Genomic DNA, 108612 nt, shown 5'->3' with positions numbered 1-108612 from the left:
AGGTCAAGAGGTTTTGTTTCCGTATTGTATGATTATTTATTAGAATCTAGTTATGGGACCTTGCTTGTCGATACTGTATGGAGGAATGACATACCAAATCTAGATCCAGATTGGAGCTGGGATACAGTGTGGTCTAATGTTGTCCTGTCTTCTAGGAATCCTGATCATCAACAAATTAATCTAAATTTTGTTCATAGGATATACTTAACCCCCCGTAGATTGTGTGCTATGCAGATTTTAAATAATCACAACTGCACTTTCTGCACGTCAAACACCATAGGTACATTCTTTCATATGGTGTGGGAGTGTCCGAGTGTCCTCACATTTTGGAATTTGGTTGCTACTAACCTTTCGACTATTCTACAAGTTAACATCACACCCTCCCCATCTCTATTCTTATTAAATGATGTATCCCAGTTGCCATTAAATAACACCCGTATTCGTGTCTTCTTTGCTGGCGTAACGGCCGCAAAGAAGATGGTTGCTTCGCACTGGAAACCGCCTCATACATTGTCATTTTGCCAGACCTTTCTAGACATCATTTATCTAGAAATGTCTACAGCAAGATTGCATGGTGCAAAAGAGGAAAACATTGAGATTTGGTCTGGTATTGCAGATTTGGTTAAGGGCATGGTTTAATCATTATTATTATTATCATTATTTATTTATTTTTTGTCTCCATTGCACAGTAGTAGGAGTAATGACATTTTGTGGCATCTTTGGTCTCGGGGGGGAGGGGTGGGTGGGATTGTTTGTTTTTGTGTTCCTTGCTTTTGCTGTTATGTGTTGTTTTATATGCGTTTTGTTTTCTTTAAGTCATTCATGTTGTTAACGTGTATTATTGTGATTTTTGTCTTAAAATAAAAAACATTTGATAACAAAAAAATGAGTCATGACTCATGTTGTAGCCACTGGTTTGTAGTCATCAGGCCGGAACCACCAAACTGGAATCAGAGAATTTCCCAAAATAATTCCCTGCGATCAAGGGAATCATTATTATAGGGCCTAACCAATAAAACCCTTGATGCGGCATAATTTAGCTTATAGAATAGCTAGAGGCGCGCCTCCTCCGCGTCATCAGTGCCCATACCCGAGGCGGGGGTTGGCGAAAGGGCCTCTCTGTGTGGAGTTTGCATGTTCTCCCCGTTTCCCCTAAGGTAGGTACCCTCACAAAAACATGCCGTAATCCTGGTCTCTAAACTACCTCCCCCTGGCCAGCCGGGGCGCCTGATGGAGGGGAAAGGAACTGGTTGGAATAACGTGTTCCTTCCACGCGCTACGTCCGGCCGGGGAAACTCTCACCTGTCAGGTGAAAAGAAGCAGCTTGGACTCCTCATGCATAGAAGGTCAGTCCACTGCCCCCCCATGTTGGCAGAGGAAGTGTAGCGCCCAGGATTACATTAGATAATTGACACTGGGTGAAGAAATGGGTTACAAAATTGTGGGATAAAACATTCAAAAAAAGGTATATCCATCCTCTATTCCAACTCTAGTTATACTCGATTCAACTTAAATGGGGATTGGGGGAACTAAAAGAAAGCGGCACGGAAATAGACGGAACCAGAAAACTGGAACCACTTTTCTTTTTCTTCTCAGTATCCATTGTCTAGACCGGATCACACAGGCCAGGAACGAATACCAGGCTTTCCTCCAAAGTGGAAAGTGTGGCGAGTGGTGACGCAAGGTTTCTAGTAGGCTACGGTCAAAGGTGCATCGTGCATGCCATACAGATACTTCCCTGGACTCTTCATCAACTACAACAACTTCTGGTACCCTATATTAGCTGTCAACTTAAGATGTAAAGATGTCTGGGTTATCACAGAGATGGAACATGGATGAAATGAAACAGGATTGTGTTTGTACATTCTCACTGTAGATGCATAATATTTTGATTTTGATATGTCCTTCGACTCAGTTCCACTATTCTATTGTGACGTGCTATGTACATCCTTTTCTTTGCATAGCAGCCATTCTCTCTCTCTTTCTCTCTCTTGCACGCACGCAGGCACGCAGGCACACACACACACACACACGCACACGCACACGCACACACACACACACACACACACACACACACACACACACACACACACACACACACACACACACACACACACACACACACACACACACACACACACACACACACACACACACACACACACACGCTACAGCACTTTTAAGACAAATTACCAGGAAGCCCCAAATTCTCTAGAATCCTCCTCTTAGGTTTACACTGTGATCTGAACTGAACTATACTGTACACTTAAGCCCACAGGTACATCTCAATAGGCTTATTATATGGTGGATTCTGCATAGGCTCGGCAGCTCAGAAGTCACATTGTACCAGTTAACAGGGCCCAATGGGATGACTTGTGTGTGTTTTTCGCTCGCCTTTTAATAGCCTTGGTCTGCAAATTACATTTTAAACTAACGTAACTGCTTCTCATTCACTAAAGCTGGTGGATGCGCATTTCAATGGATTTGTGATGGTTTATTATGAGACTTACTTAAGCCCTGACCATGAATCCCTACTTCCTCCAGTAATAACTTAAGCAGTGGATACTGCAAATCCACACAGCAAGTTGTACCCTACCAATGCTTCTACGATCAATGATGTCTACACTTTTACTTCTCTCGCAGGTGGAGAGAAAACAAGTGGACAGACTATTAGCAAGTCAATTGAGAAAGGAATGGAAATAATGGAACCAAATGTCATGGAATTTTCTGTGCACCTTCATGCCCACGGTATGAACACTACTCATTTACAGTAGGTGATTCATGGTCTTTCTTCTGGTGCCATAATAAGTCATGTACACTTGAACTCAGGTGGATTGCGTTGACGCTATATTGTTTCGCATTTTTGTTCACTGCATGGTCACTGGTCCACATATTTTGTGACAATATGGACTTTCCTCTAGTCTCGCATAGCTGGGCAACTATTCTACAATCTCTGAATGCTACGTAGAGTCTGCATGGAACCAAGCCCCCTGAAATCTATTAGGAAGTTGTAATGGCTGTCACTTCCGTTCTCAAAAATATATTATAAACTATATTTAAAACATACTGTATTTTAGAATTGTTATTTCTGCTTAGCAGCAAGCTATACCTGTATATGCTTGGATTATTTTGATTTACATTAGGACAAACTGTAAAGACATAACTGTAAAGACAAAATGGAAGTGGTGAGAGGTGGGACATCCACTTCACCCCGGACATTTTACACGCTTCCCTGCAGACGGCCTATGATGAAAGCATTTTAATTGTGTGAGTCAACAGTCTGGCTTGAGAGACTATTTTTCTTCAAACACCACCCTTCGGCTAAAATTTCAAATTGAACACAAGATATCACAAAATATTCTACTTGTACATTCATGATCCCTGCAAGATGATCACTCCTGATTATGGTGACCAACCATGGCCATGGTACTGTAGCACCATTAATGTCAACACAATAGCCTTGGCAATGACGAGGGGGCTCATATCAGGCTGCCGAGTTATCAGACAACATATGGGCATTCTTGCACAAATCAGAACATACAGTATAGTAATATAGCCATATGTTGAGATACCAGTGGGTGTGTGTGCCCATGCAGATTGTGCCCATATACTGTATATGGAAATTACCGCCATCAGCACAAATTGCCGTTTTTAGCCAATGGTTTTATGCCAACATTCAGTACAGCAATCTCTGACACCAGGGAGCCAATCTAAGGCGCAGCTTTGAGGAGAAAGAGGCACAGAACCTATGTAGAAACACTGCAGTGCAACAGCGAAGCTAACATGATCACAACACCAGAGGTAGTTCCACAAACCACGTTCAACCCAGATTCAGCTCCAACAAGGGGTTAAATTAATTTTGCTCCTATGACACTAAAATGTTGATCCCTAGACTTCAAAACTGCTCTCAAAGAGCACTTACATGGGCATCTGCAATTCAAAACAGGCCCCTGTAAAAAAAAATCCCCCCTCCCATTTATTTATTTTATTTATTTTTTTGTAGTGTGTAAGCCTATATGAATCATAACAAAATAAACTAGATAAAGTGCCAATCGGCACAGGTCTCCACCAGGGCAGGTCAGGTTGTGGCCTCCTGGTGGCGCTATAACAGGCCGTTCTGGAAAGTTTGGGGCAGAGGTTCATCGTTGGCATCCAGGGAGTGTGTGTGCAAAATGTGGCATCGACCGGTTGTGTGTGTGTGTGTGCGAGTGAATGACGCGACTTGGCTTGTTGTAGCGCCACCATCAGGCTGTTGAAAACTGTCAAGTGGCATTTCTTCCTCAGCCTAGTGGGAATATGCGTGCACAGTTTCATCGCAATCGGACGCTGCGTTGAGGAGTTGTGGCGATTTGTACAAAGCGGGCTACTCCTGAGAAGTGTAGGAGCCAATCGTGGCCAATCAGGATGGAATATGAGAAATCAAAAAAACCTGTCTTGATCACATGACTATGGAGATCATGTGTACCGATTTGCGTGAAATTTGGATAAAATCTGAAGGAGTAATAATAGAACATGTGTTTTACATATGTCGGCCTCCTGGTGGCGCTATAAAGAGCAGATGTGAAAAATTCCAGGCAAAGGTTGTTCCTTGGCCTCTAGGGAGTTGGCATACAAAGTTATCCACAGATCCGTGCAGTTAGAGGTAAAAACACTTTTCGGCCAGTTATAGCGCCACCTTGAGGCTGAGTTGAAATTGTTCATGTGGCATTTCGTCCTCGGCCTAGTGGGAATGTGGGTGCACGCGATGTGTTCATGATTTGCAGCATTTTGTTTGAAACTGAGCACTCCTGTGAACTTTGGAAGCCAATGTTAACCAATCAGGATGGAGTGTGAGAAATCTGAAAGACCGGTTTCGTTGAATGGCTCTAGAGAGACTGTGTACCAATTTGCGTGATGTTTGGACAAAATCTGTAGGTGTACTGTGCAAAAACTTGTTTAGCACAAAGCGGCCTCCTGGTGGCGCTATAACAGGCCGTTCTGGAAAGTTTGGGGCAGAGGTTCATCGTTGGCATCTAGGGAGTGTGTGTGCAAAATTTGGCATCGACCGGGTTAACGGTGGCCGAGATTAGCTGCTCACGGACACACGGACGGACGGACACACACACGGACGGACGGACGGACGGACGGACACACGGACGGACGGAGTGCAAAACATACTCTCCCCACATGCCTTCGGCCTGGTGGAGACAATTATCATATAATATGATGATTTATTTTGTCTTGGAGGCACTTGACTACATCTCGTGAGTCGTACCTCAATACAAGGTACAGTAACCCAAACTCACACCTCTTGTGGTTTATTGCTTTAAGTTCTCATGTAGTAAAAGATAATGTAATTCTAACACATTTCTCTCGTCTTTAGTGTGATTATGATACCATTACCAAATCCAATACCAAATATTCAAAGGTGCACGTCACCCCTTTTGCAATGAGATCTTATTTTAATTATGTTAATTTGGGAGACAAGTGGAAGTGGGTAATATATGTGTTTTTAGATATTTTAGTATTTCCAAATGTCCATGATGTCAATCAAGGACACTGGGCTCACTTACTTCCTGGACTACATGTTGTCTCAGTAAGACTATAGACATATAAGGTAGAAGCCTCTTCCGACTCTGGGGCGTCTGTATCTCAATGGAAGGCAACATGGAGGCAATGGCGATGAGTGATTGGATTGCATTGGCAAGCTTTCCTGAGATTCCTTGCGAAGCATAGCGGAAGCAAAGCGGCAGAACGAAAGGGGGCGTTCGGTAGGCCAATCCGAGATTCCGCTTGACTTCCTCCTCCTGTTTGAGACAGGTCTCTCCAATGAAAGTGCAGTGACCAATGAGGCAGCTATATATTTTTAATACAGGTATCTATGCATAGACATATATATATCTTTGAGTTTGACAGCCCTCCCCCTATCCACAAGGAGGAGCAGTGCACCAAAGCATTATGGGAATTGTAGTCCAGGAAGGAAGTGAGGCCAGTGTCCATGACATCATGGACACTTGGAAATATTCAATATCTAAAAACTCATATTACCCACATAAAAAAACCCAGTAAAGTGTTTCTTGTCTGAGTTGTCTCCCAAACATCATTAAAATAAGATCTGGACTGGTTGCAAAAGGGGTGAAGTGTCCCTTTAAGCAAAGTGGCGACCTCAACACATGCTTGGTCCACAAGAGGGAGGTAGAGCTGCTATAAGGTTGCTTACCATCTGTCTGATTTGGCCATCGTGTTGGACTCATCGATGGTTTGCCTTCCCAGCATGCCTCGAGTCGAGCCGAACACACCAGCTCTGCAGTTCTGTAATACAGTTTTGTAGAAACATTTATTTATTTGGAATGTGTTATGGGGATTTATGTGATATGTAATGTTGTTTTATTATATTATGTAGCGGCGCCTATTGTGTGCCTTTGTTTAGTAGGCTAACAGTGCTAATACTAAGGAGGAGTGATGATAACAATCCACTGTGCGCCGAACAGGGTTCTGGTTAGCCTCGGTCCCAGAACACCTGGCTGTGTGCGGTTGGAGGTTTGATGTTCTTCTCATTGTTCTGCGACACGTTCTCTAACTCTAAAGTAAGTTTTCATGCCCCAATCCTTTACAGAATAAATACCGGTCTTTATGAACCACGTGCAGGCATTTTATGTTTGAGCTGCATTCTCTCCTAAAAATCTAAATGGATAGTCATATAGGCTAACCCCCATAGAGTATGGCTACCCCCTAGCTCTGGTCCATAGTACTTCTCCTTTCTCCTGTACGGCTGTACCCATATTGCCCCTGTGCCGAGCCGTTCTCCTAGTTTTGGTCCATAGCTCTAATGCCGTTGCATTATATGCATCAAATGCAACGACATTATGGACCAGAGTAGGCTACTATAGGCTTCCCCCAGCGACCTAACTTGCCCGTGGCTACCTTTAGATGTCACTCTTCTCTTATTCTCTGCTCTCTGGCACAGTGGCAAGTGACAATATTGTCTGTGTAAAATGTTCTACCAACGATAGGTTCCAATGGTTTGAAAAAAAAAGTATCCCATTCCATTCCCATACACACCTGAATGATTGTCTCCACCAGGCCGAAGGCATGGGGAGAGAGTATGTTTTGCACAAATTGCACTCTGTTACCAGCTAATCTCTGGCACCGTTAACCCGGTCGATGCCAAATTTTGCACACACACTCCCTGGATGCCAACGATGAACCTCTGCCCCAAATTATCCAGAACAGCCTGTTATAGCGCCACCAGTAGGCCGACTTTTGAAAAACACATTTCTTGATATTACTCCTCCAGATTCTGTCCAAACATTCCGCAAATCGTTACACACTATCTCTATAGTCATGTGTTCAAGACAGATCTGTCCGATATTTCAGATTCCATCCTAATTGGCTAACATTGGCTTTCAAACTTTGCAGGATTGGCCCGTTTTGAACAAAAAGCCTCAAATCATGAATGCAGCGTGCAATTTACGTGAAATCTTTCACAGACTTTCCTACTAGGCTGAGGAATATATCCCACTCTTTTCACATTGGCCTGTTATAGCGCCACCAACAGGTGGATTTTTGCAAAACACATTTTTGGAACAAAATGCCTCAAATCATCCAATTGCCATCCAAGGCATATAAGAAATGTCAGCCTTTTCACATTGGCCTATTATAGCAGCGCCACCAGGAGGCCACAACCTGACCTGCCCTGGTGGAGACCTGTGCCAGGGCACTTTTTCTAGTTTGAATTTGAAATTTGTATTTATTATTTGTATTTTGTATTTATTAGGTGTGTGTGTGTGTGTGTGTGTGTGTGTGTGTGTGTGTGTGTGTGTGTGTGTGTGTGTGTGTGTGTGTGTGTGTGTGTGTGTGTGTGTGTGTGTGTGTGTGTGTGTGTGTGTGTGTGTGTGTGTGTGTGTGTGTGTGTGTGTGTGTGTGTTATTAAATAGCCTATGTTAGGTTAGGCCTATGTGACGAATATGATTCATATTACTTATTAGATAAAGTTAAAACAAATTAAAAATACATAAACTCAAGCTGATTTTGTAGGGTTTCTCATGACTTGTAAGCGCAGCAGTCTGGTCTCTTTTGTTCCCAGAGCAGATTCAGCGAATGGGCCATGGGGGTGGGAGGGGAGGGGGGTGGGGGGACACGGAGAGAGAGAGCGCGAGGGAGAGGCCGGGTTTGGGATACAGCAGAGAGGGATAGAGGAGGAGGAGAGAGAGCGAGATGCTGACAGATTCCTGATAGATGTGCAAAATGGCGCAAGCATGTTCGACCTCAGCTCGCCTCCAACTGTAGCATTGTAGGTCGGAACATGTAGAGCTGACGCTGGATGTGTATTGCTTTCTTCTTCCACTCACCTTGCGTTGTTTTCTTCAAGTAAACTGGGATATTTTTTCTAAGTGTTTAAATGGCTACCAGAAGGCACTGCCTTGTTCCCTGCTTTTTGGGGATACTCCTAAATGCTTTAATCGGTAAGTGGCGTTATTCTTATTATACCCCCTAGCGATGAAGCACTAACACCTTTTGTAGACAGGAATTGTCATGAATCTGTTGTTTCCAAAAGTGGTGCATGCTGCAAAGTAGGCTATAGATGCACCACCACTGACCATGCCGATTGCCGACTATAACCCTGAACTTGACCATTCTCTTGTCGTTGTAGCCTATTTCTACATCTAAATTTAAGTATTCTGAATCTGGTTCTGTATTGCATCAGTTGGTGGATATTGAATCAAACCACTAGACGTGCAAAAACCAAACAGCATGTCATGTTTTTAAACTGTGCAGTTATCCAGTGTAAAGAGACGCTGTTGTCAATGTATGACTCGCTTTTGGATGCACCGCAGTTTAATATTGAACAGACACGTTTAACAGTTAACAGAGTTTCTTCGTGGATTTGAATCTTTATTTGAATAATCATAATAGCCTAATACATTTTTGGCATTAATTTCTAAATGATAATATTGCATATTTTCCCTGTGCAAAGTGGTCTCTCTTTAACATTAGGCTAGTCTAGTATACAGAATAGAACTGGCATTTTCTTTCTAGTAGTAGGGTTGGTGATGGTCAAAAGGGTCTCAGGGATCCATTAGAAGTCGGTCCGTAGGCTACTGTACCCATTTAATAATGTCCTCCTTACGCCTGCATTACTAAGCTGCTGCAATCTGTTGAATAACTTTTGTTTTTTAATTTATAACTACAATGAGTAGTAGTAATAGTAATGAGTAATAAACTCATGAGGTAGTTTTTAGCCCCCCGGCTAGTTCACTTCATGTTTGTTGAAAGGGATACTTTGTCAGGGTGATGATATATTTCATTGATATCAGCTGACTTTTAACATAGTAGGTTGAGATCTTGATTTGTCAGTCTTTATACACTCAACACAGCACCCTGTGGATGGCTGAAATGACAGTGGTTATTGCTGAGGGAAGAGATAAAAAGACTGTGGTTATTGCCTGCTGGGAAGAATATTTGTACAGATTAAATGTCAAGCTTGTCCCTCTCCTCCTTTTCAAAAATGCTTTCAGCCTTTGTTTGGTGTGATAGACAGTTTTCCTCTCTCTATGTGAGGCCTCTTAATTCAAAGGCTGGAAAGCACATAGGCTAGAGGAGTTATTGAGTGTTTACAAAGTACTGCATGCACAGCATCTGAGAACGCGCTGCCTGGAATAGAATAAAAGTGCACTGGGGTTCATATTAATGTCTGGCGAGTGGACTGTGGTTGAACACAAATCCACATGTTATCACAATGATGGCTAGTGATACATTAACAAAACAAAAAAGAACAACATACTACCTGACATAATATTGTATGAAAAGTCAAGCACTGCACTTTCACAAGTTATTTCAGTATCTGAAAAAATATTTTGTGGATAAAGTCAAAGCTCTATATTCTGACATTGCTATAGTCTAGTCTATTGTTTATGTTTTTCCTTCTCTTTAATACACAGAAGAGTACCCATTTATCAGCTTGAATTGGATTGTTCTAGTTTCAATTTTGTGTGCTCATCTCTTTGTGTCATCATCACTTTCACTTGTTAATACTGCATCATGTACGAGTTCCCTCTCCCGATTGGATATAATTTGTATCCTGAACCTGGAAATGCATTTTCTGTTTACTAGAGAGATATGGAGACCCCTGTTACTGAACAAACACACTATACTAGCACTACTAGCAATGATGAAAGGAGAAAAAGGTTGCGCATCAGCAATGGTTTTCAGTGGAGTTTGGTACTAGCAATGATTACTATCAGAATATAGACCTGTTTAATACTTATTTTAACCAAATAATATCACTTACTCTAACATGAAAATATATTAAACAAGTCTTGGAATCATCCAACTGAGCAAGTGGTTAACGCTTGTATAACATTTAGTCAATACATATATTGACAATGCAATGACGTTATCTCTAAACAAAGTTATTGTTCATCTGTAGCACACGGAAGCTGATTCAGGGAAATCCAATGCTTTACATCTGTGCCCTGGTTGTTTCAACACATACTCCTTGTTTTTCCATTTTCATCTTGCATGTTTTTCTACCTTACAGCACAGTTATTTCTTTGTGATTGTCATAACAAGGTTCAGTAGTTTTGATGAATCTGTTCCTCTTATCAGGTAAACACTCTCCCAGTTAAAACTATACTCGCTTGAGTATTGAAGTGGTTCAAATGGAAGGGCATTGATTAATAATTTACCTGGCAGATTGCCTGTCGGAGAGACTGCAAATATAAAGAGTGTTCACACAGTGTTTCCCATGGATATAGGGTGAATATTGATTGTTAGCTGTCAGACATACAGTATGCAACAGCACAGGCTGCTCTTCCATTGCATTTCTTTGGGATATCAGGAGGGTAGCTCTTTTTAATGTAATGTGAACAATGGATACTTTTGTTCAGCTGGTTGAATTAAAAAACGATAACAATTCTACCAGATAAACTTTAGATGTGATCAGTCACGATCTCAACCGTCCGTCACTATCTCAACGTGTCTGCATGAGATTTAAGTTTAGGACGCTTTCAGAAAATTAAAGCCTTAGAGCAAATTGAGTGTAGTAAAGTAAAAAAAAACAATACAAAAAAAGCTGTAGCTTCACAAGCTTTCATATTACACCTAGTTGTGTCAGTAGCCCGTTATGGCCTCGCACAGGTGTCAACAGGAAGCATGTGGCACGTCCCCAAGCTCACTTAGCTCTGTCACTGCTACCTCTTTCTGCTAACTACGTGTAACTGTCAGTAGCCAGAGTGTGATCCTCGCGTTATAGTGGGAGCAGTAAACCTCTGCGCTAGCTAGCCACACTTATCTGTCAATAGTAAGCCAGGGCATGAGCCACACTTAGCCCAGCACTTGTCTCTGTCAGGCAACAGGCTTTCTGGTCTCGCCCAGATGTAATCCTACACGCTAGGCCAGGGTGTCCTTCCTCCAATAAAACGAGCGTGAAGATGGGTCTGAGGTTGTGCATTTCTGCGAGCTCTTGCGCGTGTGTGTCAGTGTATGCTTATACTGTACATGTGCATCTCTGCATGTGTCCATGGCATGCATGAGTAGGACTATATGAGTATTGTTGTGGCCACTGCTGTCTCTAAAGCCATGCCTTCCTCTCACCGACATGTTCCTTACATGCAGTGGTGGATTAAGTACTAAATTTTTTTTACTTCAGTAAAAGATCAATACTGCAATATAAAAAATACTCTGTTACAAGTAAATGTCTGGAGTTCATAATGCACTTAAGTACAAAAGTATTGGCTTCAAAATGTACAAAAAGTTAACTACTCCGTATGCAGATTGTCCCATTTCAAGTTTTCAAATGTGGTTCATGTATGTTTTGTAATTATAATCAAAATCTAGTAACCTACAAAGTAAAGTTTTCAAATAATTTTAGTGGAGTAAAAGTACAATATTTGCCTCTCCGAGGTATAGTGGAGTAGACGTAAAAGTATTGGGAATTGGACATACTCAAGTACAGTACTTAAGTAAATGTAATTAGTTACAATTAGTTACCACTGCATACAGTTACATGGATGCAGGATGCATAGCGCACATGTACGCACAGATGTGCACGCATGCGTGCTCGCACACACGCACGCACGCACACACACGCACGCATGCACGCACGTAGACTTACACCATATCGCTGAGGTGTGTTAATGAAGTGGTCCCTCTGTCTCTTTATCTTTTGAGTCTCTAAATGCTCTTACCTAGCCTAGCCTTCTTTTACTCATTGGATCTGCCTGGTTCAGAGATAGCATTCAATTCCATTCAGGGTGATTCTGTAAGGTCTATTCTGTTTTTCATTGTACTGTTCAAAGCCTCATTTGTTTGCCAACCAGTCGAATGCCAATCTTTTCAAATATGCTTTATTAGTTTTACAAAGCCAAAGCAGAAGCAGTTATTTCTAATGCAGGAATGGCAGCTTATTTAATGCATGTATAAATGGCTCAGCTGAGATTTATGCAGTGCATTAATGAAGCCATTTAATAGCTATGCTAACACATTGGGCGCATGTTGATTCAAACCACACACAATGAAATGCTCAGTGTTCAATTTGTTACTCTGGGAGTGGACATGTAACCAAATGGACCCTTCCGAGTCCATTTGGTTACATGTGTCCAGTCATTAACTCTCAAATAACACTGGGGATTTTACAGTGCAAGCATTGAACCCTGCTTGCACTTTGGCTGTTATCTGGCCCTCTGCAAAGCTGGATAACATCGATTAATATAGCAGGGGACTGAACATTCTAAACTCTTTCATTAAAAGAAGATATCATTTGACACCTTTGTCTACTCCATAGCCTCATTTGTTCATATATAATGGAGTTTTTTCCTTTTCTTCATATTGAGCCTCATCCATGTTTTGCTCCTAACATGAAGCGTGACTGATTGGCTGTGTGTCCTCAGGCACTGTGCGCTCTGTATCTCTCTCTCTCTCTCTCTCTCTCTCTCTCTCTACTTCCTGTGGGTAACACTTTTGCTTTGTTGGAGCAGAAGAGCCAGCAAAGCAGTGGCCTGAATGGTTCTGTGTGGCTCTGCCTGCCTGGCTCTGGGCAGCACTGTAGTGTATCCGTAGCGTACCAACTTGGGTCGCTCTGGGAAGCAGCAGTGCAGCCAGCCAGTTAAGGGTTAAATATTTCTCCACTACCCCTCCTTGTTTTTCATAGATGTCTCTTTGGTCCTATGGACACTTACCCTGCTTTTCAGAGAGAGAGAGAGAGAGAGAGAGAGAGAGAGAGGAAGAAGAGAGAGCGGAGGGGAGAGGTATGGGAATATGTCTTTCCCTCAGTGTTCATTATGTGATCCTCATGGACGAACATGTCAATGCATTCCTTGTATGCACCTAAAGGGGAGTATTTCTGGGACTCGGAATTTGAGGGATGACGCCGGAGGTTCTCTGTTTTGACCCCTGTGCTGCTGCGGCCCCCCAGCCCCCTCTCCCCCTCCAGATTCCAGGGCCTGGGGCAGAGGCTGGTAGTGCTTTAGTCCATCAGCAGCTGAAACGTGATACCTGGAGAGCCTGCTAAGCTCCTCTTTTATGGTACCAAGTCAGGTCAGCCTGTTTACATCCTTTATTTATTGTTCTCCCTCTGCCCCCCTTCTTTGCCCCAAGACACTGCAGCCACTAAAATCCTCACACAGTTGTGAACTAGTGGGCATATATAACTAACAACAGACATTATTTTTGTTAGGGCCTTTCTTGGTTTAGTATTAATCACAGAAGTGTGTGTGTGTGTGTGTGCGTGCGTGCGTGCGTGCGTGTGTGTGTGCGTGTGTGTGTGTGTGTGTGTGTGTGTGTGTGTGTGTGTGTGTGTGTGTGTGTGTGTGTGTGTGTGTGTGTGTGTGTGTGTGTGTGTGTGTGTGTGTGTGTGTGTGTGTGTGTGTGTGTGTGTGTGTGTGAGAGAGAGAGAGAGATGGAAAGAGAGCAAGTGCAAAGGAGTTAAATATGTTCTTCTGTTTTACTGCTTTTCCCCTTTTAGTCTTGCTTGTGGACTTGGACCAGGTAGACAATTAACCTCATTGCCAGGTTCAGCCTGAGTGGAAATACAGATATAGCTGAGTGACTAATAGCCACAGTGAGATTACACATTGACCCACTGCTGTGCCCCCACTCCCACACACACTCTTTTCTCCCCCTCTTTCACTGAATCAGGATCTGCTCTGTCCAGAAAGTGACAGATAGGGGAGAGGATTTGGTATGGAGGGTATCTTGTCTTCAAGTCAGCTTTGATGCGTGATATTCTGTGCCTCAGCTCAGCTCAAATGTCAGCAGGTCAGCGGGAGAGGAACAGAGTCCTAGTCCTATGTCGCCACTGGTGAAAGACGAAAAACACCAGTGGCTCGAGGCACAAAGAAACTGGTGACGGAGTTCAAATCTCCCTCCCACTGTCTAGAAAACTCCTGCTCACACCTGAAAAACTGACACAGATTGGTTGTTTTATTTCAATTTTTTTTATGTTTTACTTTTAATCGCTTCAGGTTATAATATTATTGAAAAGCACCGGCACAAATTCCAGCTGTATCAGTGGCATACAGTAGAAGGATGCTTCAAGGAGAATCACATAATAATCACAATGTTCCTACTCCCTTTTTGATGGCTGACCTTGCTGGTGATTACAGTGTGAGGACACGTATCAAAGTGCCCAGCAGGGAGTGCAATGTGCCATAATGGGAGACTGAGTGGGCTTTCAGTTGTTATCTCCAAACAGATTGACACTGACAGCATATGGTTGGGTGCATGCTAGCAGAAGAAAACTGACAGGTAGTTATTTGGGAGTATCTCTTGAGAGGTTGGTTGGCTTGTAACCGAACCTAGCTATTGATTGATGTCATCCATTGTGTTCTATTTGAATTATAAAGTGTGTGTGTGTGTGTGTGTGTGTGTGTGTGTGTGTGTGTGTGTGTGTGTGTGTGTGTGTGTGTGTGTGTGTGTGTGTGTGTGTGTGTGAGTGTGAGAGTGTGAGAGAGACACGTGCGCGCGCGCAATGCTCTGACTACACAGGTGGTAGTAGCTCCAGAGGTCTTTTTGAGTCATTCTGTGACACAAACACAGTTTATCCCATTTTGAACATTTTGCAGTTCATAAAATATTAATTAAAAAGAAAGTGCGAGTGAAGGGCTAATGTTATGTACCTAATGATGTAGGAATGTACTGGGATGGATTGGTACAGGTACATTAAGTACTTGTTAATTGGTTCAAATGTTAATTGGCGTCTATAAATGGCAATATGCTGTAAAAATGTTATGACGTACCTAGCATTTATTTGCCCTCTGTGAGCGTAAAAAAATAACAAGAATTGATCAATTATCAATTAATTACCAGCTGCTGCCTTATATCTCCAGAATTGTGCTATGCAATGTAAATATCTGTCTATCTCTACGTCTTTAAATGTTTTGATTGAAAATGGTGGGCCCTATTGTAAAGTTTAATGCTTTATGGTGTCGTCCTCTCACTGTTAACAGTACTGTAATTCTGCAAACTGTTAATACATCAATCAATTGGTATTTGTGTGTGTGGAAACAACAGGATCTGTCCAGGTGACTCTGTAACTGTGAGTGTAGCCTTAGCCTACTACAAATGTAACCAAAGGGTGAAAGGACCCTTTTATATCAATAAACTGTGAGACTGTACAATTGGACTGTTATGGGTCCATTTGGTTGTATTTGTCAGGCCATTCTCCAAACCATTATATATTGCACCTCACGCACAGCTGTCGGTTGTAGTGTTGACGTTGGCTTGGCAGGTATTAAAGAACATCTCTCATATGTGTCAAAATAGCAGGGGTCTGCGGTAGTCTGCATGGAGGTCTGCGGGCACAGCAGGGGTCCCCGCGGAGGTCACCGTGGGGCTCCGCGGTAGTCTGCGTGGGGGTCTGTGGGTACAGCGGGGGTCCCTGTGGAGATTGGTGTGGGGGTCTGCGGTAGTCTGCGTGGGAGTCCACGGGTACAGTGACTCGACTGAGACTAGAATGTGTTACTGTTACCCATTAAATCAGCGGGTGTGCTCTCATGCAGGTCTACGCAATGTGTAGCTGCGCTGCATTGTGCTCAAATTAGTTAGCCTAAAGAAAGTAGTGTCGGATGGTACTTTGACTTCATGGCCGTTCAGCTAGCATCCCGTTTGCTGCGCCGTTACCTGTTCGTATCACCAGTAGCGCTCGCTGTCTTTGACTTTAGTTTAATAAAAGTAGTGTCGGATGGTTTGACTGACGGCCCTTTGTGTGCAAGGTTGCAAGTTGGCACCTCGACAGAGTGCATTTCTCATTTCTCATTTCTCATCATACATCTTCATACAGTACATCTTTACATTCCGGCCAATCACTTTTGGCGTCCTCACTTTTCTGTCCTCACTTTTTGAGTGGTGCAACCACTGCTATAGACAGCAATTTGTGTCCCTGGCTGGCTGGCTGGCTGGGTCCCTAGGTCTGAGCACGGAAATAGCATATTTTCACCACCAAGCGTTTTGGACACGTGAAGCGTTTGGTGGCTCGCCGGAACCGGGCTGGCACCCTGGGCGCGTTCATGTGAGTCTGGAAGTTCTGGGGACCCCCCAGGAACCCCCACACAGCGTTGCAGCATTCAGTTCACACGGGTGGGATTTCTATCTTCACATTCCGTGCTCAGCCAATCAAATTTGCTATGGGGTACACACAAACACACAAAGCTATGGGCATAAGAAAATTGTCATTGCCCTCCCTAACCAACCGCCCTGATCTGAAAGTGTGCGTGTGTGACTGTGTGTGTATGATAATGAAAAAAATACTTATATCAAATACTGAAATGTAAGTGATAGAACTGAGTGACGTACTATTTATTGGTATCAGGTGCATGTACTGAACTGTACATTTGACGTGTGTGTCTACAGGTGTAACATGTGAAACAGAGCTCTCCTTCACCTTGGAGCCCAGTGACATCATTGCAGTACAGGAGCAACCTCTCATGCTCCACTGTCAGGTGGATGGCTTCCCTCCAATCACCATGCAGTGGAGGCGGAACGGCCAGCTTCTGACTCAGGACCTACATCACACCACCTTCATCAACGGCTCGCACCTCATTGGTCACTTCCAAAAGACCAAATCCGATGGCTCGTCTGATGAGGGCGACTATGAGTGTATGGCCCAGAATTCCTTTGGCCTTCTGTTGAGCCGCAAGGCCCGCGTTCAGGCAGCCAGTAAGTGTCTTATTTCTCTGTGTGGTCCAACATTGTGTTTTCTCCACAGGGGCCATGAAAATGCTGTGAAAGGCTTTCAGCTGTGTTGCTATAAGTCTGAATTATAACTCATCATATGACGGCGTCGCAACTGAAACATAGCCAATCGGCAAGCTTACAACGCATCGTGAATGTAACACGCTGTGAGCTTGTAGATCTGCTATTTTTTATTGTGCAACCATCATTTGATGGAGCATAAATTAAGCGTCACAATGTTGCAGAGAAAAATCACAGCATTTCACTCTTTGTATGTGATGCAGTTGTTGCACATCTACAGCGCTGCTTAGCAATGTACTGTAAGTCTTTGGCACTCTCTGGAGTTTAACATTAGCAAGCCTCCATGCTGAGGGTCTTCAGACTGCTTTGTGGGAAAAGCAATAAGCTTGAAGCACCCCCCGGCAGCCCACTCACTGGTGGAGGCACCAAAGATCAATTTTCTGTGGTTCTATCCACAAAGCTCTTATTTGAATTCACTTTAATTCCCTATTGAGTTATCAGCACTGCCATGGTTCATGCAGAACATGCTTAAAACTGTTGGATTGAGTGAAGAAAGCCAAGATTAGCAACAACTCTGTGTCTGTCTGTCTGTCTGTCTGTCTGTCTGTCTGTCTGTCTGTCTGTCTGTCTGTCTGTCTGTCTGTCTGTCTGTCTGTCTGTCTGTCTGTCTGTCTGTCTGTCTGTCTGTCTGTCTGTCTGTCTGTCTGTCTGTCTCCCTTTTCTCTGCTTCTGTCTTACACATGCAGGACTCCACTTAAATGTGCATAGAGAGACAACACTGAACCAGACATTGTCCAGTGGACAATGCCTGGTTTGGTGTGATGCTGAGATGTTACAGCAGAGCTCTGTACAGAGTTAAGGGTTTCTGAAGCCCCTCCTGTCATATGTTTGGTAACAAAGAGATAGACAAAGCCTGGTAGAAGCCTGTTGATTCCTGGCCTGTGCGTAGACAGCATACCGCTGTGCTGTTGTGGCCATGTGGCTTTTCTGCTCAGTGGGGTATGGAGGTTACTAGGAGCGTCTTGTTGGCCAAAGGGAAAAGTCACTCCTGCTCCCTCGCTGGCACTGTCCAACACACAAAACCTTTAAGACCTCCCTAAACAGTCTTTCTCTCAAGGATCACACCGTAGACTCGATTTTAAATCCTCTCCCGTTCTGTAACAAGGGAACGTCCTGAATGAGGATCCTTCATGGATTCTTATTGAATACTTGCATGTGGCTGTGTGGGAGACGTAGTCACTGGCTACGTTTACATGAGCAGTTAAATCCCCTTTTCATTCCGAATAGAAGTTCAATCCTATTAAACGTTGTTATGTAAACACCTACAAAAACGTACATCCGAATGAAAACGCTCGATGCGATCTAAAAACCATTCCGATGTCAATGGCCGGATTACTCCGATGTTCAATGCGATTGAAAGAAAATTGGACTCATGTATACACTGCTTTGGATGTAAATTCATTCTGGTCTTTCTGAGCATGCTCATTTCCATTGCGCTCCAACTCCAAGGCGCTCATAAGCCTCATATCCAAGGCGCGCCGAGGAGTTTGCACATAGAGCGCGTTATTTCGTGCATTTTGTGTGTGTGTGTGTGTGTGTGTGTGTTCAACGGTCTCTCTCTCACACTCTCTCTCTCTCAAAAATAACGAGCGACCCGATACAATAATAATCAGTGTGTTGCGTGCCCTGGCCGGAATGACCATTTCCCATGTAAACAAGTGGGAAAAAACATTACGGATGTATTTTATTCGGAAGTATTTATTCGGAATGATCACCCTTCATGTAAACGTAGCCACTGACAGATTGCTCTCTGTCACCTGTAGACAGTTTCTTGTTGCTTTCTATCCGTCTGGTAGCAATTTAAAGGTAGTGTAAGTCATATCTTTTTTTGAAAACAAAAAAGAAGTTTTCTCCCATTGATGAATGTAACCTGGAAGCCGTGGGGATGTAGGTCTGTTTGCAACTACAGCTCAAGTTCAAGGAAACCTCCCCACACACACACACACACACACACACACACACACACACACACACACACACACACACACACACACACACCATTTATCTTTAACTCATTGATTAGAGACGGACTGAAGGAGTACCAAAGGTTACATTCTGCCCTCTGACCTTTGTGGGTGGTTATGGGTCTGGCGGAGGGGAGTCTTTCCCCTGATGAAATCATCTCCCCTAGAGTAGAGGCGGACAGTAACTACTTTTCCCCAACTTATTAATGTTAATTTTTTCTCATGACTCAAATAGAAATATTGTACTTTTGACTCCACTACAGTTTCAGGAATGGGCTCTTTGGACTTAAACTTATAGAAATATGTTATGAATGAACCACAGATATATGCAATGCAGTTTTCTTTTCTTTTTGACATTTTTGGGGAAATGTTCTGAATTTCAATACAGCAATGCATTAAAGGGATATTTCACTTTAGAAAAACTTTTGGCATATGTGAACACCCAGATAGTTTTTAAGTTGCTCGATTCAGTATTGATATATTATTTGATACATTTTAGCCCTGCCCCCTTCCTATACAAATGTATCCATTTTAACCATGATAGATCATCGAAAACACCTGTGCTTTTTTCTGGTGACTGATATTGTCCTTCTAATAAGTGAGGGGCCGTGTTTTTTCATGCACTATTTTCATTTCTTTTCATTTTAGATTTTTTTGTCTCTGCCGGCCTCCTCCTGGAGGAGGTTATTTTCCAAAGAATTATAAAAAATCACACCTGTGTGAAGTGAGGGGCGCTAATATATTAAAGTCTAATTCATGTTGATTAGGTGATGTAATGGTGATGTAAAACAAACGGTGACAAAACAAACATAAATTCTCTTTATTGTTAATGGCATTTAATGTTTGTGTTAGGGACAAGATGACGTAAATTTTCCCTTCATTGTCTATGCCGTTTTTAAAACAAACATTAAACCTGTATATAGGAGCGCCCCTCGTAAAATACATGAAAACAGTCATTGAAAAAGCACAGCCCCCTCACATATTTGAAGGACAATATCAGTCCAGAAAAAAGGACAGGTGTTTTCGATGAATCTATCATGGTTAAAATGGAGTTTGAAGTTACAATGGGTTTCTATAGGAAGGGGCGGGGCAGCTAAGATTAATATCAAATATCTAAATACAGAATCGAGCAACTTAAAAACTGTCTGGGGAGTTCACATGAGCCTGAGTAGATGATAAAATGACCAAGTGAAATATCCCTTTAACAATAACATATACTTTGTAAATTGTACTTTTGAATACTTAATTTTTACTGGTACTTATGGTGGACAAACTGGTACACCAAGCTCTCTAAGCTTCACAACAATCGAGACAGCGAAAAGCTGTTTCCTTGCAAACTCAAACCTCCAGAGACCCTTCAAAGGGATTATAATTCTAAGAAATGAACTTCCCACAGTGTAAAATGCTCCTTGTATTGGCCCTCGTTGCATACTTATATCTGTAGTGGTTTGAGATAATTGCCGTAAGGGAGTCATTTTGTAATTGCTTTATGCTGCATCTTTGACCATTTCTTTGAGGTCCATTTTATTTTCTGTCACGCAGGGGAAAAAAGCCCCAAGGCTGTTAAAGTCAAATCAATGGGGCTTTGATAGCACCTACAGACGTGCTGCTTGACATAGCCTGATCTTGGAATCATTACAAATCACTAGGGTCTTATGCTTTCCACATTAGGGCAATGTATTACACGAAGCAAAATCCATATTTCCCCTTTTTTCCAAGGCCAAATGGATATATATATTTTAACGGGGTGTGTGTGGAGGGTGAGGTCTGGGATGGGTGTCCCTTCTCAGTGAAGGACTGTAAGAAGATAGATTGAGATGAGAGATGGCTGTCACCAGCTGTGTATTGTATACCAGGCGTACAGAACCTCAAACTCCAGCTTTTCTCCAGCAGATTGTCCAGTGCAGTGTAGTCTCTACCCATAGTCCAAGCCTTAATCCACCAGGCTCTTATGTCTTAGGTCTTCGACACAAGGTCTCAGAGTTGGATTCCAACCAAGAGGGATTGGAAACATCTAAGCTCCCTTTCATCCCTTTCGGGCCCACTGATAGGGTGTAGAGTTTTCCATTTTGGACCAACATCTTTTCTTCTCTTTTCAGAGTGCTGGTATAGAACCGTTGCCCAGTGTTATATCCTGATGAGGATCACAGACTATTATTTGTTTCTTTGTTTGTTCTGCAGGGTTTCGAGGGTTTTTTGTGTGCAATATTTGCACCTCCCCTCCAGCAGAACACTGACTAGTGCAACTGTCATACAATGGGTGGTGTGATTAACGTTACCGCAGCCTCTTTATTGTCCCCACAACACACACACGCACACGCTGGACAAAGCTCATCCTGCAACACCACCCTCTATAAATTTCACTTCTTATTTGCTTGACGACCATTTGTGTGAGTTCACAGTTGGGGGGCCGCTGTAGGAGGGGGCCCCATCGCCCCTCCAATTCGTCTATCGGTCCAGGAAGCCCTGTTTTGTTCATAACGTTATCTCTTTGATGATCACTCTCTCTTTCTCTCAGTCTCACTCTTACTCTCTCTCTCTCTCTTTCTCCATCTCTTTTTGACCATCTCTCTCTCTGACCATTTCTCTCTCTCTCTCTCTCTCTCTCTCTCTCTCTCTCTCTCTCTCTCTCTCTCTCTCTCTCTCTCTCTCTCTCTCTCTCTCTCAGTTCCTCATTAGCTTAGACTCGGGAAGCTTTTCATCATTTGGATGAATGACAGGCTGGTACAGTGGACCCCTCCCCCAGTGCACACCCCTGTCACCAGGCAACACATCACAAAAAGCCCCCTGTTACAAAATAGGTTTTTAGGATCAATCGAAATGACCTGCTTTCCCCCCGGCATTAATTGGAAAGAGTTTAGGCTTTGTTAAGGCGTAATTTATTTTTCCTCAGTCCCATTCATCTCGGCACGACCGTAATTGACCTCAGGAAGCACTGGAAAAGATTTGGAGACACTGTATGAAGTGTCTCGCTCAGAAAAGGAACGGCAGGAGCAAACAAAATGAAGTGGACAATAGAATACGCGATAAGCGAAATACAAATGGCGTACGTTATACACATTATGTGTTTGTACATCCTGTCTTCTTTTAACTGGAAGGGTGACTATCCAGCACCTTTATTATGCACAGGAGATTGTCACGGCGAATTGCAGTCCTTTTGTAACAGCGGGCCGCCGAACGAGACTTTAAAGCAAAGGAAGATTCCAGGGGGCTGTCAGAGATGAAAGACAAGCAGACATGGATGACTGTAAAGTTCCTACCACGGGCTGTCATCTGTACGTGAACTTAACTGCAGCTCCTCTCGGGTGAAAATGTAAATAGGGCTGACAATGTCACCCAGACAGCAGTAAACAACAACACACACGCACGCACACAGTCTGATGGAAAAGCTGCATTTACGAGAGGTAACATACAGCAAAAAAGAAGTGGCCACTGGCAGGTATTCAGACTGCAGAGAGTGTGAGTGATTTATGAGGAGCTGTGTGTGTGTGTGTGTGTGTGTGTGTGTGTGTGTGTGTGTGTGTGTGTGTGTGTGTGTGTGTGTGTGTGTGTGTGTGTGTGTGTGTGTGTGTGTGCGTGTGCGTGTGCGCGTGCGTGCGTGCGTGCGTGCGTGCTTGAAGGGATGCTGGTGACTCTCCATCACCCTCCCACCTTCCTAGCCCCCACCCCGCTCCAGACCTCCTGACTGGCTGATTGCCGAAGCGCCATCCCCACGAATCCCTCCAGCTCCCTTTGTCTGTGTGCCAAGCCCCGCCCCTCACCCGACACACGCACATACCCCCCCCCCCACACTCACTCTCTCTCTCAACCAGCTTATTGGTGATTTATAGTTATTTGCACGCCGGTGTTGAGCACTTAAATATCAGATATACAAGCTCACAATGTGTCGCTGCACAATGCATTGTGAGCTTGTATATCTGCTATTTTAAGTGCACCGCACGCCGTGAAATCAAGTACAACTCAAGCTTTACCCCAGGCCTTTGAAGCCACTCTGTGCATCCCACTACTGTCAGAGATGCTCATTAGTTGTTTTTTCAACTTATACTTTGTTTAGTTACACATCAAGCATGCAAACCTTGCTACCGTACTGTTCATTATCTTACGGTTCTGTGATTTTTAGACCACAAAGAAGATAGGATAATCATATCGCCGTTCGTCGCTCTAAGCCGCCAGGCTAATCAAACGGTTAGTGATTTACTGATTTCCTCATCGTTTGTGGGCCGGTATGTGGGCTGATATTAAACTGGATTACATTTGAAGTAGCTAATATGCGTCCTCTCCTGCTGTGTGGTCAGTGCCCCCGAGACGGAGGGTCATCGAGAGGAAGTGAGGAAGAAAGAGATATTTTCCCTGCACTGAATAGGTGGGCGGAAAAGATGAGAGCTTTGACCTCTGCTGTGTAATTACAAAACGGAGAGACCCGGCTGACTCTAGCTATACACCTGCAGACTGAGCATGCTAATGCCCCACTTATGTTTATTATTTATAATGGTGAAAATAAACAGTGAAACATGGATTTGTTGGCTTGTTTTGGGATGATGGCTAGCTTGTTATTGGTTCGACACGGACTGTATCCCTTTGTAAGCTTCACTGCTGTCATCTAAGCCAGTATTACAGTACAGAAACAGAATCTCTCTATCATAATCTCTCTCTCTCTCTCTCTTATGTGTCTCTCTCCAATGCCTATCCAGTAGCTGTTTGTCTTCCTCTGTGGATTGAGTTGCTTTGTGTCAGCGAGCCAAGCAAACAGGCTTGCTAAATGTGCTTCATGAAAACACTCGGGGCATTTGCATTAACAAATGCTCGAGCTCAGCCCGAGTCCCCCATGGGAAATGAGGAGTGTGAATTCTTCCATTATTTCTAGTAGATGACACATCATTGGCCTCGAAGCCTGCGGAAATTCACCCAGGTGTCCCTCAGTACTGTCCTGTCACTACTCGGCATGGCATTTGTTTATTTCACGCCTGTATACCGTTGCTGTTGGGGTGGAAACCTTGTATGTCCAAAATCATTCCTTGTTAGATGGTTATTTAAAATAAATACAAATAAATGTTTTAAAATGGTGAAAATAGCCGATCTGCATGCTCAACAACAATACGTGAGCTTGTAGATTGGCTACTTTCACTGCTTTTGTGTGATACTCTTGTATGATGGGGCAGTGGTTTTCAACCCTTTTCAATTATTTATTGGCCATTTGAGCCACGGACCACCATTTGATGAGATTTAGCGTCTCTGACCCAACATATTTTATTGATAATATTTTGTCCACAATTCCGTGCTGTATTGATGTCGAGAGTTAAATATATATAAGGGTCCATTTGGTTACCAACTCGCCATCATTTAGCTGGGGACTATACCTGGAACCCCCTCAAGGACCCAATGGTGGTCCCCGGACCACTTGAAAACCACTAAAGTAGGGCATTTTCATTTACAAAAAGATAAACAAACCAAGTTCAGTTGAGTGAAGATACAAGGTTTCTGCCCCGATAGCAACAATATGGCATGGAACTGCAGCTTGGTGAGATATGGTAGTCATTGGGTTATTGACAGTCTGCAGCAGGGTAATTACATTACACCTTTACTATTAGCTAGATTTACCTTTGACCTATGCGAATTGGATTTACATTAGAATTACAGTTTCCAGTATAATTGACATGGCATTCACTTTCAGATGGTTTGGGGTGGTCCTTTGGTTGTGTATGGTTCGAAACAGAACACAACCAGATACATTTTGAGAGATGGAGGCATTCGCAAGAATGTGAAACTAGTGTAAAACTGCTTTATTCTTCCATTCAGCTCCTGTATCTGTGTCATTTTAGATTTTAGCTATACATAATATATTTATAAATTTATAAAACGTATGTTGCTATAATATTATTATTATGTATAAAACCTATGTTTTATGCAACTTATGCAACATACCATATGTTTTTCAGAAAACTCGACTTTGGATTTAGAACAGTGGTTAAAAATAGCAGATTATATACAAGCTCGCAGCGTGGCACAAAGTGGCACTTTTAAGAGAAATCACACCCGTGTGAAGTGAGGGGCACTCTTATCATCGTACATCATCATGTCGTAACATGTTTATTTGACACATATGACGTAAATTCTTCATTTATTGTCAATGAATGGCATTCAATGTTTGTGTTAGCACAAAATATCCAATTTGCTCGTCTATATGACGTAAATTCTCCATTCATTGTCAATGAATGGCATTCAATGTTTGTGTTAGCACAAAATATCCAATTTGCTCGTCTACATATGTAGACACACAATTATTTATTATCTTATTTTGATCATAAGACCCAATTACAGACTGTCAAGTCTCAGGTTTTCTTCAGAATGTCTATGACACTGATTTACTATGACACTATGGCACATTTGGAGTTCCTCATCGTTTGTGGGCCGGTATGTGGGCTGATATTAAACTGGATTCAATTTGAAGTATAGCTAATATGCGTCCGCTCCTGCTGTGTGGTCAGTACTAGTGGTTTTCAAACGTTTTATTTGCATGGACCCCCATAACTCTGAGAGTGTACAAATGGAACCAACAGGAACCTTACAGTTCCATTTGTACACTCACATATCTTTGGATATCAGTTTCTGGAGCACATGTCTGAACTTCCTCGGCAACGAGTCCAGTATCACCCAAGTATAGGGACTTGGGCATTACAGTTATAGACCTGTAATGGTTTCTGTATGTGTTTCTGGTAGGCTAATATTATTATCAACTCATTTTGTATATTGTCAGGGAAGAGGACGCCCTTGCCATGCATAGTCCACAATGGGCACCGTTGGAGGTGCGACAAAGAAAGTAGGAAGGCCATCCTTCTGTATGAAATAATAATGTCCGTGGCAAAATGTTAATTTTGAAAAAAATGTCCATCACAAGCCAGCATGGCGATGATGACCCCTGCATGTGTGCACTGCTGAGGCAGGCTGCTACATAACATCTGCTCTGCTAGCACTAGCACTGAATAAGCTCCCTTCTGCGTTTCTGTGTAAACATGACTCTGTAATTCCAGCTCCCATACACAGAGAGAAATAAATATGGAAAATGCAAATGGATTATGTACTTTTGCTGCATTGTGTGATGTTTTTGATCGCCACCGATCAAACACATCACCCCGGAAAATCGGAAATAATATGAAGGTTTCATTGAAACCAGAGCCATCTAATAGAAGAGTTGCGATATTGAGGGGACAGAAAACAGCCTGGTCACGTGGTTCATGTACTCGCGTGAGCCCATAGACTCCAATGCATTCCGTAAACTTCCGGTTATCCCCATGCTCAATAGAAGTCTATGTAGAAGAGCTGCCATTGGACTGGCCCCATGAAGTGAACGGAGTTTGCGTAACTCTGTCTTACTCTATAGCTCTGATTGAAACGCAGCACTATCATTGAACATGCTCTCTTCTCCCCCCTCCTTTCTAAAGTGCGCCTCAAAGCGTCTTCTAACCTATAGCCTGATTCTTGTCGTATGACAGTCACAACGTGTTTCCAGCTCAGTCGGCTATTTTTGAGGCGCAACAGAGCATAAATTAGGATGTCCAAGATGCTCCCAGATCTGTTAAACACATGACTCCTCCCTCGCTCTTTAACCATATTTCACCCAATGCCCCTATTTTGGGCTAAACATTAAAAAAATTATGAAAAATCGTCGTTCTGTTTATGGCAGAGGCAAGGAAGCAACCAAGGTGCTCAGGAGGTGTGCAGGTATAAAAATTGTAAAAATAGTAAAAAGGTGCTCCTGGGATCAATCGGGATAACACATCGATATAGAACAAAGCGGAGATCCAGGCACACTTGATGTTAAAAGGAGGAACCGACATGTTTCGACCTATACGGTCTTCATCAGGGCTGACTGTTTATGGTTTGTGGATGCACATTTCACCGCGGGTGCTCAAAATATTTATAACTCCAACAAACATTTCCTATATGTTCCTACAGGGACTCTGCCATGTTTTGCCAAGATTTAAATCCTATTCACAAACAATAACTTACAATAACAAATGGACTCATAGTATTTCTGCGTTGTGCAGATCATTTTCATAACTTGTGTGAGATATTGGCGTTCTACTGCCGATTGATTTTCCGTTTCCATCCTCACTGGGTGCTCGAGGAGGGAAGAAGTTGGAAAGGTGCCAGTGACATCAATAACTGAGGAGACCAACATCCAGGCTCTTATTTCACATCACAGCAATTACTGATGTCTGAACAGCTGCTTATGTGTCTGTGTCGCTGCCACTGTGTTCCCTGTCTTCACTCCCACTGCTGAATCCTTTTCACGCCTGACTCACACCTTCACAACAGATTGATGTATAGCTGATGCATGAGACTTATTTACTGATGCAAGCTCGCAATGCATTTCCAATGGGAGTCACATGGTTTGACACAACATGTTTGTTGTACAGTATGAGGGGGAGGGGGGCAGTCGAAACACAGCCGGAAGCCGTACAACAAAAATGTTGTGTCAAACCATGTGACTTCCATTGGAAATGCATTGGGAGCTTGCATCAGTAAACAAGTCTCATACATCTAGCATGCATCAATGTTGTATGCTAGATCGAAAGGTGTGAGTGAAGCCTTAGTCAACTGGACCTGAGTTGGCTCAGTACTTGGACTGCTGTTTTCTGTCTACACCAAATCTCTGTGAGCTTATACAGTAGATTGACTATGTTCGGCTTATGTTCCACCCCCCAGAATACGGATGCTGCTGTGGTTGAAGTGGCTAAACGGGTCATGACAGGGTGATACTGTCTTTACATGTCACATTCCTCCAGGTCTCAGTCTATCTGTGCTCCACATGATGCCTGTTAGCTTTTTTGGTTTTGTTGGGTTTTTTTTATGTTGGATTTATAAACCGTTTAACATGCTTTGTGTGCATGAAGGTTCTTAGTTATATTCTGTTTGATCATGCCAGACTTGATTAATGTTATCTGATGTCTTTATTGGGTGAAGTTCAAGTTTGCGCAGTTAGAGCAGTGCTTCCTTAGAGCCCCTCCTTACATCTGACAAAAGCTGAGACCCCCCATAAACACACGCACTCCAAGCATGCACACGCACATGAATACACACACACACACACACACACACACACACACACACACACACACACACACACACACACACACACACACACACACACACACACACACACACACACACACACACCATTTTAAGCCTGTATACTTGTCGTATGAAAATAGCCCATCAACAAGTGATACAACGCATTGCCTATATCAGAAAATATGAACCCGATAAAAGTTATGGTTTTGTACAACATGGTTAAAATTGTGGACTACCTTCAGTTGACATGGCCTGTGATCTTTGGCGTCCCCCCAAGGAGGGCGGGGTGGAACACTGCTTTAGGGCTGGCCGCCTCAATCAGAGCAAGTGTCCTCAACACAGAGAGGGAGACTATGTTTGTCTTGTGTCTGTCTGTTTGTCTGTCAGTGGCTGAATAAATCAGGGTTGTGCATGTGTTAGAGTGAGTCTGTTTGGCAAGGTGGGACTCTGTTAATGACGTCTTGTCTTGTTCTCCGGATGTCTGACGGACCACCCTAGCTTTTTCTCAAACAAACAAATGAAAGGGGGGCCTAAAATTCCTTCTGCCTGGTTTTTAAGGCTCATGGGGGGAATTCCTGAGTAATAGAGGTTAAGGGTGAAAGGAGAGAGGGCAGAGGCCAAGGCCAAAGGCTAGACATGGGCGGACCGCTGCAGTCTGGCTTCTACAATCTGCAGCACTGTTTCTCAACGTTTGGTCCGTGGCCCGCCAAGGATTTGCCAGGAGTCCCTTATGGATCTGTAAGTCCGAGAGTGTACAAATTGAACCTTTTTTAATATTTGGGATCCCAATCTACACTGTAAAATTCTCAATGTTAATTTAACTGATAGCCCCCGAACAGAGATCTACAGTACATTCACAATTTAGAAAACGGTCCGAAAGCATTTCCTCTCCTGGGTTTCATGCAGTTCTGTTTGAAATGCAGCGTACAGTTGCCGTACACGGCACATGTTTTGCATTTTTAATAAATTAGCACTCATTTTATATATGCCCACACACGTGTCCGACTGTCGGTATTAATTATTTGCACAGTTTTCAGTAGCGCGTACAGTATATGTCCACACCCCAGTGCGCTCGATTGCCCGTGTATGTGTACGACTGGTTGTGTGTGTGCATGCGTTGATTGTTGGCGTTCCCGTGATTCTGGAAACCCGTCTCGCTGCGCATTGTACGTGAGCATGCATTTTGACGATTGTTTGGTGCGCAGCGCGTCGTACGAGCACGTCCAAGCAGGGCTCAACTCTCGCCACTGCCCCGTCATCGTGCTTCACTACACTTTACAGACGCTTTACAGCCAGATCGGCCAGTTAAAGGCCTTTACTGGGCCTGGCACCCTCCGTCAATAAAAACTCCCACTTCCTGTCTTCTGCTTTGGTGGACATTTTGTTATGGTGATTAAAAGAGTGAGACAGGAGACGGAGGGACAGAAAACAACAACATAGCAAATATTATTAGAGTGAGACAGGAGACGGAGGGACAGAAAACAACAACATAGCAAATATTATTAAAAGAGTGAGACAGGAGACGGAGGGACAGAAAACAACAACATGGCATGATAATATGTAATAGCGCGTCGGGTGGAAACCTCATATGTTCAAAAACAGTTACTTTTCTGGATTCAAATAAAAAAATAGCAAAAGTAGCAGATCTCTAAGCTTTCGAGCTTGCAGATCTGCTGCTTCAAATACTTTTGTGTGACGCTGTATGATCAAATAAGACGTTAATTTGCGGGGGGAAAAACATGTTTGAATTATGGAGATAAGAGGTTTCTGCCTGAAAGCAACGATATGTGGATATTGGCAGGGAAGCACAACGTAAGCATACAGTAAGTATTAGCATCTCATCCACAGATTTGTGGACAGTGTCATCCTTGGGGACGTCATGCACGCACGCACGCAGACACACACACACACACACACACACACACACACACACACACACACACACACACACACACACACACACCACACACACACATACGTTTTAGAAATGCAAGCCTGTCCATTTCCTCCTTTTCAAGCTGCCATCTCCCAGTGGGCCCCCTAGTCAGGTCCAGTGTCCCAGTTTGCTCAAGCAGGGTTCAGGAAGTCCTCTGCTGGCGGAACCATGAGCTGAAGGACCAGAGACAAAGGCCAGTCAGAGATGGACAGGAGGCAGCTCTCCTCTGGGCCCCAACTATACCCCTCCGCTCCCCATTCTCTCTCTCTCTCTCTCTCTCTCTCTCTCTGTGTGTGTGTGTGTGTGTGTGTGTGTGTGTGTGTGTGTGTGTGTGTGTGTGTGTGTGTGTGTGTGTGTGTGTGTGCGTGCGTGCGTGCGTGCGTGCGTGCGTGCGTGCGTGCGTGCGTGCGTGCGTGCGTGCGTGCGTGCGTGCGTGCGTGCGTGCGTGCGTGCGTGCGTGCGTGCGTGCGTGTGTGTGTGTGTGTGTGTGTGTGTGTGTGTGTGTGTGTGTGTGTGTGTGTGTGTGTGTGTGTGTGTGTGTGTGTGTGCGCGCGCGTGCGCGTTGGGGGGGGTACTTCTCTATTGTTTGCAGTGAAATGCGGGGTAGTGGAGTGGCTGGGAACAGGCAGAGGCTGCAGGGATGTGCAGCTTCTGGTTGGCTCTGCTTTGTGACGATGGCCTGAGCGTTTGTTCTCCTGACGGACTCGGGCTGGCCGCGGCTGAGGCCCCCTTTTGTCATCACTGACTCTGGGCTGGGTTTGTTTCTCCCTGTAGCCCCCAACCCCCCCCCCCCCCCCCCCTTCCTCTCTCTCTCTCTCTCTCTCTCTCTCTCTCTCTCTCTCTCTCTCTCTCTGCCCCTTGTTCTCCCTCTCTTTCTGAATTGACTTAGAAATGGAGGGGTCAGGGGTTACAGGAAAGATGGCGAGGGGGAGGGGTTATCTGGGAGACTGTGACCTTTGTGTGTGCACTAGGGTAGAATCCCCCTCCTGTTTTTTTTTTTTTTTTTTTTAAATACTCTTCCCATTATGGCCCCCCTCCCCTTCCCTCGCTCTCTCACTCCTGCTCATTCCCCACTTGGGGCCCATCCCCCTCTCTCTCTGATGGCCCTGGGGCAGTGGCAGTGACCTTGGCTTTGGCACTGGAAAGCGGTGGAGCAAACCTGCCACAGCCTCGAATACACCCCCCCCCCCCCCCCCCAGCCCGATATCCCTTCCCCAAACAAGCAACACGGCAGCAGCCTGAAAGAGCAAGAACTAAACAAACACGCTCTCACACACACCCAGAGAAAAACATTGATTTGTCACGCTGTCACCAGAGATCTGGTTCAACGGTTTAATGTTTCTCCATGCAGGCTGAACGGTTAGTCTGTGTGAATAAAAGTCTCTTTTCATAACAATGCGGTTGGTCGCCATCAAACACAACTCCTGTTGCTCTCATAGAAGCTTTTTTGGGGGGAGGGTGGGTGGGTTGATAATATCACTTTGGACTTCATGGGGCTTAGACAAACTTGTACTTAAACAAGACATAATCACTTGTGTCTGTCACCATCCCTGCAGTATTGCAGATGATCAATTGCTTACTATGGGTTTTATTAGCTTGCATTATCGACTAAGTTTTGTTTGTGTGTCATTTACTGAATTAGCTGAATTTAAGCTAAAGAGCCTGTTTATACTTCCGTTCAGAACTGATGTATATACCATAACCTATACACCTATATCAGAGTCTGGGTGATTCAAGCAGCCCAAAGGCTCTGTGCCATGATCATGCTGGCCCAAAACTGAATCAGAACCACACATTTAAGTTGGAACACAAAATGTCACTTTTAGATCAATGTTCTTGTAACATCCACTGAGGAAAAAAGAAAAAGACAGATTTTGCTATGTCTGCCATGTCCTTGTTGGCTCAATATTGTTGTAACTCTCTGCTGAAGAATCATTTATTTGTCATGATCAGATTTGCATAATACTGCCCAGAGCTGTAGTGCTGGTTGTGTTTATTCTTCGCTGTAGTATCCATAAGCTCTGGAACTTCATGTAGCGTCCGTCCGTCCGTCCGGCCATACCCATACATTGCGTCAAAAATACATTAATGGGTCTTAAGTAATCCAGTGTACAAAATGAGCTCTTTGGGAATTATAGAATTAGAAGTGCAAGTATCTCTCTCTCTCTCTCTCTCTCTCTCTCGTCTCCCTCCCTCCCTCCTGAGTTTTATATCACATGGAGACGGAGCACCTGAAGAGGCGAGGGTTAAAAGCCCATCAGTGTCCAGTGTGTGGAATGGAATTCCACAGGAACCAATTAGAAGAAGTTGCTGCTTGGGTTGGTGGAATGTAAGCAAGGGATTGTGGGAAGGGTATTTTCTTCCTGACAACCTATTTGCATCCAGCAGCGGAGAGCATGATGATTTACTGTACTGTTATTACCAGAAGGCGCTGTGCTCAAGACTGTACTTGGTGCGTTCCACCAAAGAGTATTCATCAAAATCCAAATGCTAAAGACGACTAATTTTGTAGTACAAATTGTTTAATGCTAAACTAAACATCTATCTTGTCTTTCAGCCTTTTTCCCTTTCAAATATTTGTCTTTTAGTGTGTGTAACCCAGGTGTTACCAAACCTTTCCATTCCATGGAGCCCCAAATAGCCTACTTAAAAACGAAATGAAAGAAAACTAGAAAAAGTGCCCCTCAGGGCACAGGTCCCCACCAGGATTATACTGTAGCATTTGTGATGTTTGGACAACATGAGTAATATAATTATGAAAAATCGAACAGATCTGTGTTGAACACGTGACTATAGAGATAGTGTATACCGATATGCGTGATGTATGGATAAAATATGTAAATAAGTAATTCGGCCTCATGGTGGCGCTATAACAGTTTGATGCGAAGAATGTAAGGCAAAGGTTTTTCTTTTGCCTCTAGGGAGTGTGCATACATACAAAGTTGTACACAGATTAATGCAGTTAGGCCTATAGGTAAAACAGGAATTGGGCTGTTATAGCGGCACCATGAGGCTGATTTGAAAATGTTTAAGTGTAATTTCTTCCTCTGCCTACAGTGCCTAGTGGGAATGTGTGTGCATAATTGCATGTAAATCGCACGCTGTGTTAAGATTTGAGGCATTTTGTTAAAAACGGACCAATCCTGCAAATTTTGGAAGGCAATAGAATATGGGGAAGCGGACAGATCCGTGTTGATCACATGACTATAGAGATAGTGTATACTGATTTGTGTGATGTATGGATTGGATACAATGGGCTCCAATTTCCTCTAATCTTTCTAAATACACTGTTTTGGGATTTAGCAGTGGGGAAGGGGTGTTCCCCCACTAAAGTTGGTATTTTGGTTACCTGTCTAAATCCCTAAAACACCTCCATTACCCGTTATATTATGCATAGGTGTGGTTTGGGCGTTACAATAATTTAACCAATCACCAGTCCACATACCATTGCCTTTAAGAGATCCCTTATGCATTGCCCCTTAGTGCTAAATTGCTTCATAGCCTCAGCCCGTTGCTGCCTTGAAGTCTCACTTGTGAACACAATGGACACAAGGAAGTGGCAGGCACTCACATCAGCTGATTATAGGAAAATAACAAAGAGATGCAATATGAATATTGGAGAGATGAGGCAGCTTGACTATAGTCTGGGCCTGGACATCTCCATTGAGGCGCGCGGTGGCCGCTCTTTACGAAACTAATTTGGCATGGCTTACGGGTGCTTTTAAAATCGCTTTCCTAAATGTGTTTGACCAAAATAGCAATTTAGGGGAAAGCGTGCCAGCACGCCCATGACCACATCTCTAGGCTGTGTGTAATGTGTACGAGTAATGTACAGAAAGGTGTTCGGCCTCATGGTGGCACAATAACAGGGCGCTATAACAGGCTGTTTGCTCAGACACTATGATGTAAAATTCTCCATTCATTGTCAATGGGAATTTAATGTTTGTGTAGGACGGAAATCTGCACTAATAGCTGAATATAGGAGGGGCTAACGCCCCTCAAAAACACACTTGAAGTGAGGGGTGCTCTTATCGTCATCATACATCATCATACATCACATTCTGTGCTTAGCCAATCAAATCATCTCAAATTTGGTACACACACAGACGCACAAAGCTGGGCATAGGAGTGGCTAGCGTCCCTCAAAAATCTAAGTACAGTATTTGGTTTTATTTATTTTTATTTCATTTTATTTATTTAGTTATATTTACAGTGCATTTATTAGCCAGCATTTACTGTATGTCGCGTTTGGTCGTATCGTATTGTAATCGTATTAGAACGTATACCTGTAGGGTTGTGTACCGGTATACCTCAGCGAGTAGCAGAACAAGCCGCACCCGCCATCGGTGAAGCAGGCAGGGCTATAGAGGAAAAGTGGAAGGAGGTAGGGGAGTAAACTAGATGAAACATGTGTTGGTGGTCTCGAATGATCTCTGGGCCCCTCTGGCTCTAGAGGCTGGACCTTGAACTAGGAAGGAACATTCCATTCCGATGCTGTGCCGCGACCCTGCTGACCCGCGGCAGCTTTGTTTCAAGGGCAGAGAGAGCCTTCGACAGGCGGCACGGATGCAAAGCTACCGCAGGAGAGCCTTGCTTAGTTTGAAGAAGCACGTCTCTGCAGTTACAACACACAGGCTAGAGAACTACTCCTCTGTGGCTTCACCTCCCACCCAAAACACATGCACGCACACACGCACACAGCACGCACGCACACACACACACACACACACACACACACACACACACACACACGCCATTGCTCATCAACATCAAAATAGCCCTTCCATAACATACAGAACACATTCATTCCCACTGGTCCGTGCTCTGTGTATGCGTATGCATGTCTAGTAACATGCTACTAGACAGTCTAGTATTTAATGTGGAATCCCTCTGCTGCCTCCAAACCTGTACGTTTGTCTCAGACGCCTTTTCTCCTCCCTGCTTTATTATACCCATGGTTACTGTGTCAAACGTGGGTTAAAAGCTTCGTTGGGAGTTCATGTCACATGGGGTGTACTGTAACTGTACTGCACTGAATCTCACTGTCTTTTGCACACCCAGTCAAAAATGATTGAGTCAGATATGCGATCATTAGGTCTCTAGTGGTTTCTGTAGGTGCTCTGGGGCCAGGACTTTCAGTTAATCATTAAAAAAATTATTTGCCTCCTCTCAACCGCAGGATTTATTGATGACGTGATTATACAAATTAATCATCAAACTAAATTGGAACTGTACTGGTGCACTATAAAAGTTACGCTGATAAATGGGTACTCCCTATACTTATTTGAATGATTGAAATTATCGTCAAAATGTATTTTCTGTTGAAATGTCTGAACAATCACTCTGTTATTGTGATTAGTATCAGAATGTAGAGACCTTTTTAACAATAGCCTAACACTTTTGCTTTAACCGTATGTCTTATGCTTTAAGACATACGGTGCCCTTTTCTCTGGGAGTGTAAACGGGTCGATTTAATTCATTACTCCAGATGTTTTGTTGCACGGAATGTACGTGGTCTCTAGACCTGAGTTTGAGAAACTATATTTTTTATATATTTTTAAAGGAATACATGTTCTGGAATGCAAAATAAAAAATCTTTTCTCACTTCAATTAACAAATAACCATTCAGCTGTCATATACAGTACACTATTGATGAATGCGACCTCACCAAGTCATAAGATATTATCATATTGCAATTAAACCACTTTTAATCTGGTGTCCCTATTTTGGACATTGAGCCATTTTGGACGGTGAATTTAAATAAAGGAAACCTTAAAAAATAAATGTCAATCTTGAGAAAGTGTTTTAAAGGATTTTCTAAAATATATATTTCAAACTGTATGTTTAAAGGTATATTCAGTGATTTCACTCAAAAAACCTTAGGTTTCGTTTTTGCCTTGGGACCCAAACTTTCGTCCAATCAGGATAGAGAGTCAAAAACGAAACCTAAGGTTTTTTGACCCCCAGGGGTTAACTGGGGACAGGGAGGAACTCCTTATATGGTCAGCACACTCTATAGTAGAGAGGATTATCACAACAAAACAAAAGAATAAGTGATATTTGAATTAAGTGAAATCACTGAATATACCTTTAATGGGTCATTGTCCTTATAGCAACATGAAACAGAATGTCATCCCTGCATCTCTCCTTCCCATTTGGAGTTGAGCCAGAAGAAAGATTTGAATGTACAGCTACTGTAGCTGGTCATACTGGTGCATGCAGGGGAAAGGCTGACGTGTGCTTTGATGGATTCTTTGTCAAACAGCATGTGACATGTGGATAAAAACCACAGGGCTTTGTATGTGAACAGAGCCCAGCAGGAAAATAAAATATAGTAGGAAGCACCGTTCTACTTAAATCACTTCAATCCAGAGGATATGAACACATATTGTCTTTGCAGCTTTTTTTCGCTCTTCTATTTCTGCCAGTTATTTGGCTTACAGTAACAGCTGTAACCTTTGTGTTATGGCAAGACAACCGTTGTTACTGTAACTGTTACAGTTGCTGTACTGTAACAGTAACACAGCTAACCATGTGGTCCCTGCAGACTGCTGCATTTTTCAGAGTTTCCCCCCCAAAGAACGGCAGCAGTCTGCAAGGACCTTTACTGTAAGACAACCGTAACTATAACTGTTACAGTTGCTGTTACAGTATTGTACCAGTAACAGTAACACAACTGGTAAAGTAACACAACTATGATAGGTGTGTTCACAATAACTGTTAATGTAACCATTTTTATAACCATAACAGAACTAGTGGCACCAGAATAGGGGACAGGGGACCTTCATCCCCCCCCCCCCCCCACCACCACCACACACACACACACACACACACACACACTTTTGTTATTTATTTATTTACACCCAAAGCCGACCACATCTATTAGGGTCACAATGGAACCAACCTGTATGCATGCTCTGATAGTGTGAAAATGGACCAAATCTTACACTTGCTGAGTTGAATTAACAATGGGGATTTTACTGTATGTGCAGACTCTTCATTTTTATCCCAAAACCCTGAAAACCAGAGTTCCATCGTCTGATAGAATAGGACATCGTAACTAAAAGCACATACAGTCATTTCCTCAGTGTGAATGTATGCATTTGTAACTCAACGAGTATGTAGAAATGTAACCAATTATCGGTATGATGCTCCTACCGTAGGTTGAGGCAGAGACAAAGAGCCTTCCTTTCTCACCCACTGTCTTGGGTGTCTACGTATATTTCTCTCTTTTTTTCTTACTCAGTGTTGTGGGTGTCTCGACCGCCTGCCCGCCCGCGTACAAACACACACACACACACACACACACACACACACACACACACACACACACACACACAGAATTGGTGTGGGGGCAGTGGCTGCATATTAGCCGGAATTAATCTAGGAGCCTGGTTATTGTCATCAGCGAGGGGAGGTAATATCCCTGGTGACCACAGTCAGCTGGCAGCTTGAGAACACATCAGAATATATAGAGAAGGACAGAGATGGAGGGAATGGCCAGGAAGAAGAAATGAATAGAAATGCAGCCACCCTACTGCCAGCTGTCTCAAGATGTGAATTTTGACAACATTTTGATATCTGAAAGATTTAGCTGCTAGTCGTCTTATGCTTAATTTTTAAACATGGAAAGTAAACAATCTACATACGATTTTCATTCTGCTCCTTGGCTGACATTTCTTCTTCTAAACTGTCTGACATGTTCCCTGCTATCAGATAGTGTCCAGGATGCGTTGGTGTTAGAATGTATTTACTGGTTCAGTTCGTCCTGCTTCTCGATATCCAACAGCAGTGTACAGCACATATTTAGGCTGATTACTTACTCACTCACACCTAAGACACACGCAAGACACACTTGTGTCCTGTCTTCTGTGTGTCATGGCCACCTCAATGCATTTCCAATGGGAGTCACATGGTTTGATGACACAACCTTGTTGCATGGGGTGGGGGGAGGGCAGAAGACAGCCATGCAACAAGGTTGTGTCATGAAACCATGTGACTCCCATTGGAAATGCATTGAGGCGGCCTTGACACACAGAAGACGCAGGACACACTTGTTTGTATTTAATGGCCGTCACTATGCTTTTCCAATGGGAGTCACATGGTTTCATGACACAACCTTGTTGCATGGCTGTCTTCTGCAACAACGTTTCTTTTGATGGGCAGAACGCAGCCATCAAACAAAAACGTTTGGTCAAACCATGTGACTCCCATTGGAAAATCATTGTGTAGATAAGACACAGAACAAGTGTTTATGTGTATGGGGCCTGAGTGTTCGTTTAACTCAGTAGTAAGTAAAAAACACTCCATATTTTGCTGTGCGGGTTACTCAACGATGGCGACGGTTGACAGAAGTGTGTCTGCCTTGTTGGTGATGATTGATGCAACAGGATCTCTCCTCCCCGTAATTGAGCTCATATTTACAGAATAGGAAATCTGGGCTTTTGTGACTCTTCCAGACTTTGTCATCTATTTAGCTCAGTGTGAGCCTTTGTGCTTGGAACCCATGCCCACCAAACATGCCGTTTTTAATTGTCTCTGCCAGGCAGAGGGAATGGACGGGACTATAGTTTGTACCCTGTCCGTCTGTGCACTGGTGGCTTGATCGCAGTGAAACTGTGCACACACACTCCAATGGATGCCAGAGCAAAACCTCTGCCCCACATTTTTACGTGGACCTGTTATAGCGCCACCAGGATGCCGATTTTGGTGGGATTTCCGCAAAATGTTACACGCACATTCCCACTAGGCTAACTTGGCCAAGGAAGAAATGCCACTTCAGCGTCATGGTGGAGCTATAACAGGCCGATTCGTGTTTTTACCTATAACTGCACCGATCTGTGTAAAACTTTGTATGCCCAATTTGCCCACTCCCTAGGCCAAATAAATACATTTGCCCTGCATTATTGTCATCTGCCTTTGTCATCGTAAGTTTGCAGGAATGCCCCACTTTGAACAAAATGCAATTTTGCTAGCACATTTGCATTTGCAGTAACACATTTTTAACAGCCTAGAGCCACCATGAGGCAGATTTTTGCAAACCATTTATTTTTATATTACTCCTACAAATTTGGTCCAAACATCACGCAAATCAGTACACATTATCTCTATAGTCAAGTGATCAAGACCGATCCGTCAAATGTTTCATATTCCATCCTGATAGGCGAATTCCGAAAACTCCTGGCCCACAATATCCTACCTGACCACTTTTTTTTATAAATCAACATGGAGTTAAATTCTAATTGATTAATGTGCTTCCGTCCCTAAATATACTCCCTCTGTCTTGGACACACTTGCCACCTCCTCCTTTAATGTCTCGTGTTCCTAATGCCCCGCCCCCAAGTGCATCTCTGTTTGCCACACACGTGATGGCACAGTGTTGCCCGAGATTGTGATTAATGGCCGCAATTCAGCCTGAAAAATTCCCTTGAGTGGGTGCCAGTTGGCTTACGCAGAGAAGAAACTCATTACTGCTGTCAGTTGAGCTGACGGAGCAGGGAGGGGCCTGAATGATTGTGTGTATATGAGAGAGAAAGTAAAGGAGAGAGAGAGAGATGGAAGAGAGAGATGGAGAGAGAGGGAGAAAACTCATTTGTGCACATGTCAGTGAGTGCATGCATGTGTGTCCGCTCCTATGCACCACTCATAAGCCCGATTTATACTTTGTCGTACAATGGCGTCGTGTGCCAGAAATAGCTGATCTGCAAGCTCACAATCACAACACGTCACCTATGCGATGTGTGGCGAGCTTGTAGATAAGTTGTTTGAGGACCACGGATAATTTCTAACAAATTAATGTACCCGAGTCCATCTGCACCATGCGCACGCAAACCCGCCACGTTGAAGCTTTTAATGGATAACCTATGGCTGTCGAGCATGTCATTTTATGAGCCATTCTCAGGCACTACCAGGGCTCCTCTATTTACTTATATGTTTGGAACAGATGGATTCCAGCTTATGTGTTTCTAGCATGCACCCATCACCCTACACAGAAAGGTCCTCGTCCTTTATCAGCATTTAGTTAAATGCAGCATCAGCCGGCTGGCATATTATTAGATTTAGACCTACTCATGTTTGATCAATGGAAAAGGCTTTCGTTTAGGGATAATTACTTATGGGCATAATATTCCTGTTGAATGAGGGGATCGCTTTCACAACAGGGTTAAATGGAGACACTTGGAGTCTGTCTACATTTGGTGACACAACAAAGGATACTCATGCATGAAGGTTTCGGAGGGCTATGATAAATCCAGAGTCTTAATGTAAAAAATAAACCTGTGAGTTTACTGTGTAGCTGTTGCACTATACAGCTTTTAAAAGCTGTAGTGTATTTAAGGATATGTTATAACTTAGAACTCATTATCAGAATCAGAATCAGCTTTTTTGTCACATCACAGGTTTACAGGGGTCGTAGAGTCAAAGTCTTCCTTTGTGAGCATTTGATAGCATTTTGGGAAGTCTTGACTCTTTACACGAGGAATTGGAAGTTGGAACAGTATAGTGATAAACGGAACATTCACTGGCACCTATCTGGGACAGATTGAAGACGGCAAACCTCCCTCTGACAACCACAAGTGGTGTGGTTCTAGTGTGTGTGTGTGTGTGTGTGTGTGTGTGTGTGTGTGTGCACGCGCGCTTGTGTGCGCACGCGGGGGCACACGCGTGCGTGTTTGTGATTTATATGCCCGATTTAGGGGTCTCAGTTATGCAGGGTGCTATGAGATGCACTGGAGCGCACGGGCCCGTCCCGCCCCACGTCTTTCAGACGTCCCGTGGGAGTGCCAGATGTGGGGTCATCCATCTCTCCCCCCACCCCTGCCGCTTCACGCTGGCCTGCCTCACACAGCCACTGTCAAGTTCACAGCCACTGGCTTTTGCAATCAGCAGAAATGTACATGATGTACCCAACGCAAGCCATTTCTTGTCTTCATTTCATAAAATGTGCCTCAGCGTTGGCTGTTGTTTCTACTGACCAGTGTGAAATGTCAAGACAGCAGCATAGCAGAGAGGCAGGGAGAGCTCCATGCTGGCCTCCTTTAGAAAGCCCTCACATCCCCAACAGTTGTTCTCTAATGAGGGGGAAGTAATGAGTGTTAGGCTGAGGAGGATTGTGATGCCAAATGTCGGTCCAGGTTGTTATTCAGAGCCACTGCTGTGCTGTCTGCGCGTCTCGCTAATGTCTGGCCCCACAAAACAAGAGGCGGACTGAAGCCAATGAAGAATTTAATGGCATTTCCATTTGAATATAAATGTTATTTCACCCCCAGATGTCTTTAAAGCGCGCCTTTCGATATTTCAAACTCTGCAACAGCAACAAAGAGGACAAGAGAAGAACTTGCGGACCACTGCTTTTGTGCAGGGAGTAGACGGTGCAAGAGGTGAATGAAATATGGCACATGTACATGCATGTACAATGACCTATATTGGTTGGAAAATGGGAGTGGCATCTAATTTTAATTATAAAGCAGCCAGTTTCATACCATACTGATGATATTAATTTGATATGAGTCCGTCCCCCCCCCCCCCCTCTGGCGACAGTAGAATCGCAGTGTCAAGCTATGCCTTCTCCTCAGCAAATGTTTCTATGAAGAGATATTGGCAATCTATTTAGGGACATAACTCCTCGTGCTTTGACCTGAGGAATGAATATATTGTTGAGGACAGTATGATTGCAGAGCTGGTGGCTCTATGGTGAGAGAAGGAAAGTACAGTATAGGGCTTTGCGATGGTTGGTGAAGCAGTGCATGTGTGCAGCCCTTGCTGCAAAGTGGTATGAAAATCTTTCTTGTCGAATAACGTGGACCTGCAATGTGCACACTGTAACAACATTAATCAAATTGGCTTTTTTAGCCAATGGAAATGATTATTTCCTACCAAGTTATTGTACACAACATCATGTTTTTCTGCATTATTTTGTGCTAGTATAGCGTACCATACTGGCCCTCTAGTTCTAGCTCTCTGTCCCTCCATAGTTTTGGCTTTCTGTTGCTTTTTACTCCTCCCACTACATCTTGCCCCCTTCCCCTCCCTTCTCTCACGCTCACTGAGTCACTAGTGTACTACATCTTGCCCCCTTCCCCTCCCTTCTCTCACGCTCACTGAGTCACTAGTGTACTACATCTTGCCCCCTTCCCCTCCCTTCCCTCACGCTCACTAGTGTACTACATCTTGCCCCCTTCCCCTCCCTTCTTTCACACTCACTAGTGTCTTTAAAGAACATCACTACATCTTGCCCCTTTCCCCTCCCTTCTCTCACGCTCACTAGTGTCTTCACTACATCTTGCCCCTTTCCCCTCCCTTCTCTCACGCTCACTAGTGTCTTCACTACATCTTGCCCCCTTCCCCTCCCTTCTCTCACGCTCACTAGTGTCTTCACTACATCTTGCCCCCTTCCCCTCCCTTCTCTCACGCTCACTAGTGTCTTCACTACATCTTGCCCCCTTCCCCTCCCTTCTCTCACGCTCACTAGTGTCTTTAGCGAATATGCTCTCGTTGGGCTGGTATAGGTGAGCGATCGAGGGAGTGTTTTTACCGCTACTTAAATCACGCGGTTGCAGAGACCCTCAAGCGAAGCACACACACCTTAAGCTCTCCAGAGAAAAAAATCATTAACGTGGAAGATCCCTCGCCACCACCAGCAGTCAGTGACAGAGACGAGAAGGGGGGGGGGGGGGGGCATCGCAAAGACTTATTAGGCTAAGGATAGAGGCTGGACCGCCAGGTGTGGCCACACTGCATCTGAAGCTATCCCACTCCAAAGCTGGTAATGAGGGGGTAATTTGGCAGAGGGGTGCACAAGGGAGGCTGCAGGTTAAGAGGAGACCAGGTCCTTTCAAGTGGAGAATTCCAGCCTCCAGTAGAATGAAAGTATTCTCATTCACTGTCGGTGTCTGTGTCCTCAAAGCCTCTTTTTCTTTTTTCTTTCTTTTTTTGCTGTCCCATTGAATGGACAGTAACCAGTGACAGAAACTATTGGAGTTCAGATAATAAGCTGGGCATTATTATGTTATTTTTCTTGCAGGCCTGATATCTGTGACAGAAGATGTGTTTTCACTTTTTACTGCAACCAGGGGACCAGAACAAGCCTACTTTAAACATGATCAGTCCATGCAGACCTTGTTTACCTGCTAAGTCACAATAATTAAAGGACCACTTCACCACATCATATAATAGGTCCTCTATAATAATGATGATAAAATGGCACGATTATTTTCTACTCAGTCTGTGTCTCATAGGAGGGCTGTGGCCAGTTTAGAAACCGTCCTCCAGTTAGTGACCTCATCATTAGGCAGATTTTTTTTTTTAAACAGGGTATTTATTTAAAGACGTTTACACCGCGGACAAAGCCAACTCTTGTCGTGACAAATCATGACAACAAACACTTTTTTTTGGGCCTTAGAAAGAAGAAGAAAATGGCAGGTTACAACACTTTTTTTGTTGTTTTTCTTCTTTGTAATTATTTGTTTGGTCCAAAATAGTTTGTTGTCATGAGTTGTCAAGACTCGAGTTGGCTTTGTCCGTGGCGTAACCGTCTTTAAATAAATACCATTTGAAATGTCTATGGGAAAAATGCATTGGGAATCATTTCCTGGGCCTGGCGGCGTCATGAAAGGGGGTGGGACTGCGACGCTCTATTATGAAGATAAATTGAAAAGTGGTGAAGTGGTCCTTTAAGAGCAAACAGTGTGCGTTCTCTATTATGAGATGTCTACCTGCTCTAATGGCTCATTTATACTAGTCGTGAAGAAATCACACTTGTGTGAAGTGAGGGGAGCCTGGTAATGTTTGTTTAAAGTGCTAAAAAAAAGTCCATAGACGTGGCTGCCATATGACGTCATTTCAAAAGCCAGACATTGGAGCAGATAGCGTGTCTGAAAATCAGTTCTGTTGAGAGAGCAATGTGGTGCTACTTCAGTTCACAGTATAAACTGTTGATATCTTTCTGTGATTAACTGCACAATGAGTGACATCACATGGGAACCTATATCAGGGTGAGACTAGTTGAACTCCAAGGGCTTTTGTAGAGAACAGAGGACCTCCTTCCATGTTTAGCCGCCCTGTGACAAAAGGAGCCCCTTTACAGGCATGTGGATCAATGTCTCTCTTTTTCTGATTATTACCAGAGGATGTTTGAAGTAGTTTAATGAGTATGCAGATCTCTGTCTAGTTAGTCATTAAAATATACAAAAGGGCCCCCCTCTCTTGTTTCCACCAACCAAGCCCCATATCTTTGTTGCTTGTGCGTCCCCGCAAACACAAAACACACTTATGCTGCTTCTTCTTTGCAGGGACACTATATAGTATCGACCAACGGCAGAGCCCAACAAGGAAAAACACTGCCAATTAATTTCAAATTGAACGTTGTGTTTCGTGGCACTAGTGGCTCATTTATAATTTTAGCACCACTGCCCCACGTCCCTCTCTTGTCTACAAACTACAACACCATCCCCCTGCTCTCCACCCCCCTTCTCTCTCTCTCACTCTACTTTCCCTCTTTCCCCTTGTTCTCTTACCAAGGCTGTGACCGTGAGTCATTTAAATAATCTCCTAATTTTCAGCATCTGTTGTGTAGTAACGGACCTCTCTTTAATTAGAGTGTCAATGTGAGTGTGGGAGCCTCGGTACTGAGAGCATGGCCTACCGGGGCAGGAGGGGCCCGCGGAGGAGGCGTGTCCTTGCACTGAGTAGTATAGGGGGTATGAGGTTGAGCTGAGGGTTTTGGGATATTGTAGGTGACTGGATTGGAGGATGGGTTTAGGAGTTAGGCTTTCGGAGGAGCACTGGAGGAGCGGGGGAACGCACAGGCAGAGTGCAGGGGCACAAGGGGAGGCTCACACTCTTTGTCCCTGGAGTGGAGAGGTTAGGGGCGGTGCCGCTGGCTGCAAGGGAGAGAAAACAATACGCTGTGTGTTTCCCATGTATCACCCTTTATGGGGAAAAGTCTTATTGGTGCCTTGATTACCTTACTGCTGTCTCCTGTCCTCTTGTTGTCTTGCACAATTGGTGGAAGATACAGTCATAGTATTTATACTGTAGTGTACTATTTAGATTTTTGACATTTTTATGCTTTATTTCAAATAGTGTTGAGAGACAGGAAACCAAACTGAGAGAAGAGACTTAAACTCAGGTCCTCATGCTTACAGGGTGCACATGGTTTGTACACTAACTGGCTGAGCTATATACTGTTAATTATGTATTATTTTGCTGTTCCATTAATGATTGTATTAGCTGGGCTTTTAGTGTTTGTATCTCAGTAAAGGCTAAAGCCTAATTTATGCTTAGAAAATGCTATGCTAATAATAATGTTTTTTTGCTTGTAAATCGCTTGTAAATCTTGGGTGAGTGACACCGGTGAACTAAGCAAAAAAGCAGCTACTGTATGTGTATTGCCTTTCTTGCTTAAATAAAAATTAAAGAATGTGTAGTGTTTATGCAAGTCGCAGCACGTCCCACCTTGACAGCCTTAATAGCAGTCATCCATCTTACTGTATTTAACTTAGTATACACAAGCTGTGGAATATTGATCACGGTAACCGATAAGGACAAACACAGCAATGTACAAACCCATGTGCAAGCTTGCAACACTGGTAAACGTGCAATCAAATACGGGAACATTTGAAGAACAAAACAAACCTTTTTGTAACATAAAGGGAAATGTGCCCTCTTGTGTGTGGTTAAATTAATGACAAGCTGGGGGGAGGCAACACATCACATCTCTGGAGTCGAAGCAAGGGAATAATTAATAGTCAAAGCCTGTACATCATTGATGTGCATAGAATGTGGATTGTCATATCAGCACATTTGGTTGACATTTACATTGTAGCTTGATATGTCATTTGGTAAAATGAAGTAAGCTCAGGGGCTCATGCTGGTGTTTGAGGGGGTTTGCGATAGATTTTTGTTTTTGTCAAGTTTTATTTATAGTTGAATTTAGGTTAGCTGTGAAAAGAAGGTACTTGTGTTTAATCTAAATTATAACTAAAGGTTAAACAATAGTTTTCATGCAAATTAGGGAAAAGGAAAAATCTTTAAATGAAAAAGAAACCTTATAGAGTCTAGCCACGTGACCTCCAGTCCACAATATATTACTACAGTATGTGTGTTTGTGTATGAAGCTGCAAAAACCACAATGCAGTGTTCAGTGATGAAGAATCCACACTATACAGGCTTGCTGTATAATATCTGTATTTGATATGCATTTGAAAATAGCTGATGCATCTAAGTGATCAAACTGATTTTAATGGGGACCCCTGGATCCCCTGGGCCCCTCATTGAGAACCACTCTTCTTTATCTGCATGATGTCCTGTGTTTCTGCATGCTTAGTCACACTATTTTGCCATGCAGTATGGTGGCCATGAAGATGAGTCTGTCCCTCCAGCTCTGAGTAACAGATGTACATTGCAGCCCAGTGGATGCATTCATTCATACACAAAGGTACTGTCGTGAAACGGCGTTGATGTGCCAATGCATTAACGGAGGGGGATGGGTAGGTGTCAGAGAAAGACAGAGTACAACCAAAGCTCCAGTAACCTTACTGTTCCTGGGTGATCAGCATCATGCACCACATCCCCGGCCGCAGATTGATCACATCGGTGGCGGCTATGCTGTGGGGGCGGGGACTGAACGGTAGGGATGCAATAAAATTGCACATCTGCATTAAAAGGCCATCTCCAGGGTCCCCGGCAAGGAGCCCACTATTTCAGCGGGCGCCTATTTAAAGGCTGTTGAAGCGTCGGCTCTCCACACTGGAATAGCATCATACACCACCTCCATTATTTATGGGCATCCTCATCTCTATTTTACTGGTCTAGCAACATGGGGGGGGTGGTGCGATGCTAGCAGTCGTTGCTGATAGAACAACATGTGCCCAGTGATGTCACAGGCTTGAGAGAACCCGAGGGTGGGGAGGAGGGTGTAATGAATGGGGTGTTGGGCCGCTATAAGGGAGGGCGCCGTCATTATAGCACCAGAGTTCAGTGAAGCTTCACACTGCCTGAACGGTGCTGTAGGACGTGTGTGTCTCTTCTCCTGGCGTCATTAACTCTGTCATATCAATGAATTGGACCCACTCATCCGCTGTGCAGTAACGATGCCATTATGGCCACATGTGTGGAAAGGATGGGAAGTGAAAATTAAGTGACATTGCTTTGTTTTGAACATTTTACGCATAATGTCATATTTCAATTTAGCAGGGGTGGAAGTTCTCCATTACCAGAACTGCATGGCCCTTTATCTGATATACCAAACCAAGTCAAATGTATGTTATCTTTGGCAAGCTACACAAGTGTACGGTGATGTACAGTACAAAATAAATTAGCAATCAAGTAATGTGGCATCACTATGTGATGAGGATGCTTTATGTGATGAGGAGCAGACTTGGCAGAACATGGCGCTTGTGTGAAGTGTTAAAGTTAAACAATCACAGTGGCAGAGCCTGCGCGTTGCCGGCTGTTATGAGATGGATTTGGATAAACAGCAGATTAGAGGCAGAGCTTTGGCACACATCTTAATCACCACACTCCACATCTCTTGCCCCAGTCTTTTTCCTTATGTCACTCACACTCCCTCATATCTCTGTGGTGACTGTCACTGTGAAACTCGCTGCATCCAAGCAACCTGTCTCTCGCTGCATGCTAATGTATGGATCTCTGTTAGCATGCAGCCCCCCCTGCCTTCACCCCCCTATTGCAGTAATTAGGTCTGCTTCATTTACACTATAGCAGAGCCATGCTGGGAGTGGACGATCTCTAATAATCTGTGAGTGTATCTGAACGCTTGGCACAGTGGCAACTGGAACCATAAAAAAGGATATAAAAACTAGTCTACTGGGACTGTGCTGACTCGGGCCTAGAGTAGTTTGCTGTCACATACACTTATCTGATCAACCATCTTATTTTGTGTGTGTGTGTGTGTGTGGGGGGGGGGGGGGACTATGCATATATGGGGTGGCTACAGTGCTGAGAGTCTGCTTGATGATTTTGTGTGTGTTCACTGTTGACAAGAGGCGTAGGATAATCTGGCTCCCTTTTTTCCGTCAACATACAGCTCACCAAGCCTCTTTTTATATTGTGTGTGTGTGTGTGTGTGTGTGTGTGTGTGTGTGTGTGTGTGTGTGTGTGTGTGTGTGTGTGTGTGTACAGACATTGGCAGGGGTGTGGGCCTCTCTGTGCAGTCTATGTTTTATGCATGAGCTGGGGGGGTGGGTAGTGGGTAGTCCGGTCCGTGGACACACACATGGCTAGATGGGGGACACCATGACTACTTGGCACAGATGCATAAGAAAGCTCTCTTAGCCACTGCTCTTCCTTCTTTGTTTGTCAGCATTCATGTCCAACTGCTTTTTCTCTTCTCCCTGTTGTCTGTCTGCTCCCCTGACACCAATAGACATAATGCTCTGCATAAACAGTGGTGCATGTGCATGGACATATAGGGGGTGTGTGTGTGTGTGTGTGTGTGTGTGTGTGTGTGTGTGTGTGTGTGCGTGTGCGTGTGCGTGCGCGCGCCTATGCAAGAAGGCATCTTGGACAGTATTAGGAGCAGCAGTGGTGCCATCACAGCTCTACTGTCACACACTGCAGGTCTATTCCCCCACATTGCTTGTCTCACTCTAGGCAAGGATGCAAATAAAGTGAAAAGAAACAAAGGTTTTCTTTTGTGTTATTCTTTAAAGTAGTAGTAGTGGCCGGACTGGTTCACTGGCGGGGTCCTCGGCGGTTCCAGGGGGTCCTCGGCGGTTCCAGGGGGTCCTCGGCGGTTCCAGGGGGTCCTCAGCGGTTCCAGGGGGTCCTCGGCGGTTCCAGGGGGTCCTCGGCGGTTCCAGGGGGTCCCCAGCTACAACAAAAAAAAGTCATTTTGCGGGCACATTGGTGAACCAATTGGGAGCCGGTGTCATTTCCAGCGCAATTTTGATTCGCCCCTCTATGTCAAAAACTTGGGTAATTTCAGGCTAACATGGAATCAATCTCGGAACGCATCGACGAAACATTTCCTCCTTTGAATTTGCCTCTGGGGTCACTGTCCAACTCTCCTTCAGCACTCCTTTTCCAGTCATTCCTATAACAACTCTACATGTTAATTGGAGTTGCTGACAGATTCAGCTGCGGAGCTCTGAATCTGTCTTGAGAGATTACCATGGAATTGGCTGTGCACCTTCAAGCTCCCCAGATCATGGCCTTTAATGATGGTGGTGGTGACACAAGATATCTCAAAATGTTATGGGCAGATTGCCATACAACTTGCACATCATGCTCCCTGGAGGATTTAAATTATGGTGCTTCTGCTTTTAATTTTTTTTGTCAATACTTGTGTCAATCCTTCAGTGATTATACCATACCCTCTGCCATTCTGGCACCAATAATAAATAATCTTGCATTTTGTATTTGTTTTGCCTCACTAGTGAGAGTACAGGGCTCTAAGAAATGTGCAATGTCAGTTGATTCAAAACATGGAACAGTTTTGCTAGCGGTGGTTTTAGACTGCTCTAGGGCCGGCAGGTGGATTTGCCTGAGGAATTTGTGAAAGGGCTACTTATTTACCGAAGTGATGTAACATGTATGTATTGTGGGGGCTCGCCATGCACTGATGTGGGAGGAGAGATGCAGTTAGGTTGTGTTGCAAATTGGCAACACACTGTAGGTGTGGGGTCAACAAGAACGACAATGTACAGTATGCCACATGCCAGCTTAGTGCTTAGACCATGAGTACTACTGGTATAGTGAGCTCATTGCTTTTTTCGTCTTTTAAAAATCACACAAACCCACTACATACACTACACTCACAGTATGTGTTATGGTCTGTTTAACATTATTTTAATACTTAACGTTGGAAATAGGGTATTGTACCATGTTTTAATACATTCGAAGCCATACATGACAACGTGTAAATGTGCGTATCCAACAAAGCTGTTGTACATCATGTCGTGCAGACAACATTTAAAGCATAATTCCATATACCGCAAGTTTCTCCTTCGTGAAAGGCTTATTGATTTCCACTGTACATAGATGATGATCAGGTACTGTTTGACTCATCGCTGCAGGGCATATTATTTTTTTCCTGAAATTTGAGAGTAGCCAATTATAAAAGTTTTACCCCTTTTTCTGCACAATTTAGTTGTTATGCCAATTGATTCTTCCCCACACACACATGACTGTGTTGTCACTGCTGTTGTATACTACTGACTCACCTGCCAGTGAGGAGTGGCAGGAGCCCCCACCAGGAGGACGTAGAACCTTCGTCCTAAGCGTTATTCATAGTCTGGATTTTCGGTAGTAGTTGTTGTTGACGTCACGAGCCGCGGTGAAGAGCAAACTACCACCACCGCCCCAGCCATTCTCTCTGTTTTTACTCACCACCGCCACCAAAATTATTTCAGCTCCGGTGGTCACCTCACCACCGAAAATCCAGACTATGAATGAGCCTCTACTCCTCCCGCCCAACACTCCCCACTGACAGGTGCCGCCCCAGCCCGTAAGTACTTGCAGTGACCAATAAACACCCTTCCCGACCGGCTATATGGAGAGTGCAGAGACTGCAGTCCACTGTTAATTAAAGTGCCTGCATGGCTAGGCTAAAGGTTTTGCAGATTCAATATTGCAACACCTCCTGCACAAGAACTTTAGTGCGATTTTGGGAGAACTTGAGTTCCCGAGGCTTTTCTTCATGACAATGCGGAAATATCCTGTACACTGTTGATACTAGACCCTTTTTCACTTCTACACAATGTATTGTGAGCTTGGAGATCAGCTATTTTCACCAAATGTTTGCTAGGGTTCATGTGATTATTGATTGAACCTCCTGCAACACACTCACTTATAATACAGTATAGTACAGTAATGTAACCCACCTTGCTGCTTTGCTGTGGGTATTCTGCTCTGTGTGGCAACACCAAACTGTTTCCACGCACTACCTGCCGTTGACTGCACTTCATAGTTTATACGGCCTTGCCTTTTCCACCAGCTCTTACCATTTATATTAATTCTTGATTTCTGAGGTGTCAAATGTTTGTTTCTTGAGGAGCGGAGTAACTCTGGCTGACTTGAAGGCAGCTGGGAGTCTGGGACACATGTGGTCATGGATAGGTTGATGGTGTAATGAAAGGGTCAGGGAGTAGTAGATCAACGGCTATAAGATGGAGGAGCGGATGGAGTTGAGAGAGAATGACGCAACTTTCAATCCAGATTTTTAAAGAAAAATGGGATGAGAGCTCCACATGGCTATACAGTGAATATATCAAATCAGTTAAAAAGAATGGCTTAGGTATTGATGTTAACATCAGTGGGGTAGGACTAAACCACTTGACATTGCGGACCCTTGAGATTGCCACTTATCCTAAATTGCTTAATTAAAAAGGTCCACCTGTTTAAGCATGGCCTCATAATAAGGACAGGAAACAGAATAGAAATGCATGCTCTAATTTGTCAGGCTCAAGTAACAGTCAGTGTTGTGATAGTGGACAGAATTTTGCCAGTAGTGTTTTGGTGATAATGATGAGAAAATCAGGTGGTAACCTGTTTTACCTTTCTATATTGGTGTCTTAGCTTGAAAAGAGTAGGCTGGCAACAGTGAATTAGTGTATTTAAATCCTCATCAGAGGTTGATGCATTCATTTGGAGGTATAAGGTCAAGTCATGTTGGAGATTCTACATCTCTCATTAGGCTTCGAAATGGCAGCTCAGTGTTGTTGCATCCACGCTGAACTGCCATTCTGGAAGCTTTATGTCCTATCCTATGTTTCTGTCTCATTAAAAATAGAATGCGTGCATGTATATTTAATTGGCCAATTAATTGTATACACCAATGGCAGTTCGTACTGGAACTTGCACCATATAACCCAAGATGCAGTCATTGTACTACAATATTTTCAAACACAAACAACTGTACAATTTAAAATCGTCTCATATAAGAATTATGGTCCAAAAATAAACAAACTGCCTCTGCGATATTGTTTTCTCGCAGTCAGTTGATTCTTCATATCCATATGAGAGCCAGGATGATTTGTTTATTTTTCAAACACAGTTCTTATATGAGGCGATCTAAGATGAGGATTATAATACAAATAAGAAAAGCATGAACCCGTGAAATTAGTGCTCTCTAGTCTAGTGATATTGACATAAAAAAAGTGACAATAGTTCCTCTTAATTATAATATTGGTAATATGGTGATGCATGAGTACGACTGAGTACCAGTAAGATGCCCTAAGGGCGTGACCTCGCCCTGAATGTATCCACCTGGGTGACGGCAGATGGCAGACTCCTGGGCAAGCGCTGAAAGCGCCATTTTGAACCAGAACAGTACTAGGTGTTTGTTCTCCTGTGGGTCTTGTTGCAGGCTGCTGTTGATGGGTTTTTTGGGGGTTTCTTTTTTCAGTATGGTCTAACCAGGTGAGGAGTGGTATATTAGATTAGGACCAGGGCAGTCATGCTGGTTTGAATGTATATAATAATGTATAATACCAGTAAGATGCCTGGATAATGGTATGGAGTCCCATGTTGAAAATAGCCAAGCTACAAGCTCACATCGCGGAACGTTGTGGGCTGTAGATCTGGAAATATTCTTTGCATGACTCCGTTGTACAGAGAAAAATCAGGCTAACAAGGGGGTCCGCATCTCTTGTTATGCTAACAGTGTTCCTTGGGTCCAAGTTAATTATGGTTGACATTTAAATGGGGATTGTGGGAAAGCTGTGAAAGAGACAGGCCTCTGTCTAATTGAATTTGTGTTGCTAGCTCCACCTTCCATTGCCTTTGTACTGCAGGGAGAACCTGAAAGGGCCTGAAAAAAGCTCACCATGTGGACGTTTTGTAATCTGAATATAAGTGTACTTGTGCAAACATGCAGACAAAATGTTTCTGAAGTAGGTCTAAATGTAGGTAAACAAATAATGACACATAAAACATGCAAGCCTTTCATAGCATGCCATGCATACATACAATACAATTTTTCTCATAACTTCCTCATAACAAGATTTTAAACTTAAAATATACAATGTAAAGGCTACTATGTATTCTATATTAGGATCCACCTTAGCTTCCATAGAGTGGTTGCTAGTCTTCCTGGGGTCCAAGATAAACAAATGTACGTAATAACAAGATAATGTCAGTCATAGTATCCGAGATGACAAATGCATTGTCTGGCCTTGGCATGTAATGTGTTCATGGGAAGTAATTTTACTTAAATAAATTTGCATAAATGGTAAATGGTGCATTTATATAGTGCTGTTATAAGGCACTTTACATAGATTGTGCCTTAAATTCTCCCATTCACACACCGATGGTGGAGGAAATGCAAGGCACCAACCTGCACATCAGGAGCAATTATGGTTTCAGCGTCTTGCTCAAGGACACTTCGAACTGGTAACCTCACGGTTCCCATCCAGGTGCTCTACCGGCCACTCTACCCCTGAACCACTGCCGCCCAGTATTTGTATTTGTTGCTGCAACATAAAAATATAGACACCATTAGAAATAGTTGTTTCATTTTCATTCCATGGATTATTGTGCTGGGTTATTCTGTACCCTTTTATATTATAAAGCAGTCTCCTTCTTTTTAGCTAACCCTCCTCTCCTTCCCTCCTTCTGCAGCGATGGCAGACTTCCATGTCCAACCAGAGTCGGTGCATGTTGAGGAGTCTGGCGTAGCCCGTTTCCTGTGTCAGATCCACGGCCTGCCAGAGCCAGTCATCAACTGGGAGAAAGACAGCCGTCCAGTGGATGTAGATAACAGGTATGGCCGCAACCAAGGCCGGATGTTCCAGATAAATATTTACCCTTTCTGGATTTAAAATAACACTCCAGATTCTGCTGTGGGGCTGACTAAGCCACATCCAGCTGTTAAACTCTCTCTCTCTCTTTCATTCTGCCTCCTTATCTCTCTCTCTCTCTCTCTCTCTCTCTCTCTCTCTCTCTCTCTCTCTCTCTCTCTTCATTCTGTCTCCTTATCTCTCTCTCTCTCTCTCTCTCTCTCTCTCTCTCTCTCTCTCTCTCTCTCTCTCTCTCTCTCTCTCTCTCTCTCTCTCTCTCTCTCTCTCTCTCTCTCTCTCTCTCTCTCTCTCTCTCTCTCTCTCTCTCTCTCTCTCTCTCTCTCTCTCTCTCTCTCACTCTCTCTCTCTCTCTCTCCCTGTCTTGCAGGTACACCCTCCTTCCCACAGGTGTTCTACAGATTACAGGAGTGCGTCAAGAGGACAGTGGGAAATTCTGCTGCATGGCCCACAACAGTGCAGGAGTAAAATACAGCTCGGAGGCCCACCTCACCGTTTCAGGTTCCTTATATTTATAACGTACCTATGGCTCATCTTTAGGCATGCTACATTTTGTTTCTTTACGACGGGTATGCACGTTAACCCACGGCTGCTCAGTCAGAAAGCATAATGTTGTTCGGTCGAGTTATTTTCTTTTCTTCTCACATTTATTGTTTCAATTTATCTACCCAAACATATTCCAAAGATTATTTCCCCGAGCACATTGTTCCACTGCCCGATTAAAGAGATACAGTACACACCCAAAGTCTGGAGTGTCGATTAAACTCTGTGAGTGTAAAACAGAACCGTAAGGTCTGTTTTTACACTCTCTGGGTTGAATTGACACTCCAGGTTTTATTGCGTACGCGGCATCAAGATAATGCACTGTAGAGAAATCCAATTAAAGGGTGCCATCCATCAAGCGCGGAGACTCACTGCTCCTCTTCCCTCCTCTGGCTGCTTTCTCCCTCCAGGCTCCCAGTCCTCCGTTTACAAAGAGCCAGTGATTCTGGTGGGACCAGAAAACCTCACCCTCACCGTTCACCAAACTGCCATCTTGGAATGCGTTGCTACGGGATACCCGCGGCCCATCGTGTCTTGGAGTAGACTTGGTAAGACGGAGGGAGCGCTTGTTGGAAAGAAAAAAGGAAAAGGTCCTCAATGTTCAGTACAAACAAATCAGCTCTGAGAGAGCTAACTCTTCCATACACATGCACATTAACTCTTCCAAGAAAAATGGCTGTGCAAAATATACACGGAAATCTTTTTTTGCCTTTTTGAGCCCCTCCTATATTCATCTATATATTTCCGTCTTACATAAACATTAAATTCCCATTAGCAATGAATGGAGAATTTACATCATAATATGTGTCTGAGCAAATCGGATATTGTTGTCCTACACAAAGATTAAATTCCCATTGACAATGAATGGATGATGTACGACGATAAGAGCGCCCCTCACTTCACATAGGTGTGATGTTTTTAATACAAATGTGACAAAATAGCAAGTGATAGCTTTGAAATTGGACATACAGTAGTTGTATGCATTACCAACCTACACAGCTTTGGTTTTACTGTATCTATCTACTTATTAAGCATTTATGTAACTAACATTGGATTTATTATGTGTGTGTGTGTGTGTGTGTGTGTGTGTGTGTGTGTGTGTGTGTGTGTGTGTGTGTGTGTGTGTGTGTGTGTGTGTGTGTGTGTGCGTGTGTGTGCATGTGCGTGTGCGTGTGCGTGTGCGTGTGCGTGTGTGTGTGTGTGTGTGTGTGTGCATACAGCACACAGTGTTGGTGAGCCTTTGTGCCTATGTGCATGTGTATGTATATATGTGTAATAGAGTCGAACATATGTCTTGTGTACATGTACATGAGGCAAGGGCTTTCTACATGAGCCCTGAGGGCTAAACACCATGTACTATTGTATATGAATGCATCCCTCATCCCCGCATGGAGTCGAAAAGCAACACACAGGCACTGGGAAGCTGTAGAATAATTGCTATGAGGTGTTGAGACCGGGAGGATTTGTTCCCCCTTCAATCTCCATGCCTTTCTTGACTATTGCTCAAACTCTGCCGCTACCAATTTAGCAATCTGATATGTTGTTTTTTCTTCGTTGGCCATTATCCAATCAGATTTTCTGTTCAAAATGTAAATTGCTGCCCCTCCCAACCAGTTGGGCATAATCAGATTGAGGATATTGCCTCTTACACAATGTAGCCAGAATGAAATGCTAACACGATGGGATTTGTGTGTATTAGATTACAGGCAGGGAGGCTGGGATAAGCCGCATAATGAATCTGATAGATTCACATCAGTCACTCCTTAATGCCAGAGTTTGTTTGGTGCTTTCCATTCATCAGCACCACAGCTTGCTGGCCTGCTCTCTTTTCTGCTTTGACACTAACCGAATTAGGGCCTGACGGAGTGAGACTGAGAGAGAGAGAGAGAGAGAGAGAGAGAGAGAGAGAGAGGGGGAGGGAGAGAGAGAGGGCAGAAAAAAAGGCAAGACAAGAAAAAAAATTGCATCCATTAAAACAAAAGACAGCTCATGCTTCATTGCAATCAAGGAGGTGGTGCGTCATTGTGGATTGCATTAGAATAGCTATCACAGAAGAGAAAAAGAAGCACAACATGGTGTTTATCAGTTGATTGGGGGAGTAGTGTTCTTGTTTATCCGATTAATCAATCGTCCTTTGTAGTAGTAGTAGTAGTAGTAGTACTAGCACTAGCAGCAGTAGTAATCGTAGCAGCAGTAGTAAAAGGGAAGCATTTCTTGATTCTCTTCAAGAATCAAGAGGGTTTTATTTGTCACTGAAGTAGTAGTAGTAGTAGTAGTAGTAGTAGTAGTAGTAGTAGTCGTAGTCTACTAGCAGCAGCAGCAGTAGGTAGTGTGGCTGAGTAGTTGCCATATGGCGTGTTTTTCGTCCAACACAGCCCCCAGCCCCCCACCACCCTTGCGTGGCCTTTTGACACATCAAATTTGAGCCATGCAGGCACTCCCGCTACAGATGGTAGGATTCAAAACACCAGGACCATGCAGGCTGAAGTCATTGCTGGAACTGGGCCAGGAGAAGATAGGGGACACAGGAAAGTTTTCGCTCATCATGCGACAACAACATTGAGAACAGAGACGGGATGGGGGGCTGAAGCGAAAATGCCATCTTTTTGCCCATGCACTGCCAACTAGAGTTAAGCTTTGTGATCAGGGCAGCAGATAGGAGATAAGGAATTACAGTTACAGTAACTGAGCCCCCCTGCTCTATCTAGAACATCTACTGTGGAACTCCCATAAGGCAGTGTAGAGCGATCAGTCTGCTCGGCAGAGTACAAAGGTTCCCGCTCTGGTGTGTGCGTGATTAAATGAACTGAAAACCCATTTCAAACTGTAGTACTGTAGGCTCTACACGCTACATTGCATGTTTTCATTGTTTCAAGCTAGAAACATGATGCTTAGTCATACAAATCATCAAACATGTCAGTCTTTGTCTTCGCTCTCTCACTTATTATCAGTCTCAAACACACACAAACACAAAACCGAAACCACGAGATCGTCCCGTTGTCCCTTCAATCATTTTTCCACTTTTGTTCTTTTGTCACAGAGCATTGCCGTTTTCCATGGAAACAGCATCCTCCCCAATCTCTGGGAGGGCTGGAAATAGCCCATGCCCGCTTTAACTTAAACGTGTTACCGTGCGCAGTAGGCTTAATCAATCATTCATACATTCCTACCATGGAGTCAAATCGGTCAATTTATTATCTTTCCCCATGCTTCTCTCTCTCTCTCTCTCTCTCTCTCTCTCTCTCTCTCTCTCTCTCTCTCTATCTCCCTCTATCTCCCCTGGGTAGATGGTCGTCCTATTGGCGTGGAAGGCATCCAGGTGCTGGGCACAGGGAATCTGATGATCTCAGACGTTGGTGTGCAGCACTCAGGGGTATATGTCTGCGCAGCCAACAAACCAGGGACCCGTGTTCGCAGGACCGCTCAGGGACGTCTAGTGGTCCAAGGTGAGTCCCTGACATGCTGCTACCAATGGAATGGAATAAATGGAATATAATTAATATGGAATACTCTACAGTATATCGAAACTTGAAGCACATAAATGTGTCTTTGATGAATTGATTGGCTGACGCATGTAAAGCCATGGCCTCTCAGGATGCTTACCCCGCATTAGACTTTAATTACCTAATTATTCCACACTAACGGGAGGAGGATTGGTGTCGTATAGTTTATATGGCAGCAAATCTATTATTTACTTATCCATTCAAATTACCAAGTGATTGGGAACTCGTGACTATGAATAATCTGATGGTGGATGGCGAGGGAGGGAGAGAGACAAATGATTTTGACCAATGGGCTGCCGCTAGAGGTGGGTGGCCCCCATCTTTGAAGCTGTGCATAAATTGTCACCATGCAGGAAGCTTTCGCCTCATTCGTATTGACCAGAGATGGGGCCCAATACTTGGCCAATAGCAGCACTGCTCCAGGTCAATATTTCATTTAATCTGCCACTCAACTGTGAGACGAGCCCCTTCCGTTGCAGGGAGCACAAAGACAAGCCACGGCTGTTAATTGTATGTCAATTTATTTGGTTTCTTTATTGATTTGTGAAAAATAAGATGAGCGAAGAATCCCTTCACTAAGGTCTTGGAAGGTTCTGACACGGCATGTGTTATTTTCTACTGCACAGCCTTGAAGACTTGTGTGGAAGAGAAGTTCTTAGTTTCAGAATCTGTTGTTCAGAGCAAGATCAGAGTCCCTCATTCTCATGCAGACATGAGAGCAATTGTGAACTATTTTTAAATGTACAATGCTAATGCATTCATATCAGTGGTGGCGAATCAATGTGGTGTCCTTTAGGTTCCTTGGGAAGAGACAAAGAGAGACAAAGGAGGAGGAAAAGGGAGAGAGACAGGAAAAGGGCATTAACTCTGAATGTGTAAAAATTGTTTGGATGTTTGGTGGAAACGCGCGATGTTCGGAGGTCTTTGCTGATTATCCGGTGGTCTAGATAAAGCATTGGCGCTTTCTAGAGCAAGGATGGCTTCATTTTAGCTCGCTAGCATTCACGCTATTTATTTTGCATTAACATGGACGCCCAAAACAGGATGTGGGTCCAGCGTGTGCAGCATTGAAATGGCCTCGGCCGTCTGAGGTTGGCTGTGCGTCCAGCAGGTGGCAGTATACGTGTTAATTATTGTTAGTGTAGGGATGTTTTGTATTTTAGTATAAAGAATATGATTCGACAAACATTCCTAAAGGTTATTTTGCTCACTCATGTCGACTGTAATTATCTTTACATTATCTCCAACGGACATAAATACATAATTGAAGTTATCAAATCGTTATTAACTTTAATGATATTGGCACAGACATTGAGTACCGAGGTAATGATGCAATAGTTATTTAATGCCCCCATCTATACTCAAATAAAAGCAACTCTGCAGCACCAGCCCAGGAGGAAATTAAACACAATCTCATGTCAAGGTAATGACCAGACAGGTTAGATTACCTATTGTACTCCCTCTCCTATACTGTAAGAACTGAGAGACACTTAATATGAATAAGTTATTACTTCTAATGGGCTATAGCTGCAGGCCTATGGCATGGGGGTATGGTGGCAAGATGAGAAGAGATTGCAAATTACACCACTTGATTCTAAAAACCGAAATTACGTTTATTCAGCATGTGTGCCCTTGTGAGCCATGTGATTTTAGTACACTTAAGATTGACTCTCATCTTTGTATGGGCACCTTATGTCTCTCTCTAGCTCTCTCTCTCTCTCTCTCGCTCTCTCTCTTTCCTCCAAATCCCACACCTCAGGGAGACTGAATATCAATGAGATTCATATCTTCTACCAGCTTGTTTGTCAGCGGTGGTGATAAAACAGCCTTCCTTTCGATTGGGATTGAGCCATCTGTCCTTACTAATTTATGTCTGCAGTTTTACCTACAGGTATCGAATGAGTCGAAAAGGCCCAATCTGTAATTCTCTTTTCTGCCTCTCTGCCTTTCTCTCTATCTATCTCTAGCCCCAGCGGAGTTTGTGCAGGCTCCTCAGTCTGTTGCGCGGCCTGTAGGCACCACAGCTATCTTCACGTGTCAGGCACAGGGGGAACCTGTGCCCCAGCTCACCTGGCTGAAGAACGGGCAGATTCTGGAGCCTGGAGGACACGTCAAACTCAGGAACAATAACAGGTTAATTTAAACATTATACTGTACATACCATCATACAATAATGCAGTGGTTTACCCATAATACTACTGTACATGCATGCTTACATACACCAATATATACCTACATAATGCATATACTGTACACACCTGCAAACATTGATAAATAACAATTTACTGCAGTTATGGCGATCATACCTCTATTATGTGACGCAAAGTTATACTTATAGTTCATACTACTCTTGGAATTGCCATTTGATACACACTACTGGACAACTAATATGATGTAATAAAAAGTAATTTACTTACTCTGCAAATACCTCAGGGGGTATGGTATGGGACAAATCAGGTTGTTGGCACCCCTTTATTTAACCACCGTCAGGGCACTCACTCTATTGCCGCAGCTGGCAATGTATCAGGACAATGTTGGACCCAACTCATGTCATCAACATTAAACACTGAGCTGTTTGGTATGACTTGATCTGATCATCGGCATAATCAAACACAAATCCATTCCTCTGTCCGCGCTGTTCCTGACGCAACAGCTGCTGGCAAGCATCCCTGCCAAGACATGAGCCACATTCAACCGTGTGTGTCTGTGAGTGTTGAATGGTTGTTGGACGTTCTCCCAAAGCACTGCCCTGGAATGTCCAGGGGGAGAAAGGACCTAGACGCCAATTATGCCATTTACCATTCACAGCACCATATTTCTCGACGGTTGCAAGCTGCTGCTTTTATTTGGGCTGGAAGCGGGTTTTATTGTGTCGTGTTGTTCCTCCTAAGGGAACATTTCCTGGATTGATGTGAAAGTAGGTTCTGCTCTGGGTCAAGGATTGCTATTAGCTGACGATAAGTAATGCTAATTCAGAGCCCTGTAAATGTTAATAAATACAGCCAGCGCTGTCTAAATGATAGAACAGTAATGCCACAGAGGTGGGAAATGGGCCATAGTTTGACACATTTACTGTTTATAGATTAGTCGTAATGACCTCATGTATTCAACATTCTAGTTCATGACTTCACAGAAGTGCTCAACGTGATGAAATTGACTATTATATCTAGTATTAATGCCATATTATCAGCCACACAAAATGTTACTTTATCTTGGATTTATTTTGTTAAACCAATTTTCCATTAGTTATTTTTATTTAATTCTGCTATGCACTGCTACGCATCACATGGCAAGTTCATTTTTATTTTATTTCAGCCAGCTATAACATGCATGGGACCATCATTCAGAGTTGATGTTATTCATAAAAGGAAATGATGATGAAGTAATTACATTTGATATGAACCAAAAAATCAATAATGGCAAGTTAGTCGAGTGAATAAGGCCCATGCCCTGAGCAGTGAGGAGTGGACACCTTCATCGCTCATACGAATGCAGCTACACTCCCTCTTAGCTCTCTCATACTAGATTAAGCCTATGCTATAGAGGCCTTATAATTTACTACAATGGTGTTTCTTGTAGTTCAGCTCTTTTTAGCCAGCAACATCCTCATGCGATGGAGTATAGATTAAGGTTCAGTAGAGAGAGAGAGATGGAGTATAGATTAAGGTTCAGTAGAGAGAGAGAGATGGAAAAAGCCCAAACAAAGGCAGAAGAAAAGAGAGAGAAGGGGGAAGAATGGGTTGGTGGGGGAATTAGAAATGATGAGTCGGCAGATGGGAGAGAGACTGTGTGTGTGTGTGTGTGTGTGTGTGTGTGTGTGTGTGTGTGTGTGTGTGTGTGTGTGTGTGTGTGTGTGTGTGTGTGTGTGTGTGTGTGTGTGTGTGTGTGTGTGTGTGTGTGTGTGTGTGTGTGTGTGTGTGTGTGTGTGTGTGAGGGTGCGCACAACCATATCGTTGTCACAGTATTACCACTTACCACCATTAGTGTATAACCATCCATATGGATGTCATGAGTCGCAAACACCGGCCCGCGATTGGCCAAAGAGCCAGGCCTCAGCTTGTGCTCTGCCATTAGCTAATTAGCTCATAAAGCGAGCTAGTTGGCCAGGAAATGCAGTCAGCTATTTACTGAACCCAACAAACAGAGGAGCAAAATGCATCCTAACAATTCATTCTAGGGGTGCTGTTCAATGAGCTAAATAGATGGAAGACAATCTGATTCATTATCGTATTCGTATAGTCTCTCCAGGATAATCTCCCTGAGTGTACCGTAACAATATACAAGCAGGTCATGCACAGCTGTACAGACTATATGAAATGTATTACAAAACAAGGTTTCATTTCAAAGCCCAAAAGGCTTCCTGGCTAAGCTGTTGGGTCTCTGTGCTATACGGTGGTGTTTTCATTCTAGCGTATACTGGAGGTATTAGAACATGCTACAGGCCACATCGTGCTTCACAGAGTCAAAACAAAGGTAATGATATGCAAATGCTATTCAGCTGCTTGGGGCAGCACAGTGATTCTATTCTTACATATAGGCATACTGTATCTGATAGGGGAGGCTTTGTCTATATGTGCAGCGCACCTAGCAGAGAGGTTTTAATTAAGGCGTACGCGTGCTTGCAAGCGAGCGCGCGCATGTGTGTGTGTGTGTGAGTGTGTGTACATTGTGTGTGTACATTGTGTGTGTACATTGAGGGAGAACTCTCATGGAATATACACATGGCCCTTCGGCCATCTCTCAAGATGTTGACCTTCAGGAGCGGAGCGGACAGCGAAGCAAGGGGAATCGATTGTTCATTTCACTCACATACATGCATACACATACATTAATCAAACTACCCCCACCCTATCCCCCTTTAAACACACACACAGACGCACGCACGCACGCACGCACACACACACACACACACACACACACACACACACACACACACACACACACACACACACACACACACACACACACGCACACACTATCATTCACTTGTTCTCTGTAATCAAACATGTAAATACATACACATGTTGCCCTTTACTTTTGATGGTACACACACACACACACACACACACACACACACACACACACACCAGATAGAATAATAATTGATTGATTGATTCAAGTATTTATTAACAGTTTGCAGAATGGGTACATTTCACATGAAATCACAACTCTATACAAAGACTGTTAGTCTGTTACTGTGGACGACACACTTTCAAATCATCAGACAAATATACACTTCTATATAAAAGACTGGAAATCAAGGTAAAAAGGGAAAGGAAACGTGGGGGGGGGGATTCAGATTTTACGGGGGCCAGTTTCGAATTGTAGCCGTCCGTACAGTAGGTGCCCTTTGAGAGCGTTTTTGAAGGAGTCAAGGGATTTGCATGTCTTAATGTCGGGAGAAGGCAAAAAGCAGGTTGAAGATGCTCTCGGTACAGAACTCACGGAAATCCGAACATGGCTTACCGATAACAAACTCTCATTACATCTTGGGAAAACGGAATCCATTCTTTTCGGGTCCAACCGTTCCCTTAGCAGGATAAATGTACATGATTTTAAGGTCCAAGTTGACAACATAGTAATCTCTAGCAAAGAAGAGGTTACTGGGTTACTGCCCATCTTTGACTATGCTTGCACATCCTGGTTCTCTAACATCTCAATGGCACAGAAGAACAAGCTCCAAATCTCCTAAAACAAACTAATTGTCTCCACCAGGCCGAAGGCATGTGGGGAGAGTATGTTTTGCACTCCGTCCGTCCGCGTGTGTGTCCGTGTGTGTGTGTGTCCGTGAACAGCTAATCTCGGCCACCGTTAACCCGGTCGATGCCATATTTTGCACACACACTCCCTGGATGCCAACCATGAACCTCTGCCCCAAACTTTCCAGAACGGCCTGTTATAGCGCCACCAGGAGGCCGCTTTGTGCAAAACAAGTTTTTCAATGCCATATTTTGCACACACACTCCCTGGATGCCAACCATGAACCTCTGCCCCAAACTTTCCAGAACGGCCTGTTATAGCGCCACCAGGAGGCCGCTTTGTGCAAAACACGTTTTTGCACAGTACACCTACAGATTTTGTCCAAACATCACGCAAATTGGTACACAGTCTCTCTAGAGCCATTCAACGAAACGGGTCTTTCAGATTTATCACACTCCATCCTGATTGGTTAACATTGGCTTCCAAAGTTCACAGGAGTGCTCAGTTTCAAACAAAATGCTGCAAATCATGAACACATCGCGTGATTTCCGTGAAATTGTGCACCCACATTCCCACTAGGCCGAGGACGAAATGCCACATGAACAATTTCAACTCAGCCTCAAGGTGGCGCTATAACTGGCCGAAAAGTGTTTTTACCTCTAACTGCACGGATCTGTGGATAACCTGGTGGAGACCTGTGCCCGGAAGGGCACTTTTTCTAGTTCGACTTCTTCTAGGCCTGGGACCAATGACCCACCTATATGCAGAGCATCTAGATAGCATTGGCTGGCTCCTGGTAGAAGACCGGGTCAAACAATTGATAATGGGTCTGATATTCAAAATTGTACATGCAACTATGCATTTAAAAAGTGAGAGACACCCACAGCCACAAAACTAGAGGTAGCGTGAACAATGATCTGGTGCCTGGCTGCCTGCACCCACTTGCAAAACAAATATGGGTAAATTCACCTTCCGCCCTGCCCCCTTCCCTTAAAACAAGCAAATCACTGGCCTCCTTTAAAACAAAGTGGGCAGGGGTTAGGTTTGTTCGGGGAGTGAAGCCAAGTAGTAGCCAGACCAGTTTGTTTTGGGAAGTCTGGAGCCTTGTTTTAAGGGCCTTTTAGGTGCTGTGGTACCAAGAGATTGCATGAAGAAGAAACCTTGTACGAGGGCTCCTGTTAGGGTCTTCAAGATGTTTTTGTTGACCAGTGACGACATCCTGTATAGAATGCTTGTTCTTTGGTTGACTTTTTTGATTACGTTGGTAGCCATTTTATCACCGGAAAGATTTGCCTCCAGGATGGAACCTAGGTAGGTAATTTCAACTTTCCGTGTGATAATATTGTCACCCACTCTAACCAAGAAGTCATCTGCCTTGGCCTTTTCAACCTGCAGTTTGTTACTGTCCGAGACCAGTAGTGCTGAGTCATCTGCGAACAGGAACAAGTTCCAGTCACAAGCTGATGTCATGTCGTTTACATATATTAGGAACGGTAAAGTCCCGACTCCCTAGTATGCTTCCTTGTGGAACGCCACAGCTTACTGGGAGGGTGGGGGGGGGGGGGGGGGCAGTGTTCCGTTCATCTCCACCATCTGTTCTCTCCCCTCCAGGTAGGATTGAATCCAGCTCACTGATGTGCTATCAAAACCAATTCCTTTTAGCTTGTTAACCAGTATGGAGTGGTTCACGGTGTCAAAAGCCTTTTGGAGGTCCAGCATGACCAGTATTCACCTCGTGTTTGATGTGATCGCTCAAATAGAGGAGGCATGTGTCAGTGGAGTGGGATGTTCTGAAGCCAGATTGGAATTCGTACAATTCTTTTTTTGTGGCAAGATACTTTTCAACCTGTTCATAAGTTATCACTGTCACTTTCGAGATGGAGCTAAGAATAGAAATAGGGGTCTAATTTGCCGGGGTCTAATTTCCTCCCTTTCTTTCTTGTGCAGGGGGGTTACTTTGTCCAGTTTGAAATCTTGGGGGACCTGTCCCTGTTTGATGGAGAGATTTATTATGTGGGTGATGATTGGAGCTAGATGGCCGAGTCTTTGATAAATTTGGATTGAATATTGTCATGGCCAGTGGCCTAGTGGGGTTGAAGGGCACTCAGTCTTTTAAGTACCTCCTCAGTTGTTACCATTGCCAGTTTAAAATCATCTTTACAAACACCTATGGTTTTTGTAAAAGGCTTTGATGTGCTCTACACCAAAACGCCAGAGTGGGAGGGCAGTTTGTTAACCAGCGTTGTTGCAATGTTTGTAAAGAAGATGTTTAAGTAGTTGGTTACATCAAGCTTGTCAGTGAGCTGGGCACCTGGACACTTCAGGAGAGACTTAAAATAAATAAATAAAATATACTGGAGTACTTGACTGGTCTGCACGCGTTTTATTGTTTTGCAGTGACTAGCACACACATGCACAGTTGCTTGCGCGCATACACACACACACACACACACACACACACACACACACACACACACACACACACACACAGAGAGAGAGAGCAGACAACAGCTATAGGTACAGATTGGCTGCCAGTGTAAACAGTAGCTGGATGCTTTGTGTTTGCTTTGCCTCCAGTGCTGCCTCGAGCCAGCACCTCTCCGCTGATCTGGGGTCAGGCTGGTTGGAGGTTGGCTTGGATTTACAGTAAGCACAGTGTGGCTCGACTGGCCTGGAATTGGATTGAGAGTAATATAACTGGATTAATTGATAATGTGATGACTTGAATTAATAATGTATTGCATTTTATATATGTACACAGTGGAATCCTCAGTGGTATACATGTTAATCCACTTAGGAAGGCTTGGTGAAAGAGCACAACCTTCACTTCCATCAAGCTATCTAAGCCAGTCGTTCTCAAATATTTTCATGTCAAGGACCCCATTGTATTTGGCTGTGGATCCCCATCTGAAAATATTTTGTGCCATGGACCCCCATAAGAGAAGATTTGTTTTACTAAACTAAAAAAAAAACTAAACATTTTCAAATTCTTTCGAGATTTTACAAAAATTTAATGTTAAAAAAAATACAAGCTCACAAAGCTTCAGGCTTTAAAAACAAATCAGACATGTTTACGGATCCATTTGGTTACATTTGTGCACTCTCTGAGCTACAAATGCTATAAATGCAGTGGCTCACTAGGTAGACTGGCTGCTTGAGGAACAGAAGGTTTCCGTTTCTATCCCCAGCATTGGTTAGTGTTATGAATTGCATTTTTATACTGCTTTTCACCATTGTAAAGTGCTCAAAGCTCTTTACAATGGTTCATTCATTCATACATTGGGAGGTGAAGCGCCAGCGTCCTCACTTCCCACATTCACACACCAATGGTGGCAAGCTCACACCAACCGACTCATTGGAGGCAATGTAGGGTTCAGTGTCTTGCCCAAGGACACCGACATGTGGACAGGAGGAGACCTAGGGATCATTGGACGACCTGCTCTACCTCCTGAGCCACAGCCGCACCAAGTGTTCTGTTGAAGTGTCCTTGAGCAAAACACTGAAACCCTAATTGCACCCGATGAGCAGGTTGGTGCCTTATATAGTATAGTTTCCTCTGCCATCAGTATTTGATCTAATCTAATATACGGCAACCTTCCCTGTGTATCTTCACTAGTCCAATTCAGAAGAACACAGTTTGCCGGCCACTGCTACAGAGCTGACAATAAGGTTATATCTTCCCTTCTTCTCTGGAGTCCTGCCTCAAAGCAGACCAGATGATGTCATCGCTAGGGACACATGCATCAGTAAGCAGAAACTGGGGGTGGCAATGAAGGACCGGGAAGTCTGGCGTGGCATTGTGAAATCCATGATCTCGACCGTGGTCGAAAAATGATGATGATGAGTATTTGAACGGGTGAACTTAAAGCGCATTGGATAAAGACGCTATATAAATGCAGCATTTACCAAATTAACTGAGGATCTTACTTTGTATATTTAGTGGACTATATACATATTCTAAGCTCCTAATAACCGAGGGAACAGTAGACAGACCTGGACATTTGGTTGTCGTGGGACCATTTGAAAAGAGGCCCCCCTCTTTCTTTTCTTTTCTCCCTTGTTTCTTTCATTTTCTTTCACCCCAGACCTGCCTTGCATGTTTTTTTTCTCTCCACTGGCCCCCCTTTGTGTGCCCCACATACCCCCCCTTTCCTGCCCCCCATTCCAGAGAGCTGGGGCCTGGGCATTGGCCTTGAACTCTGACCCTGCCTGCAATCAGTCATATCCCTGGGCCCCCTGTCCCTCCTCTCAGTCCAACAGACAGCCCTCCCCCTCCCAGCACCCCCGCCTCCTCCTCCTGTTCTCCCTTTGCCCCTTTTATTCTCTCCCTTTTTTGCCAGGATCCGGAATGGTCACCATGCCTTTTGACTGTGTCTTGCCCTAAAATCCCAGAGTGATGTTGATTTTGTTGATTGATGTTGATTGATCCCGTTCCGGGTCAGTTTTTTTTACACTCTCCAAGTTAAATCAACACTCATGATTTTGTGTGTGTGTGTGTATGAACACACGGCCTCGGTAGCTGTAAAACAGAACCCCTCACAGAACCCCCCACCCCACCTCCATCACTGTCAGCCGCTCCCCTGGCCTGGGGCTTTATCTATCAATCTGTGAAGTGGCCATGAACTGATGAGTAAATGATGGTGTCAGCTTGTCGACCTGTCAGGACAGGACAGCTTAGGTCTGGAGTTCCTACGGGACAAGTGAATAGCCCAAATAACAGACAACACGCACGCATGCATGCATGCACGCACGCACCCCCCCCCCCCCCCCCCCCCCACCCCCACACACACACACACACACACACACACACACACACACACACCCTCACACACACACACACACACACACACACACACACACACACACACACACACACACACACACACACACACACACACACACACACACACACAGTCTGTCATTTTATCTGCCTCTCTTTCTCAATGTGTCCACAAAACAACCATTTGGTGGTTTCTACTGTTGTCTGGTGCATATTAATGTGAGAGGAGAGACTGATAGCAAGTTAGTAGCCTGGCCTAGCCAGCTTGCTTTCTGGTCTAGAGAGGCGGGTCGCAGCTGAGACTTGCACTGGAGAATATTGGTTCCCCGATCTGAGCCCCCTCCGCCCCTCCCCTTCCTGGTAGAAATCTGCGGAGGAAAGCGACGTTCACTCCCACTCCTACTCTCCTAGACCAGGAAATGTGTCACGTTCCCTCAGGTTTCAAATAAAAGGCAAGTCCTACATTTGTTGAATAAAGTTAATAGTTGAAACAGTTACCCGAATAATAAAGTACATTTGGATATTTGCGACCGTAGATTACTATGGAAAACCTGAAAAACCTGTCAGTCAGTCCGTCCATGTCTAGTCTGTCACGCCTCGTGACACGCTCCATATATGGCCATCTCCATATATGAAGAGCACGATACTGGCATCATCAAACCCTGGATAGCCATACATGGAGTAGACTGGATCATCATCTAGAATAGATCTGCATATAGCAACTCTACATCTGACCACAAACCTCAAACCCTTAGATCTCCATATATGGAGCTGACCTGTTCTGACATTCCATATGTTGATCCTTCCCGATCCGACGTCCTTCCTCTTCGATGTCTCCCTTTTGATTGATACCTGTCCATTCAAACTCTAGACGGGCCTGGCCCAAAGTTATTCTCAAGCTCAACAGGCCCGAAAATGAAGGCTTGGCCCTATTTGGGCCCCGTCTGGCCTTACTAATTATCACATAGATGGTCCATATATATGGGACCTGTTGTTCCAGGGCAAACTCACCCTTTAGGGCGAGGTCGCTTCTTACTGGTCTAATTTACTTCTTACTGGTCTAATTTACTTCTTACTGGTCTAATTTACTTCTTACTGGTCTAATTTGATCAATTTCCCTCTTTCAGGATTTTCTTCCTGTATCTGCTGTATCTCCTGCATCTTCCTGTAACACACACACACACACACACACACACACACACACACACACACACACACACTCACACACACACACACACACACACACACACACCCTCACACACACACACACACACACACACACACACACACACACACACACACACACACACACACACAAAAAAAGGATCATCAATATTACTGATGATACTCGTTGATTGTGTGTATGAGAGAGAGAGAGAGAGGTAAAACCTAGCACATGGATCATGTGTGGGCAACATGTGAAATGGGATACAGTAGGTCGTAGTGTCCATACTGTGAATTCCTGGAAATGAAATGTTTACCTGCAATTTTCTACGGTGGTCATAGTAATATTTGTTAAAGTATACTGAGGTAGCATACTAGCATACTACATGACAAGGTGGACCCCCCGGGGACTCCCCGGGGACCCCCGGAGACCCCCACATGGTAACTCTCTCATTTCTCTACCGTTTCGGACGTGGGGCGGCTAGCCGGAACCGGGCCGGCACCTTGCTTGTAGTCCTGTGGGTCTGGAACTTCTGGGGACCCCCCGGGGACCCCCACACGGAGTTGCACCACTCACTTCACACAGGTGTGATTTCTTTATTGAAAACTACATGCTAATGCGAGGACGACTAACCTTCAATTATCATGTAACAGTTGGCACATAACCATAAGATTTGGGTGGAAATGGATGAGCAAGATTAGACTGCACAAATATTTCTAATTCAACATAATCACAAATTACATAGATCTGCTTGGTAACAAAATAAACAAATTAAATCCACAAGTAATAATGATCTAGAGTAATACAGTGCAATGATAATGAAACCATTTTAATATAAAATGCTTTTGCAGCTAAAACCTACCGTAGCCTCACCCAACATTCTTACCAGATGTGTGCAACAGATCAGGTCAGGTTTATGAAAACAAGCCCACATGAGCACACACACACACAGCTGATTGAAAATTGACAATCTACTGTGTAGTGAGCCCATAGACTCCTATTCCGCTCACTTCATCCCATATCCTGGAGGAACAATTGAATGCCAACTGGTACTGTACTGTACTGTACTGTACTGTACTGTACTGTACTGTACTGTACTGTACTGTACTGTACTGTACTGTACTGTACTGTACTGTACTGTACTGTACTGTACTGTACTGTACTGTACTGTACTGCAGTCAGTCAGTCAGTCAGTCAGAGACGTGCCCATCTGTAGTGCTGTCCCACAGGTCCAGCCTAAAATTAGTCTTGTGAAATATCCCAGAACCCCCTGCACACACACACACACACACACACACACACACACACACACACACACACACACACACACACACACACACTGATGAGGCCCAGGGCTGATGGCATCCGGTAGCATGTCCCTGGAGGCCTCTTTGCTGTGTTTTTTGGCGTCTGGACAGGTTGCCTGTCTGAAAACACTCTATTCATCGCTGATATGAAAGCCTGTCAGAAATGTGATGGTTGAGCAGCGAGCTGAGGGCTGGCGACTGCTGCCACCTCAGGGGTCAGAGGTGAGATTGGCTCAGAAGAGGTGAAATAGAAAGGGCCTCTCCTACCTGATAATTATCCAGATTGAATCCACCTGGCAGACTGTAGAGAATAAATAGCTGTCCCACACCGGAGAGACACAGTTGTCTCGCAGCACATCAATTTAAAAAGAATAATGGAATGATTCTCTCCTCAATGTTCCTCTCATAATGCCCACTGACCTAGAAGAAACTGTCCTCGCTGTTTGAAAGGTTCAAGAGGTGCTCTGTTACAGTGTATACATATACATTACAAGGCCTGCAGCATGGTAAACTTTCAGTGAACTTTCGTTTTTTTCTTCTTCTTTTTTAAGTTTAGACGATTCTTAGAAATTATTTTGTGACAATTTTTGCCTATAATGACATGCCCAGTACCCTAGCGACACAAGTTTAATGTGCTTAATTCTTCCCTCTCAATGTGGGTGAGATCCTGGGAGTAGTAGTGAACTAAACTATTGCGATTGTCTATCTTACATCCAACCAATCTACAGCCACAACGTTAACTATGTCAGTCTGTAGCTAATGAACAAGAGAAGGAATAGAGCAGAGGAACAAAGGCTCACAGCCCTTACCTGTTGATCGAGCAGTCAACAGAGCTCGGGGGGGGGGGGGGGGGGGGGGGGTAAGCATGAGAGACAGAAGCTGGAAAAGATTTCTTCCCTTTATTTGCAAACTGTGATTGATCGCCTCTAAAACCCACTATGGAGCAATCCCTGCAGAAACCTGCGGCGGGGGAAGGCTTCACGATAGATGGAGCACCAAAGCAAATGCTCTTAACTAGGAGATAGAAGATAGAAGATTAGCTTTATTAATCCCTGTGGGGGAAATTCGAGGCTGCGGTTCAAGAGCCTCACGGTCTCCGGAAACGCCATGTGGCCATCCATTTACTGTAACCTCCCATTTGTTCTTCTGCCAGCCTCACACTTTAAACACAGCACAAATGCTGTTCAAAATGGCTAGCCACAGGGCCTGATTTCCATAGCATGTTGAATCTTTTATTTAGTTTCACCTCGGGATATGGAGGATAAGAGGGTTTTTATTACAGCTCCAATAACCCCCCGGCTAATACAACCCCCCTGCTCCCCCAACATACACAGTCAATGACAACTGGCTCCTATACAATGTTATTATCATGCTACATTACTTCACTAAATCTAAATTATTACGAATTGAGAATGCTAGGACAGGAGGATTGTGGAGGAGTGCGTCTGTGCCTTGACCACTTAACCGCACATATTTAGTTGAAGCTCACAATTTGAGCTTGTAGATCTGCTATCTTTGCCGAATGTTCGCTCCCATGAATAGGGTTATTTTGGTTCAAACTTTCTGCTCCTCTTGTTCTTGACCTGCTCTCCTTTCTGTCTCCGGCAGTACGCTGACGATATACAGCATCAGTCAAGACGACGAGGCCATCTACCAGTGCATCGCCGAGAACATCGCTGGCTCGACGCAGGCCAGTGCCCGCCTCACGGTGCTCTGGGCAGACGGTCTGCCAGGCGTGCCGTCCAACGTGCGGGCCGAGGCCCTCACGCCCAATTCAATGCAGGTGTCCTGGGGAGAGCCCGATCAGAACACTCAGGACATCATTGGCTACGTGCTGCACATCCGCAGGACGGCAGGTGAGTCAGAGCCACTTCTATATACGTAGCATAATTGGTTTCACAGTAACATTCTGTGTTAAAGAAATACTGTCTAACTTTTTCAATTGAACAGAAGTTATTTCTAATATATAATTGGTACATGTTTCACAATAACCATTCCACATAAATATATGTAACTACTCGAAATACAATTCTTTGTCACGAGTGTCTGCCACCGACACTCTTGCCAAAATGACACAGATACCAGAAATGTAAAAGAAATGTATTTATTTATGTATTTTAAAGTTAATACCATTTCTGAATATGTTGCTTTCCAAAACATACTCGGTGCTAGGACCCTGCAGCATTCATTTTGGAGCTCAAACTGTTTCTGAATTCTGGGAATTGCAGTTCTTACAACAAAGTGTTTAAGATGAAAACGAGTTATAAACAAACTCAACAATGGAGGATAGGCACGCACGAACGCACCAGGACAGGAGACACTGCACATGAGATGGGGAGTGGAGGGTTATTGAGAGGAGGAACCAGGAACAGGACACCTGTTTGTCAGACCACAGGAGGATCACTCTGCCATGTTCAGCCTTGCTACAGCGCAGCCATAAAAGTGGATTTTAATTGTAAATTGAATGAGACTAAATTTTATGGTGCCATGTTAATGTTTATACGACCTGCAGGGTGTGAAAGCAGCTGTACATGTGTGATGGCTATCAGTGTGGTGTTAGCCTTTTCACTGATGTGTGTGTGTGTGTGTGTGTGTGTGTGTGTGTGTGTGTGTGTGTGTGTGTGTGTGTGTGTGTGTGTGTGTGTGTGTGTGTGTGTGTGTGTGTGTGTGTGTGTGTGTGTGTGTGTGTGTGTGTGTGTGTGAATGATGTGCGTTATGGCCGTGTGTGTGTGTGCGCGCACAAATGGTGTTCAAAATGGCTTGTGTGTGTCTGTGTTTGTTTGGGTGTGTGTGGGTGCATGTAACCTTGCGGAGCAGTAACAATCTCCGATTCTCCGCGTCCCAGCTGCCGTTCACCTCTCACTAGTGCTATCAGATGGATAATTAAGGCCCCCAGGGGCCAACCAATAGGATCTGTTTTAATTACCTTCCAAGGATAGCACGGCCCAATGGATTCAGAGCAGAAACATCATAGTGTTTTTTGGGTGGATGTTTCTATATTAAGGGTTACAATTTACTTAATCCAGAGCGACTTATATTAAGCAAGAACAAACAAACATGGCAATACAGCATAAAAAAGTAGTATTATCCACTTTACCATTATATGCATCGACCCATCGGACATTTGAAAATTGCCGGATCCCTGCCTTGAAAACGTCACTGAACTACTGACAGCAGAAATACCATAATATCAGCCGCAATAAACATAAAGACGATGGCAGAATGTATTTATTGTTTCCCCCATATTCTTGCATTCTTTCGGTTCTCATTCCCTGCCTCCCTCCTTCATGTTCTCTCCTCCATTCCATACCCTTCTCTCTCCCTGCACCTCAGACCCGCTGGAAATGGAGTACCAGGAGGCAGTCAGCAAGGTGACCCTGCAGCAGGTTGTGGGTGATCTGCAGCCTTCCACCAGCTACACCTTCTATGTAAAGGCCTACACTTCCCGCGGGGCCAGCAAGCCATCTGACAGCTCCACCGAGAACACCCTCGGGGAGGGTGAGTTTCCATTGGGGAAAAAAAGTATGCCCTAAGCTCTCAACTCTCAACTCAACTTTGAGCTTGTGGTCAACGGCTTGTATTTCAGTTCATTATTCTCAAATAGAAAACTGTAATCAAATCCATGTTTTTCGAATAGATTAGAAAATATTTTTGACATAATATAGTAAAAAATCGGGATCGGTATCAGACATAAAGAATATGGCGAGTAAGTTCTGCACAGAGCGAGTCCTGTCTCTGTCATTCTTTCTCTCTTCAACGCACATACAGTAGGGTGCGTTCGGAAATGCGCCCTGAACGCACTGGTGTGCTCTCTTGTCGTTCGTTTATTCAGTGCACTCGGTGCGTTGTCGTTCGAAAATCCAGTGCGCTGCGCACCGGGTGTGCCGAGTGCCCGCACTGAGCGACCCTACCCTGAAGCTGGGGTTGTCCGGTGTGATTCATCTGAATGCGTCACAGCTGTGGTCGTTCGTAAATAAGGCACACTGAATGCACTCTGTGACGTCACCGCCCACCACACTCAACAAACTGACCACATTCCCGGTGCGCATTACCGAACGCACCCATACACTCATACATACACAGTACACACCACAAAAATTGTACAAACTAACTCTTGCGTGATTGCACAATTACGTATTTACTCAAACATTCACACTCAATACACAGAGGCATACAAGCTCACAAAGTGAAAACTTAATTGGCATTTCCAGAGAAGGAAAATATTGTGTAGGATTTTTAATTGTAGGGAATCTATCAAAACAACAGTTGTTATACAGCTTGTGCAGTTCTCCCTCCACTCCATTGGCTTTATTAGACTAAATTGGAATTGGACACAAATCTAATTAAATTACATGTCTGTGTAGTGCATAATTAAATTACCTCTGTGCTACCTTACTATCATTGTTCAGAGTACACTCATTTCAGAAATGATGAAAAAGGATTAGGAGTGTATCAGATGTATGGTAGTATTTTCAGTAACACTTACAATGAGCCCTACTTCATTAAATTGAACAGCCATCTATTATAAAAGTGTGATGGCACTATTGTCATGAACAATGAGTCAGTATTCCATCATTTACAAGATGTCTATACAGCACTTTTGTCATTGATGATTTATGAAATAATATTTGACCAAATCAAAAAAGATGTTCTGGGATGGCTATAAAATAAATGAAGTATTGCAGTGACGGATTAACCCCTCTCAAGGCCCTGGCGCTTCACCAAATCAAAAGGCCCCAACTGATTCAGCCAATTAATTAATTAATTAATTAACATGCATGCGTTTAGCGCATATCCCACTACTGCCTGCGCTGCCCGCTGACACAAGACACAGCAGCCAGCAGGCACTGCGCACAGCCTTTCCAACTTCAGTCTCTGCTAAACTATCTGCAATTTCCCCGAAAAAGAATTAGCCTATATCTACAAGCTCCATTAGCAGGCAGCAGCATGTTTTGTCTAAATTGTCTTTGTGGCCAACAAATGTAGCTCCATTTGCAAACAGTGTTGTTGACCATGTTGTTACATGGTCCATATAACAGTGTGCACCAACAGACAATGCCAATATGCTATATTAATATTAGAACGTTTTAAAGACAGATTAATTATTGACGACAATGCAACCTGTTAGTCCAACGTCACTGAAAACTTTCATAATAGCAATTAATTTACTCACGAGTGCTGAAATCGTGAAATGGAGGATGTAAGAACACACTTTTGTTGTATTAGAGCAGGGTAAATATGAAGTTTTGCGCCAAGGTCTTGTTTATATTCCTCTTTACATAGGCTGTATGTTATTGTCGCAACTTGGTCCGTCTGAGTCAGGGGGCCTTCCTGAGCAAGGGGGCTTCTGACGGCGTCGCTTACTCGCTTCCCCTCTGTCAGAGGTGGAAGCGACGCGCAGCCGTGGGGAACCCCCCCAAACCGACTGCCCCCCCCTCCAGAAAACTGCTACAGAAACTCTCAGAGAAGACCAAAAACACTAGCGGGGTTCCTATGTTGCGTTATATTTTCCGAAAGAAGCAACAGCTGTACCTATAGTCTCGTACCAGGCCCTGCAAGCTTCGGGCCCTGGCGCTTAAGCTCCACCTAGTTCCATTGTTAATCCGGCTCTGTGCACAAGACATGATTTATTTCTCAGATACACACAATCACTGTTAAATGCTCCTGGTGGTTGGTTAATAGTTAACCACTAAAGCCATATTTTATACATTGGCTATTTGAAAATCTACTAGCTCACAATTTGGCATCCATTGTTCAGTACCGGTATGTTCTCATTATGACCACAGGCACAGATATGCTCTACAAGTTTGAAAAACATATGATTTCTTTCACGACGTCCTTAATGTTGTTAATTGTGTTGCGTTGCAGTGCCAGCACCCCCCTCACTCTTCACCAAGGTGTTAAACAGCAGTGTGGTGAGAGCCACATGGGAGCCTTCCTCTAAGATGGGCCAGCATCAGGGTTTCAGGCTGTACTACAGGAGGGCTCACTCACCTCTCTTCACCGGACCCATCACCTTCCCACGCAACGCCACACACTACAACATCACTCAGCTAGGTGAGGAACCATTCTCACCTGATACTGACCATAATATTACTGACATGATAGTGACCATGATACTGACCATGATATTGACAAGATAAAGACCATGATACTGACCTGATACTGACCATGATATTGACAAGATAAAGACCATGATACTGACCTGATACTGACCTGATACTGACAAGATAAAGACCATGATTCTGACCTGATACTGACCATGATAATGAACATGACACAGACCATGATACTGACCTGATACTGACCATGATACTGACCTGATACTGACCATGATAATGAACATGACACAGACCATGATACTGACCTGATACTGACCATGATAATGAACATGACACAGACCATGATACTGACCATGATACTGACCATGATAATGAACATGACACAGACCATGATACTGACCTGATACTGACCATGATAATGAACATGACACAGACCATGATACTGACCTGATACTGACCTGATACTGACCATGATAATGAACATGACACAGACCATGATACTGACCTGATACTGACCATGATAATGAACATGACACAGACCATGATACTGACCATGATACTGACCATGATACTGACCTGATACTGACCATGATAATGAACATGACACAGACCATGATACTGACCAGATATTTACCCTGATACTGACATGATATTACCGACCATGATACTGTTGTGGTACTGTCATGATACTGACATGATACTAATCTCAACCATCTGAAGCCTAGCATCCCTATTCTAGGGGGGGGGGGCACATTGTGAGCACAGCTCACAGCTCTAAGTAAATTAACCAAATCTGTGCCAGAACAAGATAATCTCGTCAAAAGCTATTGTATCCAACAATTGTATTCACGAGATTATGAGATTTGATTAATAAGCATTAATTCAGCATTACAAAAAATATATCTAGAATAATATGCATACACACGCTTAATAGTCCCTTTTCTCCTAAAAATGAGACAAACTGCGATCTTTCATCATCATTTTTCGACCATAGTGGAGATCATGGATTTCACAATGCCATGCTAGACTTTGCGGTCCTGCTTACTGATGCATGTGTCCCTAGCGATGACATCAGGGAACGACAGTTTTCTACCTCTAGTCTGCTTTGAGGCAGGATTCCAGGGAAGAAGAGAAGATATAACCTAACCTATAACCATCCAACCAACCATCCAGGCGTTTCTCTAATCCATGTCTCGGAGCTATAGAGTAGAATCGGCTCGACGGTCGTCCTAAATATTTTTACTTTGAACCTCTTACTAAGCTGGGATGACCAGATCTTATGCATGTCATTGCAGGCTGACCAGGCCATACCCTTCCTAGTTTGAAAGTCCTTTTTTGAAGAATATATATATGAACCCAAATACTTGCAGTCATCAACCAGTTTTCAAAGTGGTCTCTTCTTCTGCGTTTTTTGTGCATTACATGGCACTAGCCTCATGATCCCACCTATAGTAACGGGAGGGAATTTGTTATTTCTAGCTATTGGTCATTTTAATTTTATACCAGGCATGATGCCTGCACAAGGTCAGTATAGACCCAAATTTGATAACTATAATGACATACCCAAAATAGGGACGTGAAGTGCCTGGTTATACTGTAGGTCTGTCTGTAGGTTTTGAAAACATTTAACCAATGAAAATCTTTTTCGGACATACAAGGTTTCCACCCTACAGCGATGACCCTGTCAAATCTGAAAGGTTAATTTAATTTCAATCTGGAGCGTTCATTTAATTTCAGTTAGATTTATCTGCATACTGTAGACCTGCTTCTCATGGAAATGGTTCCTGTGATTTTTATTTTTACTATTACTTTATCTGTAATATATATTGATGTGTCGCACTTACATTGTAAATTCCGCACTTACATTGTAAATTACAATTTCAAAACAACACGTTTGATATTGTATCCATCATCCAAAAGTGTCTTTTCTTTTCTTTTCTTTCCAGATGCCACATTGGTCTACGAGATAAAGCTACTTGCATTCAACCAACATGGAGATGGCAATGCCACCATGCGATTTGTGTCACTTAGGGAGGCAGTGGAGAAATCAGGTGACTTTTTGCACAGTCTAGTAACTGTGCCCCAGAGCATGAAAGATTAAACATTCTCAGATCGTGAACCAGATGTGTCATCCATTACCTTGAGCAAAGTCATACTGACCACTGACCATACACTCTTTATACGTTACTACCAGTGCTTCTCAGAAATTGATATATGCATTTAGCCACTGAAACACATCTGAAAAAAAATAAAAATAAACAACATAGCAGACATATAAATAGATATAAAAGTGGTTAAACTATTGTGGATAACACTGTCATTGGCATATCCGTGTCATGGCTGTGTAGTTGTCTGACAGCAGAAATGGAAACTATGTCAATGGTATGCACAATATTTAAACAAGAAATTACAAGTAATTAGCAATTTTGCACTTGGGTAACAAAATGCTAACTGGCAGGCCAAGGCTAGAAAGATACACCATTGACACCTGTATTGTGTTATGCGCTATAAAGAGATCAAGTATTGTAAGATATACATGCTAGTAAGTTAAAGCGGAAAAATGTCAGCCATGTTGAAAACGGCTTATATTAGCTGTACACACTCACATGCACTCACCCTTTACACACCACCTCTTGATTTACAGTATGAATCTAGTGTGTGTTTTTGATTAAGTGTACTGTATCTCTCCATGCAGTGTTGAACACCCCATGTGACTGTGTGAAAGATGAACACAGCAAGACCTCCACCACAGGTATCATCATCGGCATTCACATTGGAGTCACCTGCATCGTCTTCTGTGTGCTGTTCCTTATCTTCAGCTACAGAGGCAGGTGTGTATGGAGTCCACCCATCTCCTGTGCTGTTCCCCACTCCCCACCGCAACCTTTCAGATGGAACCCAACCAAGTGCAAAATGTTCTGTTTTTTTTTCAATATTATATTTAGAACAAATAAAATGGCGATAGGGCCTTTCTGTGTGGAGTTTGCATGTTCTCCCCGTGTCCCCTAGGGTAGATACCCTCACAAAAACATGCCGTAATCCTGGTCTCTAAAACTACCTCCCCCTGGCCAGCCGGGGCGCCTGATGGAGGGGAAAGGAACTGGTAGCGCCCAGGATTACATAGATAATTGGCACTGGGTGATAAGAAAACTGGGTTACAAAATCGTGGGATAAAAATTTAAAGAAAAAAAAAAAAAAAAAAAAAGAACAAATAAGATAAGACCTTTATTGATCCCACAAGAGAAATTCAGTCGCCAGAGGCAGCACGACAGTTAAGATACATCTCACTCAATAGAAACACCATCAATAACATTATACTGTACACCCTCAGCAAATGTATCATTTATCCATTAAGGATGGGAACCCCTTTTGGAGTTTTTACCTTTCAAGACGGAAACCAATTGTTGGCTTGTTGTTGTTTCTATGTAGTAACAATATTTTTTTGTTTTTCAGAAAAGGATTTAGAAGGCGTTTTTAGAATCGGTTAAAAACAAAGCAATATTATAAATCATCGTAAATCACAGTGAGAAGAAAAAAAATTAAATGGAAAGATGTAGTGGATAAACAAAGTACCGGTACTTCATAGTACACAGTGAAATGTTCCTTTAACTCTGAGATAGTACACGTGTACATTTGTACACTCACAGTGTATAAAAATGCATAAATGAACTCTGAGGATTTGACTATGTTGTGACTGCAGCAGTCTAAACTGTGCCGCACGTGTGTGTTTGTGTGTGTGCGTGTGCGTGTGTACACATGCCCATGCGTGTTGTGCAGGTTAATGATGTGCAAGAAGGTTCAGGCCACCCCCCAAGCAGGGCGTAGTGTGGCGATGGAGTCCTCTTTGACTTCCCAGGGTGCCTCTGTGCTGAACGGGGCTGCCAGGGTGGAGATTGGGGTCAATGGCAGCGCAGCGGGAAAGACCACTGCGCACAACAACGAGCTCGAGAGACTCTTCACTGCACCGACCCGCACACAGGACACATACATGGTGAGTCATGAGACCCTAAGGGACAACAGATTATCCCTCCTAATTCACCACTAAAATGCAGAGGGAAAATGTACAGTGAAAAATACGCCAATACAACATACAATATACAGTATATCTGCTGTCGGAAAGAAACCACCTAGGTAACTCCAATATGTTCATTTTTCTGAAAATGAAAAATGGAAATCTTTCTGGAAATTAAGAAAACCTTATATTTTGAAAACAAAGCAATACTGCCTCATCAAAGTTGGTGTTGTGGCTTTTTATATTGTCAATTACTTGCATGAGAGGGGGAGAGGGGGTGGAGTAGTTGTTTTAGCAGGCAGTGTGAGGGTCCAATGGAGTTAAGAGGTTTTTCATTGTTTCAATGAGTTGGGTGGTTTCCTCCCGACAGCAATGACGTATGGATATGCTTGGACAGGGTAGTCCTGTAGACATAATGAAACATGGCATTGAAGGATGCTTCCAAGTGATTGATACTAGCATGAGGACGTGTGATTGAGAACAAGGCAATGTCATTAAAAGCATTGAAAACGTTAAGTTCAAATCTGTGAAAAGGCAGGCACGCCATCAGCGGAGCGAGCACACCGAGCGACCACACCGAGCAACACTAAGCACACTTCTGGCTGATGCAATGCCGTCCGAGTATAATAGCTAAAACAGCAGATATACAAGCTCATATACAATGAAGTATTTAGGGCTTATAAATGGTTTATGAAAAAAAGTATGATAAGTGTGTGTGTGTGTGTGTGTGTGTGTGTGTGTGTGTGTGTGTGTGTGTGTGTGTGTGTGTGTGTGTGTGTGTGTGTGTGTGGTGTGTGTGGTGTGTGTGTGTGTGTGTGTGTGTGTGTGTGTGTGTGTGTGTGTGTGTGTGTTTTCAGTCAGAGAACTCGCTAGTATCCTACACTCCAAACGACACCCAGCTGTCTACGATACCGCTGGACGAGTTCAGCTCGGAGCGGGAAGCAGAGACACGTTTCCAGGAGCCTCCTCCTGCCACCGCAGCAGGACGGCAGGACCACGGCTAGCTCCGTATGAAGGCCACTGAGACTCTTCTCATACTCAGGTCGACAAATGTGTTTTCTTTTCTTTCAGAGTAATTTTACCTTTTTTGTGCAAAGATTTTTTATTGGTACGTTAAGGAGTTCTAGGAGATCTAGCTAGGACTGGATATTGGGGTGTTCTTTGGTCTGGGGTTTGGAAAGCACTATCTTTTGATGGGACAGCTATGCTTAGCTTGGCAGGCCATTGAAGTGTTGGTTTTTACAGTTTGGTACTTTGTTCATTTTCTGGTTGCCGGCAGCACACAGAATAGAGGCCCAGAATGTCCTTGATATATAGTACTGATTTTATTTTAAGTTTTTTTTTAAATAGATATATATATATATCTACTACTATGTCAAAGTGGTTATAAGTTATTGGTCTTATTTCTACTTTTCTGTGGATGTCAAAGACTCCAGCTGCCTACTTTCAGCCTACCAATGATTCCACCATCTCATCTACAGAAGACTAAGGCCTTCTTCCAGGGATTTGATATATTCTGTCTCAGGACTTTGTTTTTCAGCGATATCAGCATTTGTTTGTTTGTTTTCTTTTGTTTTATTAGTTCTTGGCCTTCATGCAGGCACTAGACTTGGCTATGTGAACCTTAGGATTCAACAAAAACCTACCTCAGCCGGAATGAATGTGTCGTGTGGGAAGCCTTTTGGATCTGTACCTTCCCCTGTGTTCACTTGTTTTACATGTAGAGGGATCCATTGGTTAGAAAATTACAAGATCAGACACCGCACTACCTCAGATGTCAAGAAATCTTCTCACACCTCTCCTACTTTCTCAAAGCAAAATGAAAAGAAAATAAATGAAAAGGAAAAAAAAAAATCCAACATAAAGCACTTCCAAACGCTGAAGTTAATGTTCTACCTCAAGATAACAATGTTGTTATTGTTGTTGTTGTTTGTCTGTTTCTTGCTAAATGAAAATGTGTCCCTCTCCTTCTATGAGATCCAGGCTTCCCTCCGTTGATGCTTATGGTGTTTGTACATAAGTCAGTACCTCAAGTTGACAGACTGACATTATTGTATGAATTCTATTGTAAAGACATTTTATAGTGTTCCATGGTAGTTTTTAAAGGTTTCTTCTTCTTTTTTCTTTCCAAAAGACCAGATTGTTTTTTTGTTTGTTTTTTGTTTTCATTCTTAGTTGCCTCAGTTAAATGGAATGATTGTTAGAGATGCACTGCACCGCTAATAATATTTTCAGGACTATATACTGCTACGTGAGATAATATGCTACATATTGTTCTATTTGATAGGCGAGGTGGAGTAAACTAATATACGTATTACATACATCATATATGTATTTACGAAACAAAGCTATGTTTGAATTCTGTGTGCATGTGTTCTTTGTATAGTATATGTGCATGTTTTTTGTGGGTGTTTGTGTTGGTGTTGAGTGAAAGAGTGTCTTTATCTACATATGTGATGTATGTAAAAAAATATAGAAAAAGCACAAATGTATCGAAATGTTATAAAACATTGGACACTACTAATGTTAGTGTAATGCTCTCATACGGGATTACTGAATATTAATTGGCAACAGTGTGTTTCTAATCAAATTTGTGGATGTTTCACAATTCAAGTTACCTGCCAGTCACTCTAAAATGCCTATACTTTGTCGCACGACAGATTCGCTCTCTGAAAATAATTGATTTTTGTTGAGTGTCACCATTATGCGGCAAAGTATAAAATTAGGCTCAAGCTTCCCGTGCTATTAGTGACTTATTTCTTTCCCCATCATATCTCCTCATCTGACTCCTTTGGTGAAGGCATAGCCTTCTGCTTCCTGACAGTCCTTTGGTGAAGGCATAGCCTTCTGCTTCCTGACAGTCCAGATTAAGCCCCCGTCATTCTACACAGTAAAACCCTCATTGTTCAATTATGCATTTGTAACTCAGAGAGTATCCAAATGTAACCAAATGGACCCTTAGCGGGTGCATTTGATTACATTACGTATATTCTCTGAGTTAAATGAAAGACAGTATTTTAATGTCTGTCAACATCCTTAAGTGTCACAAAATCCTGCTGCTGTTCAGTCTTCTCACTCCAGTTCACACTGACTAATAAATAATATGTTTCAGGAATATACCAATATGGTGGTGTCGGCTGACACACACACACACACACACACACACACACTCACGTACGCACGCACATGCACACACACACACACACACACACTGTTTGTGTGTGTTGTCAGCAGTCACAAGCAACTGTTCTTGTGATGCAAAGTGTTGGGCAAGTCACTAAGGAAGTGTAAAATGTACTCTTTACTTATTACTCATTTAAAAAAGAAAATCACTTATTACTTACTTGGTATCAAAAGTAATTAGTTACGGTACTCGTTACATTACTTTTGCTACCCGAAAAGTGATATGCGGTACACTGTTTTTAGCCAGCTCTTTTTAAAACTGAATCCACTTTATTGTGGACAAAATTAACCTCGCAGTTGAATCACCAATCACCCAAACAGCACAAACTGCATGATGATGAGATATATTTGCATGAGATGCAAATATATGGGCAATTATAATCCTTACACTACTCGTTACTGGGGAAAGTAATACATTTAGAGTAATATATTACTTAGTTATAAGTTACTGCCCAACACATTGCATTAAGGTAACCTACCTCAGTCCTGTTTATGGCCGTGCTCTCAGGTCACTGTCCCCATGCTGAAGCACCCTCCTGGGTGCCTTTTGTGCAGTATCATGGAGGAATACACTCATATCTATCCAGCCAAGTGGATGGTCGCATCCTCTGTGTTCTTTTAACTCTGAGAAAGTGTAAAAGAAAAGCTAATGGGTAAAGTGTTTTGCACAGTCAGAGTTGAATTAGCACTAAGGATGTTGAACTGCTCTCATTCTGTATACAGTATGTTGACAGTGAAAGGATCAGACAGACAGACACACATACATACATACATACAGATGAATGGAAAACTTCTTAAGACCTTTTATCTTGTGCATTAACTTTTATTTTCTTATGGATGTGAATGTAGAAAAGTATTTCAAAAATAATCAGACTAATAATCAGTACTTTTTGTTTGCCTTAATTGTTTTGTAATCTGCTATATGTTTGCTGTGGGCTGTTGGGTACACTATAAGCGCTCACCACATATTTTGCAAATTACCTGGGAATTACATTTTCTAGTTTTCACTTATCCATCTGTAAGATAGGTTGTAAGTTCTCTGAGTTCAATTAACAGACAATTTGACTGTATACGATTTGGCTTCTCACCATTTATTCTTCATTCCTCACTTGCTGTTGGCTGCTCATTCTACCTTCAAAACTCTCTACCACAGTGGTTCTCAGACTGAAGTCCGGACGAGGACCCCCAGGGGTCGGTCCTTCAGGGGGTTCCAGGAGTCTCCACCTAATTTAATTAATATAACATCAAAATCAGTTTAACCACTCCACTTTATTCGCTCTACACATTGGCTAAATTCACAAATTCAACAACTGGTCATGATAGATCGGTTATTTAAAAAGGAAATCTTGTATATTTTTGAAACATTTTAGCAGCATGAATCTTGTATGGGGGTCCTTGGCACAAACTATTTTCAGATGGGGGTCCGCGGCCAAATGCATATTAATTTGGGGGTCCTTGACATGAAAAGGTTTGAGAACCACTGCTCTATCCAATCAGCTGTTGCTGCCTTCAGTCAGAAGAAAGATGTGAAAAGTGGTAGATAATTGGGAGATATTTGGTGAGCAACGCTTGTGTGTCTGTAATTGTTGGGACAGAATGGTCCTGTCAGTTGAGGATCTCCAGTGGTGGAAGAAGTTTTACTTAAGTAGCAATATTCACAATATAAAAAATACTTTTTTAATATGAACTATTCAGAACTTGTTTAAAAGTACAAAACTCTTGGCATCCAAACATACTTACAGTACCAAAGTAAAAGTACAACAAATTAAAAAATAGCCAAGTTTGTAGATAGACTATTTTCGAATAGTCAAAATATTAAACTGGTTAATTAGTTAGCAATCTAAATACTAAGTAACTAAAGCTGTCAAAGAATTGTAGTGGAGTAATACGTACAATATTTGGCTTTGAGATAACAGTGGAGCAGAGGTTTACTGTACCTCAAAATTGTACTTAAGCACTTGAGTAAATGTGCTTTCCACCACTGAGTATCTCCCCACAGCAACGACCAGCTATGTCTGTATGTACAGTACCATGCAAACGACCTATGTCTCTATGTATAGTACCATGCAAACGCAATTCTCCCTGCTGCGTCACATTTAACCTTTTTTCAAAGACCATCTGAGATAATTTTCTGCCTTATGTTTGCAAGTTTATTTGTTTGCATGCCAACTGTTCGTCTCCAATATTCCCCCCCCCCCTCCTCGTCTCTGCAACTAATTTCTTCTACTTAATTGTACACGTTGGTATTTACTATTCTGTACAAGTGTTAGAAAAACAATAATGGTATATTTGTCAAACTAGCATAAGATAATCCCTGATTTAAATGTGTTTTCAACATGTGTATTTATTAACTGCCAGTATGATATTGATCTTAAGGCTTCTTCAAAACCTTACTCAATGTTTTCACTTGGAAAGGGAATCTCACAAGGTTTCACTTTCTGTGGAAAAGGAATCTCACAAGGTTTCACTTTCTGTGGAAAAGGAATCTCACAAGGGAACAAGGGGCATGCATTCACTCCCGTGTCGTCCTCGCTCCTCCTTGGCTATAATTTAGGGTTAATCGCCTCTTGCCAGGAATTGCCCACATATTATCCTGGTCGGATGTGACAGGGTTTAATGCCGTTTAACCTGATTCATTGAGAAGGTGATGCAGTGGAAGATCATGTTTACATGATTACATTTTGATAGGTCAGGTTCTAGTCGTCCAGTGTAGATCAGAGCTTGGCCTTCCGACGTTAATGGGTTTGGTCAAAGTCCTCTCATGGATGGGCCGATGACCCTATCTTAGGAAAGGGTGACACTCCATGCGGACACTACTGAGAATGGAAATACAACCTTATCGCTTGTTGTTTTACAGTGTTGAGAACCCCTACCTCATCTAAAACCTACTTCTTTCCTCATGTGAGAATTCTGACGATTTTGTTTTCGTTGCTGTCGGACAGAAACCTTGTATCTTCATATTTCCACATTTGTGTTTGTTGATTTTATTTGCCTGCTTCATCGTACAAGATTGTCACGCAAAATAGACAAAATAACCGATCTGCAAGCTCACAACGCATTTTGATATTTTTTTCTATTGTAGAAAAAAAAGGTAGACACAATTTCTTTCTTCTTCTGAAAAGTAACAGTCTTGGACATACATGGAAGATTTCCACCGGACAGCAACGTTTGGCTTATTTGGACAGGGAGTGTGTGTGTTCAGGAACACTCTGATGCTCATGTAATATTTGTCTCTTCAGGCCACACAAGGCCTTTGGTGCTGCTCTACTAGAGTTCATGTATTTCTTAGAATGATCTTCCTACCTTGCATTCTGCTCTGTGCCGTGCTGTTCAGGCCATTGTTGGAAGGGAGGGATGCCGCCTTTGTTGCCCAGCTAACTTGGAAAAGAATGTTTCAGAGCAAATAGGGGGGACAGGAGGGATCAGGACATTTTAGCTGTGAGCTTCACAACTACAGTCCACATTCAGTTGTGCACTGCACTCTGGAAAGTGTCAAAAGACTTTCAGACGTAAATTAACCAAAATGACCCTGGCACCTATTTATCTAATTTAACTATTTATCACAACTTAGCTCAATGCCCACCACTCTAATGAAAGGATTTACACATGATGCAACCACTCTGCCCTCAATTCACATGCACTATGGAAAGCATAGGCAAGGATTACTATTGTTGCTGTCAGGCAGAAACCTTGTACCTCCATATTTCAACTTTTTATATTTTTTCATAAATGAATGCCTTCAGTGCCAATCTACTAGCCTATGAGCCGTGTTGTGTGCTTGTAGAAGATTGTCTATGTTGGCTATTTATGAAGAAAAAAAAATGTTCATAATATGAATTACTCTCAGGTCTATGACAAAATAAAGACGGCATCCTTCTTCATCATTATTGATTTGGATACGCTATTGTTTACCACTGAATACTGTGCCATTCCTTGGCTTGACATGTTTAAGGCTGCACATTTAGTCCATATTCAAACAGTGGAAGACAAACCGAGCAGTTTATTAAAGGACAAGATAATCCTGGTTTAGACTTGGCTGTATGCCGCCGTCACACACCGAAAATAGCCGATCAGCAATTCCGCGGTGTGCCACACCAGTGCGACACCAGCCATAAAGGATAAGCAATATGCTTAGACGAGCTACAGTCACTATCATTGTATTCATCATAACTGTCGTGGGTTGTAACAACACACGAGGGGATCTGAGGGGATTCGCTGTGGTTTCTCTGAAAACCCTGAGGCCAGCCAGGGCTCTTGCTTTGAAATATCCTCTACAATATGTTATATTGATCACTGTGGCACCAAATTACTATAAGATATGATTGTCAATTGATTACATCTCCAGTGCATTTATCTCTCTGATGTTCTTCTCCAAGACCCTGATGACTGTATGTGTCAAATAATGCTGATTTTAAAGATTTTTCCAAGTAATTTATACTCTTGTCAAAATGGTAATTTAATGTAATTGTACTTTAATGTTTGAGATCAGTATTATATTTATATACCTCTGTCAAGAAATCTGATTGGATCCCATGTATTTAAGAGTAGTAGACACAGAAAAAAAAGCCTATAGATCAGCATGACCTAAAAAAAAAGCTAATGTGTTATTTTAGCTGAAATGAAAAGTGTTAGTTATTCCTTATTGGACTTGTGATGGTAACACTGTGATATTTAGCCAAAATGTGGCAAATAATATTCTGATCTCAATATGGTGCTATTGATGGTTCTGTCTCACATTGTTAGTCTGTTTGATAGTGTGTATTGGTAAAAAATACATTTATAACAATAAGGCTATATGACCTATTGGTTGAAAAATCTTAAATCTGGCTTAGCCCTCAACGGGGCTTGATGGTCACTTCATCCTCATCATGTTCCAAGTTCCACCCAGTCATCCTCACATGTGCACGGCGTGTGATTCAGTCAGTCCTGTTCAGGTTAGCAGTGGCACAGTGAGGCCACTGGAAGTACAGAAGAGCTTCTGTATGGAGGTGTTACTGACTCTTGTCCTTGTCCTGTGTGGTTGCCTTCCTAGCAGAATATGAAACATACAGTAGTTGTGCTTAGTAAATAAATTAAAAAAGGGTCTACTATTGGATCCGAGGACCAACAGGGGACCCTTATAGGGTACTCTCAAGAGTTACAGACCTGTAATGGTCCATTTGGACCCCTGGTGGTCCCTGAAACCGACTTTGAGAAACGGTTTATTAAAATACATCATATACCAGTGATTGTATCACACACATGCGTGCGTGCGCGCACACACACATCACTCTCGGGAAATCTCTGATTACAAATACTAAATATAATTTAAAATCAGATGCCATCTCTTTAATTAACCCACTGATTTGATTTAAATCCCATTAGTTTGAATCTTGACAGGCCAATAAATCCCCTGCTGGCCACAGCACAGGGCATGGGAGAGTCTCTCTACCACCCAGCACAGTTCTGAGTGATATTTGAACTCTTCCTGTACCCTTACTGTAAGGGTACTTACAGGTCCCTTTTATACACTCAAGAGTTAAATGAACACTCAGGATGTTGCTGTTAACTATTAGTAATAGATGTACTATTACGTCTACAATTCCTACTATGCAGTTATTAGTTTATTAGTTTTTTATCACTTCAAGGACCACTTCAACCAACCTATCTTCATATAAATTACAAATGCTAATGCGTTATAAATTGGTACCATTTCTGTCTACTTGGTCTGTGTCTCAGAGGACGGCTATGGACAGTTAAAAAACATGCCTACCAGTGACATCATCGGTATGCAGGTTTGGTCATTTCAACAAGATTTCAATTTGTATTTCATTTGTTTTCATTATTAATGCAAGAACATGGCTGACTTTTTTTTTTTTTTTTTTTTTTTATCTAAATTTTTATCCCACGATTTTGTAACCCAGTTTTTCTTTTCACCCAGTGCCAATTATCTAATGTAATCCTGGGCGCTACACTTCCTCTGCCAACCTGGGGGGGCAGCGGACTACATGGCTGACTTTTCAAGGAAGAGAAAGGTTTCCTTTAGCTTGGAATCCCCATCGATGATGTCACTGGTAGGCTGGTTTCTGAACTGTCCACACTCCACAGCCCTCGCCTGAGACACAGACTGAGTAGACAGAAACGGTGCCATCTTATAATGAGCATTAGTGAGCAATTGCATGAAAAATAGGTTGAAAATGGGTGCAGTGGTTCTTTAAGGGAAGAATGTGGTGCTGACCTAAACCAAAAAGCGTATGCAGTGCCCATGAAGCCAGTTCTGTAGATTCCTATACTAGGAATATACTAATATATTTCAGGACGGGGGAAATGAAGCCTCAATTTGTGACTTTGCGTAGGTTTGACAGAAGGACTCGGACAAGAGGGGGCAGAAATAACCACTAGCCTATATGGAGAGAACTAAAGAGAGCACAATATAGTCAGCTCAGTCGCTCGATCACGACGATCACACATCCGTCTGTCTGTCTGTATTTATCTATCCGTCTGTCTTTTGGTCTGCTGAGGTCAGTTACCTCTCTGCTTCTACTGTATGTGTTCACAATCCAATTCAGGTCAACAGAAAATGATTTTAAGAGTTCTCAGCAGTGGTGGACAGTAACATTTACTTGAGTACAGTACATTTGTTGATTTATTATTATTAATAATAATTATAAAGGTCTTGCTTTGCAACATTTCAAATAGAAATATTGTACTTTTGACTCGACTACATTTCTAGGAAGGGACTCTTGGGACCCAAACAAAAGCATTATCCACTTAAGTCCCATTTCAAAGATAGTGAAAATAGCAGATCTAGAAGGCAAGCTTACAACGTGTCGCACTGAGATGAGCTGTGATGTGAACTTGTAGATCTGTTAGTTACTATTTTAGAAAATGTCTGCATTTGTTTTTATTTTTTAAGTGTTCTCAATTTTAATTCAGCCATGCATCATTGAAAACTAAATGTACTTCATAATTTGTACTTTTGAATTGAGTACATACGTAATTGAGTACATACATTGTCCACCACTGTCAATAGGAAATTCTCAGAGCATTGTCAGGGATTGCTACTGTACTGTATTATGTCCACAAATCTTTTTGTTTCTATACACATAATGTGATAGTTTTCCTCAAGACCAAGGCTTTGTTGTTGGTCGAGATTATAACTGTATACATATCCACATATACTGTGTGTACTGTATGTGTGTATGTATAAGTGTACAAAGGCAAAAATAGAAGATTTTTAGAGATTGGTATTGTTTTAGGTTTCATTGTGCAACACTGATTAAAGAAAAGAACAACAACAATGATAATAAACTAGATCTAGTAAAAATAAAAAGTCAGACAGTTGTCATTATTGTGTGTGTGCGTGTCCGTTTGTGCGTGCGTGCGTGTGTGTGTGTGTGCGTGCGTGCCTGTGCATTGTCAATAGCAGCCAGGTGCACGGTTTTCAGTAAAACCATGTTGTTCGAATGGAAATCTAATCCATTTCATCAATGTTATCGCATATCGCATGTTTTCCTAATATCATCATGCAGCCCTGTGTGTTTGATAGATGCAGGCGGTCAGTGTGATCTACACTTGGCCTTGTGTCTCATGTCTTCTTGAACTAATGTCTGGTCCATTATCACAGGGACTAGAGTATTGAGCCGGAGGCACACAGCTCCTATAGTCGATGGAGACTGGTGCCGGATTCCTAATCATCGTTGATCCTCGTAGATGATTGGTCCTGCAACTGGAAGTTCAATAGGAATCAACCTCTCCTCTCTCTCTATGTTTCCGTCTCTGCCTCTCTTTATCTTTCTTCTCTTCTATCTATAAGATATCACACACTCTCTCTCTTCATCTATAGCTCTCCCATGGCTCTTTTTATCTCTCTCTCTCTTCCTCCATGGCTCGCTCAATGTGTCATGTGGCATTGGAACACATGGGCTCTTTTAACTTCGATGATATCCTGGTTTGTTAATTTATAGATTATTGTTCTGGTGTGTAAATAGAGCGGGTTTGGGGGTTATTCACATGAAATGTTTTCCCACTTCCAGACAGTGCTTATGCCTATTGAACAATACATTGCATATGTGTGCACATTAAACAATTAAATGTGTTATCATGCAATTCTCATGGCATTTGTGGTCATCCTTACTTTATCCAAAAAAACATTTTCAAAAACAATTCACAAATAGCAGATCTACAAGCTCACTTGTAGAACTTGCAGATCGTCTATATTGAACATTTTGAATATGCCTTAATTGGTTTAATGGGAATTTTCAGCAACCATTCTCTACTTGATAGTTATGCTGCATATCATACCCTGCGTGTATATTGAATATGGCATACTTGAGTGCTATACTATACTACAGCATTGTACCATAGTTTGTATGTTTGTGTTCATGTACAGAATACAGTATGCATGCTGTGTGTATTTCTGTTGGCACTGGTCTGATATGAAATCAAACAATAGCAGAGCTCTAACTCACCTCCAAGACAACCCCATTTCCATAACTTTGCTCTTTCTACGAATCTCTCACCCTCCCTCCCGCTCTCTCTGTCTCTCTGTCTATCTCTCTCACGCACACGTGCACGCACACGCATGCACACACACGCACGCACATGCACAGAGGAGGCCAGACTGGCCACATAAAGCAGTGAAACTCTATCCTCGGCCGGACCACCTCAACTGGGGCCCCGGGTCCTCGTGACCCTGCAGCATTTGGAGCGAGCTGAGAAAGCAAACCTTGCTTTTCCAGACAGAGAGAGAGAGAGAGAGAGAGAGAGAGTGCAGTGGTGGAAATTGTACCACAATATGAAAATAAAAGGTTACTGTACCTTAAGTAACTGTTACCTACGTGAAAGGCCTGCATTAAAACTTTGACATGAGTAAAATAACACAAGTATTGGCATTAAAATAAAGGATACTTGCAGAACCAAAATAAAAGTTATTTCTTTTTAAGATTTGTCAAACTTGATTACAAATAGCAAAAAAGAAATAGGGCTTTAGCGGTATTTTTTGTTTTGTTTTTTGTAATAAATAAAATAAGCTGTTAAATTATTGTAGTGGAGTATATATAGGCTACAAATATTTCTCTGTGAGACGTACTGGATAGTATCTATGGAAGTGAAAGTATGAAAAAATGTAAATGCTCAAGTAAAGTTTCTCAAAATTGCACTAGAGTATATGTACTTGGTTACTTAGTTTCCACCACTGGGTGGAAGCGGGGGTATAGGAGGGGGGCTGGAGGGCCTTCTCACACCATACGCCTTTTAGCAGCTCAAAGGGAGCAGCCGAGAGAGAGTCAGGTCAAAGCTCACGCCAGCCGACTTTAATGCCCGCCTACCTCTGATGTTCCTACTTCACTCTCTCTTTTTTCTTCTTTTTTACTGTTTCCAGATTTCCCAGCCGTAACACACTTCCCAGGTGACGTCCCTCCTCTCACATCGCAAATAATCAAAACCGTCCTGTCAGCTCCTGTTTCGTGTGTGTGTGTGTGTGTGTGTGTGTGTGTGTGTGTGTGTGTGTGTGTGTGTGTGTGTGCATGGCTGAGGGAAGTAGGGGTGCTGGGGGGGCTGGAGCACAGCCTCCCCCCAGGCACAGCCCCCCCTCGGACAGGAGGGGGAAAGTATAATAATAATTTGAATCAGAACAGATTTCTGTTACTAGGCCTAATAAATATGCTGTATCACAGTATTGGCGCCTTATCCTGGTTAATTGCCTGTGTTATTTTGCTCATGCATGTGGAGAGGGAAAGTTAAAGCCACTTTTCCGCACAAAAATGCGTGAAAATGCGTGTGCATGCGCCTCGTGCATGCGCATTTTGCTGAACATTTTGCAGCACCTACTGTAAATATCTTCCCACGGCTGTGTGTGTGTGTGTGTGTGTGTGTGTGTGTGCGCGTGTGCATGCGTGCGTGCGCGTGCGTGCATGCGTATAATATAATGTATTGAAATATTTCTTTATTTTCAATCAAATCAACAGATTTGCCGACTGTAAGTGACTTCAGTCGGAGACGTGCTCGTCATGGTGGCGTGTGGGGGGTGGGTATGAGGGTATAGGTATACTGTAGGTATAGGGGTATGGTGGAGGTTGACTGATGGAGAATGTGTGCATTAACATGCTGAGGCCACGAGAGACGTGGCAGAGAAAGCATTCAGAAGGAAAAGGAGCTGCTGGTGTTATTGCAGCGTGTGCACAGAGCAGCGCTCTGAGGGACATAAATCATGTGACCTTTTCAGTGGCAGTGAGTGAGTGGCTCACGTGTACCACTGTAGATGTGCTTATTGTCATATCTGACCCACACAGTACCAATCCTCAGTGTCAACAATAGACCCATATACGGGTCCATTTGGTTCTGCAACATGGAACCAAATGCACGCGTACATACACATGCACAATCACTCGCACTCTTACACGCATACAGGCACATACAATCAATTCCTGCTAAGCTGAACGCATGCTCACACTTAACATGTACAGTACACCCACACAAACACCCCCACATAAACACCCCCACACACACACCAATTGCCCAGCCCCCCCCCCCCCCTTAAGGAAGGAAGCCGTGGAGATGAAGGCAGAAATGGGGGGAGGTGCTGAATCCGTTGGTTCGGCAGAGAGATGTCGCATCCCCTCATCCCCTGGGTGCCTGGCGGCACTGATGTGTGAAGCAGGACAAAGAGAGGAGAGGGGTGGGGGTTTGAGGGGGGGGGGGGCATGGGATCACAGTGCTGGCTGGGGTGTCCTCCTTAGCAGTGGGAGAAGCCGAGAAGATCGAGGAAATGCTGTGTGTGTGTGTGTGTGTGTGTGTGTGTGTGTGTGTGTGTGTGTGAGCGTGCGTGCGTGCGTGTGCGCGTCCGTGCATGTGCGTGTGCATGTGCGTGTGTGTGCATGTGCGCACACGTGTGTGCGTGTTGACATGATGCATGCGCGCGCACGTGTGTATGCGTGCGCGTGCGTGTGAGAGGTGGAAGCAGGGATGTGCAAAACACAGCAATGCCTGATTTTATGCTCCGTGGCGGTGTCCCACGACCCCTCCCCCAACACAGAGCAGATCTGCACATCAACACATGTAGGCCTACTCGACTACTCGTATACTGTAGATCTGCTATTTCTGGCTCGCAACACTCACCGTGGTACGGCGGAGCATGAGCAGAGGCTTAACACTCACCGTGGTACGGCGGAGCATGAGCAGAGGAGAGCACCGTGGTACGGCGGAGCATGAGCAGAGGCTTAAACGGGTGTTGCTGCTGGGATCAAAGAATGGAGAGAGAGAGAGAGGTGGTGATGGTGGAGGAGGTGAACGGTGGGGGGCGGGGTGTTTATATATCATCGCTGTCAGGTGGAAACGTTGTAGCCTATATCCAAAACAGTTCCTTTTTATTATTATTATTATTATTTTACGAAACATTTTAAAATAGTGAAAATAGCCGACAAGCTCCCAACGTGATGCGTTGTGAGCTTCTAAATCGTCTGTTTTCACTACTTGTGTGAAGACGTGCATTCGTTTATGGGGGGGGGGGGGGGGGGGAATAAAAACATAAAAGGTTGAAAGAGATTTCCACCCGACAGTGACGATATATCTTCTAAAGCGCTCATGCTAGAGCTCACACAGCGCTCAGCGTTACGCTTTAGCCTTTCTATGCCTCCGTTTCAACCTGTCTTTGGTCCTCCACCATGAACCACAAGCTTTGTGCACCTTCCTCTCCTCATCTGCCCTTGACAGCTACACTTGAGTTATACTTTGTCACACGGCGGTGTCACAAAGTATGCGGTGTCACATGGGCGCACCAACAATAGCAGATCTCTAACTTCACAACGCATCACATGTTTCGATGCACGAAGCATACATTTGTCTTTACTCACCCTGGTCCCCTACTGTGAAGAATCCCCAGTCTTCACCTAAAGTAGATCCATGCATGGGGGGTGGGGGGGTCCATGCATGGGGGGGGGGGGGGGGGGTCCCGCAAGAGAAGCAAACCAGATGCTTGTTTGTGGCCTTGAGGAAGAATGGCTTCATAATGAATGACATGATAAAAGGTGCACGTAATTTATTGTGTGCTTGATTGACTCCAGCATCTTCTGTATCGATTTGATATGGTGTCTAATCGCATCCCATCGTGGCAAGGTCGGCTTCCTGCCTCGATTGCCCTGAACAAAGCATCAGGGTTGTTGTTGCTGCTGCTTGTTTCCTATAATTATGCCAGTAGTGACACGCTACTGCAGGCATATAATAGGGAACAAGCTAATGCCAAACTTATGCTCCATCATTTGACACTGCAGGCGCACAAAAAGCTGTAGATCCACAACTTCACAGCGCCAATGTATGTCTGAGACTGTTCCAATGCAACCAGTCAGTGTAAGCCTTTCTTAACACTTTTCACTGGTTCAATATTTAAAGTTAAAATAACAAAAATAAAACAATAGAATAGAATAACAATACAGTAGATAGACAATTTTCTCTGTTGACACTGTAGTGACGAAGTAGAGCATTAATTGTCAAAAATCACACCCGTGTGAAGTGAGAGGCGCTCTTATCATTATATCATCATACATCGTCTTATTCCGGCCAATCACAATTTGTGTCCTCACTTTTGTCGAATGTTTGTCTTTACACAAACACTCAAAACTGGCCATTCATTGTCAATGACATTCACTGTTTGTGTCAGGACAATTTACACAAACCCTCAAAGCTGGACATGGGAAGGGCTGGCACCCCTCAAATAAAAAATAAAAAGTTTAAATATGCAGATATATGGCTTCTGCCCTTAACAACAAAATCAGTCTGAATAACACAGCAATACCTGGCTGTATCAGTGAAGGAAAGGATTGATGTGGGTTGACTAGGCTCTGCTTGCACGTTGCCCCCCCTATTTCTCTCTCTCTCTCTCTCTCTCTCTCTCTCTCTCTCTCTCTCTCTCTCTCTCTCTCTCTCTCTCTCTCTATCTCTCTCTCTCTCCATTCTATGTGTTTAATCACACTCAGCCATATGGATGCACAGTGTGTTGTATTAATTAGACCCCAGGGCGTGGCCACACACAGGGGACTTGAGAGGCTCTCACGGTTGCTATGCTGGGAGCTGAGTTTACCTCCCCATCACAGATTGGATGAGATGGGTGGGTATGAGGATGGCTGATGCAGTGTGTGTACACAGCAGATTCTTCAGTGTTTGTTTAACTCTGAGTATTTTTTGCTCAGTGGTGGACAGTAACTAATTAAGTATGTTTACTTTACTGTACTTGAATACTTATTTTAATATTGTCTTCTTTCTATTGTCTTCTTTCTTCCAAAGCTCTTGGGACCTACATTTATTTAAAAAATATTATTAATTAATCATTTCAAATACCTAACCTATTTCACATACTGTATCGTGAAACTATAGCCGATCTCTACTGCACTTTTGAGCGAGACAAATTTCCCCTCATGGGACAATAAAGTATATCTCATCTCATCTTATCTCAATATGCACTGATATGCACTGAGGATGTACTTTTGAATACTCAGGTATTTATTGAGTATATACTTTGTCCATCACCTCTGTTTCTGCTCTCCTGAGTTGAGGATATCACCATGGAGGGATGGGGTATATACACTAGCTACAGTATGTGCTTTTCCAGTGTTGGCAGGTTTAGGAACTGACAGCGTGCAGATATGGGGCTCAAAACAGCAGTGTTGTCAGGCTGATGATAATGCGCCTGGTTGCTAAGTGGAGCCTGGCAGGGCATCAGAGCAGCAAACCCACAGGGAGGACCGGATTTAATGGTGAAATACCTGCACTCCTGTAGCTTATATTATAACACAAACAATCACATTTCAAGGTTGTTATGTTGAATAGTAAAGGACTTGAATGAAGGGGGAAAAGTTACAAATAATTTTGAGTTTGAGACACGTCTCACGAAATGTCATGTCCATAATATGCGCTTATACTTTCAAGTTGGATGCCTTGACATACGGAACACAATACACTGCACCATGTTTGCCTACTACAGTGATTACTTTGCTCCTGGGCTAATCATATGGATCTGAAGCAGAAAATCCATTCCATTATTATTAAAAAAAAGTATCTCTGGCTACTCCAGTGTTATTGATAATGAGAATTCTTTATGGTGAGCTTTCATGTCTCTCTGCGAGGTGCATGTCTAATAAGACACCCATTCTCTGTCACCGTTTCATGTGTCTGCATGGACTCACAATAATCACAGTATCTGTGTAGCTCCCAGTCAGACAGGTTCACAGTGAAACTGAAACACATCAAATTACCCTTGTTACGTAGTTGTGTGTGTGTGTGTGTGTGTGTGTGTGTGTGTGTGTGTGTGTGTGTGTGTGTGTGTGTGTGTGTGTGTGTGTGTGTGTGTGTGTGTGCGTGCGCGTGTGTGTGTGTGTGTGTGTGTGTGTGTGTGTGTGTGTGTGTGTGTGTGTGTGTGTGTGTGTGTGTGCGTGTGTGTGTGTGTGTGTGTGTGTGTGTGTGTGTGTGTGTGTGTGTGTGTGTGTGTGTGCGCGTGTGTGTGTGTGTGTGTGTGTGCGTGTGCGCGTGCGCATGTGTGTGTGTGTGTGTGTGTGTGTGTGTGTAATAGAGTAGAGCATTGATGCCTGGCCTTGTTGAAGTGGCCAGTGTTTTGTTTTTTCCTTCTTTTTTTGTTTTTACTTGGAATCTAACAATGTTGAAGATTGAAACATATTTTATGTATGATTTTGTAGGCAGAGAGGGGACTAGTAATATATCGTTGCTGTCAGGCAGAAGCCTCATATCTTTATAGAATTATAGAATTGATAGAATTTTGCGTAAAAAATAGTAATAAAAATGGTTTTGGACACTTGGTTTCCACTCGACAGTGGCAACATTTTTCGTTTTAATCAAATGGCGGTTGTTGCATTATCAGTCATGAAATAGCCTGGTTACACTATAAACGTATCCTACTCTTACTCTGACTCTGCAATAAATGCATCTAAGAAGAAAGCATTTCGTTCTGCAGTTGTTTTCATGGAAGAATGAAAGCTCTATATATTATCTATGGAAATATGTACTTTTCAGATTATATAAGCCAGGCTGTATTAGCCTTGGAAGGGTTAAGAAGTGCAATCACTCGGGAATAAATCGTGTGTGTGTGTGTGTGTGTGTGTGTGTGTGTGTGTGTGAGAGAGTGAGAGAGATTTTTCCTAAGCCTCATCTTTTGTTCAGCTATGGAAAATAGCTCTACTGTATGCAAAGAACAAAGGCCCATAGATTTGTAATGTATCTTATCTATGGTTAATGTTCATATTTCATTTTCAGAATATAAGAAAGAAAGTGTTATGATTTTAGGCTTGACTGACATGCTAAACCTTTTATCTGTTTTTACTGATTCACTCTCATCTACATGCATATAGATATTGAGCTATTGATAAGCTATTGTGATATTATGGTCATTGCTTTATCAAAAGATACGAGATACAACTGTGCACCGGGGCCTATCACCATGATGTTACGCCACTGACAGTAATTTTCCAACATATTCAATATGGCTTTTGGAGAGAAATGAGACACACTGTGTCTGTGCAGCGGATGCTCGTTGACGCTTGTTAATGTTAGGCATCAAGACAATTATGCTTCCGCACTCTTTAACATCTATGTGATGTTACCTGACAATTAGTTGACTTTTGGTGAAAAAGCCTGCATATATCGGTATCAGAAATTAGGTGTTGGACGATATCGGAATATCTGCAAAAAAGTCAATATCGGACATCCCTAATGTTTACAAAAGAGAGCTAAATAAGTTCATCTTTCTGCTTAATGGATGGTGTGGTCTGTCTGAGTTAGGCCTTTTGCGTGCGTGCGTGCGTGCGTGTGTGCGTGCGTGTGTGCGTGCGTGTGTGCGTGCGTGCGTGCGTGTCCAAACTGTCCATTTCCTTAAAATTGGCATTACCTTTGACATTTTTCTTGTTGTGAGAATAATTCAGTCCAGTGTCCACATGAAATAGATCCATTGAAGTGAATAAGTTATTTTTGCGGTCTGCTGAGCAATCACCTCTGGAATATTCGTACCCCATGCAGCCACACTTACATTGATTTTACAGAATCATCTTGGGAAGTTTTACTGGGGATCAAAATCCTTGGGGAAGATACGCAGGGCTGACATTCACATTCAGAGCGTTTTGTGTGCTGAGTGCTTAGAATTCCTGTGTATCACGCGTCACTCCCGCTGGGGACCTACAGCCTGGGTGGGCATCAGGTTCAGTTGCTTGGCTGGTGAGGTGGGCTGCTTGAACCGGGGGGCCAACTGTGGGAGAGGGGGCTAAGAGGGGAGCTGGGGGAGGGGGGGGGGAGGGGGGCAAGGTCGGCTTAAGAGGTCGTGGGGAAAGGGGGCCGATACGGGTCAGTGTTTGCCCAGCTGTCTCCTGAGCGCTTGAAAAGGAAGTTACTGGACAGAGAGGGAATTGGTGTGTGTGTGTGTGTGTGGGGGGGGGGGGTGTCCCAGTGGCTTTACATGATGGGGTGTCCATACTTTGATGGTGGTGAGGAGGACAGGCACAAACCTATAGGAAATGATTTTACTAAAGAAAAAAAGAAAAAACAGCCATAGTGATTTGTTAAACATGGTTTTTAATTTATCACAATGTCCTGGTCTGTGGTGTAGTCTACATTGAATGATTGTGATGATGAGATTGTGACACAATTGCCCAAAAAAGGGGAAATTACGTTTTAGATGTAACTTTCTTTGTTGTTCATTCTTTGAGGTTTTTCCGGTCATATATTTCCCTTTCACTAAATAGGAGCCTGTTGGCTTATGGCTGTCTGTTGTTGAGTGATGTTCCAATGCTCTTCTTCATGCTGTACATCCATGGTCAATCTAATCCTGTCACACCCCACCATCACCCCACCCCCCTTCACCCGCCCGCCCATCCCTCTCTTTCGATCCCAGGAGAATATCATTTCCTTGCTTCATCTTCATCTGCCAGCAAATCCCTCAGCCTCCTTTATTTGCTTTTCCACCAGCATCACCTGAATGCAGAATTGAGGATAACTGGAGCCCATGTCATCTTACTGCTCTGGTAACACATCATGTATCATACAAATAATTCTCTCCACTGTAAACAAGCTCATTGACTGAAGCTTTGGAGTGCATAGTCAGTGCATGTTCACACCAAACTGAAACTACTGAGGAGGAACAGACCTACGGCTCAATATGAATCCCACGCTGTTCCCCACTGATTGGATCTGTGCAATGACTGTATTACTATCAAATTGCATCATTACCTGCAAGATGAAGGCCAATCAGCCTAATTGACCATATTCACACTGAGGCCATTTTGCCCTTGCATCATACTCTGGTGCCCCATTTCCAATCACCTTATTCTGTAGAAAACGATTGGAAGGGCTCAAGATGGCAGCGTTTACATCTTATCAAAGTCCTGTTGACTTGAATTGGCCGAAGTGAGGTGAAGGTCAGGTTGACCGTTGCTTAGCTATCCCCCATATGGCCTCCACCCCAACCTGATCTCCTGGTCAATGCCCTGCTTCACCATTGACAGGCCACTCAATAACCATTACTCTCCACTGGACATGTAGTGGGTGGACGGCTGGACGCTGCCACGCCGCTAATCACACAATCAATAGGTGACCATAAAATACCAGTGAGCTCACCAGAGGGATATATTAGTAAAAGAATGTAACATTACCTGAATCACAGTATCTAGGTACAATCCAGTGCTGCAGGAGTAAACAAGAGGGTCAACATAACATGTGATTGGCTTCTACATTTGTTTCATTTCTTAATGTTTTGTAAAATGTTTAATTTCCACTATCTGTCATTGTAGAAAACGTCTTCCCATTGCATGACATTGTGCCATAACATACACAAGCACATGTGCTTCAGCCATATTTAGGGAATAACAATGGCTTTTCCTTTTGTTTGTATCAGCCTATAGGCAATGCTATCAGGCCCTGTGCATGGTAATGTATGTATGACGAAACACACACAGGTCCATGACACCAATGAGTCTGCCAACACAGGGAAGAAAGGCATTGCCACCTGATGGTGAGATGTGGCAACTACAGATTTCACATCCTGCTTCCCCCATCAAGCCATCCATCCAGTGGTACGTGCAGTCATCTCGTAACTTGGCCCATTGCTCAGTCTTGTAAAAAAAATAATAATAATCAAATCACCAATTCCACTCAGTCAGACCCGCCTTTTCGCCCTCCCAGCCATTGATCTTATACCTCCATGGTATTTAACTCACAACCCAGATGTGTGATCCTTCATACTGTATAGGATTTCATGAACGTATTGTTGATCAATACAGCAGACTCGGAGGTGTTTCATAGATAGAGCTGATGCAATCAGGGATTGGATCAGGATCAGTCAGTGGCTGTCATGCAGTAGACAGCATAATTTATTTTCTTAAGTTCCATTCTAAGACTTGAAGACTAAGACAAGTGTGTGTGTGTGTGTGTGTGTGTGTGTGTGTGTGTGTGTGTGTGTGTGTGTGTGTGTGTGTGTGTGTGTGTGTGTGTGTGTGTGCGCGCGTCACAATGTGTGTGTGAGTGTGTGTGTGTGTAGTGTGATGTAGTGCATACAAAAATGTGTATATTGCTCGCCACGACCGGATTGTTGACCTAGTGTCTGATGCAGTTCGATTCGAAAGTATGTGCCATATAGTGCAGCAATGTATAAACATTCAAGAGTGTTACCAGATTGGTTTAGCTGTGCATGCGATGTCTTTGCTAACATCCCAAATAGTACTTGATGTTGTCTTTGTTGACACCAGTCACAAGGAGGTCCTGATTCTGGAGGTGGGCTATGTCTTTGATTTGTACATGGACCAGGCATTCCAAGATAAACATTCTAAGTATCAATCATTACTTGGAAATATAACAAACCTGGGGTATCGCTGTAGATTTGCCATACTGATATTCGGAAGCCTGGGCCATGTGCATAAACTGACCATGAGTGGCCTAAGATTTAAGAATAGCTGGCATGACAAAAAGCAAAGCCAAACAACTTGCCAAATACTGTTCTGTTTCGGCTGTTATAGGCAGTTTGTCTGTGTGGAGAAGGAGGTGCCATGTGTATCCTTAAGTGAACATGAACTGTCAACCCCGTTATATTTGTTTCCTTGTAAAATTAATTGGAATTTGTGGATTCAAATAAAAAAATCAAATTGTGAGTGTGTGTGCGCTCGTGCGTGCGTGTGCGTGCGTGCAAAAGGAAGAAACCGAAAGACAGAAAGTGACTGTCAGAGAGAGGAAGACAGCATCCTGTCTGCTGGGCGGTTATGGACTATTGCAGAGTGCAGACAGTGGTAAACCTTCCTGGCTGAAACCCTGGGTCAATACAATCAAACCTGTGTCTCTCTCATGTCTAGCAGCAATCACACAAACACAGGCACGCATGCATGCACAGTAAACAGAAGAAACCATGTTCCCTTACAGGTATAATCAGGCATTGACTGATTCATTGACACCATCCAGTATGTCCCTGCATACACATGAGCCAAAGCCATCACAAAGACAGACACTGACTTCCATCTGATATGTCGTGGGCTGTCTTGGTCACTGTGTTCAATATCCCCAGCGTATTCATCTAGCGACAGGTACCACTGTCTCACCTAAGCTTTGAGAAGATCTGTTTAGACATGTGTGTCCAGAAGCTCTTGCATCCAATCAATATCTGGGGATTTGTCAACACTCCCTGAGCAGCCATTCAACTACCCCTGCCCGTATTCTCCATCCACTGACTTAACCCTCCCTGGAACAAGGTACATGAGCTCACGCTGCATTGAGAATTGATTTGGCACTTTGATAACTGGGTGATTTAGAACAAGAATGTTGGCCAGAACTGGACTAGACAGGATTTGTAAAGTCCACTTCTCACCATCCACAGCAGAGGATCTCGTGTGGTTGACATGCATTACATTTACCAACATAACAACACAACTATATGCATGCAAGGGTTGCAGCGGCTCAGGAAGTAGAGTGTCGTCTTGGATCCCTGGCGCCTCTTGGATGTGTCTCGAAGGGTCCTTGAACAGGGCAATATCTAAGTGCACCCGATGAGCAGGTTGGTGCTTCGCATGGTGAATGTAATGCACATTGTAGAGGGCTTTGGAGAAAGCTGCTAGTACAAATCCACCATTTTGAGGCGTTTGGGTGATGTACGGGTAAAGTCCCTACCCACCACAGTGGATTCTACGGGTTGGAATTGGAATGCCAAGTGTCTATACTATACGAACACAAATGGCTGTGTTCAGGAGAGGGAAGTCGGGTGGGGAGGGCACTCTTTGTCACTACACACATACTCCTCGGGGATCTGTCCTTCCAGTGAGGTGGCTTCTCACTGGCAGGGGAGCCAACAGGCTCCAACACTAGTGGCAAGCAGTAGGAGGAATTATTTGGGATAATGACGAAATTGGGAGAAAAAAGGGCAAAAAATTATCGACTACTCAATTAATAATAAAATTAATAAATGCAGCATTTACCATTACCATTTTAAATCACTGATTTAATTATTTGAATATGATATCCTTTATGTACTATATGAACCTACATGCATTAACAGACAGATAATCTATATTTTCTCTTCTCTTTAACCATACAAATGTAGCCACTGAGTAATTCCTACAGTATTACATGGCATTACATCATTCCACTGCCCACAGCTCTGCATGGCATGGTACTGGAATCCCCTGTCTGTCTGTCTGTCTGTCTGTCTGTCACTTGAGGATGGACAGGTGGAGATTCATGAAACTTGGTGGGAATGATCAATAGACCACCTCAAAGCATTACATTTAGAGGCCAAGGTCATAATCGAGGACACATTTACATAATCTGTCATACAGTTTCTCAGGAAGGGAGAGAAGTAGAACAAGACCTTGCTTCAGACATGGGTTGAAACCCGCAGCTTGCGCCTATATTGCACAGCATATACTCCGCCACTGACGGGAGTAATTCAAATCTCAATCTTTTTTCATTGGTCAGAGTGTGTGAGGAGTGACATACTGTACAGACAATTTATTGACCGGGTCTATTATGTGTCAAAATTTGTCTTCATGAGATGGCCTATACATGACACAGAATAGACTGCAGATGTCTTCTAAAGGATGGACATGTTGATGCTCCAATATACTGGACTGGAGAGTACTGTCTTATCAGCTTTGATTCATGGCTCAATTAGGGCCACATATATAATCTCAAGCCTTTGTTGCATTCTACCAGTGGTTGCCTCCTCCAGTGATAAGATTGGCCTGCTTGAGGTCATCTGTTGCCTGGGCTGCTTTCCCTGTCTGGCTGGAAGAGACCCTCCTCTCCCGTACCATCACTCACTGTTAGTCCAATCAGAACATTTACATTATGCAAATATTGCACATACCGTATGTGCACCACCCGGTTGCCAGCTTGTTAAGCAGTAAGAATTATAACCACACAAGTTTATACTTTTTCATTTTCCCCAAGAAAGAGAGTTATATTCACTGAAAGAAATTACTCTGCCTAGAATAGATGATGCTCAAACTGTTTCATTTGTTTCATTTGTTTGTGTGTGTGTGTGTGTGTGTGTGTGTGTGTGCGTGCGTGCGTGCGTGCGTGCGTGCGTGCGTGCGTGCGTGCGTGCGTGCGTGCGTGCGCACATGCATGTGCACATCCTTGCATTCGTGATAGTGTAAGAGACTTCTCCCCTGAATTTGAATAATGAGCATATGAATATGGTGAGACGTGCTATAAAAAGCAATTGTCCCTCCTCTCACATCAGTTACAATCACAGTGAAGGTCCTGCACCTTTATTCAATTATCATCATTTTCTCCCCTAATTTACACACACACGCACACGCACGCATGCATGCTCGCTAGCTCGCAAGCACACACACACACACACACACACACACACACACACACACACACACACACACACACACACACACACACACACACACACACACTCTGAATTATTCATTATGCACATCTTTAAGCAGTGCTGTTCATATGTAGATGGAAAAATAGGAAAATAGGTTTCTCAAGCCTGCTCTGCTTGTTAATTCTCAGCATGCAATAAAGACAATCAGCATGCACTGCTGTGACAAAGGGCAGCAGGTCCCATCATCCATATTCAAACACTGCAGTCCCTCATATTCTGCTGATATATTACTGTACGTTTAAGTATTAATCACTTAAACCCTCTATGCTCTATTCTTGGTAAAACAGACCTGAGTTAACTGTACTTGATCAAAAATAGCTGATCTACAAGCGCACACAGCGTTGTGAGCTTGTAGATCAGTTAATTTTGAGTGAGCTTTCTCCACAGAATGACATGCTGGGGTTAAGTGGTTAGGAAGGGGAGAGCTAACTCTATAGCTATATGCATGGCGCTTTGGTTCGTTTGTGAGCAATGGACAGATCATGATGCACTGAAATGTACAGTACAATACCCCTGGTGAACAGTTAAATGTACAGTACAATACCCCTGGTGAACAGTTAAATGTACAGTACAATACCCCTGGTGAACAGTTAAATGTACAGTACAATACCCCTGGTGAACAGTTAAATGTACAGTACAATACCCCTGGTGAACAGTTAAATGTACAGTACAATACCCCTGGTGAACAGTTAAATGTACAGTACAATACCCCTGGTGAACAGTTAAATGTACAGTACAATACCCCTGGTGAACAGTTAAATGTACCCTGGTGAACACTTTATTCCAGCAATGGACACAGTCGTGTCATTAGCGTGACGCAAGTGACACGTTATTAGAGTTAGAATTGACTCTAAATGGTCTCCTATACTGTAGCTCTTGGGCCTCACACACTTGTGCTCTTTCTCCATTATTTCTTGCTCTCTCTCGTCCTTGCAAATGGCATCATTGCAAGCTAGTAGAAGTAGCAATCAAAGGTATACTTTAGGATGGTAAAGCTGGTATTTGCTCTGAACACAACAGCTCTCGCAGCAGGTTCCAGCTCTCACATGCCATGCAGCCAGCCAGCCTCAATATGAGAAATATGATGAGGTTTGCAGTGCCTCCAGTATTTTCTCAATTTGCATTTCAATAACTGCACTGCCATATGTAGTTTGGGGAGAGATAATGCTTGTCAGGCACATGGCAATAACAGAGAATGAGAGTCTCCACCCCTCCATTCCTCCTAATCCCCTCTCTCTCTCTCTCTCTCTCTCTCTCTCTCTCTCTCTCTCTCTCTCTCTCTCTCTCTCTCTCTCTCTCCCTTTCCCTCTCTATCTGAATAGAGCCACTTATTGCCAGTGCAGATTCAGCTGTTGGAGACACACTCAGGGTCGGATTATCTTGCTTCTGCTCTGTATGTATGAGCATTCATAATTACAAAGTCGTCAATTAGTCACTAATGCGTCATGGTGGGCTGAGCATTCATGATTTGAATATGCCATTGAAATGGTGTGTGTGTGTGTGTGTGTGTGTGTGTGTGTGTGTGTGTGTGTGTGTGTGTGTGTGTGTGTGTGTGTGTGTGTGTGTGTGTGTGTGTGCGTGCATGCGTGCGTACGTGCATGCGTGCGTGCGTGTGTTTTCGTGCATGCATGTGTGTTTTCGTGCGTGCGTGCGTGCGTATGTGCATGCGTGCATGTGAGGGCCTGCACATGTTTGTATGAGCATGATTAGATTTGAATTAAGGTTTTATCATAAAAAAGGAGAGGTCAGCAGCACTGTAGATGTGGGCGAGTGTGTGACATGCACATAAAGCTTTGTATGTACAATACCCTGTGTGTGTATGTTTGCCATGTTTGCCCGTCAGCATGTCGTTACTGCGGGTAGCTTTCTTTCGCCCCTCTCTGTGAGATCATCACTTCCTTGGTCTTTTCTTCTGGGTGCTCTGCTCTGACCCCCGTGGCCCCTCGCTCGCCTCCTCAGTCCCTCCGTCCTCCTCAGTGACGGAGGGGGAGGAAGACACAGGGTCTCCGAAACACAGCGGCGGAGCTTTTAATGAGACGTCTGTGACGTCAGCTTCACATGGCCATCATGCCTAATTGGAAATGATGAGCGCCCGTATATGAGCAAGAGATGAGAGGGAGAAAGAACAGGAACATTGGAGGAGCCAAGGAGGAGGAGGGTGGGGGGGGGGGGGGGGGGGTCGGGATATTATTGTCTGTCCAAGGTCTTTTGTAGGACAAAGCGTGGCTTAGCAACAGATCCTCTCTTCTCTCCCCTCTTCTACCCTCTTCTCGCTCTCCCTCCATCAATCCCCTCCCCCCACGCAGCCCCCAAGTAATGTCATGCAGTCTCACGCTTCCCTGCCGCTGGCCTGGCCGTCCCCTCCTGACTTCCATCAAAACGGCAGGCTGCTGCCTAGGAACAGGACACCGCTCAGATCAATTCACCTTCTGCCCTCCATCTGAACCACTCAGACACTAATCAAAGAGAGGGAGGAGCGTCGTCACACCACTGTGTATTCCATGGTATACACAGTAAGGAATCCTGTGTTAACTAAACTCTGAGACT

General features: G+C 43.5%; 1 protein-coding gene across 1 annotated transcript; it reads left to right on the top strand.

Moving 5' to 3' along the window:
• Positions 1 to 8380: 8380 nt before the first annotated feature.
• On the top strand, positions 8381 to 82033 carry igdcc3 (immunoglobulin superfamily, DCC subclass, member 3; the record flags this gene model as incomplete). The annotated part of the gene is made up of 14 exons (XM_083793437.1): positions 8381 to 8444; positions 16828 to 17133; positions 53782 to 53923; positions 54328 to 54458; positions 54911 to 55048; positions 57788 to 57946; positions 59971 to 60136; positions 72564 to 72811; positions 74289 to 74453; positions 76824 to 77012; positions 78964 to 79068; positions 79713 to 79848; positions 80795 to 81008; positions 81887 to 82033. 14 exons carry the CDS (start codon positions 8381 to 8383, stop codon positions 82031 to 82033), a joined length of 2310 nt encoding a protein of 769 aa, XP_083649563.1.
• Between the last annotated feature and the right edge of the window lie 26579 nt (positions 82034 to 108612).

The sequence above is a fragment of the Protomyctophum parallelum genome, assembly GCF_964188405.1.
Source record: "Protomyctophum parallelum genome assembly, chromosome: 2".
NCBI classification, from domain to species: Eukaryota; Metazoa; Chordata; class Actinopteri; order Myctophiformes; family Myctophidae; genus Protomyctophum; species Protomyctophum parallelum.
This window is presented reverse-complemented; position numbering and strand designations above follow the sequence as displayed.